Below are 144,179 nucleotides of genomic sequence, written 5' to 3'. Positions count from 1 at the left end.
AGTTTGCCCACCCCTGATATATCCAATAGAAGTCGGACAAGATATGCAGTAATGCTAGTATCATTATCCTGGAACTGATATCCAGTGGTCCCAAGTTCTATTAACTACTTTCAAAGTCAAGGGCTCTGAATCTCCTCTCACTTATAGTGGTGTAAACTGGGAATGACTCTAGTGAGGTCAGTGAAGTTACGCTGGTATGTGAAACAAACATCAGACCCATGGTTCTCAAAAACACTAGTCTGAAATAAAATTTTGAATTTGCTTTCTGAATTTTTATCCTTCAATTAGATTAAAGGTACTACTTTAATTTTTGCTGTTCGTTGCACATTGTGTGATGAGGACTCTCAACTGCACAGACTAGAAGTAAAATGATAGACGTCCTCTGCAGTACTTAAAATTCTCAGTTACTCGACTTTGGGATAGTTCAGAATGTTTCTATTCAACAACAATCACCCTTGCTATTGCCCTTGCTCTTTGTTTCCTGTGAGCTATTATGGAGCAGCTGTTAAAAGAAAAGAATAACTGACTAATTTAGATATGTGAAGCATAGAGGTAATAACCTTCTAATGATTTCAGCCTACAGTTCACCCTGATTTATCAAGAGTTAGACTAAGAGAAGGGACCTTTGCTTAATAATAATTTGCTGTTATTGCAGCAGAACTGATAACATTTGTGCAGGGATCGCATATGTTTAGTAAGGGACTATTTTTGAAGTCCTTACCCAGCGTGCTCTTCATGCATTATGCTCCAATTTGCAAACTACTTAAGCACATGCCTAACTTTAACCATATGTCAATGGGAACATTGACTTCCTTGCTGGAATGAGGGAGTTTCCCCTGTGACTTCAGTAGGACTTCTCAGGTGTTTGAAATTAGGCATGAGTTTAACTACCTTGCTGAACTGGGGCTTAAAGGAGCAGATTTACTACAAGAGGATTTACCTAATCCACTGCTAACTAATCCATGTTGGTGGTAGGAATGTCTGCTTCCTGCCTCCCTCCTCATGGGAGGGCGGGGCCTAGATCGCCCAGCCCCCCTCACCAGAAGTACCAGGGCATGGCCGGTAGTATAAAAGGCAGGCCCTTCAGCATAGTTGGGGCAGAGCCTGTGGAGGAAAAGGATGCTCCACCTGTTCTGCAACGTCCCAGAGGGGAACCTATGCCTGGATAGTCCCGATCCCCTGTTACCAATGAGGAATGGCCCGAAGTGCCTGCCACTTGTACCTGAGGAGCCGGAAGAGGTCTGGAGGCCACAGGTACCAAACTCCAGAAAGGCAGAAAGTGGCCCGGGGCAGCCACGGAGCAGCTGGCTGAAAAGCCAGGTGTGGCTCAGTCGGCGTGTTGAGGCTGGATTCCTGGCAACTCAGGGGCAGTCAATCCTGCCCCTGACAGGGCCTTAATAATTATACACGGAGTAAGTTTTGCTGAAATGCAAGAAGCCTATCGGCCTGTATCCGGTAAGATCCGCTAAATAGCTAAAAGTATAATCAGTTAACAGTAAATCAGCATAAAAGCTGGCAACCTTTGGCACAGATAGAAATGGCCCCTGAACTTTGGGGAACCAAAGGGAGGAACTACACACAACACTGAACAGGTTTATTCGGCATCTGCAATCAGCTGGTAACGGCAGGGTATACCACAAACCTGGAAGTCACCAAGAAAGCGTAGGTTGGCAGTTTTTGGAGTAAAATAATCCTTATTAATATGTAGAAAGTAAGTGTCATAATCCACTAATCTATAGGATAAGGGTACCCTTAAATTTCTTCAGGGTACAGAAATAAGTTTTGGGTATAGTAGTTTGGGCTGAATTACATAGCATCAGGATCTTATAAAATACCATGTAAGGATATCTTAGGGAGTTCTTTCTTTTCTTTGTTCTTCTATAGAATATAGGAGATCTTTTTATCTACCTATCATTCTATCTTCTATCATGCTATCAGTTCAGCTTGTGTAGTATAGTATAACTACTCAACATTCCTAACTATTGGGGAAGCCAGAACCATCATGTTATCGGCCATGCCAGGAGTAAGGCTGGTCCTTCACCTCCTATTACCGGGTCCTCAAGGAAGGGTGTGAGTATGTTAGATTAATGTACTGTGACAAAGTTCCTGCTCTACCTTGGTGGGTCTCGAGCTTATTGGCGGATTTGCTCGCCTTGGAGCTTCACGGCAGCCCTCAGCTTGGCCGTTTTTCTGAACCCACAGTCCAGGTCGACTCCTCCTTTATCTGACCAAGAGTTGGGAGGATTTGTGGGGAACCCAGGCCCGCCCTCTACTCCAGGTTCCAGCCCAGGGCCCTGTGGAATGCAGCTGTCTAGAGTGCCTCCTGGAACAGCTGTCCAACAGCTACAATTCCTTAGGCTACTTCCCCATGGCCCCATCCCTACACCTTCTTTATCCTCACCATAGGACCTTCCTCCTGGTGTCTGATAATGCTTGTACACCTCAGTCCTCCAATAGTCCACGTTCTCACTCTCAGCTCCTAGTGCCTCTTGCTCCCAGCTGCTCACATGCACACCACAAACTGAAGTGAGCTCCTTTTTAAAACCCAGGTGCCCTGATTAGCCTGCCTTAATTGATTCTAGCAGCTTCTTGATTGGCTGCAAGTGTTCTAATCAGCCTGTCTTAATTGTCTCCAGAAGGTTCCTGATTGTTCTGGAACCTTCCCTGTTACCTTACCCAAGGAAAAGGGACCTACTTAGCCTGGGGCTAATATATCTGCCTTCTATTACTCTCCTGTAGCCATCTGGCCTGACCCTCTCACAGTACTTATAATAGGAATGTTACCACCTGGAGTTTTGGAATACTTTTGCTGTTTTGCAGTCATAAGTTTCATAGCATTTATTATTCTTTTATTAATCTCAATAAAGCTTTTATCAATTTGCTGTTGTCCTCAGTGAAAGTGTTTTTGCCAAGCATCCTAAGTGTCCTCTCCCAATATAGAACTCTCTGAGTTCTCGGACACTGTAGTCTGAATTGGACAAGAACCTATAAATCTTCTGGTTGGATGCGATCAGTGGCGAGCCATAACAACTAACCCATAAAATTCAGGTCAACAGGTTGGAGAGCCTTGGGAAAAAGCATACTCATATACTTCACATTCGGCCCAATAAGTTGAGTTAGCGGCGGTGGCTTGTGTACTAGAGTACTGTGTACAGGCCTCCCTTAAAACCTTGTACCAGTGAATTGGTCTGTTTTCAGACTCTGCTTGGGTGTGGAGTTCTCTCACTGAGTTCCCTACCCTGTTGGAAAACAAATGGGTTTACATCATCTGATGGGTCCCCAATCAAGTATGCATCACTGTTAAGGTACATCCATGACATGATGTTAAAAATCACTATCTCAGGATGGCCAGTCATGGTGAAAAAGGTCAAGGACCATTCCAAATCCAAACCCTATGTGATCAAGAATGGAAAGGCCGATAGGCTAGCCAGAGAGGGAGCTCAATCAGGGGAACCTTGGAAAGCAAAGGACTTTGGACATTCCTTCATAACCCTTGTTTCTAAGTGTTCAATTGCTGCTGCCAAGACGGTAGAAACAGACATTCCCGATTTAAAGGAGATGCAAGCATTAGACAAATATATAGTGGAGATAATTCGAGAACTCTCCAAGACTGAAGGAGAATGGTCACCTATATTGAACTCTGTATATGGGAGGTACAGACAATTTCTACAGGTGGTGGATAAAATCTTCATGTATATTGGAGGCCTTTTTCCAGTGCGAGTAGTTCCAACCTCCCTTTTAAGAAGGGAAATGATATACATGGTCCATGATACTCCAACAGGGGGACATCAGGGATTAGACATCTCTTAACCAACATCTCTTAACCATGGGACGGTGGCCTCTTCTTAGATTAGATGTACAACAGTACTGTAACAACTGTTTGATTTGTGCCCAAGTCAACCCAATTCCTTCCAAATTTAATGCACCATTACAATCTCAGGTGTATGAAGGTCCATGGATGGTTTTGCAGATTGATTTCATAGGCCCTCTATGTGAACCCAAAGAGGCAACCAATACCTCTTGGTGGTTGTTGATCCTTTCTCAAAATGGGTGGAGGTCTTTCCTTTCACACCAATACTGCAAAGACCACAGCCAAGGTCCTGGTAGAACAAGTCTTCTCTCATTGGGGGATCCATGCAAAAGTGGAATCAGATCAGGGATCACATTTCACAGGGCAGTTCTTCAAAGAATGTCTTAAACTAATGTAAGTCCCACAGAGACTACACATCCCATACACACCGCAGTCATCTGGGATGGTGGAACATACAAATCAGACCATAAAGGTAATGTTGAGGAAACTGGTAGATGCCAATGGATGCAACTGGGATTCCCTCATGCCTCTAATTCTCATGGCACTAAGGGCAACTCCTGCAGTGTCTACCATAAGACACCCTTTGAAGTAATGACAGGCCGAAGTATGAGATTTCCAGAAAACATAATTTGGCACACCAGTGGCACTCAATTGGAGGATACCTACCTGAAAAATCTGAAGGAACATTTAAATCAGGTCCATCTGCAGGTAGCCACTAAACTGAGGAAATCAAAACATAAGGCTAAGGCCTACTTTGATAAAACCCAAAGAGAAAATACGTGGGAGGTTGGTGATCTAGTAATGCTGTTATCCTACAAAGCATCAGAGCACAGGCTGTGTAATCAGTGGATCAGACCTTTCCGAATCATTGATAAACTCAGTTCAGCAGTGTACAAGATTAGAGTAACAAGAGGCAAGTGTACTAAAGATAAAATCTACCACGCTAACCAGTTAAAGTTGTATTGATCATCCAGGTCCCAGGAGCAGCTTGCTTGCAAGGAGCTAGCTGAATCATCTCCTGAAAACCCACAGTAGTCGGAGTTCAGAGGATTGCAGTCATGAAATGGACATTGAGATTTCTGATCTGCTACTCCTTCATCTTTGCCCTGAGGGTAGGACGAAGACAAAATCAAAACTTTGGGACTAGACTCCTGCATGAAGTACACCAAGTGCCCAGGACCATAATACCCGACGACGCCTCCACACTCAGGTGTTTGAACATTTAAAACATATCACACTGCCAAAGGAGACTGAACGAATCATTATCACCAATCAAGGCAATGAACTTACTTTAAAGCTAAATGCCAATTTGCTGGCAAATGGCTCTAAGGACTCATTTCCACATCTTGTAAACATCTTAAGTGTTGATGGAATGGTGAATATTGTTTGGGGTTGGAAAGAGGAGACTAAGGCTAAATCTTCACCTTCATGTGATTCAAAGTCAGAAGGATATGAGGTAAACATAAGTTGGCAAACTATCTGCCTAGACTAATGACACAATATTAAAAATACACAATGTACCCGCATATATGTCTGGCAGGTATAGAGCAGGAATTTGTACAATTCTCCAACCATTGCCTAATAATTGCGTTTGGTGGAGCCATACTAAATTAATTGTTTGACCACCTCATGTAAATGGGTTTCCAGAAATTGTAAATTTGGATCCCCATCCTGAATTCATCAACCATCCAATCCAACATGTGACAGGAATTAGAGGGGAAGAAGTCACCTTTAAGTATCAATTAACAGGGGTGACATCACTGCCATCAAGTGGTTTGAAAAAAATTTGACCATTAGATAAGGATTCAAAGAGGGGAGGATGTAACACCTATACCTCCTCACTAACCAATTCCACGTCCCTCAGACATGGAATTCCCTATAGGGATTGGAAACACAAGGCCAATTGTGAAAACTCTGTAACCAGAGGAAGTCTAACCTTACACAAGGTAGAATATGAAAATGAAGGGCTGTATGAAGTCTGTCTCATAGCTACCTTTCAGACTAAATTAGGAGATAAAAAAATACATAGTGAATGTGACTTTTGAACTTAAGGTTCTCAACCCAATCATTGACTATGACAACACCATGGGTGATATTTTGATTTGTTCCATAACAAACCCAGGACCAGCCAGTGGTCTCACCACAGCACCCATGTTTGGTGTATTGATTAATCAAGTTGGATTTATTCATATTCCTGTGGTGTTAAACTTATCCAACTGGCATCAGGGGGAGTTTGAATACTGCAGACACCCAAAGTAGCGTCCTTCTTCCCAGTACTCCTTGTGGATAAGATAACTTATCAGCAACAAGTATGAGGCTTGTCAATGTTGGAGGCAGATAACAAAACGAAATTATATACTTCCAGGCAAAAACATAGCTTGGATCCATTTGCAGTTCTGGGATCCACATCAGGACTATTTGGTTCAGGGATGTCAATTTGGAACCATATAGATGTTTGGAAAATCCACAAGCACGTAAATTATGTGTTACAAGAGGAAGCTAATCAAATGATGAATCCAATCTCACAAGGCATACAAGGGCTATAATAGGAGGAACATTTTACCATTTATAATATGTATGACATAGCACGACTATTCAATGACACTCAATCCAAACGTAACCAGCTAATAGCTCATAATAATGATCGGCAAAAGGACAGTCATTAGGAAAGGAAATTATTTGCTCTGCATATAGGGACTATGTGATTAACACTATCACTGAGGCATTACAATCCCTAGAATTGGAAAGGATCCCCAATCTAATCAAAGATGAGCAATTATTAAATTGGTATTACCCTAAATGTTTTCAAAGGCCTGAAGGGGAGAGATCTGTATGTTTGAATGCATGTCCGCATGTATTCATCGGAATTATGAGACAAATGGGGTCTGTGGCACCACATCCCAGCTGAGACAGTTGTGTATTTTCTCAAAATTGTGTTGTCGCACGATCCTTGTATGTTTCATTCACAGTCTCTTTATCCATGTTTGATTCAGACAAGGATATGTATAAGCGGTTGTCTACAGTACAGTCCATAGGTCACCTTGAAGACGGCAGCTACATGGATTGTGTCAATGTGTCGCCCTTTGTAGTCTATCACAATCCAGCCCAAACATGGAAAGTTCAGCAGATATACTGAGGTCCCTTTTTAGAGCAACAGGCCATCTGGAGATGTAATGTGTTTGAGGCAAATACTATCTTGTGTGGACTGCAGGGAGAACTCCAGAATCAATCATTGTTAGAGTGTATGGTCCAACTGACCAGATGGAAGACCTCCTACGGAGAGGGTGACCTATGCTGTAAATAGCCATTTTTGCGAAATAACCAAGCAGGAAAGGTTCTTATATGGTTCCTTGGAATGTCAGGTCAAAGATCCAAACTTCTGTTTTACTTCTAAGCAGTTTACCTCAATTGGAAATCAAGTGATTTCCCCTATTCCTGCCTTTGAAAACACAACTGTTGTTCAATCTGATACCTCCTATCAGGATTTGACTATCCAATATACCCCGTGTCCCCCTGCCACCCACCCCGGGTGGCCAACTCCCTACACTGTGCAGAGAAGCCCCAGCTCTGAAGAAGGAGCTTCCCTTATCATCTCCCTTGTAGACTATTGCTTTGCTGGCTGCCTGAGCTCCGCCCAGACTAAAGCCAGCCCTGAGACTGTTTTGTTGCTGGCTGCCTGAGCCTCCTCAAGCCCAGACCCCAGCTCAGCTATAGACTCTGTTTAAGGACTGGCAGCTTGAGCCGCCCAAGTCTAAGCTAAAGCCTGACAGTTACTGCTGGTCGCCTAGCCCTATTGTGGGCTCTTGAACTGTCCTATGGACTCTGGTCCTGGCCAGACAGGACCAGACTGAGTGGCCTCCCTCCTCACGGGAGAGGGAGGGACCATTACACTCCCCTAATTCCCACATTCTGTGCAGCATGACAGTAAGCTGCCACTTGTTGGACCCCACCAAGTGCCTGCCAGTGCATACTCCATGGTGTTCTGCTCAGGGCAGCAGTCAATTTTAATGCACATGGTGTTGTGTCACAATGCCCTGAAACAGGAGAATGTTGGCTAAAATGTCTGTCTTCCTCCCCATGACACTCCCACTTACCCCTCCCCGCCACCGTGGAAATGAGATTTTGCATTATAGGTGTAGGAAGCTATGTGGTGTGGGAGAATTCTACAGCATAGCTCTTTATCCTTAATACATTCCCTACCCCATACTGAAATAATATAAGCTATGATTTTGCTTCCCTTCATACCATTCAGTGGAGGGTTGTATGTGTCTCTTACTTCTTATTCAGGCAAAACTCCCATTGATTTCTGAGTAAGTACTTTAGGATTGGGTTCATGTGAGATGGGGTCCTACTAGCGGAACATATGCGGTATATGTTCGTGCACCAGAGCATTCAGACTCTAGCTTCAAAAGTATGTGGCTCATCAAGAACTCCATCAGTTTCTCAGAGCCCAAATCCCCTAAGAAACAGTGAAAGGAAAAAAGGAACAAATTGCCTTATTTACTGTTTGGCTCCAGTCATCTCAGCAACAATTAAAGGAGCTGTTTTCTCCTCATTTGCACTCCTCTTTAGAGGATTTTGCTGGCTGTAGGCAAATAATAGTTTGATGGTGGTGGCTTTTCCTTTTGAACATATCTGATGATTGGTGCGACTGGAATAGCTTTCTGGTGCAACCATAAACTCAGAAACACATTTGCAGTGCTGAAGAAGAACATAGCCTCATGACAAGCGAGAATTGTTTTCTGAGCATCTTCCTTGGTGCTGGCCATACGACTGAGTGCATCAGGAGTTGAAAAAGTGGCCATTTAAATCCCACTTATGTCACCTCCTGATTGAGAGTGCCGGTGTTGTGGTAACTGTGTCGGTCCCAGGATGTGAGAGAGATAAGACAGGTGAGGTAATCTTTTACTGGACAGAAGTTGGTCCAATAAAAGATATTACTTCAGGTGATCTGAAGAAGAACTTTGTGCAAGCTTGAAAGGTTGTCTCCCTCCCCAAGAGAAGCTGGTCCAGTAAAAGATATTACCTCATCCACCTTATCTCTCTAACTTTTCCCAGATATACAACCTTCTGGCATGATACAAGAGCCACCCCTTTTGTCTCCCCACACAAGTCAAATTTAACTGTTCAGAGGGGTCTTCCTTTTGCTTTCCATTTAAGTTTTCCATTTAAGCCTTCCATTGAACCAGCTCCATGTTATTTTGGTAAAACTACTGTCCATTGGAGGCTGAAGAGTCAAAGGAAACAGCATTGGCTCTTCACCGTGTTGGAATGATAGCAGGGGACTGGAAGACTAAGCTGTGGTAGTTCAAGAAGGAGCCCTGGCCCTGCTCATGACATATCAGTCTAGTTAGTGCTGTCAGTTAAATTCCCGCAATCGATCTGTGAGTAGGAACTAGTTACATCACTCAACATCTTAAAAAACGTAATAACAATAATAGGCCAAATCCTGAGAGTTCCTGCAAAGCGGAAAAGCAAGCATTAGATTATGCAACATTATGTTATAGCACCTTCCTCTGCCACACATCCATCCTTTCCCTAGTCTTCTTCCCCAAACACAAAAAGGCAAATTGTTGACAAGACCTGCATCCTGCTGGAACCTACCATACTTTCAGGAAGTCCAGCACCATCCCTCTGGAGGAAAACAAAACTCTCCCTCCACCAAAACCACACAACTAAGAAATCTTATCCCCTGATGAAAACTGCCACCTTAGACTGTGTCCCTACAGAAGAGAGAGTGAGTACTCCAGTATTATGTATATAAAGGGTGGCGGGGTGTGTGTGTGTGTGTGTGCACACGTGTGCTGCATGACTGAATGCTTTGTGACCGTTCATTTTATTCTGGGTTATTCACATGACAGTGAAAATGATTTCTGTAATTATTTTTAGGCATAAGATCCTAAGTCAGTTCTATTAATGCATATACTTCAACTGTTTGACATAAAATACATGCAGATATTTCATATACATCCCTCTGGTAAAAGAATTAGAAATCAGAAGCGATTGAGTGCATGAGCTGCTACTGTATTGCTTCCAGGCTAGGAATAAGGCAAATACAACTGGCTGATTTAATCTGAGACATCTCATTTGTAGTGCAATTTCATCCAAGGTCTTACATAACCAGGCTTGCTTCTCTTGTAGCTAAATCAGTTCTTGTTTTAGTTCTAAGTTAAACCCAGATCATTGCTCTCGTTCACTAAGGAGTGGAATAAAATTGTAATATGCACTTGCAATAGAGGTGAAATGTATATTAACCCTAATAGTGTTACAAGATTATCTGTCATCATGAATCTTTAAGACTCCATGTGATTAGAAATTAACAGTGTAGATGATTAGATATACTGCTGGGAAACACTCCGTTCATAATCATTACTATAATTATTATATGAAAGATACATGAGAGAGTTTCACATGTAGAAAAATACGTCCCGTGTTAGCAATTAACAAAATGTATTAAATATGTATTTACCTTCAAAAGCCCAGGTATGCAATATATTCATAGGGAATTTTAAAACGACTGGTATTTATGCCTTTTTAAAGAAAATTAGGTATTTCTTATGAAAACGTTCATGCAGTGAAAATTCTGTTGATGTTTGTGTCTACGTTGTTTCACTCTTTGGATTTCCAATGTGACTTTTTGCCATGCATTTTCAAGTTTTTAGCTGGGTTGGTTTGATTTCATTCCATGACTGCAGTCACATGGTATTATTTCAGGATCACTCAATGGCTGAACCTACCCCTAAGGTAACTGGGGTCTCCACAGCAGCAATTTGCTGTAATGTGGGTATATAAGAAAGAAGGAGTATGTCCACAAAAATGACAGAGGATGCCATCCATCAAAAAATGTCAGCGCAGCCACTGGTTTTCTCTTTCAAGACAGCATGAAGGAGGCAGGAGATCCAGCATGAAAGGAAAATTTTAATTGGTGCTTTATGGGAAAATTAAAAATTGACTCATTTCTACAAGGAGAGTTAATTTGTCTGAGGCACATAAGAAGCTGCATGAAAAATATTGGGGAACACCAGTGACATCAGTGACGTTACGCTAGGGATGTATTTGGCCACTATGTTTGATAATTCTGTGTATCGCTCTTGACAGGGTTACAGTGAGGAAACACTAGAGAGGGGAGATTTCTGTTTCTGAACAAAATGTGCCTTGTAGTTACCTAAAAGATGTATTTTTTGGCAGGGTCTATCTTTGTTCAGACACTATATGGGCATGCCAGAATGATGGATGACACACACAGCACAGTCCACATGCTTCAGACTGGAAAAGCACTGAGGCTTTGGGGTTGGTTTAGATGTTACAGAAACCTGAGCTCTCAAGAAAAAGTACACATATTTCATATAACAGTCATCATTAGGCCCCTCTGAGAACCTTAAAAAATGCCCATTTTGTAGTGGAGGTTTATTTGTCAGTTATGTGGCATATCACACTCTGCCTTTCTATTAAAATAGTCGTGAGCAGACAGTGTTTTGAAATGTACACGCTTTCTCAAAGCAGACAGGCAAAGTCAAGTGCAACTCTACATGCACACTGCAGAAGCAGTGTCTACGATCTGGCAGAAAGCCAGAATGCTAGATTAGTTATTGTGGTGTCAGAAGCATAGATAGAAACTTAACTGTAGGAATCAGACAGGTTTTCTGGAATCAAGAGAACATTTGTTTATGAGTGTACACCATTATTGAGGTAGGGGCCTATCAACTGTAACATCATCACTTTCATACTTAACTTTATAGCCCATCACTACATTGTTTTGAAGTGGCCAAAAGTGGCATGGTTTGCATGGACTTGCTATGCTTTGGCATTTGGATAGGGTTGGATAAAATAGGGCCTGGACTCAAAGCATCCCATTATCTTAGTATTGAAAATCAAAAACCTGGCAGATGAGGTATTCCAAAACCAAAAGTGTGTGCGGTTTTCCACATCTCTAATATTTGTTTGACCAGCTGGTGTGTTGCTTTAAAGTTTGTAGGTGAATTGAGTGTCTGTGACAGGTGCTAGATTCACAGCCCTGGAGATCAGACTGAAAGATTGGCAGCCCTCCAAACGCGTCCACAGCAGGGAAGCAGGAACATTGCAAGCTGTTGTGCCTCATCCCACCGGAGTTCCACCTCATACCTGGAGGGATTGTTCCATGGGTCAAACAACACTTCACTTTCTATAGCCTTTAAATGCATGGTTTCTCTACTGAGAGTGACATTAGGGTTATCAGCTAGCGCGAATTGTGATGGCATTTTTCTGATGCGGACATGTGTCCACTGACAACTGGACTGAAAATGCTAGTTTATTTCACACAGAGCACTGAACAGCCATCATATAAATATTATTGTTTAGTTTCTGTTGACCTCAGTCAGGTTAGAAATGATGACCTAGAGACATTGTAATGGGACTTGAGGAGTTTGTATTATAAACAGAGAGTCACAAAGAAAATTTAGCTTTTAGTGTCATTTTCCCTTCTCTGTTTTCAGTTATGTTTCTGTAGCCTGCAAAATGCTTTCCTCCTTTTGAAAGACAAGGACTCTGGTGACAGAAGAATGATTGTCCAATTTCAGTTTTACAATCTTTTCCCTCCAAAATTATTGGAAAACAGCTCAGAACAATTACACCCAAATTTAATCCATAAAACTTCTATAATCCTAGACAGGATTGTTTTTTCATCTATTTTCCTCTAAAACTCTAGTTTAATTGAGTTTGCAGATCAAATATTTAATAATATAAAATCAAAATGTGCTTTTTGTAGCCTTTTTTGGATTTTAAGAAAGATCATGATCATGAGAAGCATGTCATAAAATATATTCATTGGCTGGCAAGCTAGCATTCTTGTTTCATTTCCTTCCTATTTACAGCATAAGATTACTAGAACATGGAGAAAACTAATATCGGATTTATTGATCTTTCTATTTCTCTGATCCTCTTGGCCTTTATCCATTATAGAACGGTAATGATTTTCTTTTAGAAAATAATAACTGTGGATACATATTGTTTACTATATATGATAGATGTATAGTCCTCCTTACTTTTTATTCTTTCTAGAGACAATGTATAATAATACATTAATTTTTGTGTGTATATAATATATCATTCATGAGGAGAGGGGGCTATATAATTTGGATTGCCTCCACCTCTGCAGAAAAGGGGAACCAATTTTCTCAGCGACAGGCTGGCTAGAGGAGTCAGGAGGGCATTAAACTAGTAACAAAAATGGAGGATAAAAAGAGGGAAGATGTGGATGCTTAGCACAAAGTTGAGATGTTAAGTACAAAATTAATCAGGAAACCAAAGGACATAAAGAAAAGAAATTCATAAAAATTGCCTATATACCAGTGCTAGGAGCCTGGGCAACAAACAAGAGGAACTGGAATTGCTCATTTATTAGCATAAATTTGATCTACTTGGTGTTTTACTGAAACCTGATGGGATGATTCTCATGATTAGAATGTTTAAATCCATTGTTATAACCTAGTTAGGAAGGATCAAATGGGCAAAAGGGGAGGAGGAGTGGCACTCTGTCAAAAATTGCATTACCTGTTTCTGAGTCACTAATAACTCAAAAGAAAATGATCTTGAACACTTATGGATCAATGTCCTCAGAGATAAAGCACAGGATGGGGTATTAGTTGGTATTTCCTACAGACTACCATATCTCACTAGGGAACAGGATAGCTGGGTTCATATGTACCTATCCCATTATGTATAGGATGATCATAGGGGAACTTCAATTTGAATGACACTTAATGGAGATCTCATGCTGCCAGTACTAAAATATCTTTTGGAATTTCCAAATATTATATATGTCAATTTCCTAATTCCAAAAGTGTTGCATCCTGCACAGGGGATTTCTATATTAGATCTCCTCTTAACAGATAAAGAGTAACTGAGCACAGAACTAAAAATTAATGTTAACTTAAATACAAGTGAACAAGATTTGATCAAATTTATATGGGGAAACGGAATACAGTCCAAACCAGTGATATATAGATACACACACACACACACAGGTACACCTTCTTGGTGCTTTAAAAAGGCCAGTTTCACAAATCTGAAAACAATTATGAGCCAAATCAGCTAGGATGAAGAATTTAATCAGAAAAAAATGTAAATTAGTAAAGTGTTCTTAAACAATTCCCAAGTATAGATTCCCCAAAAGCCACAGTCAAGGAAGAAGGCCACATTGGTTAAAAAAACTGATTTAGAGAAGAGGTGAAGGGAGCTATAATGTACTTATACAAAGAATCATAGCAATGGTACTGGAGCATTACTAGATGGAAATGGTAGAATTATAAAATAATAACGTAGAAAAGGCAGAAGTGTTCAATAAATACTTCTGTTCTGTATTTTGGGCGGGGGGAATGATACATTCATATCATATGATAACACTTTTTCCATTCCACTAATATCTCTGGAGATTGTTAAACAGATGCTACTAAAGTTAGCGATTTTAAAATCAGCAGTTCTAGATAACTTGCATCAAGGAAGTTTTAAAAGAGTTGGCTGAGGATCTTGCTGGACTGTTAATGATGATTTTCAATAAGTCTTGCAACACTGGGAAACTTCCAGAAGACTAAAAGAAAGCTAATGTGTCAATATTTAAGAATGGTAAATGGGATGACCCAGGTAATTATAAGTCTGTCAGTTTGACATTGATCCCAGGCAAGATAATGGTGTGGCTGATATGGGACTCAATTAATATAGAATTAAAGGAGGTTAATATAATGCCAGTCAATAGTATACCATTTTAATAAGTTTGTTTGATAAAGGTAATAGTGTAGACCAGTGGTTCCCAAACTTGTTCCGCCACTTGTGCAGGGAAAGCCACTGGCGGGCCACGCCAGTTTGTTTACCTGCCGCATCTGCAGGTTCGGCCGATCGCAGCTCCCAGTGGCCGCGGTTCGCTCTCCAGGCCAATGGGAGCTGCTGGAAGCAGGGGCCAATATGTCCCTCGGCCTGTGCCGCTTCCAGCAGCTCCCATTGGCCTGGAGCAGCGAACCACGGCCACTGGGAGCCACGATCGGCCGAACCTGCAGATGCGGCAGGTAAACAAACCGGCCCGGCCTGCCAGGGGCTTTCCCTGCACAAGCGGCGGAACAAGTTTGGGAACCACTGGTGAAGATGTAATATCCTTTGACTTGGTACCATATGACATTTTGATTAAAAAACGAGACAGATATAAAATTAAATATGGCACACGTTAAATGGATTAAAAGCTGGCTAATTGATGGGTCTGAAATTGCAACTGTGAACAGGGAATCATCTTCAGATGAGTGTGTTTATAGTAGGGTCCCTTTGGGATCAGCCTTATGCTATTTAAAATTTTTATTAATGAACAGGAAGAAAACATGAAATCATCACTGACAAAGTTTGCAGATGACCTCAAAATTGGGAGGGGGTAAGAATGTAAGCCATTCTTACATGATGGGGGGCTTTATCCTGAAAAGTAGTGACTCTGAAAAAGATTTGGGAGTTGTGGTAGATAATCAGCTGAACAAGAGCTCCCAGTGCAATGGCGTGGTCAAAACGGCTAATGCAACCTTTGGGGACTTTTAACTAGAAGCGGAGAAGTTATTTTACCTCTGTGTTTGGCACTAGTATGACCACTCCTGGAACGCTGTGTCCGGTTCTGGTGCCCACAATCCAAGAAGGATGTTGATAAATTGTAGAGGGTTCAGAGAAGAGCTACAAAAAATATTAAAGGATTAGAAAACCTGCCGTATAGTGATAGACTCAAGGAGCTCAATCTAATTTAACAAAGAAAAGGTTAAGGGACTTGATTACAGTCTATAAGTCCCTAAATGAGGAACAAATATTTAATAATGGGCTCTTCAATTTAGAAGAGAAAGGTATAACACAATCCAGTGGCTTGAAGTTGAGGCTAGAAATAAGGTGTAAAATTTTAACTGTGAGGGTAATTAACTACTGGAACAGTTTACCAAGGATGGTGGTGGATTCTCTATTACTGACAATTTTAAAATCAAGTCTAGATTTTTTTTAAAAAAAATCCCAAACACAGGCTCAATGCATTATTTTGGGGAAGGTTAGTGGCCTGTGTTATGCTGGAGATCAGACTAGGATGGTCACAGTGGAACCTTCTGGTCACAATGGAACCTTCTGGCCTTGGAATCTACGAATAATTCCATATAAATTCAAATTGTTAATCAACAAGACCCACACAGATTGGATCCCATATATATACTCCAGTTCCTAGAGCTTTATAAACACAAAATTAATGTGACTGATATGTAAAACTTTCCTATGGAAAAACCCATGAAAGGTGATTAAAGGGTACAGGAAACACCCTTTGGAGTTTTCTTAAATGTTCCTCTCTACAGGAGGAGTTGGGTGGACCATGGAGAGGCATGGGAGCCTCCAGACTCTACAAAGCTCTAAGGTCCTGTGGAGGAATTGCCTTTTAAAAGTGCTGCCTTCCGCTTCTCCTCCATGGTATCAAAGCTTCTGTGGGAGTCATGCTCCCATTTTTTTCCAAGCCTGCACCTAACTAACTGCCTTCTCCAAGAAGGATACAGGCACAGTGTGGGAGTTAATGCTGCTCCAGGTAGTGTAATCTCCCACATATATATCCACACTGTTAGTAGGGAGGTATACTACAGAGAGCAGCTGCTCTTCACTCTGAGTCTACCTGCTTGCCTAGCAGGATCTCTGTAAAATCCCCATCCTTCAGAGTGGCAATACAGGAGTTTTCCTGGGATCAGGAGGAGAGAGAAGCATGATGTAGATATTGTTATTCTTTTTGATGGCCCTCCCAGTTTTACTGTGCTTTGCTCCTCCCTGCTCACATTAGTGGATGGGGAGCACATGAGCCATGATTACAAAATATTCAGGGTTTGATTTCATTTCCTATAGGCAAGGGAATACATTAATTGTTGTTACAGCTCCAGTTAAGTTCCACCTGCCAGACTGCTGTGAGGGGGATCTGTGACTGGATCCCCATGTTTTTTAAGCCTCTGCAGTCAGAACAGAGCCCATGTACTCCTCCTATCTTAGGACCTGTAGGCACAACATCAGGATGCAAATCGTCTATCTAGCACTCCCTCCTGAGAGCAAAAAGAAAAGGAGTACTTGTGGCACCTTAGAGACTAACAAATTTATTTGAGCATAAGCTTTCCTGAGCTACAGCTCGCTTGAGCAGTAACCACATGGTTCCCTGCCCTGCCCTGGAATCAGGGCTGACCGCTCAGATTCCTCCCATAGTTTAAATGTAACCTTCTCCAGAACTCCAATCATGTTAAATATGTAAAAATATACAGTGCAGTTAGGAAGCCTTTTGATCATCAAAATGTTACTGTCTCCTCCCTTCCCTTCCCACCATTAATGTTCTATACATTTAAATGATCTGTGGTGCTGTACACATTCTGTCATTCACTGACATACTGATGAGACCACTGTCTTCCCCTCATCATTGCTTCTCCAGGTCCCACAAGATTCACTAGTGCAGATTGTCAAATGTGCACATCTTATATGGACCCCCCCCCTCCCCAAGATTCATTGTCTCTTCTTTTATCCTGAGATGGGGGGGAACAAATGGCCTCTTGTTTCCTCCCCACAAAAGTATTGAACTCTCCAGTCAGGACCAAACTCTTCCTCTCTTTGAGCCCATCTCCTAAAAGTGAAATTGTGGTGCATGTTTCTCTACTTATAGACCATTGTGGCTACTATTTTTATGAATCAATCTACCAGCTACTACTATTTTACTACTACTGGAAAGTGCGCTTTGAATCCAGCTTGCTTAACTGAAATTTATTTTGGTGGCTTGTGAAGGGCTCATCCTTGTTTTATTTAAGGAAGAAAAACAATTAATTCTTTCTCCTAGTCATGGATGAAATGTCTAAAGTCTCCAGAAATTAGATGTCACTATCAGTTACTGTAAATATGGATTGCATTCAGTCCTGTTATTTTGCAGGAGTCTATAGCTCTCAGTTTTCAGAATTATAGGGTCTTATTCTGTATCAATACACAGAAATGAATGTTAAATTTTGTGATACAGTAATTTCACTGATGGAAAATAGTGCTTAAGTTGTGAAAGTCATCTTCAAAACTGAATTTTGATGCAAGAAGTCATATTTTACGATAAGTGCTTGAAGATTTTATGCATATTTTATATATTCAAAATTCATGAGTGTATTTGAAAGGTGAATTGCCTTATCTTTCTATCTTCCTCTAGGCTTATAAAAGAGCATATAATTTTAATTCTATAAAAGATCACAAAGACAGCAATAAAGGAGCAAAGTGAATTATAGATTAAGAAGTATTTTGTAGTGAGTAAATCCAGGGTTTTAGATGGTTATCTCCATCCACCCACTGTAGATTTGTGTGGCAGATCCTTTCACTCCTGTGGGGAAAAGGGTTTTTGGAGCTGTGTGAAGATTTAGGAGTTTCATTTTGCAAAAATGTTATTGCAAAACTGAAATATTTGTTAATGTTTCACTAATTTAGCAAAGAAAGTACATTTAGTGCACAGAAGATTTTCCAGTTTTATCAACATTCATAGATTGGGAAACACTCTTACATCAAACATTTGATTTTTAAAATATTTTGGACTAGTGAAATATTTCTAATTTCAGATAATGAAATGACTAGAGACATGATTTTGTTTTTGTAAGTCAGAATGTAGCTCTTAAGCTGATGTGCAAAGGAAAATGAAAATTAAATTAACCACAGATATGTGTGCTGAATGCTTAGGGATATTCAGCACATAAAATATTGAGCTCCCTTTCACAAAAAAATCATTTACTGTCTGTCACAGATTCTTTTCCTAGATGCCTAAGTTATATGTCTATTGAATGCCTCCCAAATTCTGTGTCCATTCAGTGAAGTAATTCAGACCTATGCTCTAAGGAGCGTGATTCTCTAGGAGCTTGATCCAACTCTCACTGAAGTCAATGGGAAATCTTTGCACTGGGCCACAGTAGTGTAGCATCTCTGCTATGTCATGGAATGAGAGAATGTTTTCACTATATGCTATGATTCAAATGTCTGTCCAGCCAATAGAGTTAGAATATCTCTGTACTTAATAGACTGAATCACTCTTCAGTAACATACCTCCACTCCAAATCTCTGATTCAGGAGAACACATGCTTGTTGTCCAGAATATGGACAGCACTGTAGTTCCTGAATTGTAACCCGAGAGATGCTTTAAGAAGGTACAACCTTAAAGGCAAAGCACTCACAAAAACCAAAAAATAGCAAATGGCTGTATTTATTAACAGTGATAAAATCATAGATCACAAAAATATAACACAAACATTACTACTAGCAACAATATAGTTCTGTAGATCAGTTTATGATATTGGCAAGCTTTCTATGGAGAAACATATGTTTAATAAGGCTTTAACATCTAAAGTGACCATATAATCTTATCCCTTAGTATGAGACTGAGTGGTACCAGTCCATTATGATTCCTTTGGTCTCAGCTGTATTAACTCATGCCTGACCCTCTCTTCATTTAAATGTGCAACTTTTATGCATGCAGTGACAGTCAGTAAATGCATGTATTTGGAATATTATGTCATCTCCTCTAGCTGGTGGGACATTTCATCTTATTAAGGGAGATGTCACCCTTTTCAATTTTCCCATACCCATGCAGATGCCATAGCACAGCAAGCATGGACTCAGCTCAGCTGTACACTGTCGTTGTGTGCATTACAAACACCTCGCACCTTAACCTGTAGTATTTGCTCAACTGAAACAGTAGCCACTGCATGGAACAATGTGATGCTATGCAAGCAGCCCAGTTGGAAGCCATGGAGTGGACCAATTTATAGATGCTGGTGACAGTCAAACATCACCTTGACATGGTGGAGTGCTGCTTCTGGGCCCAGGAAACAAGCAGTGACTGGTGGGACCGCATAGTTATGCGGCTATGGGATGACAAGCCGTGACTGCAGAACTTTCAAATGCATAAGGCCACTTTTATGGAACTGTGCAAAAAGCTTTCCCCAGCCCTGAAGAGCAGCAATACTAAAAGGAAAGCTGCTCTGATAGTTGAGAAGCAAGTGGCGATATCTCTGTGGAAGCTTGCAACACCAGACTGCTACCAGTCAGTGGGAAATCAATTGAGAGTGGGTGAATCTACCCTGGGGTCTGCTGTGATCCAAGTTGCCAGGGCAATCAATAGACTTCTGCTAAGAAGGGTAGTGACTTGGAAATGTGCAGGACATAGTGGATGGTTTTGCCGCAATGGGATACCCTAACTCCAGTGGGGTGAGGGACTGAATACTTATCCCTATCTTGACACCAGACCATCTTGTCAAAGAGTACATAAACTGAAAGGAGTACTTCTCAATGGTGTTGCAAGTCCTGGTGGATCACAGGGGCTGTTTCACCAACATAAATGTGGGATGGCTGGGAAAGGTGCATGATGCTAGCATCTTCAGGAACTCTGGTCTGTTCAGAAAGCTGCAAGCAGGAACTTTCTTTCCAGACTGCAAAATAACCATTGTTGATGTTGAAGTGCCAGTCATGGGAGACCCAGCCTACCCCTGGCTCCTATGGCTCATGAAGCAATACGCAGGCAGCCTGGACAGCAGTAAGGAGTAGTTCAACCATAGGCTGAGCAAGTGCAGAATGGTGGTGGAATGTGCCTTTGGATGTTTAAAAGCTCACTGGTATAGTTTGCTTACAAGGTTAGACCTCAGTGAAAGCAATATCCCCATTGTTGCTGCCTGCTGTGTGCTCCATAATATCTGTGAAACAAAGGGAGAGAAGTTTCCAGCTGGGTGCAGGGTTAAGGCAGATCACCTGGCAGCCAATTTTTGAGCAGCCAGACACCCGGGCAATAAGAAGAGCACATCAAGGCACACTGCATCTCCGTGAGGCTTTGAAAACTAGTTTTATCAATGACCCACAGTAATGTGACACTTGTGTATTGTTCCTTACCAAGCTGTCCCGTTCATTGCATGTACTCCCCTGTAAACTCCACCCTCGCTAACCACAGTGTGCTGAATGAATAAAGAGCCTTTTTTTCCCTCAATCCATTAAGTTTTATTATGCTCCCAAACACTGAGACACAACAAATAAAAGATAGATAACCTGGGGCAAAGAGGCTGATAACATGGTGGCGGGGGAGAACAAGGAAAGCTTGCTTACAATTGCACTGCAATATCAAAGGTGTGGGAATGGGCACCTTCTGTTCCTTGTACCCTCCCCTGGAGTAGAGTGCAAGGGATACCGGACTCCCCCCACTTCCACATCCTAGGACGCCTGAGAGAGGAGGATGTGGAACTTGGTGACAATGGCAGCAGGTTCAGCATAGGCTGCAGTGGGTCTCTAGCATCCAGCTGCCTTTCTTGAACCTCAACTAGACACCTCAGCATGTCTGTTTGCTCTCTCATAATCTGCACCATCTCATCCTGCATGTTACGCTTGTGCTCCCTGCCTGCTCTTCCGTCCTCATGGTCATTGTTCAGGCTGTTGGACAGTGCAATCCTCCATGCCCTGAGCTCTGTCTTGTCACTCTCGGACGCATGCATTAACTCACTGAACATGTCCTCCCGTGTCTTCTGTTTCCGCCTTTTAATCTGGTGGAATCTCTGTCCCCGTGTGGAGGATGCGCCTAGAGACAAGGTTTCAGCTGCAAAGAATATAAAGCACAAGGGTAGCATTGACAGTGCATACGTTGTTTCTGGTGCAAGGTTAAATATTTTTAGAAAGAAACACCCCTCAATGCACTTCCCTGCAAGCCACCACGTAATCACAACCGCTGGCTACTGCAAGTGTCTGTTTGCTGCTGCAGCCATGGTGAGTAAGGCCACAAAGGCATGGGCAGGAGGTCTTGTGCTGCAGCTTTTGTGAAGACACCCTTGGTATCAATGGTGCCAACCTCAGCGCAGCCCCCCTTCCCATAGCAACCTGGATGGTGCTTGAGAACAGGCAGCAGTGAAAAGCCCCACAAATAGTTTGATTGTTACAAAAGCAGCAACGGCTTGGGGTAGAAGGGAAACAAACAAGAAGCGTCATGCTGCCCCCCCCTCCCGTTTAAATGCTGGCTGCAATACAGGGTGATCCCTTCCAACCATAACCAGGGCACGCTCAGGAAAGTGTGATTGTGTGACCCAGAATTCACCAAACAGGCAATTACTTTTCAAGTTGTTTGCAGTTTAAGAGTTAACATTTCAAACTTCCCCTGTTTCCCCTAGGTGACCATAGGCAATATCAGACTCTTGAGGGTAACAGAGGCAGAAAGGGAACAGATGCTTCAAGTGTCTAGGTACAGACCTGGTCCTTATGCTGCAATGCTATGTGCCACAATGATGCCAGAAGAGTTAATACTGGAGTGGCGCGGGAAAGTGTCCTGCCGTGGTGGACAAAATAAGGCAGCCCTTCCAGAAACCTTCTGCAAAGGATTGCAGACTACCTCCATGAAAGCTTCCTAGAGATCTCTGTGGAGGATTCCAGGGCCATCCCCAGGTACATAAACAGTCTTTTTCCGAGAGCATCCTCTGAGTATTTGGAGTGGCCACTGATAACCACTATCCCAATTTTTTAATTCAGGTTCAACATTAAAAAGAATAGCATGTAACTCCTACAGTTTGATTGGAAATATGTACTCACCAGTGGTGACTTCCCTAGCATCATGCTCCACCGACAATTAGTCCTGTGAGCGGATGGGCTCCAGAGTTTAAAAAAAGTTCTTAGCTGTCGGGGAGAATGGATCCTCCGCTTACCTGCCACACAGTCTCCTCCTCTTCCTCGTCAACAATGGCCTCCTCATTGTTGCCCCAGGTAGCCCAGGGCTCCTGGGTGGTATCCACAGAGCATTTTGGGGTAGTGATGGGGTTGCTGCCTAGAATCACATGCAGCTTCTCATAGTAGCAGCATGTCTGTGGCTCAGAACCAGAGCGACTGTTCTCCTCCCTTATCTTCTGTTACGCTTGCCGAAGCTCCTTTATTTTCATGTGGTACCGCTGTGTGTCCCTGGTGTAGCCTTCCTCCCCTATGCCCCACGCGATTTTGGCATCAATATTAGCTTTTCTTTTTCTGGTTCAGAGCTCTGCCTGCACAGACTCTTCTCCCCACACAGCAATAAGATCCACCACCCCCTGTGTGCCTCATGCTGGAGTGTGTTTGCAGCTTTGAGCATCAATGGTCAGGTGCGTTGATGAGCTCTCCATGCTGATCAAACAGGAAATGAAAATACAAAAAGTCCTGGGGCTTTACCGGGGGGCAGCTGTTTCCTGGGTACCTGGCTGAAGTGCAATGGAGTTGAAAGTGCTCTCCAGAGAGGTGACAGCAGAGCACTGTGGGACACCTCCTGCAGGCCAATTAATTCAAATTACACAATGCAGTGTCTACACTATCCCCATGTCGACTCAAGCACTACGCGTCTCATGGAGGTGGAGTACAGAAGTCATCTTTACAGGCCCTTTAGGTCGGTGAATGGGACTCGGTAGCGTGGACACATACATTATTAACTCAATCTCAGGTGGCTTATGTTGACCTAACTTTGTAGTTTAGACCACACCTTACAGTCTGATAATATTCTCTTTTTTAGTTAAAGAGCACACTAAAATACTTTGAATAGGAGAAAATAATCCTGTTATATCTATAGTTGGATGGCTGTCAGTTCATCAGTTAAATATCATGGCTGGATCATGCTAGATATTTTATATCATATTCCCACTCTGACAGCGCTAAGTAAAACTTTTAGTTCTTGTATGCTCTACAAAAATAATTCTGTAGATTAAATTAAAATTAATTAATTAATTACTGGACATGGATGAAAAGGTAGCCTAATATATTACCTGGACAAGACTTTGTTCAGGCAAATTTCAGTTAGTAAGTAGGCTGAGTTTGTTTAGTGGAATAAAGGGAAATGCATTCATCTGAAGAATTATTCAGCTTGCCTGATAATGGATTTTATAACTGATATAATACTTTATTGGCTCTCTTAATACTTGCACAGAAAGAATATGAAGGCCAGTGAGGGTTCCCTACTTTAATCATTCTGAAGTAGTATGCATATAGATAGCAGGAAAGAAATTGTGATATGATGTGGCAGCAATTTCAGACCAGTCCAATATACACCTAGACACATTCACATGGACAGATTATTGAAACAGTTTCAAAGGAGAAAAACTGATTAAAACCAATCTCCTTACTGTGAATACAGTGTTTATAAGGAAAAAGTAACCTGCACATCTAAGAGAAAGTTAAGCTAACAAGAAAATCCCCAGACCAAAGATCTTTATTGACTAAAGCGATTTTGATTTTTTTCTCTGTTAAGGCAAATGTACATATTCCTCAAAAAGAAAAGGAGTATTGTGGTACCTTAGAGACTAACAAACGTATCTGAGCATAAGCTTTCGTGAGCTACAGCTCACTTCATCAGCTCCTGACTGGCAGCTATGTGGGGTTGTGATCAAGCTGCTTGCTTGTAAACAGGAGAGACTGCACCCCCCTTTATGGGGTCTATAGACTGTGACATTGCACCCTATAATGCTTTATAGAAATATGCATATGAGTGTAAATATGACATGACTGGAATATGTTTTATGCTAGATATTCCATGTAACATATTGTTGCAAAAGTTATGATCTACTGGATATATTCACCCCATCTACATGCATGTTTCATTTTTGTATTCAAAGTTATGAATATTGGCTATGTACTTGTTTGATTTTAAGTAGCCACAGTAAAGCATTTGGTCAGCTTCTTGAGAAAAGACTATTCTCAGTAAGTGCCCAATCAAGAAACACTTAAGCTAACAATGAACTTTGAGAGATGCCAATCCACATCTGGGCTTTCCTGGGAATGTGGCGTCGGCTGGTAAAGTTCTGAGTCGTGCATGGATATGTGACTTGCCCATGTGACTCAAACTCCATCTTGCAGCTGGATTTTGCATAGGAGAGGAGAAGGGGTTTCCACCCACAAGAGAAAGTTTATTTAAGCCCCTGGAAACGCCTCCATTTTGTCTTCAGCTGGCTCAAGAGGTAGCCTATCCACACCCAAAGGATAGCCGAAAGAAACTGGAACAGTATGAGGGTGTGAGTGATTGCTGCACCCAGACTAGAAGGAGACTAATCTGTAAAAGAAGCTTACTGGAACATCTCCGAGAATGAGATTTCATCTGTAATCACTTTCTTACTGTATTAGGCTTAGACTTGCATGTTTTATTTTATTTTGCTTGGTGATTCACTTTGTTTTGTCTGTTATTACTTGGAACCACTTAAATCCTACTTTTTGTATTTATAAAATCACCTTTACTTATTAATTTACCCAGAATATGTATTAATACCTGGGGTGGGGGGACAACTGTGCATATCTCTATCAGTGTTATAGAGGGTGAACAATTTATGAGTTTATCCTCTATAAGCTTTATATGGGGTAAAACAGATTTATTTGGGGTTTGGACCCCATTGGGAGTTGGTTATCTGAGTTCTGGAGACAGGAGCACTTCTTAAACCGTTTTCAGTTAAGCCTGCAGTTTTTGGGGGATGTGGTTCAGACCTGGGTCTGTGTTTGTAGCAGGCTAGCATGTCTGGCACAACAAGGCAGAGCATTGAAATCCCAAGCTGGCAGGGAAAACAGGCTCAGAGGGACTGCACATCAGGTGGCAATCCCCAAGGGGGTTTCTGTGATCCAACCCGTCACAGACTCCATTACACAGCCAGATTTTTTACGTGCTTTTATGTTCACCTATGACTATATGAAACTACATAAGCAACATTGGTTCAGCATGAGAAAACAATGTGTGCAAAAAGTATTTGTTTACCTTATTGTATATTGGTGTTGGTTCAGAATAACTGCTTTATTTGCACCATAAAGCGATCTTGTGTAACCATCTATCTATAATATATATGCACAATCAATAAATGCTTTGGGAGCTTTCCAGGAGAGAAATGTTATATAAATATAAAGTAGCATCATTATTCCCATAATTTGTCCCATGGGATGTGGCATTAAACACTCCATTGTTGACTAGTTATGCCCCTTTCAGTGTTCGCTGCAAGTAAATGCATGATATTTATCATGCTTTATTGAATTCATTCCTCTGTAGATCACTTCCCCACAACATCATGATATTTCCACACAGAATGCTTGTAAGCAGTACTTTTCTTTTCTAGTACATTTAAATCAAACAGCTCAAGAGATCTTCATATTTGCTTGGCATTGGTGCCCATAGTGAAAAGGTCCAAGCAACTTTTTACTGAACATATTGCCAGCTAACAGATGGACATGATTACTGACAGCTGAGAGACCTTGTAAAGTATGGATATTGACTGCCTTTGATAGAGACACAATTTTCAGTTACAAACAAACATCAAGACAAACCTTCATCTGGATAGGTTAACTAAGAATGGAAAGTTCTGTGATCCATTTATATGGAGTGAATAACACTGTAGTAACTTAATAACTAGAGATTAAAAGTGATGAGGAAAAGGAGATTGTTTCAAAAAATGAATTATGGTACAGTTATAGATCAAAAAAAGTAGGGGGGGACCTTGTGGTTATGCCCCTGTGCAGACTTGAGTTCAAATGAACATATGTCCAGTCTGCTCTAAATGGTGTCTTCCACCCAGTGAGCTTTAAAAACATTACTTTAAGTTTTACAGCAGCCCTATAAGTATTATTACCATGCCTATCTCACAGGCCAGTGGTTCCCAAACTTGTTCCGCCGCTTGTGCGGGGAAAGCCCCTGGCGGGCCCGGCCGTCTTGTTTACCTGTCGCGTCTGCAGGTTCGGCCGATCGCGGCTCCCAGTGGCTGCAGTTCACTGCTCAGGCCAATGGGAGCTGCTGGAAGCAGGGGCCAATACGTCCCTCTACCTGTGGGCTGTTGAAAGTATGGAGTACCCAGCAACTCCCACAACCATGCTGGTGCCTACCATTTTTGAAAAACAGGCCTTTTATTTAGCACCCTGAATAAGGACTTAGGGTGGGATTTTCAGAAGTGCCTTAAGGTGTGCAAACAAACTGCACAGCAACTAAAATGATGTAATTCCATCCATGATCAAATAAAATTGCATCATTTGAAATTAACATGTTCTAAAGGCTTGTCTAGCCATTTTAAAGTGTAAAACAAATGCTTCTACTTAGTATTTGAAATTAACATGTATGAGAACAAAACTTATTTTTTACTGAGCTGGTTTCATTTCAGACTCTGTTATACTCTGAAATCTGATAGACTATTAATAGAGACTGACAAGCCTTTAGAGAGCAAGCAGAAATGTCATTTATAGCAGGCAGTTCCAAAGCCTCATCAAAAATGTGCTGAGATGATAACAGTGAATGTGTATTAGGAATTTAATGTAACTTTCTAGTGAATTGTTAGTGATCTTGATCTTAAAGTTCAAGTAGCCTCTGAGTTTGCACTTCTTCTGACCCTGAAGCATACTTAAGTCTTAGACCTGCTGTCCTTATGATTACATGAATATCTATAGTGACAAAACTCTGTCCTTGCCTCTGTAGGTCCCATGTTTCCTGGCATATTTCACTAGCCTCAGGGGCTCACTGTGACCCTCCACATAACCCTTCTCTCTCTAGAGAGAAGGGTCAGTCTACTGAAGCATTTTCATTATAAGCCAGTGAGGGAGGTGAGGAGAAGTTATCCTTCCTTGCATAGTCTCTGTTGTTTCCCAGTCTCAGTGATTAATCAGGGAGCATGGGGGGAGCCCAGGCCCACCCTCTACTCTGGCTCCAGCCCAGGGACCCTAATAATATCAGCTATGGTAGCTGACCTTTTAGAAACATGACATGTACAATTCCCTGGGCTACTTCCCCCACAGCAGCCCTCAATTCCTCAAGCTCCACTTCACCCTTACCTCAGGGCCTCCTTCCTTGTGCCTGATATGGTGTGTACTACTCAGTCTGCCCAACAGCACAACTCCTGACATGTACACCCACCTGACTAACTGGGAGGCTTTTAACTAGTTTCAGCCAGCCCCTGATTGGCTTCAGGTGTCCCAATCAACCTAGCATTCTCCCTGCCTCTGGAAAGTTCTTAATTGGCCCCAGGTGTCTTAATTGACCTGGAGTGGCTGCCATTTCACTTATCCTGGTACCAGGGATTTGTTTAGCCTGGAGCTAATATATCTATCTCCCACTACTTTTCTATAGTCATCTGGCCTTGCCCCGTCACTATATATATATATATATATGTATTATAGGGTCATTCATAATTCAGAGTCTCACATTCTAAAAACACTGTCAAGTCAAAATCTTCACATTTTATAACATATTAATCAGAAAAGACATAAATACTCTGAGAATTTCATTTTAACTCATTTCATTTTATGCTTTGCTTATCCTGAAATCAGCTAAGTGTCTTAGCACCAAACATTAAATTCTATTTTGTATAAAGCTTTGCATGACAGCCTATATTCAGCATTTTTATAAAACAATCATATATGAATTAACAATAGTTACTATGGGCAGATTCCGTCAGCTGGTGTAATTTGGCCAAATGCTATTAAAATCAATGGAGCTACAAAGAGTTATACCAGCTGAGGTTCCAGCCTAGTGTATAGAACATGCAGGTCATACCCATACTTACAAATGTATTTTAAATCCTTATTTTTGAAATGTTTGCTATGTTATGTTCTATGTGATGAATCATGAAGTCACAAAATTGTAAATCATGTTTCTTTCTGTGAATATAGACCAAATTCCTTTAAATTAACGATAACATTATCAGAACTGCAATATTTGCATACCTTCACTTCTCTACTGTGCTGCTAGTCAATAGCACTCTCCTTTCCTGCAAATGCAATTCCATTGGTCAAAGGGAGATGTTTCCATAGGGCCACATACTTTGCTGACTTAAGAGCTGGCTGGCTATAAAGGCTGGATGAATATATATGTATGGTAGCTTCCTCTTTCCTCCTTTAGCTAGCAAAGAACTTCCCTTCCCACAAATCCTTCCCCACATAGTTCAAGTGTGTTATTATTAGAGTTTGTCTGAAAATGGAGACTTTTTCCGTGACAAAAATTAGAGTTTTTGGTGAAAAAAGTATTTAGTTATTTGGCCAAAATATTTTAAAATTACAGTAAAATTGCAGCCTGGCCCAACCTTAAAAACTATTACTCCAGGTCCTCACTTTATGTGTGCAAAAACATTTGCAGCAACAAATAACAGATAAAGACATATTTTTATTTCCATTTTACAGGTAGGAAAACTAATGCAGAAAAGATGTTTGACTTGGTTAAAGCCAGAGAATGTTAGTAGGAGAGATGTGATTAGAAAGCAGGGGAGTCCATGGCTCTTTGTTGGTTCTCATGATTATTATCTCTGTAGACCACACTGCTTCTCACACTATAGAGCTATGCCTCCTTGTTGTCAAAGGCCATACTCGCTGATCAGCTCAGGCAGCTGGCTGGTGAATAGGATGGCATATTTAACAATCCTGGGGCCCTCAGTAGCAGCTTGGATAGAATTCTCCCTTCCATCCCCTCCCTCCCCACACACACACACTCACAAAATTGGGTCTGAGGTTTCCTGAGGAACTGATGACAATGAATTTCAAGGAATCCAAATACAATCCCAGGGTGTTTTTGAGGAAGAATAACTGTGAGAAAGGATCAGCCTCAATGATCAGTTTTCCTTCGGCTTCCTTAATCATAGGTTGCTGTACCGGGAAGAAGAACTGCTAAGACAATGTAGATGTCTTCAAGTCACCAAGGCCTGATGAAATACATCCTAGAATATTCAAGGAGGTGATTGAGGATATATCTGAGCCATTAGCAATTATCTTCAAAATGTCATGGAAGATGGGAGAGAGATTCCAGAGGACTGGAAAATATAGTGCCAATCTATAAAAAAGGGAAATAAGGACAACCTGGGGAATTACAGCCAGTCAACTTAATTTCAGTGCCCGGAAAGATAATGGAGCAAATACTTAAGCAATCAATTTGAAAACACCTACAAGATAATAAGGTAATAAATAACAGTCAGCCTGGATTTGTCAAGAACAAATCATGTCAAACCAACCTAATAGCTTTCTTTGACAGGGTAACAAGCCTTGTGGACAAGGGGAACCACTAGATAAGGTATATCTTGACTTTAGTAAGCCTTTTGATACTGTTAAGCATGACTTTCTTATAAACAAACTAGGGAAACACAACCTAGATGGAGTTACTATAAAGTGGGTGCATAACTGGTTGGGAACCATTCCCAGCTAGTAGTTATCAATGGTTCAGAGTCAAGCTGGAAGGGTATATCTAGTGGGGTCCTTCAGGGATCTGTTCTGGGTCTGATTCTGTTCAATATCATCAATTATTTAAGTAATGGCATAGAGAGTACACTTATAAAGTTTGCAGATGACACCAAGCTGGGAGGAGTTGCAAGGGCTTTGGAAGATAAGATTAATATTCAAAATGGTCTGAAGTGAATAAGATGAAATTCAATAAGGACAAATGCAAAGTACTCCATTTAGGAAGGAAAAATCAGTTGCACACACACAAAATGGGAAATGACTTCCCAGGAAGGAGAACTGCAGAAAAGGATCTGGGGGTCATAAGCGGACCACAAGCTAAATATGAGACAGCAGTGTAACACTGTTGCAAAAAAAGCAAACATCAGTCTGGGATATATTAGCAGAAGTGTTGTAAGCGAGACACAAGAAGTAATTCTTCCACTCCATTTCATGTTGATTAGGCCTCAACTCAAGTATTGCGTCCAGATCTGGGCACCACATTTCAGGAAAGTAAAAAAAAAAATGATTAAAGGTCTAGAAAACATGACCTATGAGAGAAGATGGGGGGGGTAAATGGGTTTGTTTAGTCTGGAAAAGAGAAGGCATGAAGAGAAGAAAAGAGAGGACATGATAATTTTCAAATACATAAAAGGTTGGTACAAGGAGGAAGGGAAAATTGTTCTCCTTAACCTCTGAGGATAGGAAAAGAAACAATAGGCTTAAACTGCAGCAAGGACGGTTTAGGCTGGACATTAGGAAAAACATCCTAATATCAGCGTAGTTAAGCCCTGGAGTAAATTGCCTAGGGAGGCTGTGGAATCTCTACAGTTTGATATTTTTAAATGCAGGTTAGATGAACACCTGTTAGAGATAGTCTAGCAAATATTTAGTCCTGCCATGAGTGCAGGGAATTGAACTAGACCTCTTGAGGTCCCTTCCAGTCCTTCGATTCTATGATTTTCCAGGCTCTCTACAATGTAAAGATTAGATATTTACTTTTACTTTAATTCAAAACTGAGATTAGTATGGAGACAGTTTCAAAAATCAAGGATTTCTGTGACTTGAAGACTCAATGAGTGCTAAGGTCGCTTCTGCAATTGTAGACAATCAGGTATTCTCCTGAAGCTTAAGGAAAAAGTCAAACTGTTTTCTAGATTTTCTATACTTTTTCACTCACAAGCAATTTCTGAAGAAGCCTTCCTAGACAAAACACCACAGCTGAGATTTTTCATTACAACTGTGTGTTGGGTATTGTGCACATTCTCTTTAACTGAACCATGGTTGCTTGCTCAAATCCTGCATGCTCCCTGAGTGCATCTGTGTATTTTCTTACAAGGAAAACAAACTGAAAGAAAATTTAGACATATCTTGCTACTTTTTTTCCTTTGGAAGTGGCAAAGCAATTTGTCAACATTTTGTGTGCCTCTAAGGAGCCCAGATGGAGCTGAAAGAGAATTTCATTTTCTCTGTAACAGAATATAATTCTGCATCTGAAACAGAAGCTCATTTTGTTGCTTTTTACAAAGTAAAAGTTTCCTAAAAATGGGCTCCAGCAGAAAACATTTAGTGGCTTTTAAAAAGTATTTAGCTGTGGACGTTCAAAGTTAGGTGCACCTTAAATTCACATCTGTGCAGAGGGCTAGCAGGAGGCCTCTGCACTACTTAAATTCTATCAAAATAGTGCTTAAGTGGGACTTAGGTGGTGCAAAGGCCTCCTGCACAGGACTGGATTTTACCAATAATTGTACATATGCAAATTAGAATGTGCACATGACATGACCAGTCAGATGCTTCCTAACCATGAGACTAACTATGCACAAATTGCTGATTTGCATATTTACATAAATTAGGCACATACAAATGTCTGTGCACAACTATACTGGCCTAATTTTATCAGTAGTTTTTTCATAATGAGTATTTTTTAGTAGTCAGTCCTAGTAGTATGCAGTACATACAATAAAGGTTGATACATACATAGATGAAAACTAAAGAAATGAGAGAGAGAAGGTAGGGACTATTGCTTTTATTCCATTCTGAAGTGAAGCTTCCTGCTTTTTAAGATCCCAGTTCAGCAGATCACTTAAGTGTTTGGTTAAATTTAATCAAATGAGTAGTCCCATGGATTTCAATTTATTCACATGAATAAAGCTAAGCACATGCGTAAGTGCTCGCAAGATCGAGGTATGAAAACGTAGGCACGGTGCAAATGCTTTTATATTCTCATCCTTGCTTATCCCCTAAAACTGAGTATTGTCCAGTTCCAAATGAAATAACAGACACCACCAGCATGTCAGCGATAACCATTTCTAATTCTCAGTTTCCCTCTAGGATTTAAATTAGAATCTGTTTTGCAGATAGTCAGTTCAGAGAAATCCTAAGGCAAGTACAGTCCTGCAGTAATTGCATTGGCTCTGATTTGTTTTCCTAAATCACCTGTCACTCTAGCTGCGTTTATTTTAGGAAATAAAGCTTATGTCAGAAAGGAAATAATCTGAAATCTTATGAAAGGTTTTCTGTAAGTGCTTAGGTCACACAGACAAATGAACAAGAATACATAAAATCATGCACAACATGAGGAAAGGTGATAACATAGTTATGTTGAGCTAGACTTTTAAATTGATTAAAAAGACTGTCATATTTTAAAAAAAGTAGAGGTTTTGTCTGATTGTTGTCAACTACCTTTACATGTTAATCTTTTACATTATTTGCTAAATATTTTAATACATTAAGGGCAGATAGATATCCCTGTCTGTTTATGCACCACCAGCTGATGTTATTGGGAGTTCTGTTACATATTACAATTTTCCTTTGTTATGATGCTTAAAAAAATGTGACAATGGCTAGGCAGCAGGTGTGCTGAGATTATTGTCTTAGTATGTTGACCAATATTGTCTCTTTGTTTCCTTGCACTCCCCCTTCTGTCAGTTTCCAACTGTCATTTCTCATACTGTACTAAGATTGTAAGCTCTCTGGGTCAGGGACTGTCTTTTTGGTTTTGTGTTTGTACAGCTCCTAGTACAATCTGTGACTGGGGCTCATTGATGCTACCATCAAGGTCAACAACAACAAAAATATTGGGGGCAATATGTTCCTATGGTATTCAAAACAATATGTAATTAGATACTTATTTAGGACTTGATCTTGATGCCACTGAAATCAGAGAGTTCTGCCTTTAACTTCAGTGGGGACAGAAAAAAGCACACCACCACTTACTTCAGCTATTTTAGAGACATCTGCAGTTCAATAATCTCTGCAGGTGTGGTGTACATATATCATTCTTATTTTGTCATTGCCGTGTGCTTTGGTGTTTATGTGAACATTAATTAGAATTAGAAGTTATCACTTTCCTCCTCTAAATCGCTCCTTTTATTTTTATTTTTATTTTTTAAAACCCAACAATGAGCTAATTAAGAATAATGCTAATAGTGTTGTGGTATTGGCTTTTGATCAAGACAGCAAAGCATGCTGGTTATTTATTAACTAATTGACAAATGAAAGAAAGAATTTCAAAAATTTAAAATGCAAGCCCTATACCTATTTTAAGTTGCTCATCAATGTTTACTTGCTGGACACGGGGTTAGCAAATACAGTGCTAACATTGTCAGTGGGGAAGTTGGGACTAGTAATGTCTACTAATAACTTACTGTATTTATGGCAGATCCATTAACTTAATACAGTGGTTCTCATCCTTTTTCAAGCCAACACTTCCAGCCCTTTTCCATACTGCTTCCCTCCCACTACGACCCCAGAACCTCCCTCTGATGTAGCTGATGTCCCCTCCATCCCAGCTACCCAGCAACACAGGAAGGGTAAGATGGTCCCTCCTCCCCTGCCATTAATATTCACACCATCCTCCCTTGGCGTGGAGCATCACAACTTGAAGGTGAAAAGCTGTGCCCTGATCAATTGATCCAATGGTAGACAGGGAATGACAGGGAAGTGGGTGTCTCTTCTACTGTGTAGGTTTTTTTAAAAAGCTATTAATAATAATATTTAGCATTTGAATGTTCATGTATTGTACAAACACTAAAAAATCTCTTATGCAGTGTGTCCTGTTTGCATCTCTGAATGTGGGTCAAAAGAACTTTTATACATTCCAGTCGCTTTAATAAAAATCTCCTAAAAAGGAACTATTCCTATTGAGAGATCAAATTATTTTTTACCACCTTTCAGGACTCATTTTCCTACTATAGTAGGAAAAATTGGCACATATAGTCATTCTAAGGAAAAAATGAGCTTGCTTCATTTTTGCCTGGTATGTCATGCTTGGAAATATGTTCCTGATGGCCTCAGTGGCCTTTGGCTTGGTCTATAAATTGTTGTGTATGTCACTTTCACTGCTGTTGGCTGGGTGCAAACTCTGTGGCTGAGGTCAGCAAGGACACAAGGCAGTAAAGCTATGTATTCCATTCTTCATGTCCAGTCAATCTTTGTCCTGTCTAGTGAGACTGTCAATAAATATGCTAGTCCATGCTGCAGCTGGTTGACATTTTTAAACACTTTTTTCAAAATTAGAATTTTTTCCATTTTTTTGTTTTTCCAAAATTTTGTAATTTTTTACAAAATTGGAAAAATTAAAACTATAGCCATGTTTTCAACTTTCATTTCCCCTGTATTTCCCCTCTTCAACCCACCAACCCAACTCTTCCATGACAAAATGGAAAAATGGAAGGGGACTGTAAGAAGAAAAGGGAGAGGGGAGGAAAAAAAGAGGGGAAATAAGAAAAACAAATGAAAATGTTCATAAACCGAACATTTTAAATAAAAATGTTCACGACAAAATGTATTTCTTTGCAAAACAAATGGAATTAGAATCTTTGCCCTGGACTACACTGGGGGCGGAGATCGATCTAAGTTACGCAACTTCAGCTATGTGAATAACGTAGCTGAAGTCGACATACTTAGATTGACTTACTGTGGTGTCTTCTTCACAGTGAGTTGACTGCTGCTGCTCCCCCGTCGACTCCATCTGTGCCTCTCACGGTGCTGGAGTACAGGAGTCAACGAGAGAGCGCTCGGGGGTCAATTTATCGCGTCTAGACTAGACGTGATAAATCAACCCGGCTGGATTGATTGCTACCTGCCGATCCGGCAGGTAGTGTAGACATACCCTTTGAATTTTTTGATGAATTACACACTCTTCCTTCCCTCCCTCCTCCCCCATTTTTGAAAAACTCTAGTTATTGGTGGTAACTGTGAGCAAGGCCAATTCCAGCAACTCAATGCTACTATAGCAAAAGCCATTCAATGACATCCTTAAGTGGGGCATATGCTTTGTGCTGGATCTCTGTACAGGTGTGAATTTCACCCAAAGTGAGCTATTTTTCTCTATATCAACTGCAACCAGCACATTTATTTCAGGATAAGAGCAAAGTTAGGAGCTCATGGCTTTGACTATCTGTACAGTATTTGAAACTTTTGAAACTATACTGTACAGTATTTTGAAACTAAAGATTTTAGTTTAAACTTTCCAGGGACTGAGCGACTTAAGGGATATGGATCAGTCACCTTGATCATAATTTAGATCTGGCTCAGGTCAGTAACATCCCATTGTCACTATCTGACTGCTATTCTGTTGCCTATGTGAAATGAATTAGTCGTCTCAGTCCAATTCTTAGTGATTGCTTGCTGAGGATCTAGTGCTGCAGGACGTGGAGAAGAAGCTGCTCTGTGCTGACAGAGCTCTAAGGGATTAAGAGGAGCATAGGCTTGTCCAGGACCTTTGCACAGGAATGAAGTTCACACTGAATGAACATACAAATGATATTCAAAAAGAAAAAGAGAAAACCCCTTTTCATCTCATGAAGTCTTCAACCAAATTACTAAATCATAATTTATTATTGCTTCACTTAATAGAAAATACATTACAAATGGCTTCTGAAGCTGGAGAACTTTTCCAGAAACATGTAGGTTTGTGGGTTAACAAATGTTTAATATAATACACACTGAAGAATATTCTTTCTAAATTAAAAGGCTGCTAATGATTATTTTACCAATAATTTAGTGATTTTGACTTTGGGAAAGTAAATCTTTAAAATCCTGCAGCTATTAGGACTATTATTTTATTTGGTTTTTAGTCTACATTTTTACTATCATGATTATAAAATATATTTTTGTGTTTACAGTATGTATTGTAACACTGCATGTGAAGCTATAATGAGAAGTGGCATTTATGTGATCACCTTGGAGAGTGGAGGAGGTGAATACACAATGGTATGTCAAGCAGAAGAGAGTTTAGTAAGCATGCATTATGTATAACCACTTATGGCAACTGGTCTAAAAGGTTACCATTACAATGAACCAGATATATACCTTTTTTTTTTTTTTGGTAGCCCTTGCTTTGTGATCTATCTTATCCACTGGAGTGCTTGTGCCTTATACAAAGGGTCCTGCCACTCCCTTTGCCTCTTCCTATACTGATTCGAAACCCCTAGTAGCAGTGTCTCTTGCCAGTCATTGGGATGAATCATGATGGCAGTAACTGGCCAGAAAGCAGAAAGCTTTTCCCCAAACTCACTCCATAGCAGACCACATGGAACTAACTGGAATCTTGGAAGGGGTACCATCCTTAGGTTATTTTGCATATTTGTGGCTTCATCAGTTCCATGATACCTCTGACCCCAGCCAGTAGCCTGTTTCATAGAATCATAGATACTAAGGTCAGAAGGGACCATTATGATCATCTAGTCCGACCTCCTGCACAACGCAGGCCACAGAATCTCATCCACCCACTCCTGCGAAAAACCTCTCACCTATGTCTGAACTATTAAAGTCCTCAAATCGTGGTTTAAAGATTTCAAGGAGAAGAGAATCCTCCAGCAAGTGACCCATGCCCCATGCTGCAGAGGAAGGCGAAAAAACTCCAGGGCATCTTCCAATCTTCCCTGGAGGAAAATTCCTTCCCGACCCCAAATATGGCGATCAGCGAAACCCTGAGCATATGGGCAAGATTCACCAGCCAGATACCCAGGAAAGAATTTTTTGTAGTAACTCAGATCCCACCCCATCTAACATCCCATCACAGGCCACTGGGCCTATTTACCATGAATATTTAAAGATCAATTAATTACCAAAATCATGTTATCCCATCATACCATCTCCTCCATAAACTTACCGAGTTTAATCTTAAAGCCAGATAAGTCTTTTGCCCCCACTGCTTCCCTTGGAAGGCTATTCCAAAAGTTTCCTCCTCTGATGGTTAGAAATCTTCGTCTAATTTCAAGTCTAAATTTCCCAATGACCAGTTTATATCCATTTGTTCTTGTGTCCACATTGGTACTGAGCTTAAGTAATTCCTCTCCCTCTCCAGTATTTATCCCTCTGATATAATTATAGAGAGCAATGATATCTCCCCTCAACCTTCTTTTAGTTTGGCTAAACAAGCCAAGCTCCTTGAGTCTCTTTTCATAAAACAGGTTTTCCATTCCTCGGATCATCCTAGTAGCCCTTCTCTGTTCCAGTTTGAATTCATCCTTCTTAAACATAGGAGACCAGAACTGCACACAGTATTCCAGGTGAGGTCTCACCAGTGCCTTGTATAATGGTACTAAAACTCCCTGATCTCTACTGGAAATACCTTGCCTGATGCATCCCAAGACCGCATTAGCTTTTTTCACGGCCATATCACATTGGCGGCTCATAGTCATCCTATGATCAACCGATACCCCAAGGTCCTTCTCCTCCTCCGTTACTTCTAACTGATGCATCCCCAGCTTATAACTGAAATTCTTGTTATTAATCCCTAAATGCATAACCTTACACTTCTCATTGTTAAATTTCATCCTATTACTATTATTCCAGTTTACAAGGTCATCCAAATCTTCCTGTATGATTAGCCGGTCCTTCTCTAAATTGGCAATACCTCCCAGCTTTGTATCATCTGCAAACTTTATTAGCACACTCCCACTTTTTGTTCCGAGGTCAGTAATAAAAAGATTAAATAAGATTGGTCCCCAAACTGATCCCTGAGGAACTCCACTGGGAACTCCCTCCAGCCTGACAGTTCACCTTTCAGTAGGACCCGCTGTAGTCTCCCTGGTAACCAATTCCTTATCCACCTTTCAATTTTCATATTGATCCCCATCTTTTCCAATTTAACTAATAATTCCCCATGTGGCACGGTATCAAACGGCTTACTGAAATCTAGGAAAATTAGATCCACTGCGTTTCCTTTGTCTAAAAATTCTGTTACTTTCTCAAAGAAGGAGATCGGGTTGGTTTGGCACAATCTACCTTTTGTAAAACCATGTTGTATTTTGTCCCATTTACCATTGACCTCAATGTCCTTAACTACTTTCTCCTTCAAAATTTTTTCCAAGACCTTGCATACTACAGATGTCAAACTAACAGGCCTGTAGTTACCCGGATCACTTTTTTCCCCCTTTCTTAAAAATAGGAACTATGTTAGCAATTCTCCAATCATACGGTACAACCCCTGAGTTTATAGATTCATTAAAAATTCTTGCTAACGGGCTTGCAATTTCATGTGCCAATTCCTTTAATATTCTTGGATGAAGATTATCTGGGCCCCCCGATTTAGTCCCATTAAGCTGTTTGAGCTTCACTTCTACCTCAGATATGGTAATATCTACCTCCATATCCTCATTCCCATTTGTCATGCTATCATTATCCCTAAGATCCTCTTTAGCCTTATTAAAGCCTGAGGCAAAGTGTTTGTTTAGATATTGGGCCATGCCTAGATTATCCTTGACCTCCACTCCATCCTCAGTGTTTAGCGGTCCCACTTCTTCTTTCTTTGTTTTCTTCTTATTTATATGGCTATAGAAACTTTTACTATTGGTTTTAATTCCCTTTGCAAGGTCCAACTCTACTTGACTTTTAGCCTGTCTCACTTTATCCCTACATGTTCTCACCTCAATGCGGTAGCTTTCCTTGCTGATCCCTCCCATCTTCCACTCCCTGTATGCTTTCTGCTTTTTCTTAATCACCTCTCTGAGATGCTTGCTCATCCAGTTTGGTCTACAACTCCTGCCTATGAACTTTTTCCCTTTTCTTGGGATGCAGGCTTCCGATAGCTTCTGCAGCTTTGACTTGAAGTAATCCCAGGCCTCCTCTGCCTTTAGATCCATAAGTTCTTCAGTCCAATCCACTTCCCTAACTAATTTCCTTAATTTTTTTTGAAAGTCAGCCCTTTTCAAATAAAAAACCCTAGTTTCAGATTTATTTTTGTTAATCCTTCCGTTCAGTTTGAACTGAATTAGCGGCCTAAGAGATTCAGTTAGTATTCTTCACTATTAGCCCTTCATTATGTCAAAAGCCTGTTGGGAATGAGGGTGAGAGAGTCACAGTTCCATTTCTCACTCGCTTAATGAGGTTAGTGATAGACTCTAAAAGAGATCAGTTGACTGATTTCTTGGCAAGCAGCCATGGCAATATTCCTCATTAAAGTGTCTTTCAATCTCTCCTAAATTAAGGTGATCAAAGTTTCAGATGAAACGGCCAAAGCAGGTCTAAGAATGAAGGGCAGAAAGATCGACTTGTGATTTTGTTTTGTTTATGGGAGATGAAAATCAATGAGTTTAGTGAAGGGGAGGGATACATTCCCAAACCAGATCAGCATAATACTAGTCCAGCAACCATGGTGAAGAGTGCTAGTTGGATCAGTAATGTTTTCTTGCTGCACGTAAAGCATACACACATTTTCTAGAGCATTATGGAAAGGGGAATTAGGAATAGCCATCCCTAGTTGGGATAAAATAAGAACCAACACAAAGCTTTGTTGAATCAAATACTTTTAAAAAAATGTCTGGTCAACTTATTTTTACATTTGATTTTATTTTCACCCTCCTGTATACCGTATAATTCTCACTGGGGCTAAAAGCAGAGGATTGAAATACCAGAAAATGGCATAACATTGCATTGCTTTTCTGTTTGCTACTTGTCTGCAAATATATCGAGGTGTGTTTTTTTTCAAATATAGTCATCATTGAAAATTATTAGCTGAATGCTTTGTGCAAATAGGTCTAGACCTGTAGCTCATTTGTGAGAAATTAGTTACAAGATTTAAAAGTGAAGCTGTATGACTGATCACCTAGTTCATGCAGATGTTTTTATTCTCTCACTGGAGAAGCATAAGTCATAGAATCAGGTTTCCAGTGTGAATGTTTGCAAAAAGATTTACTCCTGAGGGAATTCTGCACCAAAAAAAAATAAAAATTCTGCACATAATATTTTAATATTCTGCACATTATATTAGTCAAATAAATGTGGAGACTCCAGCATGGCATTGTGGAGCACAGAGGCAGGAGATCACTGTGCAGCTCCCACCCAGGACACAGACTCAGCAGTGAGGGGCTGCACCCAACCCTGCCCCAGTGCAAGGATGGGGCCTGCCCCTCCCTGCCAGGCACAAAAAGTGTGGACAGGCAGGCTCAGCAAGGCAGGATCCAAGTGTGGAGGGGCTTAGTGTGGGGGGATCCAGGTGTGGGTTGAGAGGGTTCTGTGTAGGGCAATGTGGGTGTGGACAGTTAAGTGGTGGATCTGGGTGCGGTAGGGGGCGATCTGGATGCACAGGGATTTGTTGGGGGGGGGGTTCTGAGTGCAATGGTAATTGGATTCTTCAGGGGGGTCCAGGTGAATATTAGTTGGGACTTGGTGGGGGGGGTCTGGGTGTGGGGGGATAGAGCTGGTAGGGGGTTCTGGGTGTGGGGTGCTCCAGATGCTGCGGGAGTGAGGCTCAGTGGTATGGTGATCCAGGTGCGGTTGGTTGGAGCTCGGTAGGGTTGGGATCTGGGTGCAGGTGACACATCAGGGTGGTCCAGGTGCAGGGAAAGTGGGGCTCATCAGGGGAGTTCTGAGTGCGGGGGAGGGGTGAGGGTTGGTGGGAGGGTCTGGGTTTGAAGGTTGGGCACAGGGGTGGGCGGATGGGGGAGCAGCTCCTGGTACAGTGACCCTTCCCCCTACAGCGGAGGAGCAATGGGTGCAGGAAGTGCGGGAAGGTGAAGTTTGCAGCTTGCTGCAGCTGGGGGAGAAATCTGGAGGTGGGTCTGACATGGCCTTAGATGCCCTGTAGGGGAAGAGGAAGTCCTTTCCTCCCCAGTCCAGCCAGGATTAGCAGCTGAGCCTGGTGCAGGGTAGGAGCCACCAGCTGGGTCTTCCTCAGTCCTGCCCCCTTCCCCACAGTGATTTACCTCTCTGCTCTCTGTCAGAAAGTCATTTTTCTTCAGGGAAACAAAGAAATCTACGGGGGACATAAATTCTGTGCATGCGCAGTGGTGCAGAATTCCGCCAGGAGTAAAGATGGTAAGCTCTTTCTGACTACTCTAAATGGTAAAGCTACTACTGATTTTAGTGGGGTCAGAGTTTCACCCACAGTCTTCATGAGCATTCCTCTCACTAAGCTTCTCCACTAGAATATACACACAAAACACATATAAACAAGAAATGAATATGGGCCATAGAAAATCAAAACACAGTTGTAATTCCTCTGTCATCAAATATAATGGTGGGGACCTTCTTGTGTTGTTTTAATAGATTTTAATTGTTTCTTAAAATAATATTTTAATAACTTTATTAGGAGATACAGTATATAAAGCATATGCCAGGAAAGAATCTTGGTGCTATGTGAAGGAGGGAGAAAGTGGAGGTGTGCTGACCTTTTTAAATAACCTAGAGTGTTACAAGCAGCATCCAGTGAAGCAAAAACATTTAAGTAGGATTATCTTTCAATTCTCTTGCTAGTTTCATTCTTGAAGTTATCATTTGAATGATCTGTTTGATCTCATATAAAGAGTAACAAAAACAATCAAAACAAGTCTGTCATAATATGTATCTCCAGAGCATGCAGCAGAAAAAGGAAAGATACCATGTCTAAAAAGAAACAGATTACGTACTATTTTTCTGCTTTATCTCTCTAAATCTGTCACATTTATAGTATTGGTACACCCAAAGGACACCAGCACTTCTCAGCGGCTCTGTAGCACCTTCCATGGAGGCAGTTGCTTGGGTCAGATATAATTGTTTTTTGACTTATGACTCACAGTTTAGACCAACTAGCTCTTCAAATACTGTTGTTTGAATACCCAGAAGGGAACTGAGTATCCCTCTATTAGGTAAATATGCCTTGACTGAAAGACATAACATTTTATCTGAGCTTTTGATATTATTTTCTGATTTCTTCAGTGTTTCTTATGACTATCCAGAATCACTGCAAAATATGTTATGCTAGTATTAATACATGATGTTCATATCAATCTGCAGCATTTTTAGAGACAGTCTTGGCATGATATGCTATGCGTTTAAGCATTCTTTTAACAACATGCCATATAATGTTAGAGGTTTTTTTCTTTTCTTAATGTCTCCCTCTCACATCTCTCTCTCTCATCAACTTTGGTGATCAATTAAAAACTTACTGTTGCAAGGCAAACTTGCAGTCCTTGTCAGTCTTTGCTGAAGATCCAAAGAGCTTATCTCAGAAAGGAACTTTCTTCTTTCCCTGCCCACTCCAAACTAAACAAGAGTTCAGACAGCAGATCAAACAAGCAAGCTTGTATAGCCAGAAATCGAAAAGGTCCCATGCTCTGACTTACTTTTCAGTATCCTTCAGGAGAATCAGTTCTAATACAAGCATATGTCCACTCGAAATTGAAAATCAAATCCATCAAGAATGCTGAGTGGGGCCACTCCACTCAATGACACCACTTGGTAATGCATGATACACTAACATTCTCAGGATTGTTTGTTTTTGCAGCTTTGTGGCAATTTTGCAATTCTTTGTATATTATGCTAATTTTAAAGCTAACAGATTTATCCAAAGTACAGCATAAGATATAAATTACACCACAAATTACAGTGAAACAGGAAAACAGTCAGTATGTGAACATGTAATTGAAGACTGTATTATAATGCATACGCACAAGAGGGCCAAATTAAGGTTGACCGGGCAACCTTTGGGAAAGTTTTGTGGTCTGTGTTACACAGGAAATCAGATTAAGTGATCCAATGGTCCTTCTAGCCTTGGAATCTGTGCATTTATTAACTTTATTACTGGCATTTCCTAATTTTTGAGTGTTTGACTTTGCAATCTTAATATTCTTGTAATATTGTTTTTTTGTTGTTCATTTGGGAGTGTGTGTGTGTAATTATTTATATTGTAGTACTGCCTAAAGTCCACAACCAGATTGGGTCTCATTGTGCTAAGCACTGAACAAACATATAAATTACAGTCCTGCCCCAACAAGCTTATGATCTAAACATCTTTACTATATATATTAATGAAATAATGGCCAAACACTGAAATCAACAGCTATACTCAAATGCAGAGGGCTCAAGATTTTGACCCTAAAAGCTTTGCTTCGCAAACATGGGGTTTTAGTTTATATTACTTTCCTACTTTCTTTTAATATTGTGTTTTATATGTTCTGTTTATGTGAAGCTGCTTTAATCAAGAATAGATGTCAATGGGATGTTGGATCTTTTCCCGTCCATTACTTTTTACTATTTTATGAGAGAATAAAAAGATTAAAGTATTTCCCTCAGTTGGAGGAGGGAGATTCTGATCCATGGCTAATTCTTCAATGGGTGTGTGTTGATGTCTCAGGTGCTTCACATAGACATTTACTTGCTCTGGAAAGCACTATAGTCCCTAAGTAGGTGAATAATATTTTCAAAGAGTTTTCTTTTGGGTATGCATCAGCTCTGGTCCTATCAGAGTAAAGATTTTAGCTATTTAGGATCTGAAGCTTTAGTTGAAGAATAAGACATTGCTCAAGGTTGCTCTGTGCTCTATTGTCTTCCTTTGATATCACTGTTGTCTAAAACCCAGCTGTGAAAATGAACAATACAATTACATTTCTGGTACAGGTTCCTTCTTTTATGTTATGATGAGATGCGAGAAGGTCAAGCTTTATATAAGAGCTATGTAATTCATAACTTTGGCCTTTGATTTTTATTGACAACTGAAGTGGCAATAACCACTGACAGCCATTTCAAATTATTTTATTCACTGAAAAGTAACTTAAATATTCTGTCATTTAAGGTCAGGAAAAAAACCCCAACAAATTCAGAGTAAAAATGAAAACTCTAGTAATCACTTTAATCCTGAATCGGGTCTTATGACACAAAGGCCCAAATACTTCCCTGATATCAGGAGGTTAATCTCCTGGTAACCTCAGTGGAGTTACACGTACAGAATTGATTTTGGCCCACGTTGTGTCACATTATCTGTCTCTTTGAGAACCCTGCAATATCAGTGCATAACAGATTGAACTGCAGTTTCAACCCTAAATGTACTTGCTTTGAGAATGACACAGTACTTTTAATAACCAAACCAAAACAAACAAAAAAACCCAATCCCTCCTCCCTTCTAGTATTTAAATAATATTAGCATCAGATTGCAGCTTGGTGGGTTAGAGCTCTGTAAAATGCATTAGCCTGGTCCCCTAAACGTTCATAGTTGTGCATTAGACTAGAACCTGAATAATGTGAATGAGTTGAACTACTTACAGTGGTTTAACATTAATTCTACAGCAGAAATATTGGTTCTGCTTACGCTCAGATTTGCTCCTGAATTTTCTAATAGCTGTTTGTTTGACAAGCAGGGAAAGGAGATACTAATTACTGGTTATATCACAACTGCATCCTAGAAATGGCTTCTCCAGGTGGTTTTTCTGTAGGATTTCATTCAATGAGAAAGTTTTTTCTTGGGGAAACACATCTCTACCATATGTACAATATACCTGCACACAGACGGTATTAGTATGTTTCTGTTTTGGAGCTTCAGTTCTTGTGAAGTTAAGAAAGATAAATGAATCTCGTAACAGCTTTATTCTACATTATATTTCCCACTGACTTAAGGAACAAACTCATGCCCAGAGAAACTCTATTTAAGATAGTTTGCAGCAACCGTGAATTTGACCCTGAAACTGTAAAGAAAACCTTGCAACATGTTTCCCCTTAGGATCTTCCTTTTTAACACAGTGGCAGATAATTACAAATGCCATAATCACTCCCAATCACATTATTATTCAGTTTCACAATCTGCTTCCTGGTCTTTCATTTGTAATACATTGCATTTTTGTTTAAGGTTGGTGTTCAACTGCTTATTACTTCCATTACACATATTTATTATTATTACACTTACTTACCTCTTCTGAAGGTTGAATTCTTAATACAGCAATTACGACCTAAAAATGAATCAGTGTAGCACATTTTTCAACAAGATATTCCTCAACTCTTCATTTTCTGAATTTAATAGTAAACGGAGTTGCCAATTTAGATTGAACTGCAATTTGTTCCATGACTAAGGTGACTGTTCCCCCATCATTTGGAGCATGTAATTAACTGAGAATAAAAACAATGGAATGTCCAAACAGTCCAATATCCTGGAGATCTATCTATCAGGTATTGTCATCTTGATGGTCATGGAACAAACTCATCAGTATAGCTGATTTACAACAACCAAGTCAGTATTTTTTCACACTTTACAACTGTACAGTATGATGATGATTTCTTTTTGATCGAAAATCACTATGGCAATTTTTAATTCTGACACAATGTTTCATGGTTCCAGACAGCTCTACTTCGACTTTCATGTACATCATATTCACATACACAATAATAATGTAAAATCCTAAATATTTATAATCAAAATAATTCCCCAATGTTTTTCCCTAGAATTTGAGGATTATTTTGAAGCTGAGAAATAACATTCACTAAAATACTTTGAGCTATATTCTCTATTTTGTGTATGGAGTGCGGGGGGGAACAGAGCAGCCCTCATCTTCAAAGGAGAGTAGAAAAGGGCTATTTAAAGAGGGAAAGTAGGTATGTGGTATATTTCCCCCACCACATAACAGCCTTTCCTTACCTCAGTCTCTAAGCATGAGGTCTCCTGTAAATAGTGTGTTTGCGCCTCAGATTATTAGAACTCATAATAGTCTACTCTACATAATAAGTAAGGCTACGATTTAGTCACGGAGGTCATGGGCAGTCATGGATTCTGTGACTTTGCTAGACCTCTGTGACTTCTAGGGCTTCAGGAGGAGGACAGGGGACTGTGTGCCACTGCTCTGCAACTGGGGTTGGCTGGAACCAGGACCCTGCAGCCCCAGCCACGTGGCTTCCCCCGGGACGTCCTGGCTTGGCGGGACATGGTGTCCTGGCTTGGTTGGGGGCCTTGCGCCCCACCCCTGTGGCATCCCAGGCTTCACAGAACTGCAGCCGGGGTCACACACCTCATCCCCATGGTATCCAGGGCTTCGCAGGGGCTGCACGCTCAAGCCCCAGGGCTTCTGCTGGAGGCTGCAGCCAGGGCCAGGCGCCACAGCCCTGCGGCGTCCCAGCCTTGGTGGGGGCCGTGTGCCCCAGCCCCATGGCTTTCACTGGAGGCTGCAGCTGGGACCACGCGCCCCCCTTGTGGCTTCCCAGGGCCATGTGCCTCTCCCCCATACCCAATGGCAGGGCTTGGCTGGGGCTGCAGTTGGGCCGCACACCCCTGTCACGCAGCTGGGCCAACTCTGGAGCAAGGGCTGTGTGTCCTGCGCCCCCTGCTGCAGCCACTGGAGTCAGGGCTGTGCCCCCTGCCATGGTGGGGGGCTCGGCCTTTCAGTTTCTCTCCAACCCCTATGGGACTCCATTCCTTCCCCCTACCTCGCCCTGCCCCTGGTTATTTTTAGTAAAGTACGGAACAAGTCACAGGGTCCCTGAATTTTTGTTTATTGCCCTTGACCTGTTCCTGACTTTTACTAAAAATAACTGTGAAAAAAATCTTAGCCTTAATCATAGGCAACTGTTACCCTGATCAGCAGTAACTTTCTTTCTGTGCATTTCAGAAAGGAAGAGGGTTGAGTGCTCAGTTGGTAGGTCCTGCCAATGCTGTTGCAGAAATGGAAGCCAGAGTGGTTGTACTCCACATATAACTTAGCATCAGTGGGGACTTCTGTGTGTATTACATTTGGACCCATTGCTAGAAATCCAATCCTCTCCATTAGTGGGCCTTTCAGTCTCTCCTGGTTTTTAGAGCTGGCTTGGCTAGAAATACCAAGAACCAGCTTGATCTCTCCACAGTGAATGTAAAGAAAAGTTCCTGCTCACTTTACTCAGGGAATTTGAAGGTCTAGACAATGGCTGAATTCTACACCCCAGACTCCTTCCCTGAGACCAATTCCACCCCTTGAATTAGTGTTCCTTGTCCCACAGGTATTTTACAGAAAAGCCTAAGATAGGATATTACTGACCCAGAATAATGTTCCTCTGTGATGGGGTGTACCAGGTCTTTGTGGGCCCCTTCTGGAGGCCCTGCTGCTGTGCTACACCCTGTCCCAGGAAGCAGTGAAGTTGGAGGAAAAGAGCAGCAAAAGTGGGTCCTCTAGGCCTGCCTAGAAAGGCCTCACTGGAGCAGCCATCTTGAAAGCTCAAGAGACCTAGTCCTCCAAGGGCTCAAGGGGCTAATGACCGCCAATCAGAGTCCAGCAGGCTCCGATAAAAGGAGCTCCAAGGACTTAGCAGGTCAGTTCCTGGCTGGGAATCAGAAGAGTAAGGAAGTATGCTCCCATCTGGCCAAAGCAGCCTGACAGTTAGCATGTAGCTAGGAGTGTAGAGAGAGAAAGGCCTGAAGACCTTGGCCCTAAGCTAGGGCTAGAGATAAAAGGGCCTGGTAGGAAGAGGCCCAGTGAAAGAGCAGTGATTTATTGAAGTTAAACAGTGCGTGGCTGCTGTGCATGGGGTACCTGCATTTGAACCTGGAGTAGTGGGTAAGTCCAGGCTCTCCTATCGCCACAGATAAAGTGGTCTAAATCCCCAAAGGGGACAGAGTTGAACAACTGGCTGAATTTAAAGGGCCCAGAACTGGGCTGAAGACCCTAGTGAGGGCAAAGAGACTATTTATTTCCTGGAATCATTCATACCCTGGAAGGGATTCATTCAGACTTTGTGACTGTGGTAAAAGGCTAAGCCATTGAAGACCCACCAAGTTCAGTTGGCAGCCTGCAGGGGACATCAGGGGCAAGAAAAGGGCTGTGATATTGCACCCAGCCACTAGGAAGTGCACAAGAGATGAATGTCCACATTACACACTCATAAGCCCCAACGTAAACTGTTACGCTATTAAGCATACATATGTATTCTCCTTTCCAAAGGATTGTGTATAGGAAGCATGGAGGCTATAGAGTGTATGGCTTCATAACCCTGCAGATCCTGACCATTTTTGAGAGTACTGTGCTCCATTTGAATGGATCCCTTGATCACCTTCAGGGAGGGCCTGTCTCTCCAAATCCTGCTTTGCATCAGGCAGAGCATGGACTTGAACCTGGGTCCCCTATATTCCAAGGAAGTAGCCTACCCATCCAGAGAGCATGAGAGAGACTCGCTGTCTCTCTTACTTTCTGTGAAAATGTTCAAATAGTTTTTCTTCTAATGTGGAATGAAAACACATTTCAAAACCTTGAAAGTTGCTGTGAAATCGAGTTGTCGTGCTGCTACTTTACAATGCAAACATTGGAAAAGAAATAAATGTTCAGATTTAACTAGTGTATTACAATATAAATATTTAGTTTTCACATTTAATTGAAAACAAAACTAATCCTCCATCCAGTCACCACCCACTGAAGAAATTCTGCAGACTGTAGATGAACTATCCCCTCTCCTAGAAATGTTGTGTGTCTTTGGACTAGTCTTGTCTGGCAGACACAGGTAAGTGATGTCTTCTCTTTATGCAAAGCACCAATGTGCTACTCTTGGAATGATTCATTCTCACAAAAGCTTTCAGTTTACTTTTGATTCTCTTTTATGTATTCCTGGAAGACCTCTGAGTACCCGCAGGAGTACACATGCCCCTGGCTTGTCTTTTCAGATATTTATTTTTAAAGCCTAAATATAAATGAAGGAAATAATTAGAACAGGAGAAAGGATGGGACACTATGCACATGTGATGTTCTGTAATTGCAATATTCATTGTGCTAGTGGTAATTATTCATGCCAGATCACACAGCCTAATAGATAGCTTTCTCCTTGCAGTTAATATATTGCTCTTTCTATTTTACAAGTCATTTTAAAGAATTAACAATAGTGGGTTTTTTTTTTTTTTGTTAATATGAAATTCAGAAAACATAAGTAATTCTGCTGAGTAGATAATTAATTCTGCTGGAATAATATACTAGCTAGAAGGTTTTGTTCATAGATTTAAAGGTAGAATTAATATTCTGTCTCTATTAAGCTCTCAAGGAGCAAAGTTGCAATACCACCACTATTATTTTTCACATAAAAATCTATATATAGTTATAGAAATTGTTTACAATTTTAACACAGATACTGTAATTTGATGGACAAAAGCACAATATTTCATACTGCTGATAAAAAACAATATAGCTGAAAGATGCATGGTTAATAACAAAAGACATTATGGCTCTGAACAAAATAGGCACAGCCATTCCAGATTACGCCAATGGTCTAAAAGCAGAGATTGCTATCGTATCTACTGATGATGCTCCCGTCTTCTCCCCAACTCTAGAAATACTTAAGATAGTAAGATGAATACATAGTCTAACATTCTGCCTCTTGCTGTGGCTAGCATCAGATGCTACAGGGTGGTTGTAAAACTCCCATAATAGATTAGTATGTACTTATTTAGGTTTATACAAAGAATTAAAAAGGGTACCCATCTAGGGGTCTATATCCCCCTGCCATAAATTATTAAAAAAAACAAACCCAAAATTAAACCACGCACCCAACACCAAACTCTCCTTCACCCTACAAATCAGCTGTCTCTCAAAAGCTTATTTCCACAGCAGTTTATTTTTACATTATCATGTGTACAGTCAAATAGTAGAGATGGCTGGAAAATGGTAAATATTTTTTCATGAACTACTTCAAACATTTGGAAATAATTGAGGGTGAGAGTAATAGGACCAAAAAGGATGGGATTTCCAAAGTGCTCAGTATTGTCTTAACTCTATTCCTACTGAAGTCACTAGTAAAATTCCCATCAACTTCAGTAGGAGCATGTTAGAAAATCTGCCTCAGGGTTGCATATTATTATTCTTATTAGCTTAATTTACAATTTAGAGACTATACAGTTAGTTTTTAAATAAGATAAGTGTGCAAAAGCTATGAATTGATCACTAACACTACTTAGATTGTAAGCTCCTCAGGGCAGGAGCTAACTTTGTATCATGTGCCTAGGCTTGTACAGTGGGGACTTGGTCTCTTTGGGGCCCCTATGTGCTACTACAATATAAATAAATAACAGGCCACGTGTCTCTTCTTCCCTGTTTGTTTTCTCTTCTGTGAGACCCTGTCATATTCTCTCTTCTTCTCCGGAACTTGCATTTTTAAAATGATTTCTTGTTTGTTTCCTATACTGCATGACTGGCCAGTGAGCCTGGGAAATAATGTGGGTGCAACATCTTTGCAGAGAAAATTTACAATAATTTTGGTTTAAATAGGCCCATTCTCATTTTATTTCAGAAGAGCAAGAAAACTTGTACAGATTTGGTACATTGTTGAGAGAGATAAAAATGGGTTGTGTTCCTTTTGTTGACTCTGCAGCTATAGTTAACTAACAAGTTCCTGGAGCTCTGGTGACATCAATTGAGGATACGTGTGTGCAACAGTGGTTTTGACATGATAGATTGCTATACGTAAGGTGAAAGGGTTCATTTTGTTGGGAACCAAAAAGAGCCACATCAATTTCAATTCCAGTGAAAATGCGGAAAAACCTAGTGTTTTCTAAATACAAAAGGACAAAACCAGCAGGGAGTGAGGGTATTCATGCAGACAGCTGTAGCGGCACAGGAGCTAGCAAACAGCTGTAAACGGGGGAGTTTCAGCGGGAGTTTCTAAAGGGAGTTTGTCTTGTGGTGCTTGTTTGAGGTTTGTTTTTGCTGTGGGTGGTGGTGTTTTGGTGTGGTTTGTGTTTCCCACATTAACAGGATTTAGGTGGGAAGGCTATGACAGATACAGAGGCAGCAGTGGGAGTGACTCATGTTGTGGAAGACACAATGAAGACGACTGGATGTGGAAGCTGCAGTGTGTACATGGTCCTGGAGGGGGTACCTGGTAAGAGTTTTGTCTGCATGAAATGCCATCTGATACAGCTGATGGAGGAAAAGATCCGAGGTTTGGAAATGCAGGTGGAAAGTCTGGTTGAGTTTAGGAAGGGGTTTGAGCAGATCATGGAGCAAAGACATGAGGTATCTGAAGGGAAAAGCTCAGACTTGCAGATGGAAGCAGGACTGGGGAATTCTGAGGTGAGACTGGGTGAGGAAAGTGGTCAGTGGAAGCATGTGACTAAAAGAACAAGGCAGAGGAAAAGAGGGGCTAGTGAAGGAGAAATAGAGCTCAAGAACAGGTTTGCAGAGTTGGAAAATGAAGAAGGGGCTCAGCAGGTAGTCACTGAAGGTGGAAGGGCAAGGAAGAAGAGAAGAGCGGCTAGTCCTATAGGAGAATGGGAAGAGTCAATGGAGACTACATCAAATATGAGCCCCTGGAGGATACAGGATGGGTTGAAGAGGATTACAAGGGAGAATAGGAATGGAAAGAACTTGCAGCCAGAGGGAACAGGGGATAGACTGGAGAATAGCACCGTCACCAGGAAAAGGCAGGTCTCTGTGATTGGAGACACTTTACTGAGGAGAACAGACAGGCCTGTAACCAGAGCTGATCCAGAGAATAGAAGGGTGTGCTGTCTTCCAGGTGCTAAGATACGGGATGTAGACCTGAGGTTGAAAAGGATCCTAAAGGGAGCAGGAAAGAATCCCCTAATTATCCTTCAGGTGGGAACAAATGATACGGCTAGATTCTCGCTGGAAAGTAGTAAGGGAGACTATGCTAGGCTGGGGAAGATGCTTAAGGAAATGAAGGCTCAGGTGATCTTTAGTGGGATTATGCCTCTTCCTAGAGAAGAGCAACAAAAGTGTGACAAGATTATGACTATCAACAGATGGCTTAGGCAGTGGTGCTATAAGGAGGGCTTTGGGATGCATGGCCACTGGGAGGCATTCATGGACAGAGGACAGTTCTCTCGGGATGGACTTCATCTGAGTAGGGAAGGAAATAGACTTCTAGGATGGAGGCTGGCACAACTGATTAAGAGAGCTTTAAACTAGGAATTTGGGGGAGATGGTTGGGAGATGTCCGGGTAATCTCCATGCCGGATTTTAGCATTGAGAGGGACGAAAACGAAGTAAGAAAGGATACAGCCGCGGGTAGGAGAATGTATATAAGGAGGAAGGGCAGTGTGGATTTCAGTCTAATAGGTAATACTGGCTGTAGAATGACCATGCCAAATAGGGTACAGAATGTGAGTGTGGCCAAACTGCAAAAATTAAGATGTTTGTACACCAATGCGAGGAGCCTAGGTAACAAAATGGAGGAACTAGAGCTACTGGTGCAGGAAGTGAAATCAGATATTATAGGGATAACAGAAAGATGGTGGAATAGTAGTCATGACTGAACTACAGCTATTGAAGGTATGTGCTGTTTAGGAAAGATAGATAAAGGTAAAGGTGGTTAAGTAGCATTGTATATCAATGATGAGGTAGAATGTAAAGAAATAAGAAGTGATGGAATGGATAAGACAGAGTCCGCCTGGGGAAAAATTACATTGGGGAAGAAAACTACTAGAGCCTCCCCTGGGATAGTGCTTGGAGTGTGCTATAGACCGCCGGGATCCAATTTGAATATGGATAGAGCCCTCTTTAATGTTTTTAATGAAGTAAATACTAATGGAAACTGCGTGATCATGGGAGACTTTAAGTTCCCAGATATAGACTGGAGGACAAGTGCTAGCAATAACTATAGGGCTCAGATTTTCCTAGATACAATAGCTGATGGATTCCTTCATCAAGTAGTTGCTGAACCAACTAGAGGGGATGCCATTTTAGATTTGGTTTTGGTGAGTAGTGAGGACCACATAGAAGAAATGGTTGTAGGGGACAATCTTGGTTCAAGTGATCATGAGCTAATTCAGTTCAAACTGAATGGAAGGATTAACAAAAATAAATCTGCAACTAGGGTTTTTGATTTCAAAAGGGCTGACTTTCAAAAATTAAGGAAATCAGTTAGGGAAGTGGATTGGACTAAAGAACTTATGGATCTAAAGGCAGAGGAGACCTGGGATTACTTTAAATCAAAGCTGCAGAAGCTATCAGAAGCCTGCATCCCAAGAAAGGGGAAAAAATTCATAGGCAGAAGTTGTAGACCAAGCTGGATGAGCAAGCATCTCAGAGAGGTGATTAAGAAAAAGCAGAAAGCATACAGGGAGTGGAAGAAGGGAGGGATCAGCAAGGAAAGCTACCGCATTGAGGTGAGAACATGTAGGGATAAAGTGAGACAGGCTAAAAGTCATGTAGAGTTGGATCTTGCAAAGGGAATTAAAACCAATAGTAAAAGGTACTATAGCCATATAAATAAGAAGAAAACAAAGAAAGACGAAGTGGGACCTCTAAACACTGAGGATGGAGTGGAGGTCAAGGATAATCTAGGCATGGCCCAATATCTAAACAAATACTTTGCCTCAGGCTTTAATAAGGCTAAAGAGGATCTTAGGGATAATGATAGCATGACAAATGGGAATGAGGACATGGAGGTAGATATTACCATATCTGAGGTAGAAGTGAAACCCAAACAGCTTAATGGGACTAAATAGGGGGGCCCAGATAATCTTCATCCAAGAATATTAAAGGAATTGGCACATGAAATTGCAAGCCCGTTAGCAAGAATTTTTAATGAATCTGTAAACTCAAGGGTTGTACCGTATGATTGGAGAATTGCTAACATAGTTCCTATTTTTAAGAAAGGGAAAAAAAAGTGATCCGGGTAACTACAGGCCTGTTAGTTTGACATCTGTAGTATGCAAGGTCTTGGAAAAAATTTTGAAGGAGAAAGTAGTTAAGGACATTGAGGTCAATGGTAAATGGGACAAAATACAACATGGTTTTACAAAAGGTAGATTGTGCCAAACCAACCCGATCTCCTTCTTTGAGAAAGTAACAGAATTTTTAGACAAAGGAAACGCAGTGGATCTAATTTACCTAGATTTCAGTAAGGCGTTTGATACTGTGCCACATGGGGAATTATTAGTTAAATTGGAAAAGATGGGGATCAATATGAAAATTGAAAGGTGGATAAGGAATTGGTTACCAGGGAGACTACAGCGGGTCCTACTGAAAGGTAAACTGTCAGGCTGGAGGGAGTTACCAGTGGAGTTCCTCAGGGATCAGTTTGGGGACCAATCTTATTTAATCTTTTTATTACTGACCTCGGAACAAAAAGTGGGAGTGTGCTAATAAAGTTTGCAGATGATACAAAGCTGGGAGGTATTGCCAATTTAGAGAAGGATCGGCTAAACATACAGGAAGATTTGGATGACCTTGTAAACTGGAATAATAGTAATAGGATGAAATTTAACAATGAGAAGTGTAAGGTTATGCATTTAGGGATTAATAACAAGAATTGTAGTTATAAGCTGGGGATGCATCAGTTAGAAGTAATGGAGGAGGAGAAGGACCTTGGGGTATCGGTTGATCATAGGATGACTATGAGCCGCCAATGTGATATGGCTGTGAAAAAAGCTAATGCGGCCTTGGGATGCATCAGGCAAGGTATTTCCAGTAGAGATCAGGGGGTTTTAGTACCATTATACAAGGCACTGGTGAGACCTCACCTGGAATATTGTGTGCAGTTCTGGTCTCCTATGTTTAAGAAGGATGAATTCAAACTGGAACAGATACAGAGAAGGGCTACTAGGATGATCCGAGGAATGGAAAACCTGTTTTATGAAAGGAGACTCAAGGAGCTTGGCTTGTTTAGCCTAACTAAAAGAAGGTTGAGGGGAGATATCATTGCTCTCTATAAATATATCAGAGGGATAAATACTGGAGAGGGAGAGGAATTATTTAAGCTCAGTACCAATGTGGACACAAGAACAAATGGCTGGAGGATTCTCTGCTCATTGAAGTCTTTAAACCACGATTTGAGGACTTCAGTAGCTCAGACATAGGTGAGAGGTTTTTCACAGGAGTGGGTGGGTGAGATTCTGTGTCCTGTGTTGTGCAGGAGGTCGGACTAGATGATCATAATGGTCCCTTCTGACCTTAGTATCTATGAATCTATAAGGGCCTGATCCTGGGAGGTTTCAAGCACCTTTGATTCCTGCAAAAGTGTATGTGTAAATGTTTATTTAAAAATGTTCAATTGCCTTTCATAAAAAAAAGGAGCAACTCTTAGATCCGAGAATAAGTGGCAGCCCAAAGAGCAAGTGAAAAATATGAGCCAAAATTAAAGTTTTTTTTAAAAAAAATGCCTATAAGAGATTTTCTTAACTGCTATTAATAACAGGCAGCAGGAAACTAAAATGTAACCCAGCAATGGAGGTGTTCATGATATCAGGGCAAGGGTTTTATCAGCAATGACTAGGTAATGGCACCTGCCTATAGCACAGTGGTTCTCAACCAAGGGCACGTGTACTCCTGCGGGTACTCAGAGGTCTTTCCAAGGGGGTACATCAGCTCATCTAGATATCTGCCTAGTTTTAAAACAGGATAGATAAAAAGCCCTAGCAAAGTCAGTACAAACTAAAATTTCATAGACAATGATTTGTTTATTTTGCTCTATATACTATATACTGAAATATAAGTACAGTATTTATATTCCAATTGATTTATTTTATAATTATATGATACAGATTAGAACATAAGCAATTTTTCACTAATAGTGAACTGTGACACTTTTGAGTTTTTAAGTGAGATGAAACTTGGGAGTACACAAGACAAATCAGACTCTTGAAAGGTGTACAGTAGTCTGGAATGGTTGAGAGCCACTGCTCTAGCACATACAAAGGTAGTTGTTCCAAAGGAAAAAAAATCTGATAACAGACAATCAAATAACTACAGTTCCAACAGATCAAAGAGTATCTAGTAGATGGGAAATGCATTTGTTGGGCTCCTCCATTAATATGAGGACAAATGAAAAGAACAAATACTAGAACAAGTAAAACAAAATCTTTGAAATTTTGAAATTGCAGTTTCTGTTGAAAAGTTCATTAACTCATTAGTAATAACACCAGGGACAACCAAATATATTTGGGTGGGGGGGCGGGAGGAGAAGCTGGGAAGAATGTAAACAAGTGTGTTTAAAAAAGAAAAGGAGTACTTGTGGCACCTTAGAGACTAACCAATTTATTTGAGCATGAGCTTTCGTGAGCTACATCTCACTTCATCAGATGCATACCGTGGAAACTGCAGCAGACTTTATATATACACAGAGAATATGAAACAATACCTCCTCCCACTCCACTGTCCTGCTGGTAATAGCTTATCTAAAGTAATCGTCAGGTTAGGCCATTTCCAGCACAAATCCAGGTTTTCTCACCCTCCACCCCCCCACACAAATTCACTCTCCTGCTGGTGATAGCCCATCCAAAGTGACAAATGGCCTAACCTGACGATTACTTTAGATAAGCTATTACCAGCAGGACAGTGGGGTGGGAGGAGGTATTGTTTCATATTCTCTGTGTATATATAAAGTCTGCTGCAGTTTCCACGGTATGCATCTGATGAAGTGAGCTGTAGCTCACGAAAGCTCATGCTCAAATAAATTGGTTAGTCTCTAAGGTGCCACAAGTACTCCTTTTCTTTTTGCGAATACAGACTAACACGGCTGTTACTCTGAAACCTGTGTTTAAAAAGAAACCCACAAGTTTGAGTTCACTTGTTCCATTCGCTGCCTCAACTTTAAAATACTTTTCATTTTTATTGTTTTTCTCATACCATAAAGTGGTATGTTCTCTTTATACCATTCTAGGAATACAATGCTTGTAACCACTGACTTTCCTGTCTCATTACCTACAAAGGTTTTAGTGTGAAAACCGAATGCTTGGTGTGTTATGTAATTCACAAATGCAGAATGAGTCATATTGTCATTGCCTTTTACAGTGCAAAGCACGGGAACTGCTTCCCATATGAGATGACTATAATATATGAGTTTCAAAATTACTAGAAGAAATGGTGATTTATATTATCCCTTTTATAATAAATTGCCACATCTACTAGGAATGGGCAAAAGAAGACTGAATAAAAAGAGTCAACCTAGGGGTTAGACTTGCAAAGGTATTTAAGTGAGTAAAGAAGATAAGTTGGATTTTCACAGTGTGTAGGTGCCTAATTCACATTTAAATCAATAAGAAAAGGAGTACTCGTGGCACCTTAGAGACTAACCAATTTATTTGAGCATGAGCTTTCATGAGCTACAGCTCACATGCTCAAATAAATTGGTTAGTCTCTAAGGTGCCACAAGTACTCCTTTTCTTTTTGCGAATACAGACTAACTCGGCTGTTACTCTGAAACCTGTCATTTAAATCAATGGGAGTTAGGCACATAGTCATTTCTGAAAATCCCATTAGGTGCCCATCTGCATCTATGGTCACACAAATACCTTTTGTGCTCTGCTCTAATTTTTTTTCTTTAAGTAAAATCAAACCATAAAGAAGGCAGGAAAAGTTCAATTAACCTTCTTTTAATTGTCCAAAGCTTGGCCTTTTATTCAGGGAAAATTCCCGTTTAATTCAATAGGAGTCTTGAGGATTTTATTCCATTTTTGTTCACTTTTTACTACTGGCCAAGGTCCTAAGACATGCTGACATACAGTCAGAAGATTTGCAGCTGAATTTATTAGGTTCAGAGATTCTGAATAATTTTCTACAAATTCTTTGGTGCTTATCTGCACCCCTGAAACTTTGGTCAGAAAATTGAAAAATTGGATTTTGGGGAAGGTTTGGGGCATATTGCTAAAGGTGGTGTGAGTATGGATGAGTATATGTGAGTGGGCAGTGGTAGTGGTGGAAAGGAGCTTTTCTATTGCTTTGATTTACTGGTTTGCTTAGTTAATACTTTCTTTACACTTCAGCATGAAGAGAGTAGTGTCCATGTGATATAATCCTCAACATAAATCTAAATTCAATAAATTTATGAATTCTTGGATAAATTGGTAATAAATTATTGAAAGTTTTCAAATTATGCTATTTGGGAGAATAACTTTCGGGAAAATTGTTCAGTGTTTTTCAACCAGGTCACAGAATGGCCAATTTTTTCCTGAAAAATTCATATTTCAATGAAAAAAATCACTAACAATTGTTGACAATATTTCTATGTATTTTTACAACTTTTAGTTAGTATTTTCTATAACTTGCACATTCTCGGGTGGACTAGACACACCATGATCATCTGAAAGACAGTCCTCCGCTATCTCTGACACACTGCTATAAAACTCCAAAAAATGACTGTCAATTATATTTGGCAATTTCTCTGATTTGTAAAAAGCCATATTTCATTTAAATGAATTATTTAGATGCCTCCAGTTCCATTGGATGATCTGCATGAAAATTATTAAGTGCAAATCAATCTGAAAGTAGAACACAAGTTATGTGCTGTGCAGGATGTTTGTACTTTATAATGTTCTCTGCATACTGCGTGCTGTGTCCTGAACATTTAAAAAAATACATTGATTTGGACTCTGTCAACTATAGAATGGAATTTATCACCTATTTCTATCGTATGTATGTAGCCAGATACCTCTGGCCAATTCTGTAAATAAACATGCCTTTAGTCCTTAAAAAAATTACTTTCCTAGTGCTGCCTTTCTGAGCTTGCTGCCTTTATGCTTGTAAATAGTAAGTTAAACATTGCAGAATTGGGTCTCTAATTGTCTTCATTGTAGACATGTTATCTAGCCGTTAATCAGGTATCAATGATAGAAATAGTCATGGTGGATATATCATGCACCTCAGAGCCTATGCCACCTCTTTGTTAGCTTTTGCTCTAAAATGTTAGCATATATTTCATACATCTAGTGGCATCTACAGATTTTATCTGGGGTCAATCCCAAATCTTCTTAACAGAAATATGTATGTTAATTTGATTCCTACTGGGAATCTCAGAACCCTCAGATTGAATTTCTTGTTGCTTTCCTATGGATTTATATTTGGAGCATCATGGCCTATTGTCTTCAGTGATTGTATTTCATGTTTTCACCTAACTATCCTGGGTATCTGTCTTTCATCCTGAATTCTTTTATTCTGGTCAACCACCTTTCTACAGATGGTGCCTGGTTTTGCAACCATTGTAGTCTTGGGAACTATGTGGGTGCAGTGGGAAAAGAAAGGAGAATAAAAAGCAAATAGAGAACATGAGGAGAAAGTAAATAGAGGAGAAAAAATAAAATTGAAATGTTATAAATGGTGCTTTTATTGTTAATATTTTGCTCTGGTAGATGCTTTTCCACAGTGATGCATCAGGTTACATATCAAACTTTTTGTTACTCATCTAATTGTATGTGAAATGATCTAGCAGAGCACATTTCTACAATTTGAAAATAATCTGTTTGCAAGCCAGGTTTTATAAGAACGTAGTTTTGTGTCTCAGTAGCAAGAACAACAATAACAAAACACCTAGGGTATTGCTGTTACAGAAACTTAGATTGCATAACCCCAAACTTCAGCACTTATTGGATATGGTATTATTTTCCCTTTGGATCAATTGAGACAGACAGCTTATAAACATTTGCACGTATTATATGATTACTTTACAATGCATTTGGTGCTGCAAAATTCAGTTTTTTCCTACCCGCCCCCCCCCCCCCCAGATGTTCTTGTTAAACCCTGGATTTGTGCTGGAAATGGCCCACCTTGATTATCATACACATTGTAAGGAGAGTGATCACTTTAGATAAGCTATTACCAACAGGAGAGTGGGGTGGGGGGAGAGAAAACCTTTTGTAGTGGAAAACACCCATTTTTTCATGCTTTGTGTGTATAAAAAGATCTTCTATACTTTCCACAGTATGCATCCGATGAAGTGAGCTGTAGCTCACGAAAGCTTATGCTCAAATAAATTGGTTAGTCTCCAAGGTGCCACAAGTACTCCTTTGCTTTTTGAAAATTCAGAAGGAGTAAAAAGATTATGATGCACAGGAGGTTGATATTCTGCCCCAGCCAGAACCCTACAACTATTGCCACAAATTCGGCTTGCCAACGTTTTCCCCAAACTCTTGCTCTCACCCCTAATTACTGTCATGGAGAGTATTTAAAAGCTAATACAGCAGATCTCAGTATACCTGGAATGTAGTGTTGATTCTCCATTGTCACTTCCAGGTTATCATTAATTAAGCATTTACTATACCTCTGTTATAAACAGTCATGCCTGTCTATTCCTGACTGCACCATAACACCACCTGGAGCTTGAGTCTCCCCTGACTTGCTCCAATGAGAATTAACATCATTGAAATCAAGGTCTGAGGAGAAAAAAAAACAAGGTCCACAGCATCAGAACTGGCTTGATTCCCCCTCCAGACACACAAGGAAAAGAATAAAAGAGGAGAGAGTAAATATAACTCCTCGGCAGTAAAGGGAGGGCTTTTCCTAATTTGGGAGCATGCCCCCAGAACAGGCTGTGCTGCCTGGACAAAACTGAAAGAGAAAACGAGAGTGCTAAATGCTCTTAGAAGGGCTGTGGAGCAGGAAAGACAAAGAAAAAAGCAGGGCAGCGAACAATAAACTCCATTCTTCAGAGAGGAAAGTGAAGAGGAGGCTTTGCTGAAAAACTGGGCAGCAGGCCCAAAACACAGCAGCTTTAGCAAGGAGGCCATGAGCCCACAACAACACAAAGGAAGGAGGCCATTATTGTAGGAGCAATTAGAGGGGGAACAATAAAACAGTGTTTGTAAAAGAACCAAAGACTACCCTCCCCACCTCAAAACCAGCATAGTGGAGTTCATATTTCCCATTATTCCTCCAAAAAGTTCTCACATTGCTGATAAAGTCATTGGTTTATTCCATTTGGGCCTCATTCTGAGCAGTGTCATGCTGCGTGCACCCTAAAAGTAAATTCCCGCATATACATCATGAGGTGAACATCATACTCATGACCTCAGGTCTAACTCCTCATCAGAATGATGTGTATGAAAAAGTGAAAACACTTTTAACATTAAGTCAGGTTTGGTGATTGATTTAATTAAAAAAGTTGTTTTTTGGTCAAATTTTTGAAAAGTGTACAAGTTCTAATTATGTGATGATAGGGAACAGGACTCAGCAGCCACAGACGGGACTCACTTCCAGTTTGTATTGTGTTCCGAAAAGCTCATATTCATCTGCAGGGATCAGGAATGGATCCTTCCATCCCGCCCCACTAGTGTCTTTTTCTTTTCCCAGATCTCCTTCCTCTGAAGCATCTGGGATGACCACAGCTGGAGATGGGACAGTGGATGGAGTAGATCAGGGCTCTAAGCATTCTCTCTCTTTCTGGTGCTTGGCTGGCTGGTTTTTGTTCAGGGTGTAAATGATCATCACATGTGGGGTTGGGAAGGAATCTCCCGCTGGTCAGATTGGCTGGGAATTTGGTGGGGGTTTACACCTTCCTCTGAAGTGTATGGGTCACTTGCCAGGATTGCCTGTATATCTTAATAATTTCCCTGCCATTGTGGGAGGAATAATTATGACAATTATTAGCACTGGTGTACCTCAGTCCCTCCCATTCTCTGCTTGTGGCACATTGTCTAAACAGCCTGTGGGCTGTTGATACTTTGGTCTAATTTTGGTTGTTGGGTTTAGTGTGCGAGGGCAGGTCTGTGATACACAGCAGGTCAGACTAGATAATCTGGTGGCCCCTTGTGGCCTTAAAATCTGTGACTTTATGAACACAGAAGCTTGAGGAACGTCTATAAAATACTGAAGGCAGGATATGAAGATGCACATTTAAGAGTAGTGAGGTGCAGTAGAAAAGCTTACTGAGAAACACAAAGAAAAAAACCTGATCAGTTCAAAAAGTGTGTGGAAATAAGTAACAAAGAAGAGAAAACTAAGTGTTTGAAGATGTGGCAGGAAATCCCAGTACTCGTGGAAAATGTACCCAGCTTGAAAAACAGAAATGCTACAAATGTCATGAAGTGGACGCTAAAAGGCATCATGCAGATTTCAATGCAGAAGGAGATGAAGGTGGTAAAAAAGACCCAGAGTAAGAGGTGATGGCCACAGCAATAGAAACTACTAATGGGACTACTAATATGTGAGTGAGACAGTGCTTAGAAAGAAGTACCACATCTTGCCGCCCGACGGTCGCAAGGAGAAGTTTATGGAAACTTGTAATCAGCTCAATAGCAGATTCAACAGCAAATATAACAGATGAGCAGCAGGGCCGGATTAAGACCTTTAGAGGCCCTAAGCACTGAAAAGATTATGCTGCCCCCCCATATGTAATTCAAAATAAAAACAATACTATACTGTAAAATAACATTTTATTTTTCGAAATGACAAAACTTACATGTATGCAGAAATTAAAATAGCTTCTTTCTAGATTTTCTGACTGCAAAATTGTGGATAAGTTCATTATACTGACTCAACGAAGCATGTCCGCTTCCATACACAATAGGGAAAGTGAATCAAGTCTGTCTGGACACATTGTTGTTCTCTGAGGGTTTTTTATTCTTTTCAGCTGAGAAAAAGAGCGTTCTGCGGAGCAGTTAGTAATCATCAATGTTAGAAAAATATGTAGTGCAATCTCTACATTTGGCAATACACGTTGTATTCTGTCTTTCAATATTGTGTCATGAAGATCAATGTGACTGAATTTCATTTTTCCTGTTTCATTAAACTTTGCGCGCATATTACAGTGGAACTGCTGTACTTCTCCACAGAGATTCATGTTCAAGTCAACTAGCTTTGGGAACCTTGTGAATATTGTTAGCCAGAGAAGTCCATATCATTTAGAAAACAAAATCTACTTGATACTACTTTGTACACTTCACGTCTCCTCTTCATATGAGCTTCAAGTGTATCAATTATAGTGTAGTAAGTAGATATGCGAAATTTGTCTCTAGGATTCAATGCTGTTTCTGTTGCACTGCTATCATTTGCTTGTTTTTTTCCTGATTTGCTTGTGGGACTGGGCTTCTTTGTAGTTAATATCAGGCAAGATATCTTTTGATATGTCTTCAAATCTTTCGAAATCATTCCTCAAAGTGTGTAAGTGGTCTGCTAATGATTGATAGAGGTCTGCACATGTTTTCAAATCCAATTCTTTTTCTTGGAGAGCTTGACTTGTGTGGTAAAAGTGTTGTAAAATTTCATTCCACATGGTCAACATGAATACAAACTCTAGTTCTTGCATCTTGTTTGCAATGTTTTCTCGTATAGTTTTTCCTTTTGTGATTGGTCTTCAGCTATACTTTCTTATGCATCCACAATCTTTGAGTAGGATTCCAGAATTGCACTTGTTGCCACTGCATGTGCCTGCCAGCAAATATTAGAAAGAGATTTCAACACACGATCATTGCCCAAATATGTTTTAAGAACTGCCCATCGGTTGAGGCAGAGAAAAACCTATAAAGAAACTGGACTGTTGAGAAAAAACTTACTGCCACCGGACAACAATCAACAGCACTGTGGCCAACAAGATTGAGAGAGTGTGCGGCACATGGTATGAAAATGGCATATTTGTTCTGTTCTAAAAGCTTCTTCTTCATTCCTTGATAATGCCCTGACATGCTGGCAGCGTTGTCATAAGATTGTCCTCTGCACTTTGAGAAATCTGTTTTGCAAATTTGGCACAGATAATGCGGTACTTGATTTGTCATTTCTTCACCAGTGTGGCTTTTCAAATTGAGGAATGTTATAAATTGTTCAACTGGTTTTCCATCTGTGGGAGACACATATCTTAGTACAATACTCAATTGATCAATATGTGAAAGATCAGGTGTAGAGTCGATAGATAAACTGAAGTACCCAGCAGTACTTATTTCATCCACAATAGCTGAACGAACTTCGTCATTCATTAGACCAATGAGTTCATCACATATTTTCTCAGATAAGTATGATGACTACTTTGATGCTTTTTTTGAAATATCAAATATCACATTTTTTCCAAAAAAATCTCATTTTTTTGGTGCCCCCTGCTTTGCTGGTACCCTAAGCACGTGCTTAGTCTGCCTATTGGGTAATCCAGCCCTGATCAGCAGATAAATACACATCGATTCAAAAACTGGATCTGAAAGCGTCAGAGAACATGGAATTTGTAGCAGAGAAAAGTTGAGAAGTCAGCTCATTGGGTGAGAAAATTGAAGTCTCCCACCAAATATTTTGGTCCTTTTGGGGGTTTAAATAAGTTCACCTCACTGGAGAGCTTGCAGACTGCTGTAATAAAAGTCAATACCCATGAGCTTCCTTTTTCAAAAAAACCCTGGCTCATATGGTGCCTGGGCCAGGCCATCAAGAGAGCTTTAGAGTTTCCGCTGACAAATCTTATGATGGACCTGATGGAAGAGGATGCTGTGCCTGCTCACGCTGGTAAATAAACTAGGAATTATGAATCATTCCTTCAGCTAGAGGAAGCAAAGGTAAAGGAAGACCCCCCCCAAAAAATAAGGCACAGATTAGAGCTGAAAGGGAAAAGGTAAAACCTAAAATCAAAAAGAGGAGAGAGGCCAAATGTCATAAGGTCAATGTGAAGAAAAAGGGCAAGCCTAAAGTCAAAGAGAAGAGAGACGCACATATATTAAGCTGACTTTCTAGTAATACAAGACAAAATAATTCACTCGGCTGATTTGGAGGTTCAGCTACTCTACCCTGTCTTCCTGTTAAAGTTAGGTCTTGTTGGACTTTCAGTATGACTATATTGCTGAAGGTGAAATAGGGGAGATTTGCTGAAAGCACTTAGAGCTAGTGTTGTGAGATTCAGTATACCTGAAAGCATTGTTGACTCTCTCTGTTACTTTCCAGTAGTTTCTAATAAAGTACTTCTCTGTGAGCACATGAGCCTCTCTGTGCTGCTTGCTCCCGCCTGCATCACAACATGACAATTATCAGCAAGAACCTGATGCCCTAGAAGGTAGAACCAGTGAATAGAAGAAGGAAAGAAATAAACCAGGGTGAAATCTTAGTTCCATTGAAGTGAATGGCAAAGCTCTCCTTGTCTTCCATGGGACCAAGATTTCACCGGGGAAGTAGGAAGAGAGCTGGGAGAGTGTATTTGGAGACCAGATGGCTGTTCTCTTTCACTTGTGCAATTGTTTTCTTCTAAACAAAAGGAAATTCTAATCCCCTCCCACTCTTTTTATATAGCATTGTGGATGCAAAATAAAAATATTTAACATTTGCATACTGCCTTAAAAACACCTTAACTTTTATGCTGATGATTAATGTGGTTGTGCAGATTCTTGTATTCCAGGAAACAGTCTACACTGATCTGCCCATTACTACGTGAGGAAATATTTCTTGCTTTTGTGGGTGTTTGATTTTAGGTTATGAATAGTTACAAAGACAATTGGCCCTATTTTTCTTATAATTCAGCCAGATGTGTGCAATATCTGATGCTACAGAATTTGAATATGAAATTATAGAGCTAGCCATTAACTTAAGGCTCTCAAATTCTCTGGCAGATTGGATGCAATGAGTGCCAAAATACCCATGCACTTCCTAATAACAATGATCAAATAATACTATGAATACTGTTCGTTTAGGGATTACCATTTTTACTTCAGTTTTCCCATAAAGGGTGACAAGACCAGGGGAAGGAATTCACATTTTAAGCACATTTGCAATATCAATTGCAAATGAACTCAAATGCCAATAACTGACCCAGCTATATGACCTCATATTCAAAGTAGCTATGTTGTTATTCTCCATTCTAGGACATCCATATTTTAATGCCATTCGTAGAGTAATGCGGTGACAAAATGTCATTTTTATCAAAGTGCTTGTACAATACAAAACTGGCTGATCAATTGATGTCACTGCTAGAAATATAACTTTTGAGGATTCTGTGAGTAAATTTTTCACTTACCATTTTTTCTTGCAATGGAGCTGTTGTGATACTTCTACTTCTAGTGGAACAATAATCCACAATAATCAGCCAGGACATATTTATAGGTAGCAGTGATGTGTTAGCTTTCCCACTTGGGAGGTATCAAATCTCAGATGGCAACACCTATTGGGAAAGCAAAATCCTTTGAACTCTGAGATCTGTACAAGCCAATACTCTCCGAGTTGAAACTGATCATCTCTGGTGCTAGGTGCTTCCATCTGATACTACTAGATGATTCACCACTTTAACTTATAGTAAACAAATTTCAGTAGCTTTGTTGTACTATTGCCTCTCACCGCCCTTTGTTAATGGTACTCTTTTTAGCATCTTAATAGATATGCCTGCTTTAAATGTTTCGAAAGCCAGTGATAAAAACAAGTATAGTGCATAGTATTCTGTACTGTATATGCACCTTAGAATGTAACTGTGAATACAGAACTGTCAGTTCACCCCTTCCAATCACATCTTACACTGTTCCTCCTGTGCATGCTTTATGTTTGTGGCAATGTTTCTGGTTATGTCATATGACAAGAGAATAGATCTGAATCTATTATTTAGGTTTTAGTTTTAAATATTATTTTGTATTGACTTTCCACATAGGGAGAGTGAAATCCTGGCTCCACAAAATTCAGTGGTAAAACGCCCAGTGACTTTAATGGGCCAGGATTTCACTCAGAAAATTTGACTATAAAGCATTAGATAGACACAAATGTAGAGATGAGTATATACAATATAAATACTCCACTTCTATTTAGTTATATTTGTTATACACAACTCTTTCAATGACCACTGATCCATTGGGAATTGGTCAGTATATCCACTGAGTTCCACAGAATATTACACTAGCCCACTTCTTTCCCGTAGCCTTCCAAAACTGATTTTTATGCTGACCTTGTCCCCTCATCTTACTGTGGTAGAATTGCTATCCTGTTTTATCTGAATTAGATTATATTTGTCTTTCTGAATTGGATTGTAAGCTTTTTGGGGATAAGTTATATATCTCTTGTGTAATGAATATTTGCTGCATATATATGACTTACTTCATAAATATTAAATGTTAACATGGATGTATTTAGGACATTATGAACTGTGCTGTATTTTTATTAGTATGTGGTATGATCACTGTATATTAATTTGATATTATCAACTAACACAAGCTTTGGTTAATTATAGAACAATCTGCCACATAGAAAATTGGAGGTCTTCTTTGAATACGTTAAATTTAATTCCAAACCAATATAATAAATCGTTTTCATGTGCTGCTTCTGAATAAGATTTGGGCACTAAATAAATGTAAATTTTGGATTCCAGGAGGTTGGCTGTATGAAAATAAGCAAAGAAAAATATTTAAATTGCCTGAGTATAGTGTTTAAAAGTACACCTGGAGTTCAAACCCTTCCAACTTTGGTTTAATAAATGTTTGAAAATATCTTGTGCTCAGAAGTTGCATACATGGGTTCACAGGACCTGAAATTGGAAATGTTTGTTTGTCTCCTAATGATCCTGGTTTTCCCATTGTTAAACGTATTGTGAACCCACAGGCAAGGTTGAAGTTCATGCATATTTGCACAAGTTTGCCTTGGTCAATCAAAGACAGTTGCTGTATTGGAAAATACAACATGATCTTTCCCAGCTTTGACTCTGAAATGCACTAGTCAAGAGGCCCCCTTAAAATGTTTACAAATATCCAGCAAAAACATTCACATCCAGCTTTGACAAAATTCAGTCAAATTCTTGCTTGTTCCAGAAGAAACTTCAACCAAGTTTGTTTTAAGTGACTGCATTTTATGTTCAAGTTGAAATGCTTTGCACGGCTTCTAGTGGATGGGCACTATTGTTTCCTCAGGGTTTTTAATGTGCTTGTTTGAATGGTCACATGTTTTTGAGGGGTTGTTCATTCAAAGAAGCAAAGAAATGAATGGTTAAATTGTTATGTTTGCAGCAGGTGTAGTATGCTTTCAGGCTAAGTATAATCACATATTAGCAAGTCAAAAGTGAAAGGATTTTTTTTTTGTAAAGAATAAAAAGGCATATATAAAAATGACTGCTTAGATGATAATTAAGGCATCACTGAATCAGGTCTCAGTAATGTTTGTTCAATGCTAAAGGAGAGCCTGAGCAATGATCTAGTATCTGTTTCACATGGTTACCATTGCCACGGAAACCACTTCTCTTTTCTCTTAAAGTTCAGTTGAGCTGCCTTGTTTGAAGTTTGATTCTTAGACATGCTAGATTGCACCATGTAATGAATAACTGTGGAGAGGGTAAAAAACCACAAATACTAAAATGAAATAAAAATAATGCAGGAAAATAATTGGCCAGGGTTTTAAATTCTTTGACTAGACCTATGGAACCTTGCATATTTACCCTCCAAAAATGTGGATAACACTATTAGGAGAGGCTCTTTTCTTTTGTGCAATCAATATCTATTTAACTTCAGTGTACATTTGAAGCTCAGAAACAGTCGATCAGAATCAGATAGCCATCCTCAAAATACAGGCTATTCTGAGCCATAGTACCTTAGACAAATGGAGCCAACATCTGATAACCCTAGCTATATTTTCTCCTTTTCATCATGCCTTGTCACCATAGGGATTTTTTTGTGTGTAAGAATTATATGGTGAAATTATATATCTTGGGGAATTACTGCTTCAGCTAAGGGGTTGTTTATAAATACATGTTCTGTGTTTTATTGTCAAAAGAAGCTTTGAGAACTTATAGCAGCTTCCCTTTCATGATCTCAATAATTTCAGAGGATGGAGCCATCGAACAGGAATCGGATAAACAGAATTAAGAAAACGTGTGTTGCATGATTTATTAAAAAAAAAAAAGAGGTGAAAGTTTTTGGAAAATTTCAGTCCAGCTTCTCTGGTACAGCTCAGGGATGCAGCAAGGTAGGGATAGGCTAGTATACTAATTCTCTTCTGGCATAAAGGTCCCTTAGGGACTCTTCAACTGCTCTAATTAATATTGAAGTTGGGCTGGTGCTGAATCAGAGAGCTGTAACTGAGACCTTAGCTGCCAGGGAGAATTGAGCTTTTCATTTAAAAAATATATTTAGCAATGATAGCCTGCTTAACACTGGAGAAATGCCTTTGGAATTTCTTGCTTCTCATTGTCTTGCACAATATTCATAATCTATTTCACACTGATATGAGCAATAATGTCCTTAACATCCTCCCTCTCTTTAGCATTTTCATATTCTTCTCTTCCAGCCCCTCTTCATAAAGCCTATTCACTGAATAGCAGTCATCAATATCTATTAAGAGTCTGGTTTTCTAGTCTGATATTTTACCCAATGTCAATTAGTTCTTATAATCTCAACATCTGTGATTCATTTTGATTAAATAAATCCTTTTGTCTTGTATCCCCTTGAAATACTGGACATTGAGCATTCATGTTTCTTTGAGCATTTGATAGCTTCTGTTCACTTATCTTTGTAGGCAGCCAGCCCTTTGCTCCATAGATAACTGCTGGGAGACAAAATTGAGACATGGATGATATCTTAGATTTACCAGATGTTCCCTACCATATTTTTATTCTGTGATTTACTTCCTGTGGCTTTTAATCATTTCACTAGCATCCCTGAATACATATCTGCACATGCTGCATTTTTTACTTTCCTCCCACGTGGATCAATTATGGGATATTTCCGTTTTTGCCTTCTTTAGTTTTGTCAACAATCTACACTTCCCCACCCCTGCCCCCCACCCCCACTTTAGACCTTTTCCATTAGGCATCAGTGCTCCTAGGTTTTCTAAAGTAAGTGAAACATAATCTGTTGATATCAAATGGTTAAATCTGACTCCAGTTACATATTCATGCTTTTGTCACTTTCAATTTGGTTTATAGGAAATCTCTTTCATACAAGCTATAAACAATTCAAATGATTTTGTAGAGCCTCATTTTATCCTTTTTCCTTATGTGTAATTTATAGCCATTGGCAATTAATCTGTAAATAACTGGGTTTTAAATACTTTATGCTTTCCAGTTACTTTGTTTGAAGGCCCCAGTGTGTGTTTGTTTCAGTTTTAGCAAGCCCCCGTTCACAGTGAACTCTGTATTTACAGTAGTGCTTTAATTTGCTTATGCAGTATACACAGATTTCTCATGGGTTTTGTAAATTATTGTTATACAGAAATTGAGAGATGAAGGGAAAATGAGATACAGGAGGAAATATGAGAAGACAAAGGCCATGTTGAAATGCAGCCATTACTTTGCACTGTCATAGCACCTTTCATCTGAGGAACTCCCAAAATGCTTTACACATCCCATGAGGGAGCCTATACATATTGTATACTCAAGCAACCCATATTGCTATTATAATTCATCACTCATAACATCCCTGTGAGGTAGGTAAAATTGGTTCAGGCTAAGGTTAAGGCTAATGATCATCACCACTGCAGATGTAAGCAGGGGAATAGTCCTGCTCTTGTGGGGAACTTTCCTGGCTTCTGCACTACCCTAGTGAAGTGGGCTAGCGAAAGGATCTGAGTCCTCGCTCCCACTTCTTTTACCCAGTGGCCTCCCTGCCCTTGAGGACTCCCCTTCCACTGTCCTGTCTGGCAGAGTCCTTGTAACCCCAACAAGGCTGGGCCCAGGATTCCTGGGGGCCTCGACCCCCAACCCTGCTGCAGTCACCTAGGACGGGGGCTAGGGTGTCCCCCTCCGGGGTACTCTCTCTGCACTGGGCACTTCTCTGACCCAATGACCATTACATACAAGTTAAAACAAATGCAAGTTATTTAATCAACAATTAATTTTAAAAAGAATAAGGAAAAATGGGAAAGGTTAAAGGAAACACATCAACCCGCTCTGTGGCAGGGAACATCACAAGTAGTGTCTCTGGAATGTCAGGGCAGTTCACAGTCTGTTCCTTGTAAGGCCCAGGCCTCCTTCTCAGGCCCTGGCTGTGCTGCAGGGATGCTGTGGGTTGGACACTCGCTCTGGTGGTGGCCACACGCTCTCAGGCTCTAAGTGGTAGGACCCTTCTGCCCAGTGTCGCCCCCACCCTGTCGGGGTTATGATCCAAGCCTGGCCTGCAGAGCCTCTTGGCTGAAGCGTCTCCCTGTGCTGGGCCTGCTTCCCAGGGTCCCTCTCGCTCTCTCCAGCTGCTCCAGCCCCAGCTGCACCACTCTGTCTCTGCACTGCTGCTGCTCTGCCTCCAGCTCCTGGGCTGCTTCTTTGGCCCCTCTGCCTCTGGTTGCTGCAGCTCTGCTCCCAGGACAGGTCTGCTCTGCAGGCTGCTTCTGTGACTCTGCTCCCAGCACTGACCTGCTTCCTGGGCTGCTTTTCTGGCCCCTCTGGCTCTGGTTGCTGCAGCTCTGCTCCCAGGGCAAGTCTGCTCTCTCTGGGTTGTGCTTCTGGCTTTGGGGCTGCAGCTCTGCTCCCAGGACAGGGTCTGCTCTTTCTGGGCTGCTTTTCTGGTCCCTCTGGATCTGGCACAGCTCTGCTCCCCAGCTCAGCTCGGGCCCCTGCTTTCTCCTTAGCTCGGCCCTACTCTGTCTGACCCAGGCAAATCCAGCTCACATGGAGGACAGCACCTCCCTGGCCTGCTGACTCCCTGATTAGCCTGCCTGTCCTGTCATTCAGGCTGACCTGGAGCATTGGCCTCTCCCCATTGTTCCTGGGGGCTGTCAGTCTCAGGGTCCTGATTCGCCATCGACCCTTCCCCCTTTTAGTACTGGGAGCTAGCAACCAAAACACCCCCACTGAATGTTAGTAAGGGGGCAACAGTCCCCTTACACAGACTATGTACTCCGGATGGTGTTCCTCAGACAGTACAACCACAGTGATAGATACTCAATCTAGATTGAAATATCAGAGGCAGTCTTGGAATTATAGAACATCCCTCATCAGAACCAATGTTGACTATAATAATACTTAGATGCATATACATTCTGGTTTAAAAATACATTTTATAACAACTTTTCTGACTTTCCTTTCAGACGTAGCAGGGTACTGAGGTTCAGAATAGCAAGATAAGCACTTGAGTAACTTTAAGCACATGTGCTTTACCTCACAGAACTAGGGTCTTGGATTGCTTATTCTATAGCAGATCTTCCAGGGCCTCTTGAAAGAAAACCTTTCAAAGACCCAGGTCTACTGTTCTGGACTACATGAATATGAAAATTTGAACCAGGTCTGTATACGCAAAGAACATAATACACAAAGGTATTAAAAGTAATTGGAGATTCATTACAAAGTTCAAGTATCTTTGGTTATTCAGTGTTTCCACTGATGACACCAAACACAATTGTTACTTAGATAAAGTCCATTTAATGTATTGCAAAAATTTGTAGTCTAAAGTGCAAGATTTAGTGAAAATGTACACCCTGTATAGAAAACATTGAATAAGATACTGATATTTTTTAAAAAGAAAATCCTTATTTTTTCATGAATAAGTGCAGAGAAAATGACACGAAGACATCACCACTATAAGAAAATTTTCACCCTGCTGAATTTTTCATTGAAACCTCAACTGCTTAAAATAAATTATGTCCATTCAAATGCAAGCAGAAAATGAAAAATAAAAGTTCAGGCATATCTAAAGCTCAGATCTGTTAGAGTTTATTATAAAGTTACTAAGTCACTGTCATGTCATGCGAAAAATCCATGTAGGATATACCAAATAAGTACTTCATGTTCCAAAACACTTCAACTGAATACAAAAATTCATCCTTACTCTGTAAAACCAACATTTATTTTTTGGCAATAATAGTGGAAAAGGAATGTCTGATCTTCTTGGCTACACATTTTATACAGATGGTCCCAAGCCAAAATTCTGGATCTTAACATGCCCAAACGTTGTGAAAGTCTAGATTGGGATTCATACTCAGAACACTTCCACTTGGGAGCCTCTCAATATTTTTTTGCATCTGATCTCTGTTGTCTGAGTGGCTAGCCTTTTCTCCTTAAATTTCCCACTATTGCTATCAGTGGTGGAGTTCTGAAAGGATCAGCAGGAGCTCTGGTATAGAAAAGGCTCCCACAGACCTAGCATGTCACTAATACTAATGCTCCCAATTTCGTTCTTAAGGGGAGCTAACCTGGTATTCGCAATAATGATAGATTATTAAAAGACAATGAAACGGCTAATGAGACCTTATAATCTGCTTTGTGGTGGTGAGCAGGAATCTTTCCAGGCAAGCGCCATCAACTTCTGCAGAATTTGAATTTTCATGTTTTTTTAAAAAAGGCTAAATTGCAACCCTTCATGGTGTGAAGAAAACTTCTCAGTTGCACATGAGCAGATGCAATGTCACCTTCCCAAGTCAGCAGGTGCCTCTGCTGTTACTCAGAATTTTCATCACTCTGTACTAGAGGTATATTGACTCAAGTCTTCTCAGTTTTAACTGATGCTGTTCCGAACTTTGAGGGCCAGCAGGTCATTTCTGTTACTGCTTGGCGGGGGATGGGGAGTTCTGAGCAGGAGCAGAGGCAATGGAGAGGAGAGCTCTAACATAGGAACTGGCATTAGACTAGCAGAGGCATTTTTCTTCTTGCTGGGAGGTGCAGAAACGCAGACACACACACACGGACCCAGATCACAGCAGGTAGGAGGCTGAGCGAAGGGCAGAGCAGAGGAAAACCCCAACACCCTCCTTGCAGCAGTGAAGACGCTGTAGAGTGGGAATGCACTACAAAAAATAGTAGAATGCTCCTTCCCCCTTTCAGAACCCAGACAGAGTTTTGGAAACTGTTGTGAATTTATCAGACAGTCCTCTGTGTGGTGGAGTTGAGATGGAAATGTTGATTTGGGGTTATGTGGACCTCAGAGAGCACATGGGAGAGAGAGAGAAAAGGTAACTGATAGAATAAGTTAGAAAAATAAAAGTACAGAAAAATATTATATGTAGGGGAAGAGATAGAGAACACAAAGAAAAACATGGCATGAACTAATGGAGGGGTGTGGGAGAGAAAATGTTGTGGGGTGGGATGTGAGAGAAGGAAGAACAAAAAGCAGGAGACATGAAAAGTTCATTGAAAATGTGTTAAATTGAGAGGTGATTAACTTATAAACAGCTCTCAATAAAGAGCACTAACCGCCTTATTCCATTAAATTGTGGACAGATGTGGCAGTTCAGGGTTTTTTTCTTACACTAGGGTTTGGCATCCTTTGAGAAGTGGTGTACCAAGTCTTCATTTATTTACTGTAATTTAAGGTTTTGCGTGCCAGGGGCCGGTGGCCGGAACCCCAGATTGGCAGCGGATTGGCAGGGGCCAGCGGCCAGAACCCCGGCTGGCAGGAGCCGGCGGATGGAACCCCAGACTGGCAGTGGGTCCAGCAGACGGAACCCCAAACTGGCAGCAGACTGAGCTGCTCAGCCCGCTGCCGGCCCTGGGTTCCATCCATCCAGGCTGGCAGCAGAGTGCCACTAAAAATCAGCTCGCGTGCTGCCGGTTGCCAACCCCTGTCCTACACAGTACTTTATGAAGGTTTAATTCAGTTCAAAAATCAGTGTTTAAAAATGTGTCCAAGTAATTCTTGGAAAATGTGATATGAACAATTCCAAAGTAATCCACATTTTTGCTGCAACTCCTCCAATTCTTGCAGATACTACAGGTTTCAAATCATGTTAATTTTACATCATTTTTTCTTACTTACACTAATGGGAACAGAGGAGCCAGACCTTTCTGATGTTGCTTGAACTCTCTCATTATTGCAGCTACTGCCCTTTGGCTGTTTGAGATAACTTACGAATTTTTGGATTAGAATATTAATGCCCCATTTTTAGGAATGGTTAGGAATCATTTGGTTGTACAGGAAAGTGATATGATCAATATTAACTAGTTTCCATGAAATTGTTTCCAGTGACAAATGTCTGATATCAGTGGGAATTATGACATTAATTTTCTTTTTGAAACATGTAACATAAGAACATAAGAATGGCCATACTGGGTCAGACCAAAAGTCCATCTAGCTCAGCATCCTGTCTTCCAATAGTGGCCAATGCCAGGTGCCCCAGAGGGAATTGACAGAACAGGTAATCATCAAGTGATCCATCCCCTGTGGCCCATTCCCAGCTTCTGGCAAAATATGTATCAGATAATATCACCATAATAAATATTATTCTGTCATTTCAGTTATTTTGGAGTCCAAAGTAATGGTTTAGAGCCACTTTAATGTCACTATTACTGTAGAGGACCAGTTTCCAATGAGAGGAAGGCACTACATCATCTGTCTTTCTTACCTTGCCTACATACTCGTGCATACCATTTTGCTATTTCATGAATCTCTGGAGTAGAGCATAAACTGAGATTTAATTACTTGAAATCTGCTGTTTCAACTGATATTTTTCTGGCCTGCAGTACCGTATACAAAACTTTTTTTTTATCCTTCACAGAAAGTGGCTAAATTGGCAGCAGACTTTGCATGCCATCTTAACATATTTTGCATTGCAGAGGTTTTCCAGTAAGATATTGGTGATGTGCATAGTTGAGAGAGTACATGACAAGAAGATAGTCCTGTTTATTTATCATAATTCCATGTATTTGTACTTTTGCAGTACGAACTATGAGGTTAAAACATGGAGGTAAGTCATAGCCATAGCGCTGTACCATGTTTATTAGGAGAGATGTGTCTTTGCTAGGAACTCACTGCACATTTCCATCAACAATATGTCTTGAAGGAGGAAATACCTGCCTTTTACAGACCAATTTGTTTTTATTATAGCCACATTAACTTTGGCCACTCATTGACAAGCAAGTGTTGTAGCAAAGTGCTTTCATATCAACTCTCAGTGCCTTTGAATAAAGAACCCTTATCGGGTTGTGTCCTTATCGGTTGTGTAATTAGGCTGGTTGTTGCAACAGCAGGGAATACAACGCTAACCCCTTTTTAAAATAAATAAGCTATTTTGAAACCATCATAATTTCTCAGTAAAAGCAGCTCACTATCTAGGCAGAATAAGGGCAAAACTAAGAGGTAGTTTCTCACTTCCTTTTGCGTTGTAATTCTCTCTTTCCCACCCCCACCCCCACCCCTCCATTAATGTATAAAATACTTCAGCTGATTTTGCCTAGGCAAAGGGGCTGGAAGTACAGGGTTAGTTTGTGGATTCCAATAAAACTTATAAGGATTTCTGAAATATTCTGGGTGCTTAGTTGAATCTTTTTATGAGACGAAAGAGGGAACACTGGTTAGGGCACTAGCCTGTGTTCAGTTCCCAGCTTTGCCCCAAACTTCCTGTGTGACCTTGGAAAAATCACTTAGTCCAGAGGTGGGCAAATTTACGGCCTGTGGGCCACATCTGGCCTGCGGGACCATTCTTCCCAGCCCCTGAGCTCCCGGCCTGAGAGGCTAGCCTCCAGCCCCTTCCCTGCTGTGACCCCCTCCCCCGCAGCCTCAGTTCACGGTGCCGCCAGCGCTCTGGCCTGCCACTCCTGCCAGGCAGCGTGGTGGCTTGGCTGGCTCCAGTGGCTGGTAAGAGGGCAGGGAGTGGTGTGTTGGATAAGGGGCAGGGGATCCTGGGGAGCAGTCAGGGGACAGGGAGCAGGGGGTGGTTGGATGGGGTGGAGGGTTGGGGGGGCAGTCAGGGGATGGGGAACGGGGAGGATGGATAGGCGTGGGAGTCCCAGGGACAGGCTGTGAGGGGGCGGGGGTGTGGATAGGGGTCAGGGCAGTCAGGGTACAGGGAGTGGGGCAGGTTGGATAGGGGGTGGGGTCCCAGGGGGCAGTTAGGGGTGGGGGATCCCAGAGGGGGCAGTCAGGGGTCAAGAAGCACGGGGGTTGGATGGGTTGGGGGTTCTGAGGGGGCGGGAAGTGGGAGGGGGTAGACAGGGGGCGGGGGTCAAGCTGTTTGGGGAGGCACAGCCTTCCCTATCCGGCCCTCCATACAGTTGTGCAACCCCGATATGGCCCTCGGGCCAAAAAGTTTGCCCACCTTTGACTTAGTCTCTCTGCGCCTCAAGTCGCCATCTGTAAAATGGGTTTGGTAATACTTCCCTGCCTCACAGGGATCTTGTAAGGATAAATACATAAAAGATTGTGGGTCAGTCATGCAATTATAATGAGCTGTATAAGTATGATAGATATATAGGTGCTCTGTAAATGTTAGGATTCAGCATTCTCTTCAGTAAGCAAATGACTAGATTTTTAAAAATGTTTCTTAAGCATAAATGGTCTATACAATTTTATTCAAAGGGACTAACAGATTTGTAGTCTGTAGCATATCTTACCTTTTTCTATTGACAGTAGCATTATTAGTACTAATTGTTTGCGTTGCGGGTAGAGGGGAAGACAGGAGACTGAAACTAGCTATCATGTTAAAAACACTTTATGGACAAGTTTCTGCATTTATCTGTATTCTAGAACTACCCTTTATAAAAACAAAACTAAACCAAAACACCCTCATCCAGTATTAGAAGAAACCACTAGATGTAATACAAATTTGAACTTAAAGACTAATTGAGAAATCAGTTTTATTCTACTTTCTAAAGCAACCAGCAGGAATGATAACTCTCTTGTTAGTTTTCCTATTCATGCAGCAGTGTCTGCAGATTGTAGAAAATAAATTACTCGGTCCTAAAATTGCAAACTCTAGGTCTGTTTACATACATAGGTACCACTTCAATTTTGATTAAAAGTAGAGGGAAATATACAACATACAAGAATTCCAATACTTAGGTTATTTCAGAAATAGTGCCAGGATTTTAAGTATCTTTGACATCTGTGTTCACCTTGTGGCATCATGTTTAGCTTCAAAGCAGTGGTGCTTGCAGCCGTAAACATTACAGAGGGTGCATACCGGAAGCAGGGATGGGGCTGCCAAGGGGAGGGATAGGGTAGAAGGGGCATTTTGCTGTGGGTCCCCCATTTGGAAGTTATGTTGCAACCTGGCACATGGCGCCACAGCACCATTCACTGAAATTTGGCCCAGTGACCCCCTTATTCCTGCCAGAGGGTGGCGCTGCAACCCCTAAAATGAGAGTGGTTCAGTTGTGCATACCATATGAAAAATTATTGGGGGTGCCCCAATTTGAAATCAGAGGAGTGTTCTGCTTAAAAAATAGATGGCATGCTATGACTGATAAATAAGATATTGATGTGCGATCTCTGACTATGCCATTAACATTTAATAATTAAAAATTAATAACTCAGAGAAGCAGAATCAAAACAGTATATTTGGCTTTAATTGATGGACCCAATCATGGTAATCTGTAAACATCAGAATACATATTTTTTTAAAATGATCAATTAGCATATTTTTTCTTTTACTAATATTTGATAACCAAATAACTTCTTAGGTCCTCTTTGAGTTATATTTCATTCAAAATTTTTCCCTGCAACCAGAGTATTTTAGAAATATAAGGACATTTATTTCCTGTGTAGTGTACTTTTCAGCAGAAACTGGACATTGGCTTTTGAGCTGGAAAGCCTGTGACTGCCAGAGACTTGCACAGATTTTTCTCACATGACAAACGACTCAGTAGTAAGTCTGGCTGGACAATGGAATTGCATTTGCAGGTGCTTACTACAGATTGGGATTGGAAATTTAATTTAAAATTAGACTCTCCATGCATAGTACTCTTGGACAAAATCAAAAGGCCAAAAATTGAAAGCATGGATGCTACAGTATTTTTTAAAAACTAATAAACCTCAAAGCTGGATTAACTCTGCTTCTCTAAACCATGGATATTTTTTAGATTGCCTGTGTCAGATTGACAAAAGCCTCAGTAATTTTTAAATATATTAGGTCAAGACTTCATCTTTGCCACTGTAATATATTCTCTTACCTCCCCAAAGCAGTCAGTGAAACCTAAGTATTTTTTTCCTTTGTTTGCCTTTAAATTCTTACAGGCTAAACACAGAGGCAGATTGTGGGGTCCTGGGCCAGAGCAAGTGGGGGCCAGGGCCAGAGCAAGGCAGATTGTGGGGTCCTGGGCCAGAGCCCCCCCACCCCTTCCACCTGCAGTCTCTACTCCCCCCCACCCCAGCACTCCTGCTGGGGAAATGGGGTCGGGGCACGGGGGCTTGCCATGCCCGCCCGGCGCTCCTGCAGGCTTCTCTGCTCCCTGGCAGGAGCACCTGGCGGGTGCAGTGGGGAAAGCCCCCGCACCTCAACCCCGCTCTCTGGTAGGAGTGCTCGGCGGGTGGAGCGGAGCGAGGCAAGACTCTGCACCACAGCCCACTCCCTGGCAGGAACGCAGGGTGGAACGAGGTTGGGACACAGTAGTGCCCATTTTTCCGGGGCCCCCCATTTGGCTTGGGCCTCTGGGCATGGGCCCCATTGATCCAATGGCTTATCCACCATCATTGTACCAGCTTATCAAAGAAAATAAAAATAAGAAGAAAATTTCCTTACATCAAATTTGCTTTCTATATAAAAATCATTTAAAAACTGACTCCATATTAAAATCCATGCAACAGCAAGGAGAACACACAACATTTCACTTGACTCCAAGGTTCTGTCCTTGTGGCATCTGTTATAGAAAGCTGAAGACTGACCTTTCTGCAAGGCTTTGGGGGAGGTAGGGCTGATGGAGAAAATGTGACCTCATTCATAGTTACTAGTGCATGATGGGGTGAAACACCATGACAGAATCTAGCCCAGTTAATCTATATAAAGGAATATGGGCACTGTTTTATTCCATGAAAATAAATAGTTTGTATTATTTAATAAATTATTTAGGGCTTGACTCTGAGACTTAGGTCCAGCCTAGATAGGGGTGACAGAGTTAACTGTCACATGGAGGAGGGGAATAAAAAAGAAAAACTTCCAAACATCTGATTTCAATTAACCAATTCTCTCAGAGTCTGCTGAGAATGGGAGAGGTCTGGGTTAATATAAGCCAGGGCCAGCCCATCCTGGTGGAAGAGGAGATAACACATAGGAAGACTGAAGGAGTAGCCAAGTAAAAACACCTCCTGAAAGAGGCAGGAGGTGAGGTAATCACCTCAGGAAAAGGATACTATGTTTTGGGAGTGTGGGCCAGCCTCCATAGCAAACCTGGGACTTGCCTAAGAGGTAAGAGAACTTATGGGGGAAATGGGACTAAAGACTTTGAGTGTAGATGATACACTCTTTTATACATACACTTATGCTCTCTCTGGCTACCTTTTTCTCCTCAGCCCTATTGTTTCTGAGGTGGTCAGGTCATCCTGGCCCACCAGGCAATAGCTTGGTGACAAGGGAGTAGTGTGAAGCCATACAACATATAAGCGTTCAGGGAAAGAGTGAGTGGAACTTTCTAAAGTGCCTGCATGACCTAGAAGTCCCATTGAAAGTCAATGTGGTTGTGACTTGCTTTCACTTAGCTGCTTTTTCAAAATCCTACCTACTGAGTCTCCACCAGCTCTTAGTGCTCATTGGGCTTAGTGCTGCCTACATGGGATCAGCCTGCTCTAAGCCTCTTTGAAGCAACTTGGAGCCAGAGGTGTTGATGCCACGATTGTCTGCGCATGTGGCGGGAGAAGCTCCCTTTGCCCTTGTCATCTCACCTCATTTACACAAGGACCAGCATCCACTCACCCATAGCAAAGACACAAGTTTCTTCTACTCTGTGTAGAATCCTTTCATTTTCTGAAGCAATTTTTTCATATTTATTCAAAAAATGGTCTACAGATAACTCCAATAGCTCAGGACTAGTTTGAATAGAATGTTAAAACAATAAAGTCATACATAAAGCAGTCCATAGAAATTACTTGTAATCTTTCAATGGAATTATAGATGCAACCATGTTAGATTACTTCTCTGTGACCAGAATGGGACAATTATTGGGTATGCAAATCCATTGCAATTTGTTGCACTCTGTGGGGGGTGGGGAAATAAATAATGGCTCTTGCCACTTATTTTACTCTTATGCAAGAAAATCAAAATGAAATGATTTAAAAAGTGTTGTTTATGCCTGACTATTAACAGCTCTACATAGAATACAGCAGGTGACAATCATGGGCATCATATTTTTATAGAAGTTATGGAAAGTGCAGCATGCTCTCATCTTCTGAAACTCCAGACAGTTGAATGAAATAGCCTTGATGTCAGTAAGCAGATGTTTATTTCAGTTAGCTGTAGAAAACATTACTTCATAAATGTAGCAAACAAAGAGAAGAGGAGGAGTTATAGCTGCATGAAGAATTTGTTGGTAAACTACTATGAGAAAACAAAGTAATTCACAGGCAAACGTCTGTCTTTCAAACACACCCAAGATGTTGAGCTTTTCATTCCATTTTAAAAACAATACAAATTAGTCACTTTGAAAGTGTATATGGTGCCTCTTCCTCCCCTGCATTAGGAAGAAACTTGATAGCATTGGTCTTCCTGAGCAGTGCTAGTACTTTCTAGTAATGGATCCTATTGCTGCACTAATGCTGCTCAGCTCAATACCCCAGCCAAGCTAAACTATATATTTCTCTGTATGAGGTGACAGAACAGCACCTTCTGTGGCACAGAGTTCTCATGAGGTCTGTGACCTGCTGGATTTGGAACAGCTGAAGCTGCCCCACACCATGAGAGGGAAGTATAGTAGGCAGAGCACTGGCAAGATCACCTACTCCCTTTCCCATTCTTAGGGCTGAGTTTGTGACTTTGCTCCACTAACTTGCTCTCCATGGGAATTAGGCACTAGGGAATGATATCAGGGGGTGCAATACATAAAAATTGTTAATGTTGCTTTCTCAACATTGTCTTTAGTCATAAACAGGATCCCCTCCTGCTGTTTTTCTTCCTGTGAGTTTCCTCTCTTGAAGATTTTACAATCTCTTGATTAGCATTTGGGTCAGTATGTAAACAGGCATCCTCTGGGAGACATACAATACCCAGTACACTCAGGACCAGAGAGAAAGAAGCATCTGTTACCTCCAGCTTGAAAGGAACCTGTCAGACACCATGTCACCTGCTGTATCATATTGACAAAAGCCTCAGTAACTTTTAAATATATTTAGGTTAAGACTTCATCTTTGCCTGCCTGCCGTAAGAACAGAATTTTCAGTACAGACACACAACTCCTTAAATATTATTTGTACATATATTTCAGTAAAAAGAAAAGGAGTACTTGTGGCACCTTAGAGACTAACAAATTTATGCTCAAATAAATTGGTTAGTCTCTAAGGTGCCACAGGTACACCTTTTCTTTTTGCGAATACAGACTAACACAGCTGCTACTCTGAAACCATATGTTTCAGTGATTGTGATGACTAGTGGGCAACTGGCTCTAAGTAGAGCACTCATTTGCCAACAATAATTTGTGTTATGAAACTATTTCCCACAATGAAAGCACACACTCTTTGAGTGTTATGCATGTTGTACTTTCTGCTTCACCCCCAATTTATTTGATGCACTGTTTTCATTGCTACCCTCTGACTTCTTTGGTTAGCAGCTGCTCCCTATTGAAGCAGCATTTTCTAGTTCATATTTACGGTCAAATGTACTTCAATTGATTAGCTGGTTGTGGGTAGCTTCGTTTTGCATAATATACATTAAATGACCTTTTAAGTCTCTTCCAAACTGATTATGCCCCATTCGTTTATTTAATCATGTTACATGTAAAGGAATTGTTTCAATTTTTCTTTTCCATTCCGTCTGTAAAAGTGGAATGTTGTGCAATCACTGATAGTTTTGGGAATGATGATTTTAGAATTTCCACAATCTCAGAAAATATTTTGTCTTCTGGTTTAGCAGAAGCTGGTAGGTTGTGAAGCAAGTTGTAAATTTAGCTCTCATTACACCCAGTAAAACCGCCACCTTTTCCTTATCACTGATCTCATTAGCTATTACACACTATTATAGTCTCTCAATATAGATGGCCCCATCCTCTACTGAGCTCTCAGAAAGTCCATTTTTTACAGACAGACATTTTTAACTCTTTCTTTCTATATGAGCAGGTTACTCACAGTCCCAGTGGCTGCAGGTGCATTTTTAGTTTTGCTTTCCTTTGTCTTCTGCAGTTGCTGTATAGTTCACTGTATGATAGGACCCCAGCTTCATTGCAGCTGTTGTCTTTGCTTTCTGTATAACATTAAGAAGATGGGTAAACTACACAGGCACAGTTGCATTCAAAATAACTGTGTTTATTAACTATGTGCAAACATACAGAGCTTAGCTATCTATGTCCTCTGCAGCTTTGGCTTTGGTTTCTGATGGCTTCAACACTTGAGGGGTCCCAACTGCTTAAATGGGATACCCACCCAATTCCTGTATGCTACAATAATATCTACAGTGCCTACCTGGCATCCCAGCAGTGGTTTGTTTCCTTGACTGACTTGAGAGGCTGATAGGGATAGAGACTTTAAAGGGATCACTTTCCCAGAGACAGTACCATGACTCACAGTAACACACCAGGAAGAAGGAAATGTTTCATATTGAGCTGAAGGTTTCCTTCCCACAGGGCAACTAGGATGCAACCTTCTATATCTTCTGTTTTCTTTTACTCTTTTCTGGCATTGTCTATAGTTCTGTCTATATTCAGCAGTTCCAATCAATGGACCATGTTCTCTACTACCTTGCATTTTCATCGACACCTCCATGAAGCATAGGTGTTACGTGTATTTCTCAGATTTATTTATCATTCTACATTTACTTTGTACAGTTGTAATGGCCACACAAGGTGGAAAGCAATGGAAAATTAGGTTTTAGTGGTTAAAGCACCTAAGTCAAATGGGTGCTTTTGAAAAATTTACCCTAAGCCCCTAAATCACACAGGAGGTTTTGCAAATTTCACTCCAGAATTTTCTATTTTAGTTGAAGCAAAACTCTCCTTCCAGGTCAGATTTGCAGCTTTCCAATCTTGTATTTTGATCCCTTGATGTGTCGATTAATGAAAGCATGCTCATAATCTACACATGACTGCATAGATTAATGAAAACATGAAAAGGTAGTTAAAATATGACTGTTTAATTGTCGCTGCCATTCCCCACTTGGTTTGTGATAAAGAAAATACAAAACCCACAAATGCAACTTATCTTGACCTTCACCAAGGTCATTAATAAATAACTTCTGGAAGAAATGCTATTACTGTTGAAATCAATGGGACTAAAACATATGCTTAAAGTTAAACACGCTTAAGTGCTGTCCTAAACTTAAATGGATTTTAACACATACTTAAGTGCTTTCCTCAGCTGGCACCTAGAAGCAGTGTAGATACTTAAATCCAAGAAAGTAAACTTCCAAGAATGACAAGGTGGGTGAGACAATATCTTTTATTGGACCAACTTCTGTTGGTGAGAGACTTCTCTAGGAAGTGTGTCTCTCTCACCAACAGAAGTTGGTCCAATAAAAGATACTAAATCACCCGCGCCTATCTAATATTCTGTGACCAATACAGCTACAACAACACTGCATGAAACTTTCAAGAATGAAAGATGCTCTGCCTTCCCTGGTTGTAATCTATAATAATAGGATTGGTGGGCAAAACACACTAGAGAAAAATGGTTACAGCTACTTATTAAGCAGCATGAAATAATCTTTCACTAATGCAAGTCCCACTTTCTCTGCTTCAAAGATTTTATTAAGATTTCCAAAAGGTAAAATTATAGCCAGTCTGCTTGGCCACCACCTGGTGATGAATCATACTAAAACAGAATGAGGTACAATTTCTGTTGGAGTCCTTTTTCTCTCTTCAGTAACAGATGCTGTTAAATTTGAACCCCTCTATTCTCTTAGTCTTTTCTAGGTTAGGGTCACATTAATTAACCCGAATGTAACCCAGTATCAAAAATCTTTCAGAAACATGTAGTCACTGCCAGGATTAGGTAATATTATTTAAAAAGCATCCTGAAATATGATCATTAACATGGAGATAAAACAGCAGCTACTTGTAGCTCTTCTCATTTGAAATTTGCATATGTTAATTAGTCAACATCTCATTCAATTCATCATCATCAACACAGTAGGGAGTATTTACAGTTTCTAATGTTATTACCATATGATCACTTATATAAGTTTTAGCAGGGGTTGGGGTAAGGTGATTTGTTAATTTATGTCTCTCAATCTGAAAGGGATGTTTTGCTGAACTGGCTTTTTGGGATCCATGAAATGCATGACCGGGGGAAATTTCAGAGTGTCCCTCTCCCCTTTCCCTCCAGCACCTGGGGGAGTAGAATAAGTAGAGGAAAGGAGATAGAGAAAAGAAGGCAAGGCTGTAGAGTTTGACTGGAATTGTGTAGGATGAGAGAGACTTTATGATTGGGCTCTCAGGGTCTCATTCAAAACCCACTGAAGTCTATAGAGTTTTCCCAATGGCTTTAGTATGCTTTGGATCAGATCCTCTGGGAATAAACTTGCTGGACACTTCCAAAACCCTTCAGCCAACCTGCTAGCTAGAGTCCACATACACAAGTTAAAAGTCGCTCAGATTAACTCCCTTCCCTTTTCCCCACATATGGCTTCTCAGAATCTGCCCCAGCTACTCTTGCGGGGCTAAGATAAACATTTGGTCCTATTGAACAACACAGTAGTTAAATAATCAAAGTTAAATCCAAATTGAAAAAAGAATGAACAAAGTACACTTTGTCATGCACAGTCCTTGATATTTTATTTCATAATTGTTCCGTGATGTATTTTAGAAATATTGAAGTCTTCATATTATGACCTCTGATTAAAGCTCTCTGCTAAGTCTAACTGAGAAGTGGCAAGATTTTGTCAGTTTTTGTGTGATTTGTAAAGGGACATTATCACCAAGGGTTTTTTTTCTGCTAACATTATAAGCCAGTTCCTATTTATCTATTAATAAAATAAGATTTAAAATGTATTGTGACAGGGTCAGGACAAGTGGCTACAGGAGATTGATAGAAGACAGATATTAGCCCCAGGTTAAGCTGGTCCCTTTTCCCTGGGTAAGGTAACAGGGAAGGTTCCAGAACAATCAGGAACTTTCTGGAAACAAGACAGACAGGCTGATTAGAACACCTGCAGCCAATCAAGAAGCTTCTAGAATCAATTAAGGCAGGCTAATCAAGGCACCTGGGTTTAAAAAGGAGCTCACTCGAGTTTGTGGTGCACGTGTGAGGAGCTGGGAGCAAGAGGCACTAGGAGCTGAGAGTGAGAAGGTGTACTGCTGGAGAACCGAGGAGTACAAGCATTATCAGACACCAGGAGGAAGGTCCTATGGTGAGGATAAAGAAGGTGTTGGGAGGAGGCCATGGGGAAGTAGCCCAGGGAGTTGTAGCTGTCGCACAGCTGTTCCAGGAGGCACTCTAGACAGCTGCATTCCAAAGGGCCCTGGGCTGGAACCTGGAGTAGAGGCGGGCCCGGGTTCCCCCCAAACCTCCCAACTCCTGATCAAACACAGGAGGAGTTGACCTGGACTGTGGGTTCATGAAAACGGCCAAACTGAGGGCTGCCGTGAATCTCTGAGGTGAGCAAATCCGCCAATAAGCGCAAGACCCACCAAAGTAGAGGAGGAACTTTGTCACAGTCTGTACAGAATTACAAAGTGCTGCACAAAAACTAACTGACACTTCTTTGGTTAAAATATTTTTGAATAGGAGCCAGTTCCTTAATGTACAGCATGGCACAATATAATTCTCCCTTCTGCTTGCATAACACACTATTATTGTGTGTTAATAGTAATCAACAACAATGGCACCATTGCTATGCCTACAAAAACACTTAATCTTATGCATATGAGTAGTCAAAGTGACATCTATGGGACTACTTGCATGCACAGATTTAACCCACATCCATATTTGTGGTATAATTTTGTATCCCATGAGCATATATCTTGTGATAACTCATGAACTAGTGGCGTTCTAACTAGGCTGTTTCAGGACTTTGTCACCTAGGTACAGGTACACAACTCAGGAAAAAATAGCATGAAAAACATTTTTCTGTATAAAAAAAATGAGGGGTACAAATGTACCCCAAGCATGCTACACTGTTATCCTGTATTTTTAGTGATTCTATGTACACGTTTGATTCTAGTGAAATTATCTCATATGGAAATAGTGATACCTATGTGTCCCTCACTAAATAAGCAATGTGGGGAATGCAGTGAATGTGTATGTGCTGACCACTCCATATTGATGCTGATGTGTGAAAATTGCATATAGGCTCATTGAATGAGACTTCTGCTAGTTCTTTCAATTTTCTAACTAAATAAAGCTTTTTTCTTCGAAAGCATTATTGTTCTTATTTTCTGAATGCATTTGGGGTACACACATCCCCCCATGACACAGTTAATGTAACTTTTTTTCTCGACACTTAAGCATGTATGGAAGTGTTTGCAAGATCGGCATCTAAAACAGTGATTTACAGTTTCTGCTTCAGGAAACGTGAGTGAAACATAACATTGTGCAAAAGGCTAAGGCCACCTCCAGTGTAACTTTCATCTATAAAACTCAGAGTTTAGCCCATATCACATATAAGACTTGTTTTACTGAATGGAATTAGGAACATAGAAATAGCCATACTGGATTAGGATACTGAACTTGATGGACTACTGCATAGTGGTCAGCATCAGGTGTTTTAGAAGAAGCTTCAAGAAACCCCACAGCAAGCCAATGTGAGATAATTTGCCTCCAGGGAATGCTTCTCTGAACCCCTAATAATTAGAGATTGGCATTACCCCAGAAGCACTAAAGATTTATATACATTTTAAAACTCCCTTTTTAAACTGTATCCAAAAGTCACTGTTGTAACTCTGGATATTCGTGTAATCTGTGCAAAATCCAGTTCCTTTAAAACTTGATAAATTCTTAGCTTTGATTACATCATGTGGCAATGAATTCTGCCATCAATTTATGTGCTATAATAGTGGAAATATATTTTCTTGGTTTTGAATTTTCTGCCTTTCCATTTCATGTCCCCTTGGTTGTCTGAGACAGGGACAACAGAAGCTAAAATCTACCTTCTGAACCATTCATTATTTGCAGTGCTCTCGTGTCCTTTCTTGTTCATCTCCTCTCTAAGATAAGCAATCCCAACCTTTTCATTCTCTACATTTGAAAGCTCTTCTGTGTCCCTAATAATTTTTCTTGCTCGTCTCTGAATTGAACTCTAATTCTGTGATATCCTTTTAGAAATGGGGTTATCGGTACTGAATGCAACATTACAAATGAGGGTGAACCACTAATGTTTGTAACGACACTGTAATATTTTTTCATATCATTCTACATTCCATTCTTCTTGCAACCTTATATTTTGTTCTGTTTGTTTTTTTGTTTTTTTTTTACCACAGCTGCACATTGAACAGAGGCCTTTATTGAGCTGCAAGCAATGAAGTCAAGTTAAACAATAGGTATATCCTATTGTGTTATAGGCTGACTTGACTTGTACAATAATCCCTTTGTTTTCATTTTATGTTCCTGTACTAAAATGTTTTCCTTTATCAGGTTCCTTCATTAACACATTTGGTTCTAGACACAGCTGCATTTTTAAAGAAAATCTTAAGTATTTTCTTTTGCCTTAAAAAGTGCCCCTTTATGTGCAAAATGGAGAATGCATCATTTCTAATATAGAAGGAATATACATAGGCTTGGCAGAATTTGAAGTTAAAGCTTTACAACCATTAAAACACAAAATTATTAACATCACATATCAAAATATACAAGGTAAATACCCTTAAATTACACTCTAAGTTCTCAAACAGCATTTTTCTTTCTTTTGCCTATCTGTAAATTTAGGTTATTAATGATGGAAATATTGTTTTGTTGGTGTATGTGCGTGGTGAAACGAACATGTACTGACATTTACCAGTTAAAAGCCGAATCCTTCCAAACCTAAATATACTGTATTTACTTGTCATTTTGATTCAATTTAAAATGGAAAATTTGATTCAGTATTCTGTTTTTTTAAATCAGCTCAATTAATATATATCAATCATCCCTGCTAAAGAACAATATTTGTTTCACAGAAGAGAAGTCATTACAATGTACAAATTAATTGTCCATGACCCAAATTCATACAGTGTCCCAGCTGGCGTGATAAATGCTATAGCTTGCAAACAATCTTTTCATTGTTATAAACCTTTATAACACAAGACATATTACCCAAGTTTTATTGATTACAGCCGGTCAACAATGCCAACTATTGTATATTGCAGCAAGAAAGAATTATCTGTAGCATCATTAATCCCCAGCAATCAAACAGAAGCATATACATTTACACCAATGCCTCTTAAAACACAATTAATTTGTTCATGTTTTCCTAAGAGCAATTAACAGCAGGCAGGAGTTTTAATGAAATAAAGTTGATTCCCAGAGGGACTGTTTGTAATGAACTTTACAACTTTGTAAACTATTTACTTTAAGACATTATTAATAACAAAGCTATTAAATCACACTATAGCGCCAAGTTAAGGGATACTGGTAATTAAGCAATCATATTTGTTTGTATATGCCCTACCTAATTAGCTCTTTTTACATCTCTTAAACTCTTCTATCAGGACATATAGAATCCAACTGACTTCAGCAAAATAAACACATACTTTTCTGCGATATCGGTTTCCAATAAAAGTGGGTTTGTTTTGAAACACTTAGAAAATTCAATCAGAATAAGTGACTATTCTGAAAACTACTTAGGGCTATACAAATTAGCTCTTAAGGGAATTAATTAACATTTCAGGTTGGGGTTAAGCATGACTGTAAAACATCCCAGCCCAAATTAAGCTTGGAAAGATTTTATAAAACTTGGCGAAAGTTTAACAATCAGAAAATTAATTTCTGCATGATTGACTATTGACTCAAGCTTATTTATTAGATTTTTTTTCTCTCATGATCCTATAAGAGTAATTTAGCAAATACAGACACTGTTGAGTTTGGGCTAAAAGAAACCTGACAGAGGATTGTTCTGTCAGCACTATTCACAGTCATGATAGACAGATCTGCCTTATAGACAATTTTTTTTTCTAAGATCATTTTTTTTTTGTTTGGGGGTGGGAAGAGAAGGAAGACAAAAACAAAACAAAAAAACGTTGAGCCATTTTGAAACCACTATATGAATTTTCATATCAAACATTAGACCTGATTTTCATCTTGATTCCAAGTATCACTATTCAGTTAATTCAAGCACTAAGAGTGCATTATTCTGTGATCTGTCACTCTAATATTTTGTGATCTATTAGAAATTATTAAATATTTATTTCTAATATTTTTAGACCTCTTGTGAGCAATGTGCAAAATAAACTACATTATTTCACATGGTCACAGCTATCAGGTATTTCAATGGGTGCTGATATGGGAGTGACGTAACGAAATGCTTTGGGGCTCTTTGGAAGGAACAGTTATCCAAAACGTTAAAACCATTTCATATATTGATGTCACAGAGGAAGAATTTCCAAAATGCGTAAGTGACTTGAAGCACAAGTACTATTTAAAGTTAGTGGGACGTGTGTTCCTAAGTCATTCAGGCACTCATAAAAATTGCATATGTTCACTGGATATTAAAAAGCAACAGCAGCACTGTGCCTCAGGAAGCTTTTCTAGAAATGCAAATAGTATTGGGTGACGTAGGCTAATGAATTAATTTTATTTGCTCACTCGACTCTTACTTGTGTGTAAATTAGATTGCTTTCAAATTTTGGTGCAATTAAAATTTGACAATTTATTTTTCACTATCCCCAAACCAGATGTTACCTTTTTGAATGATAGTTCATTTGTATTTCACCGTTACTTTACTATGTTGTTCAGAATGCATAATATTTTCATAGGTTTCAGAGTAGCAGCCGTGTTAGTCTGTATCCACAAAAAGAAAAGGAGTACTTGTGGCACCTTAGAGATTAACTAATTTATTTGAGCATAAGCTTTCGTGAGCTACAGCTCACTTCATCAGATGCATTCATTGTTGCATCTCCTGTGGCAAGTTTGAAATCAGACACATATGGGCTGTTATCTATTCTCTTTAGTAAACTGAACATACTGTTTGATTATATTCTGTCATTCCAGTTGAATCTCCTTTTAAAGGTGTGTTAATTCTAGTAAAGAAATGTATTGCTTTCATTATGAAATCCCAAAGATCAACCTAATCATGTACTAATTAACATTTGCATAAGGTGACCCTTTCCCAATCATATTTTATATTTTATTTGGAATGTGTTCATGTATAGCATTATATAGGGGAGGCAAATCAATTTTACTAAACTTTGAGTGCTATTCTATTAGATATGCTATGTGTTCTTATACTTTTAGGGTGTTTGACTTTTAATATTACATAATATAAACTAAGTATTTGTGTTGTGCACCTAATCTGTAAAGACCAAGTATTTTGGCCATGATTCTGCAATGCATTTAAGCATATGCATAATTGAGAGTATTGCAAATGCCCACTTTTGTCTAATGGCTGGCTCACCAAACCAAGTGTGAGGGAAGTGCATTCTCCTTCCAACTGAACCCAGATGGGAGATTGCTGATTCCTAACTCTGCTGTGCATATCAGCACTGCTGTATAATCTCACAGGACTTCTCCACAGGCTTTGTAATGTGAGCATTCAAGCATAACAACTGAGAATTTGTGCTAAACTCTGGATGAACAAAGTGACTTTGTGAATGGAGTAAAATACCTTAAACAGGAAGGAAAACATGTTATTTAGCTAAAAATAAAATAAATCAAAGATGAATACATGTGAACCTGAAAAACACGGCAGTGCTTTGAGTATCTGCTTGGATGAAGACATGATTCTGAAGACCTCCGTTTTACAGTTGATATCTACTCAGCCAATAAAGGGCTTTGGAGGTCCCATAGATCAACCTATGACAGCATTCCTTCTAGGAGAGAGGAAGCACAATAGGCTGGCCAGCTGAGACCGGCTGGAATTTACCGAAGCACCCTTAGAGATGATGTACCAACCAAATTACATAAAACTGGAAACTACATTTTCATGGTGACACTGAAATTCAAAGCATTTTTAACACACAAGCCTCTGCACCACTTTTGGAAATTGCTATTCCAAAACGGTTAGCTTGTTCCACAAAGTATAAGTCTTTGTATTTTAGACATTGAGAGATTGTGCCATTTACAATACTTGAATAGCAATGTCCAGTCGTCATTCATCACCATAAATCAAAAAATGTGAATTTTTTTGGATGCAGATGTGGCAACATGACTTTTTCTTCATTTCATGTTATTCTTTTTCATCTTTATTAGACATTTCAAAATGCTCCTGAAGAGACTGGGTTAAATTATGAACATTAAAATTAACATATATATTAAAATATTTAAAGCATCATTTGCAATGAACCAATGTCAATGTAATTAAGTACAAAGACTCTGCAAATCATAAATCTGTTTTTTATTAACATCACATTCTCCAAAAGCCTTAGCACATCTGTTGCTCTATTTTAAATTTGCTATTTATAAAATTCAGGAAAACTGCATGTCTTCTGATTGCTCCATTTCCATTATATACATATTCACCCACATAATTATGGCAGTTCAGAAGTATACTATACAGTGCACCATTAAATACAAGACAGGTTTTAATTAGAAATATGGATATTAAAGGTTTTAAAATTGTTCTACTTGCAACTGTCCATGAATATAGCCATAACAGCTACCTTCCTGTAATAATTTGACTTTGACAAAAGTTAGTGTTTTTTGGAAAAGACATGGTAGTGTTGTTCTTGGAAGTTGTTACTGTCTGCGGGTGGTCTAAATAAATGGCAATAGAAATGTGGCAATCTTGCCACAAAGTTGTGGGTTTTGAATAACTTTCAACCCATGTTTTAATGATGATCTTGAATATTTATATATTCATGATGGTAATTGCAAATTCCTGGTGTGAGGGGTTTTATTTCTTTTAATTTTTTTTACAGGGGAATTTGTTTAGCCATTGTAACCCATTAAAGCTGTTCAAAATATGGAAAAACTATTTTGAAAAAGAAAAATAAAGTGTTTCCATTTTGAAGGGTTCAAAACAAGGTTTCATTGTTCAAAAAATGTTAAATCTTTTCAAAGTTTTGGTATTTTGAACATTTGAATTTGGTTCTCCATTTCCTCCTCTCCCCCACCTTTTTGCTACTAAAAGCAATAAAATAAATTATGTTCAAGATTTTTTATTTTATTTTTTTATCTTGTTCTTTTTGCTTGCTCTTTAGCTTTTTTTAACTTTGGAAAAGTTCCAGAGTGGCGAAAAGAAAAATGAAGGTCTGTAACTCTGACACCATCTTTTCAAAAGTTGAAATTGGATTTTGTTTTCTCGTCTAAGTAACTTGAGGTGAGGGGGCTGTTGGAGGAATTTTCAAAATATATTTGCCACTTATTTTTTCTTCTACATTAGATAAAATAAAAAGTTTGTTCCAATCTCCTCAGATTTAGACAAAACATCATCCCATAGCCACACACCAAACAATCAAGATTTGAAGTGGAAATAATCCCCCACTTTTAAAAAAAAAAAAAAAATTCTTAGGGAGGAGGAAGTTGAGCTTATAATGAAAATCAAGTTTCTATCTTAGCCATGTATATTCTCACCATATTATGTCAGAACAACAAGTGATTCTCTTTCATGTCTAGCTCTAGTTACTTGCAATAACTAGAAATGCCTCAATAAGATACGACATCAAGCTTTTAAATCAGCTTGTTAAGAGTGCATGACACACAGGCATTGGGACTGAAGACCGTTTCTCACTGATGTAATAAGAATGACCCAAATATTTCTTAATCAGAATACTATACTTTCAGAGTACTGATGTGATGCATTCCTTGCTGACATACCATTACAGACATTATTGAAGTGATGTAAAATATAATACAATAATTTTATATTGTGACTGAAAAGGAACAGTTGGCACTATTGTGATATCAGATTCCCCAACATTTGTGCTTTGTTGCACTCTTTCTAGAAAACTCTCCAGTTTTACTTTCTGGATGAGAAAAGACAGGTCCTGAGTGATCTTTTACTTTTTTTAAAAAAATATTTTTACATTTTTAAGAAAACATTTTGGTTAAACTTTGTATTATAGGTACATTTATAGTTAATCATTAACCCTTTATAAACTAATAAGTGGCTTAATTAATTGTTCTAGAACTGTACATATTTATGCAAGGAAGCATCAGCAAAATCCACACTCACTTCTTCACCTGTTTTTTTAAACATTCACATTGCAACAATCTGCATCAGCTGTTGATCCTTTTCCATTCAATTATATAGAAATTATCTTCCACTTCGTTCCACATTTATTTCCAGAAATCTCAGCTGTTCACAGCTTTTGATTGAGCCAGGTTCTCTTTGGCTTCTGGCTATCTAATGAAGGGTTTGGCTAGAACCTTGCCATACTTAGCCAATGAAAATTTTGTAAGGCTGTTGAACCGTAAAGCTAACCACTTACCTTCTCATCAGATCTGAGTCTGACAAGGGCTGTTGTCAGCATCAGTCACATTCTTTATCAGATGTATTGCCCCTGAACAACTTATTAGGAAAAGGGATTTCTTTTCTAAACTGTGTCTTGAGAATATATTATTAATCTACAGGTACTTCCTCCCACATACAAATAGGATTTATCAAGTCTTGAGTGGAAATTCTTTAGCTTCTGCAGATAGAATTGTTTTATCTTACATTACATTAATATTCAGGCATATCAGGCCAATTCTGTCTTTCAGAGTCCGTTATCTCCATTGACTCAGGCTCATTTATTCTCGCTGAGGAACTGGCCCAATATTCCAGGTATGGCCATACCATGGATTTATATAAAGGCGTTATCATATTTTTCACTATTCTTGTCTACCTTGTTTTGTATGCACCTTAATGTTTTCTTTGCTTGAGTGCACCATACATTGAGCAAAGAACTTCACTGATTTGTCCACAGTAACCGTTCTTTTTTCTGATTGGTTACAATTACTTTTAGAACACAGCAATGTGTATGAGTAATACTTATTATTTTCAACATTGTTGTAGTTGTGTTGATCCCAGGATACTAGAGAGACAATATCCTTTTAGAGAGACAATAAATAAGGTAATATCTTTAATTGGACCAATGTCTGTTGGTGAAAGAGGCAAACTTTCTGTGTAAGCTCAAAAGCTTATCTCTTTGGCCAACAGAAGTTAGTCCAATTAAAGATATTGCCGTATTTACCTTGTCTCTCTAAAATTTATTATTCCTTTCAATGTGAATTACACTGCATCTGACTGGACAGCATGATGGCAAATTAAAGTCAGTACTTTCACCAAGCTTTGCCAGTTTCATCTGAAGTTCTTCACAGACTTCTTTAGTTTTCACAGGCCTAACTATCAGACTCTACATTTTCTTTCATTCTTATGGGAGCATTGATTCGGGTATCTAATCTCTACTTAAAACTTTCTGTGGGTAATTTTGGGATAATCCATCAAAATTGTAACCTGCAGCTATCAAGTATGGTAGTTTTATAGAATCTAATGAATAACTCTACTGCATAAGTATTTACATACATAAGAAAATTCAATAGTGTTTAAACCTTTAAAATACTTTCTTCAGCAGCTACTGGATAATTCAGAAACGAAGAAGCCAAGTTTTTTGGGGTTTGTGTGCTCACAATAATTAAGGCAGAACAAAAGTCTGCTTAGGGAATGTAGTTGGTTCTGACATTTTGTCTCTAATGTGACAAGTGAATGCTTATATTCTAAATGAATGTATTCCCATACAGTTAGCTTTTCCATTTGAACTTCTGTGAGTTGACTAAAGCTTTGTTATAAGTCCCTTTGGAGAGCACTGACACACTCTCAGGTTGCTGACAGGAAAACCCTGTAGACTGCCTAAGGGCCTTTCTGCATCACTTCAGCTACAGCTATGATCAGGTTTTGAAATTTCTCCTTGAAGTTTGGCTGTAATTTCTTGAAAGGCAAACACTTCTGAAAGCACCCTTGCCAGATATGAAAAAACTTCCAGAAAATCCAGTTGATATCCTGGATCGAGGACAAAAGGTGAAGTATTTGAATCAAGCTTAAAGCACCTATTAAAAGTTAGGCAGTGCCTCAATAGAAAGAGCATATAAAGTGATACCTTGGATCAATTTTTTCTATCAGTTACAATGACAATATTATTTTCTAACACAAAGGAAAGTATATCTGAAGTTATTCTCTGCCTAGAGGTTTGGCCAACAAAGACAGCTCATGAGGTACTTGGCAAACATATTTTGATTAAACTCCCATAGAGTTAAGTGGGAGATATTTCAAATCTACAAAGGACAAATTAGATATACATCTCCTAATGAATTTCAAATCCTTTGAAACTCCAGCCCAAACAATCATTTTTAGAGGGTTTTCTCTCTTTTTTTTTTTTTTTTTTTTGCAGTTTTATAATCTAACTTTTCCACTCATTTCTCACAGATGTTTAGAACTAGTGGATATAGGGCCTGATCCAAAGCCGTATGGAAAGACATCCATTGAGTTCAAGGCTTTTAGTTTAGACTTTTCTAAACTTCTGTATTTCTTTCCCCTCTCCTCTGACTTTGACTGATCATGAATAATTCCCCATATCCACTGTTAAATAAATGTATGGTGATGTTTTCTGGGAGGATTAATTGAGCAATAACAATTCAGATTATCCATTGGCCCCCGATTATCTATTGCTGTGCACATGGTTCTGCTTCAAAAATGTTATTACCAATTAAGCAGATGTAATTTATAATATAAGGTCATTAAATGACTTGGGTATCTTTATGACTAATCCTGAGAATAGTTCTGTATGTTTGCTTCAATAGGAGTTACACATATGATATATATCTCAACATCAAGCTATGTATGTAGAAGCCAAAATTAACCACATTTCAAGAATCAGACACTTAGATCTAGTCCCAGATTTAGGGTTAGTTTAGCCATGGGTTAAATACCAACTAACATGCAGACTGATGAAAGGCCCCCTTCTCATACACACATCCGCTCTAGGAAATCCTCACTTCTCAAAGGGCACAAATTACCCCATGAAACCTGCCCTGTGTGCATGAAGACATGTTCCCAAAGGGTTTGATCACATACAGTTTCATTCAAAAGAGAAGCATTTGTCCCTAATGGCCTTACTAGTAAATTGTACATTGGTAATAGGGAGTCCCTAAATTCTAGGCTCCATTGTGGCTTTGGCACAGACCCTGTGTAAGAGTCAGCACATATTTGCACTGATTGAGGAGCAGCCAGGAAGCAAAATGTGATTCAGAGAAAATCGGCCTCCCATTCACCACACCAGACCTACATCAACATCCATCACCCAGAGTGCCTAACAGCTGTACTGGCTGGCACTTGTAGGGTATAACCAATCACCTTCCCTGGCCATCTTGTCCAGGTCTGTAGGTAGAAAGTAGCAACCTGGCAAAGACTTCTCTCGCACCCTTTGCAGTTATGGTATGATATGGGTGGCTGGCATAGAGGAATACGTGGGTGTATTACATCTCTGTACTCCACTGTGTAGGTGTGCAGGGTTGACTTTTTATAATTCCATGGCCACAGAGTTTGTACTGGGTTCTGCTGCTTTTTCTGGGAAGTCTTCCACTTAGCTGTGGAAAATGTGCTTATCTGGAATATTTCAGGCAATTTAAGATGGTATTTTGTGCTCCTTACCTGCCACTGTTATCTTCTTGCTGCCTGCCTGTTCCTGCCCCACAATGAGTTCTAGGACACTGAGCCTGAACCTCGTAGGGCAAACCTCTTGCTCCCTCCAAGATAATAATAATAATAATAAAAAAATCTTCCTGGAAGCTGTATTTGCTAAAAAACAGTTGACATGCCTTCTGTATCCTTCTGATCAACCTTCACTGGCCAGTCACCTTCCCTCCTGCCACTGAGTTCTCACATGTCCTTGTGCTTATGTCCATTCCTTTCCTTATCACTTCCACTTACTGCTGCCTTCACGGCTGATTCTCCACTCTGGCACTTTGAGTGCAGAAGGTGGGGGCCCGCAAGGAATCTAAAAATTAATACTGGCCACTCCAGGCTTGTATTAAACTCCCAAGGTACAGCTTTTCTCTGACCTTGGATTGGTAGATGCTGCCACCACCCAAGTGCAGAACCCCTTTGAGAGCCCAGGAAGGCACACTTGGGAATTCCTTCCTTTGGGGTACCCTCAAGCCCTTTCACACCACCTCCAGGGAAGAGCTGAGAAGGGGGGGTGGAGAAAATCAGCTGTTGCCACCAGCTAATTAAACAACATGTGCACAAACCTCTTAAGAAACAAAAATTCAATTCTGTTCTTAAAAAAGGTAAATTTTATTAATAAAAAAAGAGAAAGAAAATACATCTGGGAACTCGGGCTATTGCTAGATTCTAAAAGAGAAACTATACAGATTAAGCACCAAGAATAGCTTTCTTGAGGTCCATTTTAAAGGTTACAAGCAAAACAAAAGCACCTGGGGTTAGCACAGAGGAATCCACAAGCCATTACAAAATAAAAGGGATAAACCTAATTGCGTCTTCCTAGACATTTCCTCATCTACTTACATATCTGGGGTTTTAGATGAGTAGTTTCTAGGTATGATACTGATGATTTTTCATCAAGCTTTCATTTTTCAAGCTTCTTACAGCATAGCTGTTACCCTGTCTGCCTCTCCCCAGGAGAACAGCAACAGACAGACAAAAGGGGAGTCTTTTTTTTTTATTTTAAAAAGTTCTAGCCTTCCCATTGGCTCTTTTGGCCAGGTGCCCACTCACTTCCTTTTGCCTATGCATAGCAATGAGACTTTTTAACCCTTTACAGGTAGAGCAATTAAAGAACAGCTACTAAGAGGGATTTTATAGATACTGGCTGGCTGGGTGTCCATAAAAAGGCACTGCCCTCCCTCCCCTCCCTCCATTTATCACATGTGCCTTCTGTATCCTTTCTGATCAACCTCCATTGGCCAGTCCCCTTCCCTCCTGCCACGGAGTTCTCACATGTCCTTGTGCTTCTGTCCATTCCTTTCCCTGTCACTTCCACTTACTGCTGCCTTCACCTCATCTCAGCAACCAAAAGGAGCAGGGGGTAGAGCATTTCATCTCCTTCAAGCAGCCAGGTGGAAGGGGCCCTAAATTGGGTGACACACTGACTCTTAATTCAGCATCAAGATCCCCTGATTTGGCAGACATTGGATCCCATGTAGAGTTGAAACACTAGATGGCAGCCTGGGATATGTATGCAAAATCTTCAATAAGAAATGATTATTACATCAACAAAATCAGTGCTGTGACATAGCATTCCTTTTTAAATCTTTCCCCCTGGCTGTTTGGTATGCCTTTCACCCGACCCTTGAATTTCCAGTTTGCTGGAACATTGAGTACCATTGTGCCACAGAAGTTGTTGGATCTTTGCCACAGAATACAGCTCTAGTATGGTGCAGAGAACACTGGTGCTGCTTATGTTTAAAATGATGAACTGACCAGATGGCACAATACTGCTGCCATCTTTACAATTGCCAGAAGAGTGTAACTGAAAAAAGGATCTATTGTTCTATTAATTTTATTTATTTGGGTTTTATTTTAAAATGAAAAAAATCCCATGTAATTCACTGTTACCAGAATAAATATTATAGTAATTTAGAATAGGGACTAAAAAGAATATTTAGAATACATAGAACTGAGCAACAGCCTGCGTCTAAACACCTCTAGGCTTTGAGTTATGGGTTGAATTGAAACCCAGAGCCAAAGCTGAGTTTTGTGGCTGGTCACTGTCATTAAAATGTGTTCAGAGAAGAACCTGGAACTAAGCACCCCTGTATTTGGGGGATTAGGGGTGATTCAAAATCTAGATCTGATTTCTGAAACTTGGGGCCATCTTGAAATTCAGTGTTTTGCTTAAGTCATAACTTCTGTTTTCACAGTAAAATGTAACACATGCTGCGGGCATTTTCTGCCACTATTACTCACACAGAGTAGTACCTCTTCTGTGAGCAGTCCCATTGATTTCAATGGACTGATGTGAGGAGTAAGGCACTATGCAGTGCGAGTAAGCATGGCAGAACCTGGCCTGCTATTATAGAAGAGATTCTGAACTATGGATAGAATGGGAGGTTTCTAACTGGTCCTCTGTGCTGTTGTAAATGTGTCTATAATGCCCAGTAAATCCACAGGTCTAAAGATTTCCTTTGAATCAATTCTGCAGCCCTTAAAGGGCTACTTTAAGCTTTTAGAGCCTGCTTCAGTTCCCACTGAAGTCAATGAGTCACATTGACTCATTGAAATTTGCAGGGAGAGCGGTCGTGCTGCTACATCTCTGTACAAGGTGCTGCTCACCATGCCAGTCCGGCTTCATGGGATGGGAAGCGGATGGGGACATGGCCTCTGAACCTTGTCTGGATACGACCCTGCTTCCTTTAAGGTGCCGGGTGCCCCAAGGAGTGTAGATGGTACATTAGTACTTGTTTTCCCTGGACTGAATTGGTAGGTATAATTGTTATCTCTTATTGGTGTGTGTGGGGTTGGAAATGTCCTTGTTCTTTCTCCCACCAGATAGATTCTGGCCCTCAGTTCTTAGTCAAGCAAACCTCCCACTGAAATGTACACTTCCCTGTCTAAAATCTATTTCATAATAGGAATAAGATAAAATCTGGGAATTTTGGCCTAAATTTGCATTTATTAGATGGTTCTAGAGGGTGAAAGTAAAAGGCCAAATCTCTTGATATAATCAGATACATGTTGTCACGAACCCCAAATGCTTTGTCTATTGTCTTTTTATAATGTCTGCCATATTCTGTAAAATATACTGTATGTGTAGTAGTAATCTGTTGCTTTATTTAAAAAATCACAAATTTAAAGGAGAGTACAGTATGCTGATTGTAGAAGAGCTGCAGCAAACCAAGTTTTACTTATACTTTGGAAAAATCTTCCTCAATCAGGTTTTGCTTTGGACAAAGCAAAGCTAGAGAAAGGTATGACTGAGGATCCATTTTAAGCAAGCCACCAAAGTTTGGGGTTGGGAAAAGTATGATTGAATAAAAAGTTGTAGTTTGAGTTCACCTTTACTCCCAGGAGAAGGAGTAGTACAGATTATTCAAGGAATAAGATATTATTCAGTGTGAAAAAGGGTGGTAGAATCTATCCTATATAATATTTATATAGATGGAGCTGGTTATTTATTCTTAATGGGAAGTGTCAGGCAATCCTATAGGATCCTGTTTTCAGTGGCTTATAACTGTCAAACTTTAACTGTTTGGCTTGAAGTTTCCCACGATGGGGCTCTGCATCAGGTGAATTTTGTTTTGGAAAACCTGATCCAGGATCTCAAGTCAGGCAACCAGGAAATGAGGAACACATGATTAGTGACCAGCTGTGAAAAGTCAGTTTAAGTGACATGCCTAGCATCACATAGGAACTCTGTGGCAAATACAGTGATAGAAGCCAGTTCTCCAGGGAATGGATCCCAATAAAAATGCTATTCTACATTAAAATCATATGTCAGTTTCTCATAAAGTGCCCAGGCTAGTTATTCTGCATAGTGGGTACATGTTTTTTGTTTGTTTTTGGCCTTTTTGTTTGTTTGTTTTTTGGTCAGGGTATTAAGTTCCCTTGTGAGATACAAGAAGGAAAACAAAATAAATCTTCTTCAATGGAAAGAGGAGCCATCTGTCCCTGTTGAAAAGTATTGTACACCATGGGGATTTCATCAGTTTTTTTTATACCAATGACAGATTGTGCAAAGTGCAGGTGCCCAGTAAATCAAAGAAATGCCAACATTTCTGATTCACAGAGCTTTTTAAAAACCTCAAATCTGACTGAGTGGATATCACTTGGCCCAAACAATTTTAGAAAACAATTTATGTAGCTCCTTTCAAAACAAACAATATGAACATTTTAACTGATGTGGTTTGAAATAAAAATAAATATTTGGGCAGAATTACTATTTTAAGACAATGTGTTCCTTTTATAGTGGTAGTCACTGGTAATCTCTGAGGGACTATTTTTTATTTTTTAAGTGGATCTGTTGGTTGATACCTCTTTCATTTTCGGGACATACCAAATGCTTTGTATTATTTTATTCATACCTAAGGGCTTTGCTCTTCTATATTTAAAACTTCTGTGGTTTAACTGGGAGCTATATTCAAATAAAAGTATTCAGTTAAGCAAGACTAAGTGACAAGCAGGTGTCTGTGATTTACATCTGAAATGGGAGAGCAGATGTTCCAAGCTGGAGTCAGAGTGTGAAATCCTGGCCCCTTTAAAGTCAAAGAACCATGACCAATGGGAGCTGCGGGAGTGGTGCCTGTAGGTGAGAGAGGGGAGCATGCGGAGCCTCCCTGGCTGCCCATGCGCCTAGGGGTTGCAGTGACCTGGCAGCTGCTTCCTGGGAGCCGCAGTAAGCGCTGCTGGGACCCCGCACCACCTCTCTCACCCCACCCTCTGCCCCAGGCCTGATCCCCTTCCTGCACCCCAAACTCTTCATCCCCGGCCCCACCCAGCCAGAGCCCTCACCCCCCACGTGCACCCCAATCCCCTGCCCCAGCCTAGAGTCCCCTCCTTCATCCCAAACCCCTCATCCCCGGCCCAACCCACAGAGCCCACACCCCCAGCCAGAGCTCGGACCCCCTCCTGTACTCTGAACCCCTTGGCTCCAGTCCAGAACCCCTCCTTCACCCCAAACTCCTCATCCCTAGCCCCACCCCAGATCCTGCATCCTCAGCTGGAGTCCTCGACACCCCCTGCACCCCAACACCCTGCCCCAGCCCAGAGCCCTCTCCCACACCTCAAACCCCTCATTCCTGCCCCCACCCCAGAACCCGCACCCCCACCCATAGCCCTCAGCCCCTCCCACACCCCAACCCTCTGCCCCAGCCTGGTGAAAGTGAGTGAGGGTGGGGGATAGCAAGTGACAGAGGGAGGGGGGATGGAGCTAGCAGGGGTGGGGCCTCAGAGAAGGGGCAGGGATGAGGGGAAGGGGCGGGGCATGGGGTGTGGCTGGGTTTTGGTTTTGTGCGATTAGAAAGTTGGCAACCCTACTTTTGGTGCCCTTTACAATGCTTTGCTGCTGCAGTTTCCTGCCTGGATTGCTCACAAACTGTCTTCAGCATGCAAGACACTTCCAGTTATGTGTATCTGTGTGTACTGCAAACTGCTAGCCACACCTTGGCTCTTACATAGAATCATAATACCAGGGTTGGAAGGGACCTCAGGAGGTCATCTAGTCCAACCTTCTGCTCAAAGCAGGACCAATCCCCAACTAAATTATCCCAGCCAGGGCTTTGTCAAGCCTGACCTTAAAAATCTCTGAGGAAGGAGATTCCACCATCTCCCTAGGTAACCCATTCCAGTGCTTCACCACCCCATTCCAGTGCTTCACTGGAAGAAGAGAAGAAGAAGAGTAGATGATATCACTTGTTCCTAAAAGAAGAAATGAGGATTGTCTTGTAGTTAAATTGCATGCATCGGAGTCAAAAGACTTGGGTTCTATTTCTGGTTCTGCCGTAGACTTCTTGTGTCATCTTGCCTAGTCATTAATATCCTCATGATAAAAAACGGTCTCTTATTTTGTATTTTGGGCACCTCAGTTTTGGGGTGCCTGGTTTGAGATTCCCAGGTGTTACCAAGATCAGGTTCATATATATGGGAGTGTGTGTGTGTGTGTGTGTAGAGAGCGACAGAGAGTATGTCCCTGCCTGCAAAATCTTATAATCTAAATAGACAAGAGAGACTAAATGTGGGAGAAAGGAAGTACTATCTGCATTGACAGTTGGGAAACTGAGGCACAAAGATGAAATGGCCTGTGTAAAATCACACAGGAAGTCTGTGGCAGTGTTGAGACGTGAACTCAAATCTCCTGGTTCACAGTACAGTGCCTTAAGTAAAACAGCATCCACTGTCTCACATGACAAATAGCAAAGAGGACACTATTAACACATTCTTTGGTATGGCTGAGCTGTGTGTGGTGTAGGACCAGAATGAGAGCTGGGGTAGAGATGGCTTTAAACTCATCCAAGTGTCAGTCCACTTGTGATGGCTGCACTAATATATGCCTGGGTGCTCATGACCCCAAAGGGTTATTCCAGCAGCTGGGAATCAGCCAGTTACAGCGGCATCCTAGCTATGCCTCATTTTACCCAACTGGAAGGGGGGTTGGCATAGGAGCTGCTTTGCTAGCCTTATCCCGGGGAGTCCTCTTTGGGCAAGTTAAGCTGGCTTTAAGGTTACTTTTTACCACTGGAATGGTGGAAAAGCAGCCTTAACAGACCAGAGAATTTGGCCAATATTAATCACAATAGATAAACGTCTTCATTCTGTGTTATTGTAGTCAAAGTATCTGGGGTAAAGTTGTACCCTTCTGCATTATAACATATGAACATAGAGAAACTGTTCCACAATTTTCATGGCTTAAAAACCTCCAAAAACCAGAGCCACGTTCCATTTCGTGGGGTCAGGTAGAAACAGTGAGGAAGTGGCAAAGGACTTGATTGTCAACCATATGGATCCTGAGGATGATCTAATAGGAATGCCTGTGTCAACCCTGCAGATATCTGAGCATCTGCATAGAGCAGAAATCCTTCATAACTTCTCTTGGCAAAGCTTCCTCAGCCTGGAAGCAAGGCTAGCTTGTTGGTATTTCTACCATTAGTCCCTTTGTTTTATGTGCCCCTTCAATAAAGTTCCTGGAGTCTTAGGCCAAAGTGGATGCCTTTATCAGCAGAAAATTCACTTGATGTGGAGATAGGAGCATGTCATACAGAGTGGCTGATTCCTGGCTCTTCCCCTTTCAACCTATGATATCTCTTATTAGCCCACGGAGCCTCATCTTGTAGTCTTTTGGGGACTCAGGAGAGAGATGGCAGCATGGAGAACAGACACTGCTTTGGCAGAGTATGATTTTAAGGGTACTTTCTGCCACAAGTTTTGCTCATTTGCTCCTCTCACTGGTACAGACTTGGACTTTTGAAGAACTGCAACACACAGCATAGTAAATAAGAAATATTAGCCTGATTTACACTGTAGGGTGCCCTGATACACTCCTAGTTCCAGATTTTCCCCCAAAAATGTATGTTCTGAACTGCACAATGTATATAGGTTCATTATTTCATCAATGGAAATAATGTGCACACATTTTGTTACTCCAAATGGAATTTCACAAACACTTCAATTTAAACACACTGGGTTAGATAGAACAATAAAACAAGTTTACCAACTGTAAAGAGAGATTTTCAGTGAATACAAGTCATGAGGCACAAAAATCAGAAATGGTTACAAGACAAATAAATAATGCGTAATTTAAAAAAATATGTTCAAAGCAAAGTTTCTCTCATCACATGCCCTCAGAATCTTACTGGCCCAAAAATTAAGCCAGAACCCCTTCTTATGTTTAATGGCTGTTTCCTTTGTCCCTTCTCATGCAGCAAATTGAGGAGGGGTGCCTTGGGGTGCTTGCCACTTCTTTTAATAGTCCTGTCCCCCAGTTTGAGAAGCATTTTATCTGGAAGTAAAGGCAACAGGCAATCTGTGTGGAAAGGAACTCCATCCTGTTTCTTTGCTAAGGCTATGTCTACACTAGCATTTTTGTTGGTAAAACTTTTGTCAGGCAGGGGTGTGAAAAAATACCCTCCTGACTGACAAAAGTTTCACTGACAGAAGCACCAGTGTGGACAGGGCTATGTTGATGGGAGATGCTCAGCCCCCTTTTCTGCCAAAGAATGGCCACTTAACAAATAATGACCCATCAGCCTTGTTTACACCTGGCTGAGGCATCTGCTTACCGTTTGTCTCCATTTCTGGTTGATGATTCTGCTTACCGCTTAAATGCAAATTAAGCAGAGCATATTCTTTTGTTTGAGACAGACCTGTATGATGTTTCACTCCATATTCTTTATGAAAATATGCTTATGATATGAATATGACATAACTGAGAAGTACTTTATGCAAGATGGGTCTTGTAAGGTATCATTGGAAAGGTTATGATTCACTGAATGTGATTATCCAATTTGTATGCCTGCATCATTTCAGTATCTGAAATTAGGAATATTAACTATGTATCTGTATTTCAAATGTGTTACTTTGGGTGTCCCACACGAACCAGTGCTTCAGGTACAACAATGGAAAAGCCGGACAGGCCTAATGAGCCGTTAGCAGAGACAATGGACTATGAAAGAGCTTAGTCTTCTTGTGGACCATGGAGACAGCCTACGAGTAATGGCTGCCACAGTCCTGCAGAGACATGGGTCTTGTCACCTGATACTAAACATTACCTGGGACTTCTTGTAACTTTCCTCTGGAAGGGAAGGGAGGTCAAGTATGGGAAATAAAGGATTCCTGTCTTATGTAAATCCTATTTAAGGGTGGGGAGGAAGGCAAATGGCACTACTCCTCTCCATGGCTGTCTGCCCAAGAAGAAAGACTGCTAAAGACACCTGAAGGGAAGGCAAAGGGGAGTCCAGACTGAGACAGGGATCCAGTCTGAAAAGGAATATAACTGGAACTCTGAATCACAGAAACTTTGCATTCTGCCTGAAATAACATTTAGGGTGAGAATTTATATTTTGTAACCTGTTTGTTATGTATATTGAACTTAGCTTGCATATTTTGCTTTTATTTGGTCAGTAATCTGCTTTGTCTGTCTGTTATCTCTTATATTTACTTAAAATTCACCTTTTGGTAGTTAACAAACGTATTGCTTGTTTATAATATAACCCAGTTTATGTAATTTCTAACTGCAGGGGAGGCAAGAAGTTGTGCATACCTCCCTCCACATTGTCTCTCTCTGCAGCTGGGGCCGGCCCTGCCTGTGTGCTTGGCTGGAAGATGCCTATGAGCCGAACCCAGCAAGGTCAGGTAAAGGGGACCCAGGCTGGCAGAATAGGCTGATTGAGCAGGGGAGGCCCAGTTAAACCTCAGCACATCAGGTGACACCCCAAAGGGTCCAACCCCATCACAACCTGTTTGCCAACTTCTGTTTCTGCAGGGCTATGATTTGCAACATGTGCTAATACCACCATACAGAGACATCTTATAACTTCACATACAATGTTGCCACACATATTTTACCAGGACATCAATGACCAGCAAATTATGAGTTTTCAAATGATAGCTCACTAGGAATACTTTGTACAAAGATTATTATAATAGTGGTCACGGGTATATTCTGTCACAGTAATCAATACCCAAGAAATATCTTTGCCAAAGTTTCTGATTAAATTATAGAAGTAATCAAAATATAGAAAATGTTTTTTATTAAATTATCACCAAAATATGTTTTTCTCTATTTTTCATCAATATTCATTTCAATTGAAGCTTTCCAACCAATTCTGTTACATTATATTTTTTGTAATATTTTAAAGAACAGATTAACTATCTTTCTGCAGTGCCAAAACATCACAAGAAGGATAAATTTGAAACTTTGCTGCAGACAAGCAAATATATTCAAATATTATGTCAGGTTTAAAATAAAATTGATAGTGTTTCTGTTCATAATTCATCTGCATGTACATATCTTACATACTCACACCACTGCACTAACACATACGGTGTGTTTTTAAAAACGCATAATGAACCAGAAGGTCAATTTTTAAACACCCAGTCAAGAAATCCTCTTTTTTCAGCAAAATGCTTATTTTCTTTCAGTTAATAATGAATGGTTTACTCCCACATAAGGCACAGCAAACTGTTCATTTGCTTTTTAAAAGGCTAGAAGTAGAGAATATGGCAATACTTGAAGCTAAGTGAGGTCAGACACTGCATTTTCTTTTACATTTACTTTTCTCATGAAATTTCTATTTCTGAAATGTTTCCTATGACTGTTTATTTCTCAGTGTCTCTTCTTTTCCAGCTTATATCTCTACCTGTGTCAGGTCAAAAGCTGCTCCAAATTAACTGAAAGTAATTCCAGCTGTTGGCATACATATCTGTGAGTTCAGAGTAGCAGAAATAAAGTGTTAATAATGATGCAAAATGCCTACGAAAAAAGAAGGGTCGAGGAGGGGGGGAGAACATCTTTCTTTGTTGCTGGAAAATTAAAAATATTCTCTTCATAGTGGTGCCCATTATATTCAGAGCTGTGAATTGCATTTCTTTACACTTAAACAATGTGGTTTTCTCAGAGCCCACCTTGCAAATATTGAGAGCTGCACTGTGCCTGTTAAATACAGCCTTTTGTAAGAGGCAGCACAGAGATGAACCACCCCTGGGCAAGCACTGAGCAGCATCATGCTTCTGGGAGCCACTATCCCTGCTGGAACTCCCTGGTTGTGTTAAGAGGAGGTAATTTGCTCAATCTCTTTAAAGGATCCTACATCTTTCCTCTCCTGAGTACAGTAATACCAACCAGTTCTGTTGGCCAGTGTGTCGGTGGGCAGGAGTACCCTGGCTACTATTACTCTTGGGTCCTCCTTTCCATCTTTGTGGCCAGTTGATCTCTTAGTGCACTCAACCCTGCACTCCTCACCCCACGGGCTGCTCTTCTGACTGGCCTTTATTCAGGCTTTAGAAGTGGGAGCCCCTGAATGGTCACATTAGGGCTCGCCACAATCTAGCTCCTACCAGGAGTAATCCAAATAAAGTCAATACCGACATAAGGTAGGGTCCTGCAAATGCTTACTACCAGGAGAAATGCTTGCTACTGTGGATAATCTCATTGATATCAATAGTTCTACTTAAGTATGGTAAGCACTATCTCAGATACTAAGCTACCACACCTGGCAGTGGGTATTTTCAGGCTGAGCTCTAAGAACATGCATCACACCAGCCTCTGTTTCTATTGATGTCTAGTGTTTCTCAGTCAGAGCTGATTTTGCCTCTACTTCCCAGCACGAAGTCTCCTGATATAGTCTGATGCACAGAAAATGCATTTCATCATTTAAATGCATGAGAAAGGAATCATTCAAAGTTGTTGAAAAGTAAGTTCAGTTATTTTAACAGTGCTGATCATTCACAAAACTTGGTGAGAGCTATAATATATTAACCTTTTGTAGAGAGGGATGGGTTATGTTAAAGTAACTGACAAGTCTGAGCTCTTAAACATTTTACAAAAATGAATAATGTCTTAACTGCTTCTAATTCAATGACCCACCTCTCAGCAGTCATTCTTTCTCTATGTTAGACCCATGCTCTATGATTTGCACTGGCTGCTTATTGCTTTCTGGCCTGATTTTAAGATATTTTTTGTTTACCTATGGAACCCTAAATGGCTTGATCCTGCCTAATTAAAAGACTGTCTCTCTGTCCATGACATACAGCTAGAGCTGTGATTAGCAAAAAACCCTAAGTTGAAGCCCCATTGGTATAAGAGGGAGAGGCAGCTGGTAGGGTGTTCTCCACTAAGTTGTGCGACCTTTAGAACTTACTTACTTCTTTTGGTCCATAACAACCCAAGGCTCTTATCCTGCAAACACCCATGCATGTTGTACTTAACTTTACTACCATGAGTGCCCAGTAAATTGCATGGAAGTCAGCTGACCCACATCAGAAATATGAAAAACAGAAACAAAAAACCATATTGGCATTGGAGAGATGCAAACCTATTATTTCTTTAAGTTTAGATTTGTAAGGTTGGATCATGCAAAACTGAAACCAATGGATGGAGAATCAAACCCTTAGAACATGATGCTTACACCGCTAAACCTCTCTCTTCAGTCAAGCTGAACTTCCTGTGTCTCAGACTATCAGCTTCCCACTCAGTCACATTTAACATTAAAGGCCAGGTCCTGTATGTCCCTATAACACATTCTAAGGTGAAATCCAGACCACTAAGCAGTTGTGTCACCACTTACCCTCTAGCCCTGGGTGCCTTACAATGCTTTGCTGCTGTAACTCAGTCTGGGATGCTCACAGCAAACCCATAAGCGTGAAGGTCACACCCTGAGAGTCTGTATGCTAGACAGCCCTGCTTCAGCAGCTCTCACCCCAACAGCCAGTCTACAGCCCCACTCTGGTTTCCACCAACCTTGGTTACAACCAGAGAGGTAAGCCCAACACCCCCAGTCCAAAATTTCCCCAAAACCATGTGCCCTGAAGTGTTCAGCCCTCTCTTGGACAGCTCAGAGAAATAAAAATGTTAATTTCTCCTTTAAAGAGACAAAATCACATTACAGCTACAAATAAATACATCCCTCCCTTCAAACACAGCACTGAGTTGGTTTATAGTAAAAATAAAACAAATGTATTAAAAACAGGACATAGGTTCAGTTATGCCAAATAAAGGAAATAGTTATTTGTTTGTAACTCTTTCAAAGTCAAAACACACATCTAAAAGTCTAAAATTAATCTAGCAAAGTACAGACTTTGTTCAAGATGGTTTCTCATACCAGTCTTTCTTCTTCCGAGTCGTGGCTGGCTTTCCTTCAGGCAGGACCTTCCATAGAAGTACAAGGCGCTGGCTTCCCTTATCTTTTCTAGGTTAAAGATCTTTTCCTAAGCAGGTTTCTAACCTACATTTGATTCTTGGAGACTTCAAGCCCCCCTTGTTTGAAGGGCCAATCTTTTTCAGCTTGCAAGAGTTCCCTTGTTTCTGTCTGGTGGTGAATGCCAAATATGGCTACTGTCTTTGCTTATATCTTCCAAAGTTCAATGACCTTGTTTCAAGATTAGGATGACCTCATGCTATTCTTCCCTTCCTGTGGGCTTCCCATCCTCCTGTGTGTAAATGGAATCTCCACTGTATTGATTGTCCATGCTCCCCGTGGAAGGAAAAGGCCTGGGTAGACACCATCGAATCGTGGAAGTCAACGAATGGCTACGCAGGTGGTGTCAGAGAGAAGGCTTTGGATTATTTGACCATGGGATGGTGTTCCAAGAAGGAGTGCTAGGCAGAGACGGGCTCCACCTAACGAAGAAAGGGAAGAGCATCTTCACAAGCAGGCTGGCTAACCTAGTGAGAAGGGCTTTAAACTAGGTTCACCGGGGGAAGGAGACCAAAGCCCTGAGGTAAGTGGGGAAGTGGGATACCGGGAGGAGGCACGAGCAGGAGCGCGTGAGAGGGGAGGGCTCCTGCCTCATACTGAGAAAGAGGGGCGATCAGCAGGTTACCTCAAGTGCCTATATACAAATGCACAAAGCCTGGGAAGCAAGCAGGGAGAACTGGAAGTCCTGGCACAGTCAAGGAATTATGATGTGATTGGAATAACAGAGACTTAGTGGGATAACTCACATGACTGGAGTACTGTCATGGATGGATATAAGCTGTTCAGGAAGGACAGGAAGGGCAGAAAAGGTGGGGGAGTTGAACTGTATGTAAGGGAGCAGTATGACTGCTCAGAGCTCAAGTATGAAACTGCAGAAAAACCTGAGAGTCTCTGGATTGAGTTTAGAAGTGTGAGCAACAAGGGTGATGTCGTGGTGGGAGCCTACTATAGACCAGCAGACCAGGCGGATGAGGTGGACGAGGCTTTCTTCCGACAACTTGCAGAAGTTACTAGATTGCAGGCCCTGGTTCTCATGGGAGACTTCAATCACCCTGATATCTGCTGGGAGAGTAATACAGCGGTGCACAGGCAATCCAGGAAGTTTTCAAAAAGTGTAGGGGACAATTTCCTGGTGCAAGTGCTGGAGGAACCAACTAGGGGCAGAGCTCTTCTTGACCTGCTGCTCACAAACCGGGAAGAATTAGCAGAGGAAGCAAAAGTGGATGGGAACCTGGGAGGCAGTGACCATGAAATGGTTGAGTTCAGGATCCTAACACAAGGAAGAAAAGAGAGCAGCAGAATACAGACCCTGGACTTCAGAAAAGCAGACTTTGACTCCCTCAGGGAACTGATGGGCAAGATCCCCTGGGAGAATAACATGAGGGGGAAAGGAGTCCAGGAGAGCTGGCTGTGTTTTAAAGAATCCTTATTGAGGTTACAGGGACAAACCATCCCGATGTGTAGAAAGAATAGTAAATATGGCAGGCGACCAGCTTAGCTTAACAGTGAAATCCTTGCTGCTCTTAAATACAAAAAAGAAGCTTACAAGAAGTGGAAGATTGGACAAATGACCAGGGATGAGTATAAAAATATTACTCGGGCTTGCAGGAGTGAAATCAGGAAGGCCAAATCACATCTGGAGTTGCAGCTGGCAAGAGATATTAAGAGTAACAAGAAGGGTTTCTTCAGGTATGTTAGCAACAAGAAGAAAGTCAAGGAAAGTGTGTGCCCCTCACTGAATGAGGGAGGCAACCTCGTGACAGAGGATGTGGAAAAAGCTAATGTACTCAATGCTTTTTTTGCCTCTGTCTTCATGAACAAGGTCAGCCCCATGCTGGGCAGCACAGCATGCGGAGGAGGTGACCAGTCCTCTGTGGAGAAAGAAGTGGTTCGGGACTATTTAGAAAAGCTGGACGAGCACAAGTCCATGGGGCCGGATGCGTTGCATCCGAGAGTGCTAAAGGAGTTGGCGGATGTGATTGCAGAGCCATTGGCCATTATCTTTGAAAACTCATGGCGATCAGGGGAGGTCCCAGATGACCGGAAAAAGGCTGATGTAGTGCCCATCTTTAAAAAAGGGAAGAAGGAGGATCCTGGGAACTACAGGCCAATCAGCCTCACCCCAGTCCCTGGGAAAATCATGGAGCAGGTCCTCAAGGAATCAATTCTGAAGCACTTAGAGGAGAGGAAAGTGATCAGGAACAGTCAGCAAGGATTCACCAAGGGCAAGTCATGCCTGACTAATCTAATTGCCTTCTATGACGAGATAACTGGCTCTGTGGATGAAGGGAAAGCAGTGGACGTGTTGTTCCTTGACTTTAGCAAAGCTTTTGACACGGTCTCCCACAGTATTCTTGCCAGCAAGTTAAAGAAGTATGGGCTGGATGAATGGACTATAAGGTGGACAGAAGGCTGGCTAGATTGTCAGGCTCAATGGGTAGTGATCAATGGCTCCATGTCTAGTTGGCAGCCAGTATCAAGTGGAGTGCCCCAGGGGTCGGTCCTGGGGCCGGTTTTGTTCAATATCTTCATAAATGATCTGGAGGATGGTGTGGATTGCACCCTCAGCAAGTTTGCAGATGACACTAAACTGGGAGGAGTGGTAGATACGCTGGAGGGTAGGGATAGGATACAGAGGGACCTAGACAAATTGGAGGATTGGGCCAAAAGAAATCTGATGAGGTTCAACAAGGACAAGTGCAGAGTCCTGCACTTAGGACGGAAGAATCCAATGCACCGCTACAGACTAGGGACCGAATGGCTAGGCAGCAGTTCTGCAGAAAAGGACCTAGGGGTTGCAGTGGACGAGAAGTTGGATATGAGTCAACAGTGTGCCCTTGTTGCCAAGAAGGCCAATGGCATTTTGGGATATATAAGTAGGGGCATTGCCAGCAGATCGAGAGACGTGTTCGTTCACCTCTATTCGACATTGGTGAGGCCTCATCTGGAGTACTGTGTCCAGTTTTGGGCCCCACACTACAAGAAGGATGTGGAAAAATTGGAAAGAGTCCAGCGGAGGGCAACAAAAATGATTAGGGGACTGGAACACATGACTTATGAGGATAGGTTGAGGGAACTGGGGATGTTTAGTCTTCAGAAGAGAAGAATGAGGCGGGATTTGATAGCTGCTTTCAACTACCTCAAAGGGGGTTCCAAAGAGGATGGCTCTAGACTGTTCTCAGTGGTAGCAGATGACAGAACAAGGAGTAATGGTCTCAAGTTGCAGTGGGGGAGGTTTAGGTTGGATATTAGGAAAAACTTTTTCACTACGAGGGTGGTGAAACACTGGAATGCGTTACCTAGGGAGGTGGTGGAATCTCCTTCCCTAGAAGTTTTTAAGGTCAGGCTTGACAGAGCCCTGGCTGGGATGATTTAATTGGGGATTGGTCCTGCTTTGAGAAGGGGGTTGGACTAGATGACCTCCTGAGGTCCCTTCCAACCCTGATATTCTATGATTCTATGATTCCACTATGCTTAATTTACACAGGAGACAGGTAAGTAGCTGTGAGGTCCAGGAGAGACCTGTTTCTCTCTTTGTTTGAACACAGACTGTAAAGCCTAATGTTAATGAGTATTCCTTAGACAGTGTTAATACATATATGTTCTGATGATATTAATCACCAGTGTGTCATAGCCTTCCATAAAATACCTCATTTGATAAAATTTTATAATACAGTAATATTGTATATAATCAGTTGATTCAGTTGCTTATCACTTGAGGATCACCCCCCTCCCCCCCATCTTTATAGCCCATATAGTTTCTCTCTGCTGCTTCTTAGCTTGATAGCTTTGTTTACTTAATATGTAAAGGTACCTTCATTGTCTCTGCAATGGGGTTACACGGGTATAACTGAGGATGGAAATTGGCTCTGCAATTTGAACTCAGGTGTAAACTCAGTAGGTGTAAATCATCTAACCTCAATGGAGCTGTGCTGATTTATTCCACCCAAGGATTTGCCACAGTTTACACTTCTAGCTGTGATCCTTGAGATAGAAGAAAAACTTTCCCACTCTCTCACAGCTGTATAGGCTCTTCAAGGCTAACACAATAAAAAGTGATAAAAGCTTATTGTTTTGCTCACTAAAATAAACAGTTGAGACTTGGAATACACACAAGGAGCAGAGCATTTGAATAAGAAGGTGACATTTTAGCATAATCACTTTTCCCCGTGGATCTGTGCTTGCATTTGTGATAAATTATGATCTAAAATAGGTGACTAGAGTTATGAATTTAGGTTGAAGACACTCTGTTTGCATAGACTCTGAGTAATTATACTGCATGCATATAGATTATGGAAGAGAGTCAGGTGGAGTTGAAATTCATCTGTTATCTAGATGCCATCATGCAGAACTGCAGACTAGTTTCTAGGCTGAAGTAGCTGCCACTGCCTTTCTGCAGCAGTTGAATGTAGTGCTGCATAAACACAAATACTGTGTTACCTCTCCTCTTCCACGACCCCCCTCTATTAGCTTTCTGTGCTGGTCTTTATTTACATAGTGCAGAGACCTTCACAGCATGCAGGTCACCCTGTACAGCTGCTCTAGTCAGTTGGATTTGTGACCATCTTCTTGACAATAGCTAAGGAGATTGTCCCAGTGAAAGTTATATTTGTGACATTATAACTGTAACTTCAATTATGAGAGTAGCTTGGCAAAAGACAATGATTGGGGAAGCTACGTTGTAAAGGCACAGACATGTTCAATTCTTGCTTGTGCACAGCTTCTATGCTCAGGTTAGAACAGGCTTGGTGAAATGGACAAGAGCAGTACATTAGCATTGACTTGAACTTTGTAGTCATAGTGAAAATTAAGAACACACTATGCCGTCAGGAATAAACATGTGCCACTCTAGAGATTTAATAGGAGAGCATGGTATGATAATGGAAAAATTCACTGACTCTTTTGTGGTGAAAGTACCAGCTTCCTTATGATACTAAAAGTTGGTAGGGAGGAGCTGAACCTGAATTTCACCTTAAATTTGTTGTGACAGAGAACAGGTTGGGAAGCAAGCTAAGAATGACTGCAGTCAAAGATATCAATGCACAAAAGCACAATTGATCTACAGTAGTCTAGGGGAAGCCCTATAGAAAATAAAAAAAGTTTATGGCAGCAAGGAACACAAGAGAAGCAGGAATAGCAGGTCAGTCTAGAGAGATGTTGCCTATTCAAGGTCATTGTCTGACTTTAAAGAGTTGGACGATGACTAAGAAACAAAGTGAGATCTAAGGACAGCTTTGGGAAAGGAAGCCCATTTGAAATGTGAGATGAGACATACCCAGGAAGAGCACTGGGAAAAGAAGGCACCAAAATCAAAGAGAGAAATATAGTAAGTGAGCTGACTGCAAGTGGATGCATGGGGTTTTTAATATAAACTCAGCAGAATGCAGATGAAAGATTAATGAATTTAAACCACTAGGTAGCAAGGACAGAAGAGAGGAGTATGAAAATGAAGGTTTCCCCATCTGCAGAAGGAATAGAAGGAAGCACTTGAAGAAGGGAACATCAGTTAATTCTTAAGAAAGTATGAAGCAGATCCTCAGCTGGTGTAAATTGTCAGAGCTCCATTAACTTCAGTTTCAATGGAACTGACGATCTTTACTAGCTAAATAGCTGCCCTTATGACTTTCATCATAAAATGAGAAAGAAGTTACTTTACAAAGTTTATAACCTTTGCAGTTATACTTTTATATAGGCAGCAAACATTCACAGGCAACCTTGGGACCTGATCCTGTAATCAGATACTACTACTAGGAGACCCTGTACCTGTGAAGAGTCTTATTGAGTTCAGTGAGCCTTCACAAAGCACAGGGGTCCATGCTAGCAGGTCCAGCTGCAAGACTGGTACCTTCCGCTTTACCCATGTGCCTAATTTCATGTTTGGAACCAGTTACTTTCTATTTACGTTCATGACTTCCCCCCCCACAGACACACCTATACAAGCTTGTTAAGGGGTTTATCTTGTGAGCTGCTGAACCCCTCCTGTAAAGTGCTAAGTGCCCTCAACTCTCATTGAGTGCTCTCCACTCGCATTACATTCAACACCTCAGAAGGCATCCAGCACCTCAGAGAGTCAGACCCTAAACAAACAAAACTGAGATTACAAAGGACCCCAAGGAAATTAGGTACCCAATTCCCAGTGAGTTTCCACAGGATTTCTTTTTTACACTCACAAGGTTTACAAAGGCCCAATTGTTTTTAAAATGGGGGAAGGGGAGTGTGTCCCAAGCTGAGATCTTGTGCCAACTTCTGAGTTTATGTTCATAGCAAATGTTTCACCTGAACATAAGAACATAATATAAGAGCATAAGAACAGCCATACTGGGTCAGAACAATGGTCCACCTAGCCCAGTATCCTGTCTTCTGACAATGGCCAATACCAGGTGCTTCAGAGGGAATGAATAGAACAGACATTGTTGAGTGATCCATCACCCATCATCCACTCCCAGCTTCTGGCAAACAGAGGCTAGGGACACTCAAAGCATGGTGCTGCATCCCTGATCACCCTGGCTAATACCATTGATAGACCTCCATGAGCTTATTTAGCTGTTTTTTTTTTAACTGTTATAGTTTTGGTCTTCACAACATCCCCTGGCAATGAGTACCACAGGTGTGAAGAAGTACTTCCATTTGTTTGTTTTAAACCTGCTGCCCATTAATTTTATTAAGTGACCCCTACTTCTTGTGTTGTGTTAAGAAGTACTAACGTTCTTTATTCACTTTCTCCACACCAGTCAAGATTTTATAGACCTTTAACATATCCCTCCTTAGTCGTCTCTTTTCCAAGCTGAAAAGTCCTAGTCTTTTTACTGTCTCCTCATACAGAATCTGTTGCATACCCCTAATCGTTTTTGTTGCCCTTTTCCAATTCTAATGCATCTCTTTAGGGATGGGGCAACCACATCTGCTCGCAGTATTCAGGATGTTGGCTTACCATGGATTTATATAGAGTCATTATGATATTTTCTGTCCTATTATCTATCCCTTTCCTAATGGTTCCTAACATTCTTTTCGCTTTTTTGACTGCTGTGGCATGTTGAGCGGCTGTTTTCAGAGAAAAAATAAAAGGAGTACTTGTGGAACCTTAGAGACTAACCAATTTATTTGAGCATAAGCTTTCGTGAGCTACAGCTCACTTCATCGGATGCATACTGTGGAAACTGCAGAAGACATTATATACACAGAGACCAGGAAACAATACCTCCTCCCACCCCACTCTCCTGCTGGTAATAGCTTATCTAAAGTGATCACTCTCCTTACAATGTGTATGATAATCAAGCTGGGCCATTTCCAGCACAAATCCAGGTTTTCTCACCCTCCACCCCCCATCCCCCCCACAAACTCACTCTCCTGCTGGTAATAGCCCATCCAAAGTGAACACTCTCTTTACAATGTGTATGATAATCAAGGTGGGCCATTTCCAGCACAAATCCAGGTTTTCTCACCCCCCCCCCTTTTTTCAAAAAACCACACACACAAACTCACTCTCCTGCTGGTAATAATTCATCCAAAGTGACCATTCTCCCTACAATGTGCATGATAATCAAGGTGGGCCATTTCCAGCACAAATCCAAGTTCAACCAGAACGTCTCGGGGGGGGAGTAGGAAAAAACAAGGGAAAATAGGCTACCTTGCATACCTTGTGCTTTTTCAGGAAGTTTCTTGAGCAAATGCTGTAGTTACTTTTGGTAACTCTCAGTGGGATCATAGGGTAATGGCTTCTAGAAAGTGGTGTTGGAGAGCTGCCGAGCAGCCTCTTGTTCATATTCTGACCTATTCATGATGACAACAGCACCTCCTTTGTCAGCTTTTTTGATTATGATGTCAGAGTTGTTTCTGAGGCTGTGGATGGCATTGTGTTCTGCATGGCTGAGGTTATGGGGCAAGTGATGCTTCTTTTCCACAATTTCAGCCCGTGCACGTCGGCGGAAGCATTCTATGTAGAAGTCCAGTCTGCTGTTTCGACCTTCAGGAGGAGTCCACCTAGAATCCTTCTTTTTGTAATGTTGGTAGGGAGGCCTCTGTGCATTAGTATGTTGTTCAGAGGTATTTTGGAAATATTCCTTGAGTCGGAGATGTCAAAAATAGGATTCTAGGTCACCACAGAACTGTATCATGTTCGTGGGGGTGGAGGGGCAGAAGGAGAGGCCCCAAGATAGGACAGCTTCTTCTGCTGGGCTGAGAGTATAGTTGGATAGGTTAACAATATTGCTGGGTGGGTTGAGGAAACCATTGCTGTGGCCCCTTGTAGCATGTAGTAGTTTAGAAAGTTTAGTGTCCTTTTTCTTTTGTAGAGAAGCAAAGTGTGCGTTGTAAATGGCTTGTCTAGTTTTAGTAAATTCCAGCCACGAGGAAGTTTGTGTGGAAGGTTGGTCTGGCTATGTAGACTCCCTCCTCAGGCCCTACGCTACCAGCACTCCCAGCTACCTTCGAGACACCAGTGACTTCCTGAGGAAACTACAATCCATCGGTGATCTTCCTGATAACACCATCCTGGCCACTATGGATGTAGAAGCCCTCTACACCAACATTCCACACAAAGATGAACTACAAGCCGTCAAGAACACTATCCCCGGTAATGTCACGGCTAACCTGGTGGCTGAACTTTGTGACTTTGTCCTTACCCATAACTATTTTACATTTGGGGACAATGTATACCTTCAGATCAGCGGCACTGCTATGGGTACCCTCATGGCCCCACAGTATGCCAACATTTTTATGGCTGATTTAGAACAACATTTCCTCAGCTCTCGTCCCCTAACGCCCCTACTCTACTTGCACTATATTGATGACATCTTCATCATCTGGACCCATGGAAAAGAAGCCCTTGAGGAATTCCATCATGATTTCAACAATTTCCATCCCACCATCAACCTCAGCCTGGTCTAGTCCACACAAGAGATCCACTTCCTGGACACTACAGTGCTTATAAAAAATGGTCACATAAACACCACCCTATACCGGAAACCTACTGACGGCTATTCCTACCTACATGCCTCCAGCTTTCACCCTGACCACACCACACGATCCATCGTCTACAGCCAAGCTCTGCGATACAACCGCATTTGCTCCAACCCCTCAGACAGAGACAAACACCTACAAGATCTCTATCAAGCATTCTTACAACTACAATACCCACCTGTGGAAGTGAAGAAACAGATTGATAGAGCCAGAAGAGTTCCCAGAAGTCACCTACTACAGGACAGGCCTAACAAAGAAAATAACAGAACGCCACTAGCCGTCACCTTCAGCCCCCAACTAAAATCCCTCCAATGCATTATTAAGGATCTACAACCTATCCTGAAGGATGACCCAACACTCTCACAATCTTGGGAGACAGGCCAGTCCTTGCCTAAAGACAGCCCCCCAACCTGAAGCAAATACTCACCAACAACCACATACCACACAACAGAACCACTAACCCAGGAACCTATCCTTGCAACAAAGCCCGTTGCCAACTGTGCCCACATATCTATTCAGGGGACACCATCACAGGGCCTAATAACATCAGCCACACTATCAGAGGCTCGTTCACCTGCACATCCACCAATGTGATATATGCCATCATGTGCCAGCAATGCCCCTCTGCCATGTACATTGGTCAAACTGGACAGTCTCTACGTAAAAGAATAAATGGACACAAATCAGATATCAAGAATTATAACATTCATAAACCAGTCGGAGAACACTTCAATCTCTCTGGTCACGCAATTACAGACATGAAGGTCGCTATCTTAAAACAAAAAAACTTCAAATCCAGACTCCAGCAAGAAACTGCTGAATTGGAATTCATTTGCAAATTGGATACTATTAATTTAGGCTTAAATAGAGACTGGGAGTGGCTAAGTCATTATGCAAGGTAGCCTATTTTCCCTTGTTTTTTCCTACCCTTCGCCCCCACCCCCCCCAGACGTTCTGGTTAAACTTGGATTTGTGCTGGAAATGGCCCACCTTGATTATCATACACATTGTAAAGAGAGTGGTCACTTTGGATGGGCTATTACCAGCAGGAGAGTGGGGTGGGAGGAGGTATTGTTTCATGGTCTCTGTGTATATAATGTCTTCTGCAGTTTCCACAGTATGCATCCGATGAAGTGAGCTGTAGCTCACAAAAGCTTATGCTCAAATAAATTGGTTAGTCTCTAAGGTGCCACAAGTACTCCTTTTCTTTTTGCGAATACAGACTAACACGGCTGTTACTCTGAAACCTGTTTTCAGAGAGCTAACCACAATGATGCCAAGCTCTCTTGAGTGCTAATAGCTAATTTAGACCCCATCATTTTGTGTGTACAGTTGGGATTATGTTTTGCACTGTGCGTTACTTTGCATTTATCAACACTGAATTCATCTGCCATTTTGTTGCCCAGTCACCCAGTTTAGTGATATCCCTCTGTAACTCTGCACAGCCTGCTTTGGACTTAACTATCCTGAGTAATTTTGTATCATCTGCAAATTTTGCCACCTCACTGTTTACCCCTTTTTTCCGGATAATGTATTAATATGTTGAGCAGTACTGGTCCCAATACAGACCCCTGGGGACCACCACTGGTTAGCTCTCTCCATTCTGAAAACTGACATGGTTTATATCAGTGTCTGAAAATAAAAAAAAATCAAAGAACACCAAAGGGACAAATTTAAATATGATGCCAAATGTGGTAGAAAATTCCTGAAACAGTTCAGAGAAGAAATTACTATAAAAATGTGAAATTGGAAATTGGTGAGATTATGATATATTCCATATAGTGCTATTTTTATTTTGATAAATAATAAGTAGCTTTTAATGGATTGAGCATCATCCAAAGCAACACATTTAACAGATAATCTATCAAAAACTGCACTGCTATACAACATTCCTTTTAGATGTACTGTAAGCTCCCTACCTCTCCCTGAAATCACATATAAATTATGCATGTTGTTACATTTTTGTCTGGCCATCATAATATTAGGAAAGGAGGCACTGAAATCTAATCCTAAGGGGAAAACAAAGAAGTCAAAGTGCAACCTTCATTAGAATTCTTTCAGTCCTCAATTAGAATTAGCATTTGCTTTCCATTCAATAAGCTTTATTCCACTTCTTCGTTTTATTCTGAGGAACTGGTTGTCACTGTGAAAGAAGGTTTCCCTCATTCTAAATACAGGACAGAATATTTTATTTTTATTTTTGTTTCAATTATCCATATTGTACAGTTTTCAGTGTCTTCCATTACTACTATATTTTTCTTCTAATATAAAGTAATTTTGTTACCTTGACACTTTCAGACAGTCAAGAAATCAAAGGCTGACTCTCAGATGTAGCAGACGATGACACTTGGAATGTAGGCTACTGAAGCTGCAGCGTAATTTATTCTGAATTTCACGTGCAGAGATATGGTGGTAATGCTGAAATCTATTCCTAGAGACTCAGTAATTATGACTATGCAATGTCCTATGGACCAGAAGTGTTTTCCATCCTCTGACAAAGAATTTCATTTGTGTCTGTCACACAATGCCTCAGTAATAACTGGAATGCATAAATATCCTGATCCTACAAAGTGCTGAGCAATTCCCGCAAGCTATAAAGGGCTTCAAGCTCTCTTTAAGTCAAGGGAAATGAGTTGTCCCCTTTCCAGAGGGTCTCATCACTTGACAGGATTGAGCCTCTCTGAGGCTGTATAGCAGATTGCCAGCTCAGGCTAGAGCAGTAGGGCAGTTGTCAAGGAATGTCAAAGAAATGCCAGAAGATCATAGTGTGTTCAAGCCAATTCACTTGTTAGAATAGATCAAAAGGAGATGTTGATTGTATTGTTTTCACCAATCTGTATTCTGTTGTCTGCTATCACATTACACATTGTTACCCTGTGATATCCTGTAATTACCTAATCCTAAATCAAAGGTGTGTTAGTATTCGGATGAGAATTTACTTAATGTGTAAAACTTCATAAAAGCAAATGATGTTTGTGGCTATCATGTCGTGTTTACATTACGTTTGCCCATCACATGAGCTTGGAGCCTTGGAACTGTAAAAGATTGCTAACTTCAAAGCATGAATCATTGTGTTTGACAATGAAAGCTCACAAATTTACTTTGTATTTAGTCAACAAAGGAGGAGTCTTGCTGTGAATGAAAACACTGGCCTATATTGCCTTCTGTGGAAGAAGCTATAATAATGAATACAGAGATTGATCCTGTATCTCTGAGCTGTCTTGGACTCTACAGGGAGAGTTCCAGATGCAAAGGCAGAGATCCCCAAAATTATTTTGGGTAACCCTGAGGGACTTATGGAAAACTAGCAGATTGCTACATATCTGCTCTCATTTTGGACTTACAAACTTTAACTCAACTTTTCATGTATTTTACCTTCTTTAACCTCTCAATAACTGACATATCTTTTTCTTAACTAATAAACCTTTAGTTAGTTTACTAGAGAAATTGGCTTCAGCATTGTCTTTGATGAGATCCAGAGTACCAGTCTGACCTGAGGTAAGTGATTGGCCCTTTGGGGTTGAGAGGAACCTAATATGATGTGATATTTGGTAAAGTGAACACTATCAGAAAGTCCAGTTTGTCTGGGTGGCAAGATAGGCTGGAGAGCCTAAGGGGCTCCTTAGGTTTGTGACTCCATGATAAGACTAATATAGTAATCCAGAAGTGCACATGTGTAACTGGTTGGTGAAATCTAATTACAGGATATACTAGCTATTTGGGGTATCTGCCCTGTTTTCTGACAATCTGACCTGAGATTGGCACTCTCAGTTGTGAGCCACTTCAGACAGCATGATAGCCCCTTTCTCCACTTAGAATCTTTTTTGTATTTTCTAAATTGATTTAAATTTTTCATATGATTTTGAAGTTTTGAAAAGTGCTGGATTGGCAGCCTGGGAGAGACAGGTGTTCTATGTATTCACAGGAACAGCTATAATATGTATAGCTGCAGTGGAAGCTTTTATGAGATTCATAGTGTTAATTTAGAGGAGTGTCAATAGGCTCATAATTAAACCAGATGAAATTCACTAAGAGTCTCTGGGTTGTTGATATCAGTAGGTTCAATTGTTTTATTGATAAATTGTCAGATAAGTCAGCTCAGTTTGCTAATCAAAGATAGATCAGCACAATACAGATAGTTTATGCATTCTGGGAAGCAGGCTTGCAGTTTACATCTTCATTTTGTTTCAAAGTGATTGCAAAATCCTGCTTGTTTTATACCCTATTCGTTTAGTTATTGATACAGACCTCATTTTTCCTTTCTCTTACCAAATGAGCTGGCAGGGAACCAGGCAGGTTTTCCAAACCTTTCCTTGGGTTCAGCAAAAGTCCGTTAAACTCCACTAGCTTTTGTGAGAAATTGTGGTTTCAGTGAACCAGTATTGTCTGTTTCCTCAGAATTTCCAACCAGCTCTAATTAAAATAGCGGCTGCAAAAGAAATCCTCACAAACACCAGCTACTTGATCATGCACCCATCAACTAACTCCAAGAATAGCGTTGGAGACATCATGACAGATGTCCCATTTTTCTTGATAGCAAAGCAATTTACAGAATTGTCCCTTTTTATTGTTAGGGGACAGGTTACAGTGGTTCATCTCTGGAAGTGGGGGGCGTGGATCTGCGTTCATGTTGCAGTCCCCGTAAGTTCTCAGCCTGGGCTGGGGAAGCTAATGATCCACCCAGCAGATCAAATTCAGTGATTAATCCTAGTCACGTGCCACCTGAGACACATTGCACATACGCTAAGAATATCTCTGGAAGTTTCCACCTTGGGTAGAGAGTTAAGTTAAAGCTAGTGTAACATATGAAAACTTCAAGTTTATCCTAGAAAGGTGCTCATATGCTCTATTTCTCCCATTTTTCTACACTGCCTGCGTGCCTCAGATCTGGCCTGTAGAAGTATCTTTAATATTGATAATGGACATAAGTAATGAACAATTTTATGACAGGTTTCAGAGTAACAGCTGTGTTAGTCTGTATTCGCAAAAAGGTGCCACAAGTACTCCTTTTCTTTTTGCGAACAATTTTATGTTGCTGATGCCAGCTGCTGAGACTCCAATAAGGGCTCTAGTTAGTGTCAGTTTACAGTGATGTTTCTCTGTGATGGGAGCTAGACTGAGACCATCAAACTCATTTCATGTAGGTCACCAAACAATCAGCAGATGGGTACTTTTTTGGACCTTGGTCACCAAAAGTCTGGTGTGGGTCTGAACTGACAGCCTCGAAGGGAAAGGTGCTATATTCCATCTTTTCTGTATTTATATCAGTTTCAAAATTGTATTTCCTGTGGAAACTTATAACACACATAGAAATTTAATTTTAAGAAGTTCAAGTAGATTTGATCTTCCAGACATACAATGATCATTGTGAGTTAGTCTGACTAAACCTGAAAATGACCTCTTCAGGGTTTGATTTCTATAGGTTACCTGAATTGGAACCTCCAGTGATGTTCAAAAAACCTCCTGATGGTTTACTTGGAGGTCCTGGATTATACTAAAAAGGGGAATTATTTATTCTCTTCTGTGTATTCCAGGAGTGAAGTCAGAACTATTTCCTTGCTCTTGATGCCTTATGAGATGGCAAGTATTGTAAGGCCATTAATATATTTTGAATTCGCAGTGTCCTGTCCAATCACCAAGAAGATCAGAAGATCAGTCACCAAGACACTTTGAAGTTTCTATGATCAAATATCATCATGGTATGATTAGACAGGATCCCTTGGGCTTTTGGGAGGCAACAGGTTGGAGAGTTGCTGATATTGTAGTCCCAGAGCTTGTGCAGAGACAGAGGGCTTCTGTGCAGATGACCCAGCCTACCAGAGAATCCTCCAAGATTAGACCTCTTTTCTGCAATTGACTTCACATGGGCACCTGAAGAGCCCCTTCAGAATGGGTGGGGCTCCACATGGCTACATGAGTGCACCTATACTGCAGGATCTCTGCTTTAGGGAATCTGCACATTTTTGAAGCCAAACCTGGAAGAGAGGCTGTAATATGTGTGGAATGACAATGAGTGATGCAGGATTATATGTCAGTAGGGTACTGGCTGGAGAGACTTTAACTGTTCATTTCCTGATTGAGCTTCTAAAGAGTAGAGCCCTTTTTTGAACTCTACTTTCAACTCTTATTTTCTGTCTGGGAATAATTATAAGAAAGCATCATAGATTAATTATTTCCATGATGATTGCCTTGCTTATATAATGCTTCCAAAGAAGTCTCTGGTGACTCAGATTTCTCAGATACTGAAATGGGAAGGTATAGATTCTGAAGTGAATTTATGGGGTGCCAAGCAGTGACTTCAGATGCTACTTTTCTTTAAGGCCATGATCCCTCCACTATAAAAAAGGCTCAGTAAACAGAATTCCTTGATTAGATTAAAACATTTCTTATTTCAAAGAAATGGATAGCACAGAAAAATGATAAAATACAAACGTAATTTTCAAAAGTGATTCAGAGAGGTTGTTCTATGTTTAGATGATGGATAAGCACTGTTTTGTTTATATAATAGTATAACAATAGCCCAATAATTCCTAAAGATCAGGTATGTCAGTGTTAAGCACAAGAATTGATCTGTTCAAGTAAGTAACACTCTACAAACCATCTTAGATGTCCACCACGGCGTCCATAGAACAGTCCTTTGAAATGTTGTGTAGGTGAAACATCACATCACACTCTGAGTAGAAAATCAATATGAAGAAGGCCTTTTACCATAAATCTTCCACTAGAAGTGGCAGTGTATGTGTGTGTGTGAGAGAGAGAGAGAGAGAGAGTAGCAGCACTAATCAAGGGGACCTGCAGCACGGATCAAGGGGATCTTAATGTCCCAGGTATTATAACCTGACTGTTCTTGTCAGTGCCTTCTGTAGCATCCAAGGATTGAATATATTTATTTTCATGCATCAGCATTTCACTAAAATTGAAAGTGAGGATGAGAAACAGAGAGGAGCTTCCAAAAGGGTGAATTATTTGAATCATCTAGCAGAAGCTTCCCTGAGGGAACTATGGGGATTATCAGGTTTGATGCTGCATGAAGGTAGAAGGGCTATAGGGGCCCAAGGACAGATGCAAGAGAGACAGAGGGACATAGAGATTCAAGATGACCTATTTTGTCCTGGGCCTTGTACATTCTGGCTGAAGCCCTGGCAAGAATTTCCAGAGTAGGCTTGTGTAAAAAGAGCAGTTGACATAGTGGTAAGGCACTGAGCCTAATTAATTCAGTTAATGGTATGGGGGGGTACTCAGAATAAAATCTTTTAGACAAGAAAAACACATTTGGAAGTTTCCACCAGAGAACGAGAACAAAGAATTCCAGAAGAGGGCAATCTAACTTTGTCTGTTCTGGCAAGTAATCTGGCAAGTGATACCTTTCAGAAGAAGATAGATATTGTGGTAGATTCAACAGAATTAATGCATAAACGGTAAGTGCAGACACCACTACTAGCATAATAATGGAGAGATGAAATGGGACTTTTTGCAGTCTCTGGTCACATTTGGTTCAAGGCAGGAATGTTTGATTATATTACAAAAATCAAGGACTCATAGGCCTTGTCTACACTACGAAATTAGGTCGAATTTATAGAAGTTGGTTTTGTAGAAAGCGTTTTTATACAGTCAATTGTGTGTGTCCCCACACAAATGCTCTAAGTGCATGTAGTCAGCGGAGTGTGTCTACAGTACCGAGGCAACCGTCGACTTCCGGAGCGTTGCACTGTGGGTAGCTATCCCACAGTTCCCGCAGTCTCCGCCGCCCATCTGAATTCTGGGTAGAAATCCCAGTGCCTGATGGGGCTAAAACATTGTTAATAGTCTGAAAATATGTATGGGAAAAGCCAGCTTTGGCATAAGTAGGAGTTTTTTTTCATCGTATAGTTGTATTAAGGTTTTCTTATTATTATTTCTTATTTCTGTATTAAGTTGTATTATAGCTTTCTATGATATAGTCTCATTCCTTTACCTCTGCTGTTACAAATATATCTCTGACAGTTTGTTGGAAGCTTTTGGAATAAAGATGGTACAACCAAGAAAGGAATGTTTAATCCATAATCCCCCCACTTTAGCTGGTGCTCCTCTTTGTGTCTCTCCAACGTGCCGCTTCTGGGTGACACAGAGATAAGTGACCTTCCCAAGCTCACACAGAAGACCAGGAGTCTGAGTCCCAATTTAGTGCCATATCCACTGGATAACACTGCCTCTCAGAAGTGAATTAATCAGATATAGTAGGATCTGTGTGGTGGTACAGAAGGAAAAGGTAGCCACATGGCACACTCCCATTCATGCATAGCTGTTAACAGCATTTCTGCACTAAGCCCATGTGTCCTGGGAAGCACACAGTTAATGAGGGATGGAGCACTGGGGCAGAAGCTTTCAGCTGGGTATGGGGCATAATTGATGGCGTAAATTAATACTGAAGATTTCATAAGTACATGCTGGGTTCTACAGATCAATGGATGGTCAGATGTGACTGGGGATCCAGGGGCCACAGATCTAGTGAACAAGCCACACTGTCATTGTTGGTGAGTGGGCAGAGTCAGAGAAGAGCATGTAGGGGTGAATGTTACATATAGATTCCCCAAGACCAATGGGTTGGGACCAGAGTTTCCAATGGATGTTTGGGCTCCAAATTATCAGCAGGCCATACCCTCTCCCAGTTCTCAAGTTGCTCCTCACAGAGGGAAGCATGTTGCAGGTCCCTGCAGATGATCGTGGGTAAGCTCCTCCTTCTACACATCCTGATGCAGGAATAGGAGTATATTGGCCATAAACTTTAGAAAGTCTTTTAAAGTCTAATACTGCATTGTACTGTTGCGAGTTGCTCAAGGATCTAAACTACTATGAGGTGCTCTTGGTAGGTTCTCTGAAAAAATAATGCCCATTGGAACCCAGCCCTGCAGTCCTTACACAGGAAACTCTTCTCTTGAAGTCTATAGGAATTTTTCTTGACTAAAGTACCACTGCATTGGGCCCCCACTACACTGTGATGCATAGGTTCCTGAATCTAACCATTGGCAATATGACCTGAATGACATCAAGACTTTCCATGAGACATTTCCCTGCTCTTCATGAAATATGCTTCTGATTTGATGAGATAGCAAACCATTAAAAAGTAGTAGATTGCTGAGAAGTGCACTCTGTTCATATCACACTAGTTGTATATAAGTCATTTTTTTAAAAAAATAGGAATTTCTTCAATACTAAAACATTTACTCTGTTTTATTAATGTTCTGATCACATTAGATCAAGAGAGAGAAACCACTTTTGACTACATTAGTAGTATAGGACTCTGCATGGTTTGGGGTTTAAGGATAATCTTATATTAAACTGATATTTGTTGTATGAAGTGTTTTAGCTGTGTTGGTTCCAGGATATAAAAGAGACAAAGTGGGGGAGGAAACAGGGGGGCTGGAACAATTTTTATAGTAGGGGTGCTGAGAGCTATTGAACCAAACTGTAAACCCTGTGTATAATGGAAACCACTTTAAGCCAGGGGGTGCAGCAGCACCCCCAACACTCCTAGTCCCAGCGCCTGTGTGAGGAAATATATTTTATTGGACCATCTTCTGTTTGTGAGGGAGACAAGTTTTTGAACTTACACACAGTTTTTCTTCTGACCTGAAGAAGAGCTCTTTGTAAGCTCAAAAGATTGTCTTTCTCTCCAACAGAAGTTGGTCCAATAGAAGATATTATCGTATCCACCTTGTCTCTCTGTTAAACTGATAGGCATTTTTAGAAGCATTAAGCAAATGGTACAATTTTAATCATTGGTTATATTAAGATTATTGGTATCTTGATACCTGTTTGGTGATTTTTGTTATATGAGTGAATTCTGAAAAAGTTCTTCTCTAAAATGTAAAATCCACTGGGCCATATACCTGAATGGCTTAGATAGATCATCTAAGTCAGTGTTTCCCAAACTTGGGATGCCACTTGTTCAGGGAAAGCCCCTGGTGGGCCGGGCCGCTTTATTTACCTGCCGCATTCACAGGTTTGGCCGATCGTGGCTCCCACTGGCCGCGGTTCGCTGTGCCCAGCCAATGGGGGCTGCGGGAAGTGGCGCGGGCCAAGGGACGTACTGGCCACCACTTCCTGCAGCCCCCATTGGCTGGGCACAGCGAACCGTGGCCAGTGGAGCCGCGATTGGCAGAAACCTGTGGACGGGGCAGGTAAACAAACCGGCCGGGCCCGCCAGGGGCTTTCCCTGAACAAGCAGAGTCCCAAGTTTGGAAAACACTGATCTAAGTGATTGCACAGAGGCAAATTGTCCAAACTGTAGGTGATTAATCAAATATGAAAAGGAGAAAGAATCAGTGTAGTAGCCATTGTGAATCACTCCAAACCTCTCTAACATTAATAGGCGAGTCCAAGCACTGGATGTGTAAAAGTGAAATTGGTCATTTTTGGAGGGGTGGGATGTTTGTAACAGACCATGGCTTAAGCATTTTAGCAATTACACATATTTTGAACACGAAAAAAGTCTGAATATCCAGAACCTGGTCTGTGTAACTTAATTTGTCCTATGGACAGACTGGTTTTAATTGCCTCCAGAAACTCCAGAAGTAAAGGAGCAAGTAGGACGTAGTCAGAAAATCACTGTGGAGACCCAGGAAGAAAATGGAATTCTTTTGTAACTGAGAAAAAACATTCAATACCCAAAAGCCAACTGGTATCTGCTGTGCGTGGAAAACCATTCAGATTCCCATACAGTGTTCATTGACACTAACAATTTATGACTAACAGGATCTGGGGAATCAGAAATACATTTTATCAGACTTCTATGGCCATCACAGATTAAATCTCCCTCCAGAAAGCAAATAAAAGAATATCCAGTGGTAAGAATTCAGGTCAGGAAGGCCTAGCAAACTAGTTTTCAAACCAAGTCCATGAGCTGGTGAGAACTACATAAAGAAAACAACAAGAACATGTGAAATATCACACAGCCAGAGTCTCAAAATCCTGCTACTACAAGCATATCCAAACAGCCAATAAAATTGCATTAAACTACTAGTCCTCATACTTGGTCACCAAAAATAATCCATTCTACCACAATCAATAGTAGAAATAAGGCCTATTACACATAAGAGAAAGGCTTTGAGTGGGAGTCAGAAGACTTGGTTCTATTTCTCAGTGTGCCACAGAAATGTGCGTGACCTGGGGCAAGTCACTTAGGCCAGTATTTTAAACCTATGTGTCTAGGTACCCACATGCATATTTAGGAATCTAAAGTAAGTGCCCTGATTTTCAGAGGTGCTGAGCAGCCATAGCTCCTCAAGTTCAGTTTGCCAGAAGTTAGGAATGGGCAACAGGGGATGGATCATTTGATGATTACCTGTTCTGTTCATTCTCCCTGGGGCACCTGGCATTGGCCACTCCCAGAAGACAGGATACTAGGCTAGATGGACTTTTGTTCTGACTCAGTATGGCTGTTCTAATGTAAGTTAACTTCAGTGAAGCACTTTGAAAATGAGGCTGGCTAGTTGGGTGTCTAATTGTCTATTGTGGTGCCTAACTTTACAGCACACACGTTTGAAAATGTTGGCTTTGGCGTATTTGTAGCTCGGCTTCTTTCTTAGTGAAAATGGGAGCAATAGTGTTCACTTTTCCACTTTATAAGGGTGATGCAAGACTTTACTGCATAGTAGTTCTGCTCCTATAGACTTAATTGGGCTTTGGATGAGGTCCTTAATGCCCCCCATTTTGGCTAAATATTGCAGTTGTCATTGAAAACTCTGCCTTGAATCGGTGAATACTCATATATTTAAATTCTGAGCCTCTTTTGAGTGAAGTCTTTCAATTATGCCACATAATATTTTGAATTTTTGTGATGAGCAAATGTTTATCAGGCACTGAGATGAGAGTGTCAAACTCAAACATATATAACCATCAGACTAATGCCAGCATAAATTCAGAATTGATCCATATTTAATACCTTCTGGAGCAATCAAATGTACAAATGGCAATATATGCCTTGCAACATGCCTGGAAACTTGTTTGAATCAGAGTCTAGCAGACCATTAGGAGGAAAAGCATTCCAAAGGCAATGATTCTTTAGTCAGAGACACCTGCCACTAGGAGGTACAGGGTGAAAAAGCAGATAACAGGATTCTAAACCTATGGTATTTTCTGAGTCTGGCCTCATATGCATAGTCCCTGTATATGACAATGCATTGAAAAACTAATGCATTTTAATTTCTGAGGGACTAGAAGACAGTAACCATTTCCAACCGTTACTGCCCTTGTACTCAGCCCCTGTGTGACTTATTTAGATACAAGATTGGGTGGTTTCAGAGTAACAGCCGTGTTAGTCTGTATTCGCAAAAAGAAAAGGAGTACTTGTGGCACCTTAGAGACTAACCAATTTATTTGAGCATGAGCTTTCGTGAGCTACAGCTCACTTCATCTGATGAAGTGAGCTGTAGCTCACGAAAGCTCATGCTCAAATAAATTGGTTAGTCTCTAAGGTGCCACAAGTACTCCTTTTCTTTTTGAAGATTGGGTGGGAATCTGAGCTAAATTAATTCAAATAGAAACTGAATTATGCCAGAATAGAACGAGGAATAAGGAAGACAGATAAGGTGACTAACAGAGCTGAAAGTAATCATCTTTACTACAAAACAGTAAGCAACATCAAAACAAAAAAGGTCTCTGTTAATAAGTGATAACTCGAAAATGTTTGGAAAAACTCCTTGTGGAGTCAGGGGTAAGAGGAGGTGTTATGTGTTTGCTTTATAATCTTCTTAAGAAAAGACTTGGTGTCTGAGTTAAAAGCTCACAGCCAACTTAGGTACTATTTTTATGAATCAGTCTCCTATCATCTAAATTAGTTGCTTTATACTTTCCTCTCCTGTTGGAGAATGGAATACTAAATATATTTTATACCTCCTCTTCAATGATTTATTTCTGAATAGCTCACCAGAAGCCTTCAGAAATTACCCTTCAGTGCTATAAAATAGGCTTTAGAATGATTTGACAGGAGACATCTCGATTCAAGGCAACAACTCCAGTAATGATATCCCACTTTGAATTTGTTTTCGCAGAATGGGTTTGTTTTGTAAACTAGATGACAGGCTCTTAAAGATCAGGTAAACCTGATGAATAAATTATTTTTCAGTAAAACTCAGGGAGGATGTTAAGTTTTTCAAACAAAATAAGTGGATTGATTTTATAATCATAGTCATAGAAATGTAGGACTGGAAGGGACCTCAGTATATTATCTAGTTCAGTCCCCTGCACTGAGGCAGGACTAAAGATTATCTAGACCAGTGGTTCTCAATCAGGGGTACACATACTCAAAGGTCTTCCAGGGGGTACATCAACTCATCTAAATATTTGCCCAGTTTTACAACAGGCTACATAAAGAGCCCTAACAAAGTCAGTACAAAGTAAAATTTCATACAGACAATGATTTGTTTATACTGCTCTGTATGCTATACACTGAAATGTAAGTACAATATTTATTTTCCAATTCATTTATTTTATAATTATATGGTAAAAATGAGAAAATAAGCAATTTTTCAGTAATAGTGAACTGTGACATTTTTTCTTATTTTTATGTCTGATTTTGTAAGCAAGTAGTTTTAAAGTGAGCTGAAACATAGGGATATTCAAGACAAATCAGATTTCTGAAAGGGCTATAGTAGACTGGAAAGATTGTGAGACACTGATCTAAACCGATCTAAACCGACAGGTGTTTGTCGAATCTGTTTTAAAACCTCCAATTATGGAGATTCCACAACCTCACTAAGTAATTTCTTCCAGAACTTAACCATAAAGTGATCAGATGACTAACATAGTAAACATCAGTGTAAATGGGGTAGGATCTCAGGCTAAAAGAGGGAAAGAACAAGCTAAGAATTTCTTTAAAAATTACATCCTAGAATATTTAAGGAAGAGAACTCTAAGCCATTAGCGATTTTCTCTGAGAAGTCAGGAGAGATCCCAGAGGATTAAAAAGGGGCAAATATAGTACCTATCTGTAAAAAGGGGTATAAAGAAAGTGCTGGGAATTATAGATCAGTCAGCTTAACTTTGGTACCCAGAAAGATAATGGAACAACTAATCAAGCAATCAATTTGTAAATACCTAGAAGATAATAAGGTAAAAAGTAACAGTCAACAGGGATTTGTCAAAAACAAATCATGGCAAACCAACCACATAGCCTTCTTTGACAGGATAGCAAGCCTTGTGCATGGGGGAGGACCTGTAGCTGTGATATAGCTTGACTTTAGTAAGGCTTTTGATACTTTTGTCTCACATGACCTTCTTATACCCAAACTAGGGAAATACAGCCTAGGTGAACCTACTGTAAGGTGGGTGCAGAACTGGTTGGAAAATCATACTCGAAGAGTCATTATCAATGGTTTACAGTCATGCTGGAATGCCATATTGAGTGGGGTCCCATAGGGATCTGTCCTGGGTCTGGTTCTATGTAATATCTTCATAAATGATTTGGAAAATGGCACAGAGAGTACACTTATAAAGTTTGCGGATGATGTCAACTGGGAGGGGTTTCAAGAACTTTGGAGGACAGGATTAGAATTCAAAATGATCTTGACAAAATGGAGAAATAGTCTGAATTAAATAGGATGAAATTCAATAAGGACGAATACAAAGTAGTTCAATTAGGAAGGAACAATCAATTGCGCAAATACAAAATGGGAAATGACTGGCTAGGAAGGAGTATTGCAGAAAAGGATGTGACAGTGATAGTGGATCACAAACTACATATGAGCCAATGGTGTAACTAAATACAAAAAAAAAAAAAGTTAAAACTACACTGTTATATTTGAGAATGTTAGACTATTAAAAAGTTAAAGATTCCTGTAGCACTGTTAATTTGGCTACACCAGAAATATATGCTATTATTGTATTATTTAGAGGCAAATTATACAGCCCTTATTCTCCTTGATTAGAACTTGCACAAGGAGTCCCATTGTTTTCATCACTTCAAGGGTTGCACAATCAAGTCCTAAATGTGTAGTGTAATATCTTTCTCTTTGTGTTGTTATAGCTGGATATTTCAAAGGAATTTATGGGAGTTGGTGACCAAATCCCATTGAATTTTAATGAGTTGTGTGGCCATCTCCCTTAGGAGCCTTTTGAAAATAAACAGTCTATGTAATGTGGTCAAATTAATATTGGCATAGAAATCTTAATGTTTTCATTTTGTGAGTTAAAAAAAAAGTGAATATGGCTTTCAGCATTTCATTTCTTTATTTTTAAAGGAAAGAATAATTTTAAAAATGACCCATGCTTAATAATATTAACATTTAAGTATCCCCAGTTGGAATCTGAATTTCACTCTGAATTGTGATGAATGGAGAGCAGAGGTCAGTCCATTAGGAGTGACATCCTAGACTTACTGTGATGTGATTTTTTCCCCATTCACTTCAGTGTAATCCGGATTTGCTTCTTGTATAAAATGAAGGAGTTCCCACTTTTGTTCCTGCAGCTGGTTGACAGGAGATAGTTTTCTGCTCAGCTGGGTGAATTAACATGGTAGTAGCAGGTCTGTTTACATTGAGGTGACTGTATTGTGGCACGAGAAGATGACAGAATCTTATTTTTTCAATCTTACAATTTTTGGAGAACTGTAGAACACAGAAAAATTGTCTTGAGCTCCTAATATGTGCATTTTTTTCTTATCTACAATTTCTTTCTTGCTCTTAATGTTCAAGAGTTTTGTTTGTTTGTTTTTTGGCTTTCAGTAGGCTGTTCCAGTAAAACACTACACCTGCAAGCTGTACCAGTTACAGTTCCTAGCCCCTTGATGTTATGCATGTAATTTTGTGTTTCATGTTTAGGTCTGGTCTAACACATGCATTAAAAAACCCCTCAAGATAAATTATTTGATAAATATTCTCATTAGTTATTGAGGTTCAAATTGTGCTTCCTTACACCGAGTTGCCCCATGTTAGGGTCAACTGAAGTCAAAGGGATTATTTGTGGGAAAAGGTACTTCCCATTTTGAATGAGGCTATCACAATCTAGTCCTGAATAACATAAATTGTTTATCAACAGTATTCAGCCAGCTGGAGACCACAGAGCTATGTACCCGCCATAAAAAACTAACCACCAAAGGAGAGCAGTAGTCACTGGATTATGTATTCAATGAATAATATTTGATCAGGTCAAGTGCTTATGTACATACAAATAGAAGTTTTAAAAATGTGAACCTCTGTGACCCAGCAAGAAAAGTTATGAATTTAATTCTTAAATAGTATGAGGGAAAGGAAGCTAGAGGTTTGGGGCATAGTTGTCCAAATGCTATTTCAAGTCTCATCTCCTTTTTCTTGTTGCTGCTTTTCTAACTAAGTAATTTGGGTATTCAGAGAGTTCATCTGCTTGAAACTGCTGCCTGCCAAATATTTCTTTCCATGACCTTTTATTTAAGAAGTCTGCATTCATTTATGTGCCTTGCAAGGTGAGGTGGTAGATAGAGAGTCACAAGTCAGTACTTTGACATATTCTCTCTCGGCACCTTTCAAGCTAGTCTATTTCCAGCTTCCGATAAATAATGTGCACTCTTATATTATGCCATATTACAAAGCACGAAGGCTGTAGAATAAAGTTGTAGTGAAGCAAGGAATATTCTCATTGACAACCACTTTAATTCTACGCGTCTTTTTTTCTGTTGTAAACTCTTTTTCCTCCACCGTGCCATGAAAGTTGAGTAAGTATTTTGCATTTAAACCTCTTTAATTACAGCCCTTGCCTTACTGTGTTTTTCAGTGGGACTACCCCGGTAACAGATACTGTGCAGGTAGAGTTTGCAGGCTATTCAATGCTTGATGTTATCAATTAAGGCTAGTACTTACAAAAGGCCTGTCAAGATTTACAAAAGAATTCTGTCAAATTCTTATAACATTAACGTTTATATTCAGTCAGGTCTATTGTGAAACATGGTCAAATAGAAATTCTTAGGTGATTTTTATGGCATTGTGGGGAGAGAATTTATATTAAAAACCAAGCATCTAGCATTCTAGCCATTGTGGAGGATGTGGTTTCTTGCTGGATGGTGTAATACTACAGCCTTTATATTTTATAATATGGCATAACACAATGTAAGTTTGAGCTTAATGGTACTAATCATGGTAGAGAGCATTTTGCTGTGTAGTAAGCATTTGAAGGATTAGGTTCTTTGTCCATCTGCTTTTCTGCAAATGCAAACTGTCATTCTCCCTGATGAACTAGGCCCAAATTCTGTTCACCTTATTCACTCTAGTGGTCCTACCAAAATCAATGGGGTTACTTCCATAAATAAGGTGAGCAGTTAGTAAATATGGTGACCTTTAAGAAACAAATGGCCTGATCCAAAGTCACTGAAGTCAATTAAAAGAAACCCATAGATGTCACCGTTTTTTGAATTTAAGCCCAGAATTAACATCCTATTGAGGTGATGTGTATAACTTCACAACTCCCTTGGTGGTATTATTTCTGTACTTAGGGCTGCAAGACTAAAGTATACAGTAGTTTACATTGTGAAGGACAACTATTAAAAGAGAAGGACTTAGACCTCTTGTAATATTGAGAAACATTGGGATGGGACAATAGGAGGAGTCACAGTAGTGCTCTAGTGGAGGTCACTATATTCATTATTATAGGCATTGTGCCTTATGTACTATGGGATAGTGTGGTGAGATACACTCATTAAATCAATTCAATCAGTCTTTATTGGCATGACAAGTTATCCAAGTTTATCCAGCTGTAGAAAAAAGACAAGTCTGCTGGTTCCTGTCTAAGGTAGGTAAGGTTTACCCAGGATAGGCCTACAGGTTTGATCCCCTGTGTCCACTTGTCATTAATGTCTGTAACTGATCAAGTAGAAGATTGCTACATAGCATGATGCCATCTCAGGCATCCCTCTCTTTTCTCCCAGGGTTCAGCACTACTTTTCATCTTTAATTTGTTTTGCTTCTTGAAAAACACTCCAAACCACATTAGCTCCATTGGTTTAGCCAGTGCGGGGCATAGCTATGGTAGTCCCATTCATTACTCAGACTCACTGTTTCTGGAGGCATTAGTGCTGTATGCAGTCTAGCAATGTACAGTGCTTGGGTCTTGATTTACTTCCCTTTTATGCAGATGCATTAGGGAGTAGTCAGGGGGAATGCCCCAGGTACCATAATTCTGTTTCCATTGACACAGACGATGGCTATGAGCACAACAAATGAGCTTTGACATTGAGAATGCTCCACTGTTTTTTGGCATTGAGTTCCCAGATGTCCTATTGTGGGGGTGGATTCTTTTATAGCTGACAGGAAAAGTCCTTTCCTGATATAAGTCAGAAAGTCCTGAATATATTAGATCTTTCCATTTGTATTATTGATAGGCTCCAGGTGGGTACTTATAATTGATATGTGGGGGTCTGATTTTTGCATTCCAGGTGGTGGAAGAACGGTTCAGCTTAATTAAATTATAATTGCCCTCCCTGAACCATATAATTATATGAGAGGTAGCCATGAGCCTGCAGAGGCATGACCCAGATGTTTTAACTACTTTAAACACTGTGGTAACTGAAGACATAAAGAACAGGAAGAAATGTCAAAAGGAAGAAGTTTAAACCTATTTCAGAATGGCTGTTTCTCATCTAGACCCTCAGCATTCTGAATTTTTTTAAAAAGTGTGGTTTAGTCAAATACCATTTAACTGTAATACACTTTTTCTACAATTCTTTTTAATCAGTGCCACTTGCCATACCAGGGATAATAGAACTATACAGTAAATTTTGGGAAAATATGTACAAATTTTCCCCAAAATTGTAGGAATAGGAATGATTTTCATTTTTTATTCTATGTATGACTTTGTGGTAGTAAAATCCTGTAAAGCACAGTAATGTAAATGCCACTTTTACAATAATATTTAAAGACAATAGCAATCATCTCAATCATTCCAATAGTTAAAAGCATATTTAAGAGAATATTTGGAAATCTGTGTATTCAGAATTCTCAGATTTATTCCCAAGAATTATTCTTCCTAGTGAATAATAAAAATAAATAACAAGGCTATAACAGAGTTGGTCCTGATTCAGAAAAGCGTTCTCATTCAGGAAGAGTGCTTAAGCTCCATTGAAGGCAATTGGACTTAATCATGTATTAAAGTAAAGCATGTGCTTAAGTGTCCTCCCAAATAGGAATGGACATAAGCATATACTTAAGGTTTTTTTCCTGAGCTAGATCTGAATAATAAAATTAATAACACTTAATTAGACGAAAGTTTCTAACCACTATAGGAGTGATGTTCTGGGACAGCCTTCTAAGGGGCTTCAAGGCTTCAAGACACAGCTTGATACATTTATGGAGGGGATTGTATAATGAGACTGCCTATGATGCCATATGGCTCATTCATGACTGCTAGTAGCAAAAATCCACAACTTCTGGAGATGGGACACTAGATGGGGAGGGCTCTGAGTTACTACAGAGAATTATTTTCCAAGTATCTGCCTGGTGGGTCTTGCTCCCATGCTCATGGTCTAACTGATGCCATATTTGGGATCAGGAAAGAATTTTCTCCCAGGTCAGATTGGCAGAGTCCCTGGGGGTTTTTCGCCTTCCTCTGCAGCATGGGGCATGGGTCACTTGCAGGTTTAAACTAGTGTAAATGGTGAATTCTCTGTAACTTCAAGTCTTTAAACCATGATATGAGGACTTCAGTAACTCAGCCAGAGGTTAGGGGTCTATTTCAAGGAGTGGGTGAGGTTCTGTGGCCTGCAATGTGCAGGAAGTCAGACCAGATGATCACAATGGTCTCTTCTGACCTTAAAGTCTATAGGGCAGGACTTCACTACCCGCCAGATCTGCGGGTAGTGATCAATCCATCGGGGATCAATTTCTCGCGTTTTGTCTAGACGCGATAAATCGGTCCCCGAAAGCACTCCCCGTCGACTCAGGAACTCCAGCTCGCGAGAGACAGAAGTGGAGTCAACGGGAGAGCAGCAGCGGTCGACTCACTGCCGTCCTCACGGCCAGGTAAGTCAACCTAAGATACGCTGATTTCAGCTACGCTATTCGCATAGCTGAAGTTGCATATCTTAGGTTGCCGCCCCCCCCCCTCCAGTGTAGACCAGGGCTTAAAGTGTACTCATATAACACTCTTCATCTCTAGATCTCATTTGAAATGTAATAGCAGGACAAGTATATCCCATCACACTGGAGGAGCACATTTGGCCACATCTAGAACTGGTGTAAAGTGGTATAGCTTCATTAAAATCAATAGAGCTATGGCAATTCACACCAGCTGAAGATCTGACCCTTTAGCCACATGTTATTGATACAAAAATCATAGGGAAATGGTCAGCACTGTTTTTATTTAAGTGGTTTTAATGTAAATGCACCATTGTGAAGATAGCAAGTCAACACGCTTCAGGGTATGTATCCACAAACTTTAAAACGCATCCATTTAAATTGTGGCAGGCAAGGCCATTTTGCTATCTTCCAAGTCAGAAGGGCTAGATGATTTTTTAAAAAAGAAGCTAGTGACACAAGTGCTGAAGAATGCAGCAAAATCTTAGAAAATTTTTCAGTTAAAATTCATGGATTTTTCTGATGCTACAGATTTCTCTTCTTTCAGCCAATTGCCATGATTTGTATTTAAAAAGAAGCTTTTCTTTTTTGTAATCAACCCATTAAAGGCAATTTTAAGGCTGCTGCAACATGCTGAAATTTGGTAAACACAAACTGCTCCATAATGGAATCCTATCCGAAACACATTAAACAAGCATAAGAAAAATGGGACATGTTAATCTCTGCTTTATTACTGTAAAGCAAATCTTTTTTTTTAATGGGGGAGGAGTAAATCAAATTATTCCAGTCAACCTGAACAATCCATTTATACTACCTACTTAGAAAGATTTGTTTTCTGTTGCCTATTAAAGTCTTTTCTCTTTATGTAATGTGCATCAACATTGACACCCAGTGGCCAGATTTATCTCATAATATTATTCAGTAGTATGGACTTCACTTCCTTTATATCTTAGATTGTCTCATATCAAATAGGAACCTAAATTCAGTCTAATGCAGGGGGTGAGTGGTAGGGAAGGGGGCGGAAAGAGAGAGAGACAGTGGCATTATCCACCTAAAGTATAGTTGTTACTAAATAGGGAGATTTTCAAAGACACAATTGCAATTAGGCAGCTAACTCCTTTTGAGTTGTAACACGAGTTAGCCCCCTCACTGACATTTATGCCTTTGAAAATCTCCTCCTTATATAATTTCCTTGTCTAATTGCAGTAATTAATTCTAATGAAAATTCTTAAGCCTTGTAAATACATTGATATATTTTCTTCAGAAAATTGTTCGCAGAATTCCTAGCTGAACTATCAAAAGACTGCTAAACCTCATTACAGCAGCATAAACATAGTGTATTTATCTTCTAGGTACTATTTCAAACAATAACCAAATTAGCATGTATAGGACCACATTTAGTATGAGTGATATTCCCTTACTGCTATTTTTGATCACTAACAACATTGTCATTGAATGAAATATGTAGATGGCTTTGTATACTAAAGCTGGGGAAATGGTTGGGTGGGATTTTCCTAAATATCAAGGAAAAAAAGATAGCAGTATTTTGGATTTGTGGGATACAAAGTGGGCATCAGGTAGAATAGAGAGAAGAAGTTTGTAGAAGTATACTTGTGAGATTGTTGGACCTCAGAGAGGTTGTGGTAGCAAGGATGGAGAAAAAGAGACAGATCTGGATACATTTTGTTCAAGTTTTGCATAATTAGCAGTACCAGGGAGCTGAAAATTAAATCCTTCCAGAGTGGAAGTGTCAATGGGAAAGACTGTCTAAATAAATGCAGAAGTCCATCATTGTTCCTGCATCCTTGCCCACTTGATAATAGACCCTAGACCAGGCTCAACAGGCTACTCTTTGTCTCGTCCTCAACTATGCACTGGCTTGGCCTGGTTTCTTCCTCATGAACAAGAAGTAGGACTGAGTGGACTTGTAGGCTCTAAAGTTTTATATTGTTTTGTTTTTGAATACAGTTATTTTTTACATTTGTATTAGGTGAATTGAAAAATACTATTTATTTTGTTTTTTACAGTGCAAATATTTGTAATATTTGTACTACAAAATAAAGTGAGCACAGTACACTTTCTATACTGTGTTATAATTAAAATCAATATATTTGGAAATGTAGAATACATCCAAAAATGTTGCCCGCCAGTAGCTGAGGGTATCATTGCAGTACAGTAAATTAATTGCTTTTATGTGGATGTGCATGTTAGTTAGGGTATACTGTATCTTTCAGAAATGAAAACTCAAATGCATACTTTTACTGCTTAGATGCCTTGCGATCATCTCTTTCCCAGTGCAGCCAGGAACCAGTTGCCTCAATATGCAGAGCCTTCAATAAACATCTATCAGTCTATTGCTAAAAGCTCAAGACTCTGGATCAGATATTTAGAGCCCTGCATGGATAGAAATTTATACGCGCAGATGTGTATATCCATAGATATGAACTGGTATCTGCGGAACCTCAGGGCTCCCCTGGAAACCGCAGCGCCAAAAGGAGCAGAACGAGGGGCCCCTGCTCCCAGGAGCCAGCACCCTGCACCGGCAGCTCCTCCGGCACAGCTGTACAGCCCCCAGCCCTGCCCACTGGGGCAGGCACTAGACTCACCGGTAGCTGTCCTTGGTCATGCTCTTGTATTCAGGCAGCACACATGCCCCCAGACAAGAGACACAGACAGCTGAGTGGAAGGGACTAGGGCAGGGCTGGGGGTGGTATAGCTGTACTGGAGGAGCTGCTGACATGGGGCGCTGGCTCCTGGGAGCAGCAGCCCCATGTTCTACTCTTTTTACCACTGCAGTTCCTGGGAGAGCCCTGTGGTTCTTCGGATACCAATTTATATCTGTGAATATGCCCATCTGCAGGTATAAATTTGTATCCATGCAGGGCTTTATCGATATTAATCCATTCCCCCACCCCCACCGCTACCCCTTCTCCACAGCTAGTGGCCGATTAGCCACTGGGCCTACAGGACCATGGCCCCTGCCAACTGGTGGCCCCTGAAACCTTGAGTGGGCAGGGAAAGCCGCCCTCATGCCCTGACCCGGGCAGCAGTGCCAGGCAGGCAGGGTGGGGTGGCAGTGGGGGAAGCACTCCACACCCCCATCCCCATTCCCCAGTGGCTGCACTGGGCACAGCAACGGGGGAAACCCCCGTGACCCCAGACCCGTTCCCCGGCAGCTGCACTGGGCACAGTGGCAGGGGAAGCACCAGCCCCCAGCAGCAGCCAGAGGGCAGCAGGGGAAGCTCCCAGTACCCCCGCAATCCCAGCAGAAGCCAGTTGGTCGCAGGGGAAGCCTCCAGTGCCCCCTGACCCTGTCCCTGACAGAAGCCAAGGGGCAGCAAGAGAAGCCTCCAGCACTCCCTCAACCTGTCCCCAGCAGAAGCTGGGCGACATCAGGGAAAGCTCCCAGCGCTCCCAACTCCATCCCTGGCAGAAGTGAGGGGGGCAACAGGGGAAGCTCAAGCACCAAGACCCTTTCTGTGCCCCAGGACTGGAGGAGCTCTCACTACCTGCTGTGACCTTCAGGGGCGGGGGAGCTCTCACTCCCCACTGTGGCCTGGGGCTGTGGCAGGGGGACAGAGCTTCTTCAATCTTGGGGCTGCAGTGAGGGGACACTATGGGGCGACCCCAGGTGGAACAGGGGCAGGGCTCCAGGAAGGGACGGAAAGGGGTGGGGCTGTAGGCGAGGTCACATGTGGAGGGGGTGGAATGGGGGCAGGGCCATAGTTGGAAGGGGTGGACGAGTGCTCTGGCCCAGGGCCCCAGGAAACCTTAATCCGCCTCTGTCCACAGCCATAGATAACCCTCACCCAATAAGAGTGGTGGAGTCATATGTGGAAAGAGTGAGATAGACTATGGGGACCTCAAACAGGAATATGCATTCCCAGCACGGTATAGGTGTCTGTTGATGCACGGGATCCCTATACCTCATTGTTCAGCAAGTTGAGAGGATAAAATATGTTGAGTAGAGGTGGGAATGGTGGATCTACAAATATTGGATCTCTAACGTCAGCTCCTAGGAGCAATTAAAATGTAAAGAGAGAATTATTTCTTAATAATTAAGACCACTTGAACAAAAGTTCTTGTCAATAATTACAACAGTGTCAAGTGAAATGGCTCTCCTTTCAGGGCAAAATAGGTGTATTCAAAGCCTGCTACTGGGAATCTCAAGAAGAAGCAGAAAAGAAAAATAGTGGAAAGAAATCTATGTGCAATGGTAGCTTCTTTGAAGAAAGCTGTTTGGGAGTGAGAGGAAACCAGCTTCTCTCTCTCTGGCTTTGGGATGAGTCATAGAAAAGTCAAGTTAGATCAACTAGTCTATCTCAACTGTCTCCCAATGCAGGATAATTCCCTAATTACAAATTTACTAGTGCTTTGTCCTATCTAATTTAAATACTTTGAGGCCTGGAGCTTTTATTACTTCTCTTCTGAGCCTAAACACTCTCACTTTCTGGACTTTTTCCAGACAATCACTCTAGTTTTCCCCTTTCTTAATTTCCAATATATTTAACGTATTCAATTTCAATGTATTATTCCTAGGTAGGTCCCCCTCCTACTACTATAAATAAGCCTTGTCCTTGAGGTATTGAGTTAGCCCAGATGTCTTCTTTTTTTCTTCTCTTTTTTGATTGCTTAGGCAGACTGAGGAGGTAAAGAAGATCTTAGTATAACTGAGATACTACAGGACTGTCAACATGCTGGAACACAGAAGGAAAAATAATGTCACTTTTATTATAAAACAGGTTGTGTTTATGTATATATTTACCTGGCTACCTAAACCATAGGGTAAGGTTCTACACTACTGCTGATTACTGGAATGTATATTTGGATAGATGGGCATGACCTTAAAGTTTTGGTGAGCTTTGCATATCATGTGCATCAAATGTATTTCTTAAATTCATGAAACCCATTTGAGAACATTACAACACCTGGTCAAGAGGATATGCCATAACTGATCCTGCTGTAAGCTGCATTAACTCTGAAAAATAATAAATGATTTTTGTGGATGTTCAAGGAGAATATTTGTCCTAGCTCTGTCAGGCAGGGTGTAAAGTAATTGCAGAATTATTCTAATTAAGTCTTCTGTCACTGTTTTAGCTTCCTATCTGAAAGAGGCTCTCATAGAATAGACCAACTATAAATCTTGTAGCTATGCTGATTTTACTATGAACAGGTCAGCCAGATGCAAGGAAATACATGTAGAATAGATTCCCAAATAGTAAATGAGCATACTGAATGCTTCAAATGACATTCATGGATTACCTGCTTAACATGAATACAATAACCCATACATTTTTCAGTACTGGATAAAATGTTATTCCTACCCATTAATCATTTG

This window comes from Eretmochelys imbricata, chromosome 8 (assembly GCF_965152235.1).
Source record: "Eretmochelys imbricata isolate rEreImb1 chromosome 8, rEreImb1.hap1, whole genome shotgun sequence".
Lineage (NCBI taxonomy): Eukaryota > Metazoa > Chordata > Testudines > Cheloniidae > Eretmochelys > Eretmochelys imbricata.
The sequence above is the reverse complement of the archived record's forward strand: the minus strand, read 5'-3'. Positions refer to the sequence as shown.